The 144,179-nt window shown below is 35.8% G+C and overlaps 2 protein-coding genes across 6 annotated transcripts; one reads left to right on the top strand and one right to left on the bottom strand.

Annotated features, from left to right (window-relative positions):
• Positions 1-35,797: 35,797 nt before the first annotated feature.
• On the bottom strand, positions 35,798-120,909 carry LOC127956417 (dedicator of cytokinesis protein 4). Of its 4 annotated transcripts, XM_052554291.1 has the most exons (53): positions 120,725-120,909; positions 93,107-93,190; positions 90,344-90,384; positions 90,087-90,142; positions 89,232-89,328; positions 88,823-88,971; positions 87,771-87,855; positions 85,110-85,261; positions 81,405-81,486; positions 81,262-81,322; positions 81,023-81,155; positions 79,643-79,731; positions 76,926-77,051; positions 74,439-74,563; positions 74,025-74,187; positions 72,774-72,880; positions 70,663-70,816; positions 70,426-70,523; positions 70,234-70,317; positions 70,035-70,135; positions 67,925-68,006; positions 67,466-67,636; positions 66,050-66,242; positions 65,844-65,971; positions 64,791-64,925; positions 63,587-63,685; positions 63,403-63,497; positions 63,246-63,321; positions 63,069-63,169; positions 60,697-60,755; positions 60,463-60,611; positions 60,282-60,367; positions 59,504-59,530; positions 59,281-59,376; positions 58,437-58,497; positions 58,051-58,144; positions 57,822-57,970; positions 56,823-56,909; positions 56,511-56,615; positions 56,266-56,407; positions 54,954-55,120; positions 53,356-53,442; positions 52,294-52,470; positions 49,723-49,806; positions 48,476-48,595; positions 48,269-48,393; positions 47,651-47,771; positions 47,189-47,270; positions 45,742-45,848; positions 44,666-44,738; positions 44,075-44,170; positions 43,064-43,125; positions 35,798-38,506 (listed from the first exon to the last, which is right to left on the bottom strand). In XM_052554291.1, the coding sequence occupies exons 1-53, from the start codon at positions 120,759-120,761 to the stop codon at positions 38,084-38,086; spliced, it is 5,883 nt and encodes a 1,960-aa protein (XP_052410251.1). In that variant the 5' UTR covers positions 120,762-120,909; the 3' UTR covers positions 35,798-38,083. The 4 variants fall into 4 exon arrangements, with proteins under 4 accessions (XP_052410251.1, XP_052410254.1, XP_052410252.1 ...); XM_052554294.1 differs by lacking the exon at positions 44,075-44,170; XM_052554292.1 differs by lacking the exon at positions 59,504-59,530.
• Positions 120,910-136,136: 15,227 nt separating this feature from the next.
• On the top strand, positions 136,137-141,161 carry LOC127956817 (interferon-related developmental regulator 1-like). Of its 2 annotated transcripts, none has more exons than XM_052555034.1 (12): positions 136,137-136,330; positions 137,678-137,782; positions 137,908-137,986; positions 138,112-138,236; positions 138,345-138,502; positions 138,598-138,648; positions 139,215-139,393; positions 139,534-139,642; positions 140,114-140,248; positions 140,345-140,473; positions 140,559-140,654; positions 140,760-141,161. In XM_052555034.1, the coding sequence occupies exons 1-12, from the start codon at positions 136,300-136,302 to the stop codon at positions 140,844-140,846; spliced, it is 1,284 nt and encodes a 427-aa protein (XP_052410994.1). In that variant the 5' UTR covers positions 136,137-136,299; the 3' UTR covers positions 140,847-141,161. The 2 variants fall into 2 exon arrangements, with proteins under 2 accessions (XP_052410994.1, XP_052410995.1); XM_052555035.1 differs by lacking the exon at positions 136,137-136,330 and adding an exon at positions 136,399-136,557.
• The last annotated feature ends 3,018 nt before the right edge of the window (positions 141,162-144,179 follow it).

The following is a 144,179-nucleotide window of genomic DNA, read 5'->3' as shown; positions in this document are numbered from 1 at the left end:
GCAATAAAAAATATACTAAAAACCTTGATTATTCTGGTTAGTCACATTGTACTGCTATTATTTTGAACAATACTGTATACAGGGGGTTTGAGTGGTTTTAAGTATTTTTAGTATTTGTTTTTAAAATAGTTTTTTAAAAAGGTTGCCTTTACAAATTGCCCTTTAATATAGCCCCATAATGGGTAAAGTTTAATTCTGGCCCTGAATTGTACACGTACTGTACATAGATTTACATATATTATTAATGTATAAACTGGAATTTGTGTTTGTGTGTGTGTGTGTAACATTTGATCTGTAATATATATACATAGATACAGGTGAGCTAAATATGTAAATGTTATATACACACTACTGGTATTCAAAGTCCCTTGACACCACCATACCCTCAACCTCAACTGTATCCAATAATCATTCAGCTCCCAGTGAGAGCACTGCTGATACCATCTGTGGTGAGAAACATGCCTCCACATACAAGCACACGATCTATAAAGTACATGCACACACACAGCCTGCCCAACAGACTCCAAGTGTAAAAGACAAGCACACACAGGACTGAGCCACCGGCAGGTCACTGTAAGAGATACAGCAGAAGCCACATCATTTCCAACAGTGTGCATGTGCGTGCTTCGACTACAAACAGTGGCGTTTTCCCTTCTACTGTAATTGTAATGATTGCTAATCCATTTAAGCCTTTATCTTTGCAGCTCTGGTTGGAGTATATGGAAGGACACTGCAAACATTGAGCTAAAGCCTTACAAGAAGCGTTTAATTCAGAAAACTGTTATGGTCAGGCAGTCAACCCTTTCTAAATACACCTGGTCTTACATGCTAACTCTGTTAAAAAGACCGTAATATCAATAAAAAAAAAACTCTGCACTCTGAAGTGCCAGCCAGAATGTATATGATGCTTGTTTTCATAAATATGCAGTGGTATTGTAGAATAATAACTGCAGGAGAAGCGAAAGCATTATGTGTAAATACATAAGTAAAGTTTGTGAACAAACTTTGAAGTTGGCTTGAAAAAACCTTGACTTAAAAAGTTTGAAGCAGTTGTAAGAACTTGAAGTTTGAAAGTTTAGATAAATTAGTGGTAGCATGATGTTGCTAGTATGTTTTAGCATTATTAACTAGTTATTAGGATGCTGACAGCATATTCTTAACATGATTATCATGTTGCTGTCATGTTTTATCATTATTAGCATGTTACTTGCATGTTTTAGCATTATTAAAACACTTCATATCACTCCCAAAACAACTGATCTGCTTAATTATTGATATTTACACTTAATTTGAATATTTACTTTTTACTTCCGGTACTTAAGTATGTTTTAAATCGGATACTTTTGTACTTTTACTCAAGTGATGTTTGAATGGAGGACTTTCTACTTTTCCTGGAGTCATTTTTTATTTAGATACATCTACTTTTACTTGAGTATAACTCTTGAGTACTTTTACCACCCGTTAGTATGTTGATAGCATGTTAACATGTTGCTAACATTTTAGTAAGTTCCTAGCCTGATTTAGCATGTTGTCTAGGATGATTGTCTTTTCAAGCCAACTTTGCTAATAATTTTTTATAACTTCTAACTTTCTAAGAGACAGTGTGGCTTAGGCTCAAGCCACTTTGCCTCACCCATAGCCTCCTCTTTGAAGCTGATCGATACAAAGCCACCAGCACTGAATCCATCAACAAATAACTATGCAAATAAAAATCAATGGCCCACCAACAGGAAATCTCTAGCTTTCTAATTAAAGCACAAGCTGGAACAAGAGCAACACTGGAACAGCCACACTCGACTACATTAATACAGTGACAAGTCCTTTCTGGAGAAGTGCTACATTATAAAGCACTGCTCTCCACGCTGGAAACAGAAACATTATACTTATTAGAGGTGATGAATTCTTTATGACTCTGTTAAATAACACCAACTTATTTCCTCCAAGCATTATTCGCCTGAGCGCCGAGGATGATTCATGTTTGTCTGTGTCTGACCTTATATACCACTCCTTTGTAACCTGGTGTATTCTATAAAAAAGTGAAAATCTGCAGTTGTTGAATGTTTACTAAAATGTAGATATTTGACCATATGAATAAAAAATAAATAAAAAAAAATATTAACAATTGTGACAGCAAATAATTAATGAGAATGTATTTTACTTACATTTTAAATATATTAATTTAATTGTATAATTTTTTTTTTTTTTTTTGCATTTGTAATAGTATTAACATATGCAATAGCTATTAATTAATGAGCTTATCATTACATTTTAAATGTATTAATTTAATAGTTAAAAAAGTTAGAGAGGTCCACTATTATGAAAAGTAGCAGTCCTCTTTGAGATAAATTAAATTAAATTAAATTAAATTAAATTAAATTAAATTATAAATATATAAGGAGTTATATATTTGACTTGATTAATTTCATGATTTAATCTAGGTTTCCAGAAAGCTAAACAAAACAAAACAAAAAGCGAAACAGAGCAAATCAAAACAAAAACAGAGCAACATAACACAAACCAAAGCAAAACTTAAAAAACTAAACAAAACAAAAAACAGAGCAGAGCAAATAAATAAATTAATTAATAAATAATAAAACAAACCAGCGCAAAACAAAAAGCAGAGCAAAAAATATTAATAATTTAAAAAGAGAGTGAATTACAAACAAAACAAAACTGCAAAACATTTTTTCAAGTCAAACTGATTAATTGGTCATTAATTATCCAAAGATTCATATCTTGGGTGCACATGTCAGGGTTGATATTGGTTTCTTGCAAATCACAAAAAAATACTTTTCTATGCATTACTGGATTCAATTTGTTGCCTTGGCAACTACATAACAAGTGGCCACTAAGACCCCTGCATCACTCCATTCTGCCAAGGGTCCATTTCCACGTCAAAAGTATTCCAAACACTCGCACACAGACTAACAGCTTTTCTCCACAGCGGGAGCCAGCAGACATTCAGTGTGGTTTGATTAGCGGAGGCACTGATGTGTTGTGGACAGTGTGTGTGTGTGTGTGTGTGTGTGTTTTCCAGCTGCACAGGCGAGATGTGGATGTAATTGCTGTAAGTGTTGGGCAGCTGGTGTGGAGGAGGCATCTGCGATCTGCTCTCCGACATTTCTCTCTCTCACTTTCTTTTCCCTTTCCCGGTTTGCACTTTTTAACACTGCACACAAACAGCAATTTTGGAGGCGCACAGACACACAAACCTTGACAGCATGCTTGTCAGCTCACAAATGCATGTGAATTTCACTCTCCTCCACCTCGTATTTAGCCTCCTGAGATGTTCGGCTATGCTAATGTAACCCTGGAACACCTGCAAACTTGCTTGCCGTCATAAAGAGCTGTTGTATGATTCTGATATAATTCATAAGCACACTTTGTCAGAGATTTAAAGGAGGTAGCACAGTTATACCTCAGGAGCTTCACCGCAGGGCCAGGATGAGCTGAAGCCTTTCTCCTCTCTTCATTAATCATCATTAACAAAGGGCCTGCATACCACGCTACCACGCTAGCATCTGGTTCAGAGATGGAGGAAGACACAGAGGGGTTAGCAAATGAAAAGATGACGATGAAGAGAGAGCTGTGAACCAAAGATTTTGAGCTGCAGTTCCTATAAACTCAGTATAATACGGTCAACATGAATGGTCATTCACAACCCATTTTATGCCCATAATTAAGCAATATTTCAGCAAGAGTAATATCCTAATGGAATGCCAGCATTAAATTATTGACTATTAACTCAAAGTGTAAAGCATGGCATTGGCAAATGACAGGGAGTACATGAAATGATCAAATGTATAGACTAAATTCAGCAAAAGCTTCTTTGAATGAAATTTGTAAATGTAGCCTACAACAGGTTTTTTTAACCAGGGAGCTGTATATAAAAAAAAGTGTTTATCAAATGTTAAAAGATAAAATAAAATAAATGTAAAACCAGACTAAAATAAATACATTTGATTAAAATAAGTGTTTAATTATAAAATAAATGAGATGAAAATATTTGACCAATTATTTAAATAAAGAAAAATCTATCAGTATAGTATATACATAATTAATATAAAAATTAAAATAAATATACAGCACATAATATACTATCCAAATTTGCCATAGTATAAATTGTAATAATCGTATATAAGTGCTGTTTACAAATTTTAGATTGGGGTTCCTCACTTGGAAACTAATATTTGGAAAAGCCCAGGCCATAGCTAATTAGGTATGGGTTAACTATAATCAGTGTGGTCTAGGTGGCATTAGTTGAAATGTAAAGTACATTGCTTCAGAGATGGAGCCAGACATTGCATTTTGTTTACAAATTATGAAGATAAGCCCTTTCCTCTTTTAATACGAGTAGGTACATGTTATAAGAAAGCGAATAGGGTTGTTTTGATATCACGCTGGCTTTAATGAACAGGCAGGGCACTAGTGTAATTATTTTGCCCTGCATTATTGCATTTTGTCAGTGTGTCGGTTCCCAGGAGATGCTCTCTATGCAGTCAGCTGACTTGGACCCCGGGGACCCCTATCTGCAATAGAGCAGTCATGCCAAAATAGGCCTCACATCTGTTCAGGCCAAATGGGGGCAAGTTAAAATCAAGACAACCCACTTTTCACTCCTGTATCTGTGCATGCTCAAACAGCACAACGCAAGAACCAATCCAAAATAAAGAAACGCCATAAACCCCAATGGACAGCACTGACTGAAAATAGGAACGCAGGTGCTGTGCATCTCAGAGAGGAGAAACATCTCCAATTTTTAATGCACACGCTTGAACAGAAGGGGTAAAGGAGGGAGGCTGTAGTTGGTGAGAAATAAGTCATTTCATTATTTAATGGCATTGTGTCATTAAAAGAGCTCGGGAAAAAATTGGTCAGCAACATTTACAGTCCCACCTGTTCGACAACAGGATTTTAAAAATCAGCAGAGATCCTGAATTATTTATCAAATGTCATAGGACCTCATTAAATCCTGAAAAGCTCACAGCGCACTCCACAATGTTGAGCCCTTTGACTTCTCTCAAAGATGAAATGTAGGAGAGCTGGACGGGTTCAAACCCAATGACTCACTCGCTGCCCCTGATTAATTCAAGTCTGTAAACAGTGTTTACATGTGTGTGTGCCATCGCTTTTATTAAGCCTGACCGGAAAGAGTTCATAATATACTTTTGATAAAGGTTGTAAAATGTCCATCATGCAACTTCAGTCATTCATAAAAAATATCTAGACAATTAATCTACACCTAAAAATGCTTAAACATAAAACCAATTAGCATCTGAACACCAATGCTGCAAAACAGGCAACCCAAAATGGCATTGTGGCATTTGTGGGGCGGCAGTGGCTCAGTGGTTCATGTAGGTTGTCTACAAACCAGAAGGTTGGTGGTTCGATCCCCGGCTCCACCTGACCAAGTGTCGAGGTGTCCTTGAGCAAGACACCTGACCCCACCTGACACCTGACCCCGACAAGCTGCATGGCGCCTTGGTGTCACCGCAGTTGGTGTATGAATGAGTGGACGGAATTGTGGGAGTGCATGTACAGTTCTCTCTCCACCTTCAATATCACGACTTAGGTGCTCTTGAGCAAGGCATCGAACCCCCAACTGCTCCCCGGGCGCCGCAGCATAAATGGCTGCCCACTGCTCTGGGTGTGTGCTCACAGTGTGTGTGTGTGTGTGTGTGTTCACTGCTCTGTGTGTGTGCATTTCGGATGGGTTAAATGCACAATTCTGAGTATGGGTCACCATACTTGGCTGAATGTCACTTCACCTAAAAAAAAATAAATCAAAATACTAATCAAAACACTAAAAAGATATTAAACAATTATAAATAAATAAATACTTGAAATACAAATGAAATATTTAATAAACAAAAAAATAAAAGGCTATTAAATTAATACAAATTACATTTTATAAAAATATAAAATAATATTTAAGGTTTTAAAAAGCGTTAAATAAATAAATACAAATAAATATGAATAATAAAATACAAACTAAAACTTAATAAAATCTTAATTAAAAAATATAATAAGAAATAAACAAATAAACATGAAAACAAATATATTTTAAAAGTGTATTATATGTAATTTATTAACTAATCCAGTTATTCATGTGCAGCCTTAAAAAAATATTTAGAAAATTAATGTACACTTTAAATTTCTTGGATATCAAATCAAGTAGCATCTAAAAACTAATGGTGCAAAACTTAAAACGCAAAAAAGAAATCCAAATACCAATCAAAATTATGGCATGTTGTTTGTATGAATGGATGAATATTTTGTACAAATATATAATATGTAATAAAAAATTAATAAAAAAAACAACTTATAAATAAATAAAAAATAAAATGGAAAACCATCTAAAAACCAATGCTGCAAGACAACCCCCCCCCCCCCCAAAAAAAAAAAAATAAGCAAGCAATAAAAATAACATCATAAGTAAATATAAAATTAAATAGATCAGATAAAAATATAAACAACAAAAATTTATTTTAAAGGTAATGTATCCATTGTTTTACAGTATTTAAAACCTAAATGTCTTTTGTGAAAAGTTTGGCTTGAAAAAGTGTGCTTGTTCTCCCTCTTTAAAAAAAACAACAACGACAACAACAACAAAAAAAAACATTTCTTGATGGTTTGAAATGTTGTTATATAAATGACATTTGCACATTTTTAAGTGCGCCTTAAGTGTCCACAGCTGGGGCCGCTGTATTATTACTCTAGCATAATTCTCTCACTGTTCAATAATCTTGCAGGTTCATTTTTAGTCTGTAATTACCAGCAGCTAAATGTGCATTGCTCACCAGGGACAAAAGGGTACATCTTTATATCCAGTAGTTTGATATAATTTGCACTGTGGCTCGCCAATTCCCAGAATGCTACACAAAGATGTGTCTCCTTTATATTCCATGGCCAGTTTACTCAAGCTGCCCAAGGCTTTTCTTAACTTTACCACACACACACACACACACACACTGCATCTCTCCTTTGCCCTTGTTGCTCTACGGACAAATTCTTAAGCAAACAATTGGAAATAAAGCCATTTTATGAAGTAAAAGCTTTATTAGCTTTCAAGCATCTAATTTCAGACCTGGATGAGATGCCCCTGTTAGCCGAGGACAGCAGACGCTCCAAAATGCAGATAATTTCATTTGCTATCACTCAACAGAGAGTGATCAACTACCTCAGGACAAATTCACAGAAAATTGCCACTAAATCTATTTTAGCCCATTTTGCCTTATAATATCAGTCATGTTTGTTAAACGTTCTGTAATCTTGTGAGGCAAATCAGTATTGTGGACATGCAGATGTTTTACAGACATTCAGACTCCGCTACACGGTTTTAATAAAGTGTCAAATATTGAATAAAAATAAATACATATGAAAAACAAAAATGTTATAAAAGCACTGTGTGTATTGTTGTGTAATGTCTATTGTCATTTAAAAAGTTTCTTGTGCTGTGCAAAATAACCTGGTTCACCATTTGAAATGACACCCATGCAACAACAATTTCTTTAATTTCAATTTCTTCTAATACAATATTTAATATATGTAGTAGTACTACTACTACCAAATTGCTGCTCAATATTCACAGATACTAGTCCATATTACGTTTCGATTTAAGTGTACAGACCTACTTTTAATTTATTTATCCAAAATTTGTCAAATTCCATGCCATTCCATGTTATACTGTAAATTCTGTTTTTCTGACTGGATTCCGTGATTCTGTCTGTGTTTTCCACATCGCAGAAATAATACCGCACTAGAGTCATGTTCACTTGCATTTTATGAATCACCATATACCACAAAAAAAAAAAAAAAAAAAAAAAAAAAACTTTACTGTTGTACTGAAGAAAAAAAATCATCTCCTGTACATGGATGGCCTGAGGGAGAGTAAATGAACAGCAATTTTTCACTTTTGGGTAAGCTATACATTAAATGTGCTAAAGCCCTGTGAGGAAAGTCAGCATTGTGGACACTGCAGACTCCACTACACTGTCGAAACACTGTGCTTTCATCCGGACGTGATGAGCACCAGTACCAAGGCCAGCAGCCCTGTGGCCTCGCGAGTTTACAGAGCTTAACACCTGTCTAATGAGAGACCAGTCATCCCTACGGATTTCAGAGCTTCTCATCCATCCTTTTTTTCTGGCCTGGAGACGGCGAAAGATTTAGAGACGTGTGTAAATGAGATGGAAGCTCTTTCCCTTGTGTGCGCGTACCTTTTAAAAATATGGGCTTTAAAGCAGTGGAGCGGCTGGAAAATGATCTATAATGGAGCTGGGGATCCTAAAAGCCAACAATGAACATCAACAATATCTGCCCTCACAACCTTGTGCCATTAAAGATCAGGTGTGCGCGTTTGTCAAGATTTCATCATTTTAAATGCAAGCTTAATCCGTCATGGACGGCCATGAAACCGTGCTTCAACAAGACCAACAAAGAGAATAACAAAGTGACTGCTAATGGATGCAATCGCCTGTTCCTGAGAAAAAAACTCGTTCAGCATGTCAAATAATCAACCAGGCAATAAAAAGAACAGCCTTGGGTATTTTGCAGCTCAACGGGTCACCGATACTAAATCGATTAGAGGAATGAAGCGATTTCTCACCTCACTAGGGGTCACACACTGGTCATCGCATTTTTCAATCACCATTCTTCAAAAAGCTATCCATAACCATTCAAATAAAACTAACCAGGCACAACCAAACTATACATCCCAGCAAAATAACCTGGTCCACCATTTGAAATGACATCCAGCAACAACAATTTCTTTAAAATACAATATTTAATATATCATTTAATACACGATTTATTTCAAATAAATATTTTTTAACATATAGAATATATAATATTTTAATTTCATCATAAATTCATATAATGAACTCATAAGGAATTCAATCATAAGGAATTTAAAATAAAATATTATATATATACTATATATTTTATAGCTTTTGAGCTTATGCAACATCAATCCAAACCCATATATAAATGATATACAGTATATAGTTACAATAGTCATGTTTTTATTTGATACTATAACAACATGACTATTGTAACGTTATATATAATTGATCAAACATAAAGTCTGTCTAATTTAACATACTTCTATATAACATGTAGTGCGTGGACACTGATGTTTATTATGAGTCCTATATAAAGTGGTTCACGCTGGCAGGGTGCTGGGAAGTCATAAGTAACCTTTCAAAACCCTTGGCAGGACTAAAGCTTCCTAATGGTGTTTCCGGCCTGCCAGTGATGTGTACATTCAAGACACACTCCTAGTTAGCTTGTGTGTATAAAATAAGAAGGAAAGGATTTGGGGGAAAGCAAAGTGCACCGCTCCATCTCTGTGTGTAGGCTGAAGGCTAAAGGCAGGCAGGCAGACCCACTGCGCCGTGCATTAGATGACTAATCTGACACTTGCCAGGAAGACGTGTGTCTTCTGTATGTTCAATCTGCCACATCATCAGCGCTGTGCTGACAGAAGAGACTCTGATTAGTAGTGCTCATACTTACTGTAAAGATATGAACAAATCGATAAACACAAGTAGCGATGAATAATTTCTGAAATAATGCAGCTGGTTGAGCAAATGTGCTATTGGTTTTATAAGCAATCAGAATTTTTTTTTATTTGATGAATGATAAAATAAATGGTAAAATATGATGTAGTTTACTTACATTCAATATAGAGAAGGCATTAGCAACCATTTAAAACACCCTATCAACCATCTAGAAGACCATATAACTACCCAAACCACAAAAGCAAACACCCAGAACGCTTTAGCAACTACACAAATAGCCCAGCAAGCACTTAGAACACCCTACAGTAGCAACCACTTAGAACACCCTACAGTAGCAGCCACTTAGAACACCCTACAGTAGCAACCACTTAGAACACCCTACAGTAGCAGCCACTTAGAACACCCTACAGTAGCAACCACTTAGAACACCCTACAGTAGCAACCACTTAGAACACCCTACAGTAGCAGCCACTTAGAACACCCTACAGTAGCAGCCACTTAGAACACCCTACAGTAGCAACCACTTAGAACACCCTACAGTAGCAACCACTTAGAACACCCTACAGTAGCAGCCACTTAACACCCTACAGTAGCAGCCACTTAGAACACCCAACAGTAGCAACCACTTAGAACACCCTACAGTAGCAGCCACTTAGAACACCCAACAGTAGCAACAACTTAGAACACCCTAGGAACCACCTAGCAATTACAAGAATGCTTTAGAAACCACAAAGATCAACATTGCAACCACCTAAAAAATTCTAGAAACCAGCTGTCGATTACAAGGACACCTTAGCAACCACCTAGAACAACCATTGTAACCATCCAGAATAACCTTAGCAGCTACCTAGTACAACTCTAGCAACCACCAAGTATACCTAAACAACCACCCAGCTAGAACACACAACCTAGCAACTACAATAACACCTTAACAACCACCTAGTACAACCCAAGCAACCACAAAGTACACCTAAACAACCACTAGGCAGCCACAATAATACTTTATAAAGCTCCTAGCATCTACAATTACACCTTAGCAACTACCCAGAACACCTAAACATCCACCCAGCAACTACAAAAACACTTTAGGAACCAAACGTAACATCTTCAAAATCAATTAACAACTACAAGAATACTTTAGAAACAACACAGGCACGCCCTGGGCAAGCAATGTTCCATTTCTTCAGAACATTATTCAAATCCGTACATTCCAAATATTTCAGTTGTCATAGCAACCATCTAGAACACCCAAGCAACAATAACCACCACACAGGACACTACAGAAACCACTCAAAACACCTAATCAACCACTCAAAACATCGTAGTGACCACACAGAACACTCAAGAAACTACAGTACATAGAAACCACCATCACCAACAAGAAATCATTACCAACCACACAGAACACCCTTGAAACAATGCAGACACAAAGTAGAAACGATTGTAGAACTGTGGCAGTAAAATAAAATGGGAAAGCACTGTTTTTAAAAAACATGTATTTCATTACTATAAAAAATGTTCCATGTTATAGAAACCACCCAGAGCAGCAGCTGAACAACCTCTCAGACCAACCTAGCAACTACACAGAACATCTAAGCAATAACCTATCCACCAAACTATTTTAGAAACCACCTAGCAACGATGTGAACACCTTAGCAACAATCTAGACACACCCTCGGAACCACTGTAGCATTGTGGTGACAAAATGAAATGGTTAAGCACTCATTTACTTCAGTAAATTATTAAATTACACATTTTCCATAACTATAAAAATATTAACTTGTCATAGCAACCACCTAGAACACCTAAACAACCACCCAGACCACACCTTAACAATGACCCAAAACACCCTATAAACCAATTAGCAACTACAAGACTACTTTACAAACCACCTAACAATGACAAGAACACCTTAGTAACCACCCAACACACCAAACAACAAAGTAGCAACCCTAGAAACCACAGCACTCGTTTTCTTCAGAAAATTATTAAAATACACATGTTCCATTACTAAACCTCCTAGAAAATCCTAGCAACGACCCAGACCACTTAGAACAGCCTATAAACCACCTAGCAACTACAAGACTACTTTAGAAACACCTACTGTACTGTAGCAATGACAAGAACACCCTAGCAACAAAATAGATAACCTAGTAACCAAATAACTAATTTTCCTCAAATATTATTAAGATGTTCCACTACTATATAAAAAAATACAACAATTCAGACTAGTTTGTGCCTTTTCATAGAACATGGCTGTACGTTGCAGCGGTGATATGGATAAATGAAGAGTCTCGGCTCTCTATCTTCTCTTAGCCCTTCTAATCTCGACAAAGCCCTTCTCTTTATTAAGGGATTAAACTGTTGACAGTCTATGCATACATCTTCATTTGGCACCGTCTCCGACCAAAGGTCCAGCGCTGAACTGTAATACACCGCTGGCTCCAAACGAGCACCCGTGGGCCAGACAGAGGGCATCCTAACACATTGCATGCATTACAAAACTGATGGCAGCACGGCACGCTTTGCAGAGCTGAAACTCCGAAGCAAGACTTCTCTTCTCCGAAGCGTGTGACACTAATTCGGCTCCGTCCACTTCAGAAAAGAGAGATAAACCCACTCTCTTCGTCGGATCCACGTCGCACTTGCTGAGCCGATAAACGTCTTTGTCGCCCAAAGAGTATTTACATCAGTTTGTACTTTTACGCTTAGCGAGCGATGTTAAATTGTTTATCCGCCGACGAGTACATTAAAATATGGATTTCTCAGTTTTGCTGCCAAACTTGAGCACGCTTTCATCGTGTCCTCAATATGTCAAGGCAGTAACCTGACTGCCGCCGCCACATGAGAATCAGTGTCTTTTAAATGAGAGAACATCTTGAAGGGAAATAAATCCCGCTTGTATGGTTGCATGTTGTCACATACTGTAAAGTAGAAGCGTTTGATGTTCCAGATGCCTGTGTATTTTATTCTCTATTTTTACGTCATGTCAAGTTATCAGATCTAACACTGTAAGTCTTGTTTAATAAACACGACACTCAAACATCACAGACTGATGAAGACAATGGGTTGCTATCAGTATCTGAATATCTGAATACTAATTCAATATGCTTTACACAAAGGCCTCAGATATGTTGGGCTACATTAACATTATGCATTAAAATTATCAAAATTGACAGTAAAGACATTTAAAACATTAAAAAAGATTTATATTTCAAATAAATTGTTTCGATTTCAACTATTCATCAAAATATCCTGAAAAAAGTAACACTTTCTACAGATATTTTATGTCCAATGTTGATAATAATAGGAAATGTTTCTTGTTCATCAAATCAGCATATTAGAATGATTAATTAATGGGTGTGTCCAATTTTTTGTCCAATCAAACGTTATATAGATTGAGAACATCCGTTTAGTTAATCATCCCAACCCAACTTCCTGTTCCAATAGAAAATTAATAAACACAATAAAGAAAACTACACAAATGAAAAGCTACAATTACCACCACAAAAATGGAAACACTAGAAATATTGACAAGGAGTATTTAATATTCTTTTCAACTTTGGCAGAGACATGTCCATGGGGTCAATGTCCAAATCTACAGCCATGTCAGTTCACAGTAGATCAAGTTAAGTCAAGACACCTGTATTTCTATACCACGTTATACATTACAGACGGTTTTAAAGCTGCTTCACAGAATCAATAATGCACATTTTCCCAAATCTGAGACAAGGTCAATCTTTAGAGCAAGTTAGTTCAGTGTTGATTCAGTTCAGTCCAATAACTGTAAAGTTCGTCAGGTATGAGTTCAGTCAAGCTATAAAGTAGACCATAGTGTTTGTTATTTAGCTCAATTGAGTTCAACACTGAATTCAGGTAACCTCACATCACCCACTTTGACCTCTGCCATTTTAGCAAAGTCTAAGTTCACATGCTAAGACAGACTTTCCTGCACTAACTTTGGACTCACGGAGACAGAGAAGGATTACCCGTTGAGCAGCCACTGGTGGAGCGATTTAATTAACGAAGACGTGAGATAGAGACTTAGCAAGGATGAGTTTCACGGCTCCCTCTTATTGAAGTGCAGCTTTGCAGATCTGAACAGTCCACTTCTCCTGACGATCCCTCTCCAATAATTATGGTCTGTTCTCCTGGTAATTGGCCACAGTGTCATTTCGCTGCATGGAAAAGAAGGGCCTCTCGGTACAAGACGACCTCAGCCTTTCCTCCCCTCATGTCTTCAGGGTAATTTCTTAAGCAAGGCAGCACGTCGCCTCATGAATAAAAAACCCAGAGATGGCTGCAATGAAATCACGCCGACAACATATTAATAACACATTTACATTCATCCGTGACTCGTCTCCCACTGTGATGCAAGCCTGGCAATTAGAAGTCGAATGCTTTTGAAGTACGCTGCTGAAGCGCTCCTCTGGGTCTCTGCGCTGCTATCGAAGGCTTAACATTTAAGATTTTACGAAGCACCTGTGGTGCAGTGCAGTTTAAAGGGATAGTTCAGGCAAAAATAAGCCTAAAAAGAATATTTGATTGATGAATACTGACCGATTGTTTTTCATTTTATCGAAAAAACATAATGAAGGCTATTTCGCACTCCTAATGCGAAGCGCACTTTAATGTTAGCTGTGATGCTAATAATGCGGTACACAAAAAAGGAATAGAACATGAACACTTTTCAGTATTGAATGAATTGAGCATATTTGTGTGCCATTTTGAAAGTGAAGTTCCACTTCATTCTAGGACTGGCTTTTACATCATCGAACAAGGGATCTTAGAAGGTAGCACAACCAATGTTGCTGCTTCCAACTTTTTGTAACAGACTTTAGTTTCAAATGCGCCTATATTGTATCATACTAGGTTTAAAAACAAAGATTTGAGCGGGGATTGGTGGTATTTTAATGAATATGATTCATAGTGATTTAGTGACTTTTTTTATGTACAGTCTCTGCAATTCTGATTATAGTTCAAACACAAAAAAAGCACAATAAAATGATCATAAAACTAGCCCAACCTCAAGCAAATGACTTTAGACTGTGATTTGCTCACCAAACAAAACTGCAGTTGCATAATCAAAATATGGGTAAAACATCTGTGGAAATCCAATACAGAAAATAATTCATATTAATACATTACACTGAGCCCTATTTTTCCTTAGAGTGCAAAAGACAATTTTACTCAATATTACTCACTATATACCCTGGTATTACACATTTAAAAACTTTGAATCTATTATAATAACACAATTATACTTTTATACCTTAGTCTTACTAAACCTGATTTACTCCAGCTAATGAGAGACCGATCACCTTCAGAACATTACGAGTCATGAATACTGCTCTCGAACACTGAATTTGGCTGCTAAATAAGAGTAAGGCTGAATTCAGTGGTATTATTGCTTCATGAATAGTATATTCATATATAGCCCATTCAAATTTAAACACCAACCTCATTAAAATTTAACACTCAGCTCAGGTGCAAATAAATAGATAAAATGACTAAGAAATGTAACCAATAATCATTTATTCATAAGCTAATTCAACCATATACCACTCTTGGCGTGTATGGTCAAGCTTTACATATTTTAAAGACTATATAGCAAAATGAAAATATTTATGTATATATGATGGAAATGAACAAGAATAAAACATCAAAAACATGTCCCCCATTTATTTTTCCCACTGGCACTTGACTGGACCTACATTACCTAAACCCACACACAACAGCAGACATTCAGATGAGTGTTCAAACACTCATATTCTACCTGACCTGACAGGGTCAGAGCTCACAACTGGGGCCAATTTCCCCAGCATGCTCTCCAGGGCTTTAGTTCATTATTCTGAGCCCAGAGAAGACGGCGCAGTAGGGGGTGAATTCATCTGGAGATGCACTCGTCTCTCACCAGCAGCACACACTTCTGCAGCCTTGAGATTGTAGGCTCAAAGTCTTCAAAGCACATACCAGCTTAGGGTTCTCCGTTATGTCTTGGGAGAAGGTTTGTTTGGTTGTGATTTTGAAGAAAGCAAAAAACAAGCGACAAATGACGAGAGAATTAGACAAAAGAAGGAAAGGATCTCCTGTTCCTCTACTAAGAACGACTAGTTTCCCTTCCAATGATCTCCATTGTATTTGCGATTTAATATTTGCGTCTTTCTCCAAACTCTACAGAACATGCTTTTATGTCTTACGCTTGTCACACAGATGGAAATATGGCATTTCAATGGGAAACGGAACAAAGAGAAATAGAACAGGAAGCCAGAGAAAACGAGCAAAGGCATGAATTGAAACCATACAAAAGAAGAAAAATTCATAATTGGAGCTCGCAGTCATTACAACACACTTCCATTGGACTGCATAATTACGCAATACTCACAACCAAATGTGCACTCTGACTCTGATTTATTTTAGCACACTACTTCTCCATAAATATAAACAAAAAATTCTGATTATAACTAGATTTAGGAATAATATGAAAATAGTGCAGTAAAGCAATTTTAAAATTGTAGTTGCTTTATTGCACTTTTAGGTGGTGCTTGCTAAATATAATATAATATATCACATGACATGACATTACATAATATAATATAAAAAGGGTAATAAATAAATCAAGAAAAGTGGGCCTGTTGCACTTTTTTTGCTTGCTATATATAATAATTATAAATAATTAATAAAATAAGAAAACATGTTTTTTAGTTGCTTTGTTGCACTATTAGGTGGAGTTTTGCTGTTGGCAAAAATACAATATAATAAGCCTTTAGCAAGCACCACTTAATAGAACAACAATTCAACTTAAAAAAAAAAGTTTAATGATAGACACAGAGAACAAGAATTGTAAACTCCTTGACTTAAATGCCTTGATCTGTTTGTGATTCTAAAGTGAACGGCAATTATGTGTGGAAATTACATCGCTGCAGTGTAAGCGAATTGCCTATTTGAAATTTAAATGTCAGATGAGATTGTTTAGCACAGGGTTTGATGGGAAATGCAAGTCCTCTTATTTAAAAGAAGTCCCTGGTGCCGTGACCCGGCAGCGTGAGGGGACGTTATGGTCAGAGGTTTTATGCACAAGCTCAACTCGATGTGAGATAATTAGCAGCATGCCACAGAAATGATGGGTCTGTGTGTAAAACGAATGGAGGAAATCACAATCGTGACCCTGATTTAAACCATATACGAATACGTAAAAGAACTTGCAAGAGAACTACATTTGTTTTTGTTAGAGAGACAGAAAGAGGAGAAGAAGAAAAAACCCCTGAAAAAGTGACCCCAGCAATGCAGAAAATAAGAGTTTAAAAGGAGTTAGGTGATAAATAGCAGCACTGGGTTTATTGGCTGCTTGTCAGAGATGCTTGTTTTCGCCTCCGCCAAATGAATGCAATTGTGTGTTATTGTAAGCCAGAGAGAAAGAGCGAGCGATAGAGAAACGAAAGAATCAGCAGTATTAGTATTCTGTTGTGGTGCTGGCTGCACTTTGTCAGGAACGACGCTCTAATGGAGGATAAACGTCCTGTTTTCATGACCTGTTCTCCCTGCGCTCCTCGCTCCCCTGCAGGGAGAGACTGCCATCTTTGGGCAGGAGCACAGAGCCATATTTCTGTCTTTATCACCCTATTTTTCTCTCTATCACAGCCACACACACACAAACCCTCTCATGCTGCATGTAGTGCTGGAGTATGACACCGTAGATACGCCACAGACATTAATCTTCACTCATACACACGAATACTGAAATGAACCAATACCACACCTGAATTACCTCTCTATCTGTACACAGTCCTCTTAAACACACTGCACTCGTCTCTACTTTAACAGCTGGGTGCATACATACAATCTAAAGAGACATCTTTGAAAACATAACGTATTCTCATGGAGCATGCGAATATACTGCAAATTATATTTCAGTTCGGCGAGACTGTTTGTATTACCCGTCGTTACAGTGAAACATCTATTATGTTTGCTATCATCTATTATTGTTTCATGCTATCATACTATTTTGTGTCACATGAATGTACCTAATACCTTAACGTACTATACTCGCTACAAGTTCCCTATGGCACGATTCAATATGTTGCAAACAAATTCAGATCTCGATTCTCGATTACCTGCAACACAATTAAAGCATGAGGTATTTATCAAATCATTACGATATAAAATCATATAACTGCTATTTGTTTTTGTATACCGTGCATATTTTTGCAGCAGTGGCATCTAAATGGAAAAGTCAGTCGAAATGTTTGCACCTATTGGACTGTAACCGTATTTCGATATTTTAAAAGATTTTTATATTTGGGGAAGATTTTTGGTTCATATCCAGAATGAAACACAAAATGATCTTCACCATTGAGTTTCACAGAAACAATCACCCAGGGAGGCTTTAATGCGAACAACTATAATGCTGCCTTTTCCGATGATATGTCGAGGTAGAAAGTCATCAAAACACATCTAAATCTGAATGTAACATCTTGTCCGCTAAGTTACCTCCGTCTGGATTGAATCTTGTGTTTGGAGACTGGTTGAAATAACAGAAAAAAAATAATAAATAATAAACATATGCTTCCATTTCTACTAAGAAGCAAGCAAGCATTGCAGTTACAAATTCCCTACTATCAGTTTACAAGCACAGTACTGTAACACTGCAGCATTCATTACTATTTAAAATTAGCTTTTATTTTTATATTTTCAATTTTCATTGTAAATTTTGTTTACATTCAAAGAAAATTTTAGACTTTTGTTATTGAGCTTTTGTCATATTGTGCTTTTTATATTTCTATTTAATTTATTCTTATAATGCGATTTATATTTAATTTATTTTTATTCAGTTTTTCATCTTAAACAGTACTTTACAGTACTTCATCTTAAACATATAATTCAATGAGTTTTCACTAGAATTCAAAAACCCTTGTTATTAGAGACACCGGTGGCCATTAAGTGAACTGCAACCATCAAATTATTTGCTTGATCAAAAGTGACGTACAACCCTAGGAAGCTGATGAAGCTGTTGTTGTTGTTGTTTTGTCATTACAAGCTGTTTACACAATGACATTAAAAAAAGTGATAAATACATACAAATTTAAACACATAGCCCCTTTAATTAACAAAAACTTTTCTTTAGTGTTAGATACTAGATAATTACAACACTGTTTAAAAGCTGGCTTGAACATGTTCTAGACAATCGGATGTGACATTATGGTGCCTTGGCAGCCTTTCTAAAACCTGTTTCCTTTAAATGTACCTTCAGAAACCCCTGCCGTCTTTAACTGACAAAGCATTTTAGGACACGGAGCACCACTGAAAAAGCCAGTCCATCAACCTGAAACAATTAAACACACTTGACAATTAAGCCATGTTAACAGAGACCATTTGGCTAATTGTACAGCAGGACTGGTTCCAAAACCCAGAAAGCTTTTACCTGAGACAAAGCAGACTTTGTTTAGCTTCTTTGATGTACCAGCCAGTCTTCGTCTTTTGAGAGTATTGTGAACTAGCAGACGTTTGTGATTAGTTCAAAGGCATTTTAACATGACGGCTTGACAGGCTTTTGTGGTCTTTTGTCAAACGCCGAACAATGCATTCTGACAATACTTTTAATGAGGAATCAATTCGTTGAGAGGAGTTAAGTCAACGCAAGACTTCAAATACACAGAAAAGTCATTATTAAAGAGTTTATTAAGAGTGCATTTAAATATACAAATGCTGTTCCAATTTAAGAAGATTTTTATTTGCCCCCACAGGTGGAAAGATTGGAGGAATGGAGTCTTTGGAGGACTGTTAATTGTAAATCCTTTAATCTTGTTTGGGATCATCTTTTCTGGCTTGGTGGAGCATGATTTGGCGCATTTCCACGTGCCAGAATGGAGTGTGAGCATTTTCTCATGTAATTTGCACCCCTCCCCGCCCCAACAGTGCGCTAGGAGCCATAACACTGCGAACCTCCCATCACTTCCTCCATCTTGTCTCAAACATCACTGCTGTCTGTTATAAACTGCCCAGAGCGTATGGAAACACACACAAACGAGCTATCAAAATACTTCCCTCTCAGACTCGCCATTTTTTCATCTCTGTACATGATATTAGATAAACATGCTTTGACTCATGAAGCCAAAGTTTCAGTATTTCCATATTCATAACTGCAGCCTGGATTCTGAATCTTTGCAAAGAAGCAAACCAGGTCGCATTCATTCAAATTTGATATGAGATGGGGTCGCGATTTACAAACAAAGGCAAATATTCAAGACAAGAAAATCAAGACACTTGATACTGTTTACTGATAAATGTTCTATTGTGCAGAATTCATCACAGCAAAAAAAAATAAAAAACATTTTTTGTTGCTGTAACCAAGACCACACTGATGGGAAAGAGACAGTATTAACTAATTAGATTTTTGCAGTTGTAAGACTTACTGTTGGTTGTTGCTATGCTTGTTTGTCGGTCCAAACCAAAAGAAGTGAAATGGTTCAGCTCCCACCTTCAATGCAAGTCTATGGGATTTTTTTGGCCTCTTTTACATCTGCCAGGTGAAAATCATTAGTCACCTAATAAACATTTTAATTAACTTAATTTTATGTAATGAGTTAATGTAAATGGGTGTTGACTTGGGTTATTAAAAGGGTCCTATTATGCTTTTCACTTTTTAAATTTTAGTCAGTCTGTGTAGTGTGTATGTTTGGGCATTAATATGTTTCGTTTTTAAAAAGTCCCTTTTCAAGAACTACAACGAATGGCTGGTTTGGACTACAGCGTTGTTTTCCATGTTTTTGTGATGTCAGAAAGCGGCCAAATAGAATATCATTAAACTAAATCTTGAGCATTAGAACCCCAATTTGCTATTGTGTGCTGCACATTTTACCGAGGACAGCTTCCACAACATGAGGGAGTACAGTGCCAGTTTCAGCCAAAATGTTTTTGTTGAAAGACAACGGAGCAAGGGGGCGGGGCAGTACAGAAACACCATCTAAACTGTTAGCCAATCACAACGCACTGGGACAGCTAACCAATCGCAACAAATTTCCTTTTTTGGAAGGCGGGCCTTCATCAAACCTAATCAAGCCATTTGTGCCAGGCTGGGGAAAAGGTTACTTTAATAACGTAATTAATTATTCATGCCCTCGAGACACAATTTAGACTTTGTAAAATAGCATAATTGGAACCCTTAATCATATAATTTTTTACAGTGTATGTGAGGAGTTAAATGCCAAAAGTTTGATACGTAGTGTTTGTTCAACTTTCTAGTAATATGTTCTTCAATTCAATCAAACCCAGATGAATACATCTTAACTTAAAAAACTTAAAATTAAGCATAATCAAATTGGCTGCAAAAGTTATTTAAATTTCAATTATATTAAACAAAAATTATATTGAGTTGAATCACACTTCAGGACAGTTTCTGCCTTATATAAGGATAAAGTTGGCTGTACAAGTAAATATAACTTACATTTTAGAAATGTAATTTCATAGTCAGTCAATATAAAACATGTTGACTTACTTTGACTTACACTTTTTTTAATTTGAGTATTTAATGAGTTACATGCCAAAAATGATCAATTAGACATTTTACAATCCAATCAAAGGTGGTTTAGATCCTCCCTTTTTCCTACTAATTACTTATAATAAATAAAAAAATCAATAAATAATCTTTAATACGTGGGCAATCTGAAAGTTTTATATCTTGATTGCTCTTGAAGATGTCTATAATCTACTTTTCAAGTGAATCATAGAGATCCTAGTCTTTAATGTTCTCGCAATAATGTTAAAACTACAGCAATTACCAGCGGCACCAAATATACACACAAATTTGTATATATATATATATATATATATCAAATATATAAATATAATTTATGTCAAAGAAATTTCTTGCCAAATATTTAAGATGTTTTGAATACCCATAAACCATTCGGAAAGAAATGGGATGCGTGTTAATATATAAGATCCATGCATTCAGCCTAAATCAGAGGCTTGCTCCAGTCTGGATATTCCCAATAGTACATCTCAAAATTGGAAAGATTGTGATTCAGTTTGTGATATGATATTTTGGGAAGATTGCCCACCCCTATAATTCTTATTATGGAGATCTATTGTCTTCATGAAACTGTGCACAAATCATCTGCAAAAGCTGCTGTCCTGCTTTGAGGATATTCTGGAACTGTCCAAATATCACAGAGGACAACAGAAGACAAATTGCCTCCGCATCTGTCCCTCTCTCTCTCTCTCTCTCTCACACACACACACACATACACACATACACAGCCTGGCACCGACAAACTTTACTTTTTCCATTCGTTTAGGAGCGTTCTAAGCTCTTTTATGAGCTGCGAGAGACAGCTCTCCCGAGAGGAACGTGAAAGCGGCGTGACCCTTCTCTCCTGCCACAAGGATACTCGAGTGAAGAGCTTAGATTGGCAAACAGCCTACTTTATCCAACCCAAAAAATACCCAATGTTAAAAATGTTTATCTTAGTGTAGAGAACATGGTGTCAAGCCGAGTCCTCCTCCTCTGGGAAAACATGCAAGAAGGCTGAATAAATCTGAATTTGGATGTAAAAACCCGGCTGCAGAAGTGATTAATACAAATGAGAGCGTAAGAGCTTTTTGTTTTTTGCCAGTTTTTCCCTGAAAAAATCTCAGGCTCCTAACTGCATTGCTCAAAAATAATATCACAACAGTTCAGTCTCGCCCACCATGTGGCCTGCTTTCATATGACTGCTCCACCAAAACAAAGACAGGATATGGAGACAGAGAGGGACAAGATGCACTTTTGTGGATGGATTCTAGCACTTCCATAGGTCCAGGCTGAACCAGTGAAAGGATCGATGGCCGCAGACAGATAGATGGGCAGGCCTATTTCTGGCTTCCTCTCTGACACCCTCTGGGCCAATTCTGCCTGAGAATATTGACTGATGTCCAGTGCAGCCGGGCAGTGGGCATTACAGAGCCCTAGAGCGCTCCGACGTCAAACACACGGGAGCAGAACGGTTGCAAAAGGTGTGAATGCAAGAAAGAGACGCTATGCTTCTGAAGATGGAGGAAAGAATCAAAACAGGAATACGAAACAGATATATTAGGTAAATGCTGTGGAAATAAAATAAGGTATTTTAATAGATATGGCCCAATACAATTAACCCAGTAACCGCGGTAAATTCACTGCAATGTCTTGGGTGGCTTATCTGGTTTGCTGCTATCATTAATGAGATCAACTGTTCGATAACGTCATTTCAAAATATAAATCAGAAAAGCTGATGACTGATAATGGAAAAAAATTCCTACACACCTATTAATATAATATCATAGTATAAAAACTATAATTATGATGATATGCACATGGTAAAATAAAATAAGGATGTGTTTTATTTATATATGACCCCTTTAAAATTAAATGAATTAAAGTACTTTTCTTTATTAATTAACCCATTTTCTAAATTAATATATTATAATATTATATAATGGAATCTGAAAATTTTACAAATAAAAGAAAAAAAAAGATTATATGTAAAATGTCAAATTAAATTTGATATACAAACATTTACATATGTGAAATTAAATTTGATATACACTTAGCAAATGTAAATGCTAAATACGAATCATCATCATCTGTTTATTTATTTATTTGTTTGATTGCTTAATTGTAAATTTTAATTGTATTTATTTTATTGATAAATGTCTTATTTTGCATAGGGAATCACATTAACCAAGACTAAATAGGCAATATAAACACAAATATAAAATTGTGGATATAAAATTGAAGAACTAATATTTGAATGCATAATATTTATAAAAAGGTTAACTTCACAAAATTATTTATATATATATATATATATATATATATATATATATATATATATATATATATATATATATATATAAATAAATAAATAAATAAATAAATAAATAAATAAATAAATAAATATCTATATATATATATATATATATATATATATATATATATATTAAGGGTAATAATAATAGTAGTAATTTTTATTATTATTATTAAATTGTTTTTATTTGCATAGGAAATCAAATTAAGCAGGACTAAACAGGAAATGGATGTATGACATCTCTGTTGGAGGGCAAACTTAACCTGAGATCATTGTTGGTGAAAACTGACTGTGACATTTAAAATCTGAATAAACCAAATGTTCTTTTGTGCTTGTTTTACTCTCTTCTATCATTACTATAACACTCACAGCTGAAGTCAGTAAAACCCATGTTTTAAAACCCATTTAAGCCAGGAAAAAGCAGTGCAATTGCTTCTTTGTGATGCAAACAGGATATCAAATGATTCACTCTTTCATTCAAGAGGATCATCTGCTCAGTCGCTCTACAGCTGCAGAAAGACAATCTCAACCCCACCCACATTCACACAGCTTTTCCTGAGGAGCGTCACAGGAAGTGCAGAACGCGCGTGTATTCAGAGAGTTCCTGACACACGCAGATAAACAGTAATAATGCTCCCCAGCGGGAATCAGATGTTTGTATGATAAAGAAGCTCATCTGAAAGTGCTGAGATCTAATCAACAGATCTCCGGCACGCTGTGCTGCATCCAGCATACATCACAAAACAACTCCGACTGTCAACACATATACACACAACGATCATTCAAATACACCACAAACAGTCATTTGTCAGAGTCACTCCATATGGCATACATTCTACTATTATTTTTAATAATGTCTTTAAAGGTGATCTTAGTAATTTTTGTGCATTCAAAATAAGTTTTAATACTTTGAACATTTTTTAAAAATATATAAAATAAAAAGCAAATAACCACACATTCTATTCTTTAAGTTATTACAATTCTTGGTAATTGCAAACAGCAAATCATTTGCTACGGTAGCCTACATACCTGGCGAAAAAACTAATTAGCCTATTTGGAGATTAATATGGATAACTAAAACTGTATGAAAATTCATGTCTTTAAAGGTGCATTTAGTAATTTTCTCTTTTTTTTTTTAATATACCTTAAAGTCTTTTCACACTGAGTCCGAAATTCTTGTCCAAAATGTTTGCATGTCAAAAAATTAATACGACCTCATGTTGTGTTAATCATGTTTACACAATGCCTCTGAAACCTTCCTCTGTCATTAAAAATTGATAAATAAATCAGACCAGGTTTGATTTTCTGCATGTTTGCATCACTGGCAAGCAATATAATAGGAGAGGATGACGAAGACGAATACAAATTTGAAACAAATGTAATGTCAAGTAAGTTCTCTCCCTGCACACGGTTCATTCTGTCTGCTGTGATGTTTTCCTCTCAGTCCTGCCATCGTCCATCAGCGTCAGACAGGCTGGGCAACAGTGTTTAACATCTGCATCCATCAACCACACACACACACACACACACACACACACACACACACACATTACAGTGCTGTTAAACATGCATGCAAGAAGCCTTGAGTCTTATGGTGTGTTTTAAAGTTTTACAAGGAAGGGAGGTTATTCTGCAGGAGATATTATTCATAGCCTCTAAACTTCTCAAAGCACGTCTCCACGGTCTCAAACAGACCACAAACCTTCAAGGTGAAAAGTGTACAACGTCCATTCATATACCTGCACTTATATTCCTTTATGAAGATAGTATGCTTAAATATTCATCATATGCAAAGTAAACAGATGAACAACAAGTCTTATTTAAGGTGAAGTGTGCAGCCTTTTCAACACTCATTTGTCTAACCAAGATAAATGTGCAGAGAGAAACATAAAGAAGGTCCAGATGGAATTGGCAGACTTTTGTAGCATTTTCCGCATTGATTTTGAGGAGAAAAAGTCTGTGGAATAATTATAATATAGGTACTGAGTAGGTTATATGACAAAATAAATAAACAGTCAAACAAAATAAAATAAGACAACTATATTATTATATATACATATATATACACACACACGTTAGTTTTTGTGAAAAGTGTGTTCATCCCATAGGCGTAATGGTTTTTATACTGTACAAACTGTATATTTTATGGCCCTACACCAACCCTACACCTAACCCTAACCCTCACAGGAAACTTTGTGCATTTTTACTTTCTCAAAAAAAAAAAAAAAAACTCATTCTGTATGATTTATAAGCGTTTTGAAAAATGAGGACATGGGTTATGTCCTCATAAGTCACCCTCTCCTTGTAATACCGGTGTCAAACCCATGTCATTATACAGAGTTGTGTCCTGATATGTCACAAAAACATTCACACACACACACACACACACACACACACACACACACACACCTATTTGAAATTAAAAAGTAAAACAAAAAGTGTTTTATTAGTGTTTTATTAACTATACCAATACCTCCGGAAAGCAACATCAAATCCCTGAAAACATACTAAAAATCAAATCAAATAAAAATGATTCCTCGCAAATTTCAGTTTTGAGACTGACACAAATATTAATTTTCACAAAGTCTGCTGCCTCAGTTTTTGTGATGGCAATTTGCATATACTCCAGAATGTTAAAAAGAGTGATCAGATGAAGTCCCTCGTCGCTATGAAAATAACTCAATCCCAAAAACATTTCCACTGCATTCAGCCCTGTCACAAAAGGACACCTGGCGTCATGTCAGTGATTCTCTCATTAACACAGGTGAAAGCCTACAGACCATTCGGAGTTAGAATAACAGACTGGAAGCTTTAAAAGAAGGTTGTGCTAGAAATCATTGTTTCTACTGCTGTTAACTATGCTACCTGCATGGCTTTGCACAAAAAGGGATTCACAGGCAAGGATAATGCTGCTAGTGAGATCACATCATCAAGAACTTCAAGGACAGAGGTTCATCTGCTGTGAGGAAGGCTTCAGGACCGTTCTTGTAATTATTTTTCAGTTTACCATCGTAACATCTGACAAAAAAGATCTTAAAACATTGTAGCAGCAGACTTTGTAAAAACAACAAGAAAAGAGACTTTGTATCTCCCTTCTCTCTCATCTGCTTGCTCCAGGACACATGCATTATGGGATCTGATACAGTCCGGACAATTACACACGTCATCTTTCATTTGCCTGCTAAGAAACATGCCCATATCATCAGCATCAATTGTGCGGCGGGAGTTTTTTTATGTGGTGTTGTTTATTGTGGCGTGACAGCTCCACTTGAGTGCATTATATTGCATTCTGCGGACGCGGAGCGAGGCCAACAGCGTGCGTGTGACAGACTACATTACATCACTGTCTGCCTGCGTCACCAACACACGCAAGAGATGCATCTGCTTTACTCTAACACACTGTTACATGCTGCGGGATTCTAGAAGCCCATTAAACACAAGCGAGAGACATAGAGAGATAATACAACCAGTGTTGGGAAGGTTACTTAGGATATGTTATACGTTACAGATTACATTTCAACATAACATTTGGTTACTTTTCTACATTTCTAATGCATGCTTTCAACTGCTAATCAATTTGAAACATTTAAAGCAGACAGGGTTAAATTTACAGTATAGTGCTCAACACAAATTACTATTATAATCATTTAATTTTAAAGCGCAGCAAGCACAAAATCAGACTTTAGCATCTCTTTTTACTTCGAAACCATTCTGAGATTAGATTAAAAACCAAAAATAACAAGACATGGTTAAATAGCTTTGATATTGTTTTTGAAATTACATAGCACACATTTACATTCATGTATTTATGCATAGGCTACATTTATTTTGTAATTAAATTATTTAATTCTGTTACATGTGACTATTACTCCCCAAATAAACTGTATCTTACAGTCATAAAAATATTGTAAAGGACATAAATGAGGTGACATCTGCTCATTAGGAAGATATTGGGAGACAACGCGGATGTTCAGGAGGAAATCTCCCAGCACAATCGATAGACTGCGGGTCTGATTAACATTTGTAAGCACTGATTTTATAGGAAACCCCTCTGCCTAGGATCCTGACCTCAGGAAATCAGTGAACGACACGTCACCTCATCTGTTAAGACAGAAAGCAGCGAGGAGTTAATCACCTCGATGTGGCAGCAAGCTGAGAGACTGAATTCAGATCAATTCAACTCAGATGAGAGGAAGAGATGCTGCTCCGATTTGCCCTACCTGATAGAGCCCATTTTCCTTTTGCAAGTTTAAGCGGTTTGCATAATAATGAGAAACCTTACTTTGTACTGTGTAGCCTATTGGATGAAGATAAACGGAGCCAAAGGTGTTTTGATGTCCTAACATGGTATTGTTCAAGGAATTGCACAAAATAGGTCTTTAGTAATCAGTAACCTGGCCCTGTAATCATAATAGATTTCAAGAAGCAACAGTTATTGGTGTTTTACTGCCTCTAGTGTTCATTTCACCTGCAGGAAGCTGTAGTGTATGCAGTAGGTAGATATTTGCAGTTTTGCAGAAATATAGGCAGAGTCATGTATTTCCAGTTTGAACTCTCAAACTATTTAAACTTCTTTTTTTAATCGATATTTCTCACAGATAAGAATATAATTCATCAGAATGCATGGCTGTTTTTGATGAAGCATGCTTCTTGCCTATAAACAATAAAGTTCACTTATCTATCAATTGGTTTAAAATGATATTTTTCTAATGTGTAATACTAATACTTTTAAAAAAACTTAAAAAATACTAAATTTCCAGTGACAGACTATGCCCGGTCTGCCATTCAGGTAAAGTTAGCAAATGCATGGAATTACAGAGGAGTACGAGTTGATTTATCTAATCTACAACTATTCAAGCATAATTGCAGTTCAGCTAAGGAAACCAGTCTATGAAGACAGTAAGCAGCGTTTGGCCCTGACAACCATCATCTAACATGCATATGTGTGAGTAGGCATACTTTGTAAAAAGCACTCAAAGTAATGCAAATATATCTGATTAAAACACTGATTTTGAATTTTGGTCACAGTTTTCTCCAGCTGAATGAACTTTTTTGGTATAATTCATTGTTATTTTCAATGCAATGCAGAAACACTGCATATATTGCATATGTTGCTCAATAAATAACTCCACCAGATTTCACATTAACAGGCTCAAAGTAATGTTTTGAATAAGAAATTAAAGCATAATACATTAGGTATAGTTAGAAAAACAATAACATTCATTCAATCAATGCAGTAAATTTTCCCTATCAGAAGAATGCATTAGTGTATTTTCTACTCTGATCAAAGCCTGCTTTTCTGAAACCACTGAACTAGAATTTCTTAAGGCACAGCAGTGCAATTCAAAAATAAATGCCCCGAGCAATATTTAAACTGACTCTGTGTTGCAGAAATCCACTGGTCTGGGCCATTAGGACCATCTGTAGGGCCACATCTACCTTTAACTGCTTTTAAATTCAGACAAGCTGTTCGTGCTGTAAATGTTTTTTCCTGAGAAACATCAAGGTAATGTTGTTTACCAAGAAAAGCTCCGTTGGCTTTCATCGGGCCCAGTTTAAAGAAGAGGACAACTTCTCAGATACTGCACTGCACTGAAGCTTCTGAGAAGTTGTCCTCTTCTTCAACCTGGGCCTGATGTAAGCCAACAGAGCGCGGAGAAAGATCTCCAGTCCGCTGAAGCTATAACAACCCTCTCTCAGTGATGAAACAGGCCCCGGGCAAGGCCAGAAGAGCTCTCTGGTCAGCTTTAAACTACAGCATGAAAACACTCAAAATAGCAGATATTAAAAGGCATTTTCACATGTCAAAAAGTGCTCATAGTCTGAGAAAATGCATGCCTTCAGGAGATAAAAACAAAACAAACAAACAAACAAAAAAAAAACCGTTGAGAGTAAACAGCTGGCAAGTAGTGATGGAGTATTATTTGTGTGTGTGCAAACTGAGTGGACGGGTCATCTGATGATCGACTGAACAACAGAAGCATGTCGTGCATTCACTTCATCATGTGAGTCACTCTTACTCAAGAATTACAAGAATGTAAGAATAATCATATTTATGATTAATGTAAAAAAAAAAAAAATGACGAGTACATTCAATTAAAATGGTGTATTACTAAAACAAATACGTGAATTAAGCTATTGCTGTCTTCTGTTCTGATGGGTCTTTTTTTAAGCAGAGGGGATGAAAGAGGAGATGATGATAGACCTGCTTAGAAACATTTTCTGTTGTCTGAAAACATAAAATGTAATAAAGGAAAACCTTTTTTCAAAGAAAGCTTGAATGGCCCTATATTTTAAGGAATTTGTTGAGTGAGTCTCTCAAAAATACTCATTATTGACCAAAAAGCCCAATTATATCTTTGTATTTCTGTGAAAAGCTTGTGATAACAGATTTCAACATACACTGTTAACAACATTTTGCATTTTCTGCAATACACTTTAGGAAAATGTGGATTCATTGACTTTAAAATACATTTGTTTCTTTATGATGTTGTTAGCACACCTCCTTGCAAAGTTTTAGGAACGCATCGTACAAACTGAAAAACAAAATAAATTAATTACAAAATAAATTATGACTGTTTTTTTTATTGTTTTACCAATAGGCTCCCTTTAAACAGCAGTGTCACTCGTTCGTGCACTGCTCTAGTCCGTTATGATTTTGTTGTTTTTGCGCGATCTCCTGCAAACGTTTTCAACCATCGACAAAGTAAGTAATCGCTGTTTTTTGGCAGTTGTCGCACATGTAAATTAACCCAGATACTGCAATTATTATAGCCTTCTATAATATGTTACACAAATAGTAATATCTACTTTATTTTTCGAAAGTCTTATTCATATACACATATGTTATATTAAAACTAAAATAAATTGTTTCACTTTGATTTAAAGCTAGTGGGCTATTGATGTATTAACGTGTTACGTACAGTAGGTTATTAACGTGAGCTGTTTATGTTTTGAGAAGAATAAAGCTGAACAATTATTTTCTTCAGTTAAAGTTGCTCTGCAATATAGCCTAACTGCAACCAAAATTAAACACTGAAATGTAAAAAATAATTGTTTAAGAGTGGGCACCACGTGCCTAACGTTTCTGATGCAAACCCCAGAAATGGTTTCTGAATGAGTGAATCTTCTTGGTGAAATTAAAAAACCAAAGTGACTTAGATGAACTAACATTGCTACCACTACTAGCAAGAAGCACTGCATAAGTTCCTAGTAAAAATGATTCATTTTAACGCAGCGTGGAGTAAATATTTCAAACAGCACAGTTGGTGTTGGTCAGCGGGAAAGAGTCTCGGCAGCTGGTGCCTGGCAGGGCTCTGTGATGGAGGACGTGAGGAAGCTTCTTCCCCATATGAAAACAGATGGAGAGGGTGAGTGACCCAGAACACAGAACTTACAGTTAGATATTCATTATCACTAGGCTGCCATTGACGAGACCTTTGGTTATGAACTACTAGCTGACTGCTTGTATTCAATTAACTTCGTCATTCAGTGAAAATAATGAAATGCGAAGCCAAAAAATTTATTTACTTTAAGAAAGTGTGTTTATTTGCTTTCCATTTAAATTTCAGTGCTTCATATGAACTATTAAGATATTAAAGAGCTATTATTTCTTACAAAAGCACATTAGTGGCCACCAATTTTTTTCAATCAGTGGCATTCTTACAGAAGTCATTTTTCAATGTATTTTTCCCATTTCCCAAATCAAAGCAATCCAACCAGTCTACGGGGTGAATTCCAAAATTACGAACACTAATTATATATATATATATATATATATATATATATATATATATATATATCCTTAGAAATATATTTTATCCTATCAAATACACCATGAGCCATTTTTAAAGACACAACCAAATTTAAAACGATAGAAAAAAAACATCGATTTAAAGTTGTTGACTGTATACAGAAACGATCAATTGTAATATCTTTTTTTTTTAAACGCATATACACTTAAATATTTAAGTGTTTTGAGTGTGGGGAGATGGACATGATTAGGTAAAGTAATTCGAAGCATTTCAAGGATGTGGGCGGAGCTAAATATCTAATTTGGACCACTTTGCTTACTGCCACTCACTGATTGGTGGAATTGTCTATGCAGCATCATAGGAAATGTAGATTTTAATCCCAAATTCCACTATGATGGTTGATTAAACATGATTAAACATGAATTCATGTGAACAGATGGGTTCAACAAAAGCATATACAATCGATTAACAATCTTAATCTAAGAACTGTCTTTAAAGGTTTGTAAGTTATCATTAAAAATCAGCTTTTCTGTGGAGGAAATGGATGACATTTTTACCTCCGGGATCCGACTGTTGCTCTCTATAGGCTCCTATGAGATCTGAATGACTGACATTAATAATGAAAATATGTCCTAGGGGGCTGAATTTATACTCCACAATAAAAAAAGGAACAAATGCCATTGATTTATTCACTGTTCTAAAACAAGACATCACAATAAAAAAAAAATAAAAAAAAGTTTGAGAGGGAAAAAAAATGAACTTCTTTTGAAATCATAGCAGAGAGGCGAAACAAAAATTGCTGTGCCCTCATTAATTCACATTGCCTGCTATTTGGGTAATTTACTGAGAAACATCACGTTTAAAATAAAAAGTCATTTTTTAGGATTTGCTCTAGAGTTGGGCACACTAATGAAAGCTCTTCACAGCGAGATTGTCTCATTTTCTCTCGTGCCCTAGGAGGGCTGCCAATGGCAAATTGATATCAACACAAATGACATTAAGCAACAAGGCGGCATTGTCCTCGGCAGTCAGACAAACGACAGGGAGGACGGATGGAGTCGCCTCGTGTGAATACGGTATCGATCTTATGGTCACATCGGGGGAGCGAAAGCGGGATAGAGGAAGTGCAGAACGGATTGATTTAGGCTGATGTGTGCTTAATTAAGTAGAGAAATCTTCTACAGACGGGCTCGAGGTTCCTCGCTGCCTGCCTGTGTAATTATAAGTCAACTTTAGTGCTTCCACACCTCCAGTATTCAAGTGCGGGGAAAACAGAGGCAGTATTGACTCAATACAGAAGAGACTATCCTCTAATTAACGAGAGAATTCAAGAAGAGAACAATGAGGCCCGGGTAGAGCCACAGTCACAAAGCTCAAGAGGATGAAACACGGGGGAAAGGGATGCTGACGTGCCATGATGCTGACCGCACAACATGGGCCAACATGAGCAGAAAATCAATAGATGTGGTGGCTACCTGAGGTGTCCACAAATCATGGTAATACCCGCAGAGCAATGAAGACACGGTCTCTGTCAGCAGCGACAAACACACCGACCTTCAAGCTGGAAGACATTTCCATTTCAGCTGAACATGTTTGCGTTATATACAGTCACTGCTGTGGGTGACTCTCACAGAGATGCTTTGCATAAAGAAAATAATTGTTTTATAATGGAGTTAAAAGCAGTACAAGAATGTTACTCAGAAATATAGTTAAATCCTAAAAAAAAAACATATCATTTTTAATATCATCACAGTAATAAGACATTCACAAATCACAGAAGTATTTTTCTTGCAATTAAAATCGAGTTTAATTTTATATCTCAATTTTCTCCAAATTTTTATAATTTAAATTTTTTCTTTTACTCTTAAGTTTACATCTTGCAAGTTTTTTGTATTATTATTTTATTTTACAAATATTAAATAAAGGTAGTTCTGACATTTTATCTTACAATTCTGAATTTTCCATGTAATTTTAAGTTTACATTGTGCAATTTTATCAGAATTCTTACAATTCTGTTTTTTTTTTTCTCTTGGAAGTTTGAGTTTATATCTTGCAGCAGCCCACCCTCCATCATAATAATAATAAAACAGGTAAATGTGAGTTGCTCACAATTTTAAGTTTATATCTCACAGTTGCAATCAGAGTATGATAGCTGATAACAGACTCTCTGCACTACCAGTCAGGAAGAAGAAAAGAAAAAAAAAAAGAAGACTGAGCTGAAGATCCTGCTGTTGAAATAACAATCATATGCCAGCATGACTGTGGAGGACGTGCTGTTAAGAGTCGAGGTCGCTGACAAGTGCATATATGCTGTTGTGGTTGCATATGAACCACCTAAGGTGAATATCTTCAACATTTAGCATCCTCAACTCACAATCACCCACCACTGGCAGTGAAGTACAAATCAACACTTAGGAAGACTGCTAGATAAGAGTCCATGAAGAAGTGGTGATCCTGGGGGGAAGGGTACGCATCTGCGGTTTTAATGCAGCTTAAGGACAAACTGAGGAGGGTTGTATAAATGAACACACATGCAAAACTGAAGAAAGTAGGGATGAATGAATGGATAATTAGGGAAGGCCTCTTTAATTTACCCTTAGGTGAGTATTGGCATACAGAATCCACTGTGCCTCATTTACTCTCGTTCTATTGTAATTTCCCAATCGATTGCAGTTTAATGTCCTCACCACGAGTGGCCACATTACCGTGGCGTTTCCACTCAGTCTGATGATGGGCAGTTCACTCATGTGCTTCACTGTTAAGGCCTGGTCAGCAGATTCTTCAGTGTCCTTTCTCTCGCAGGAGCCTGTCAAACTAGCAGGATGCACCTGTTAAGATCACATAAAGACAGTTGGAGATGGTCCAAAACATACTGAGCTAAAAATATATAGATACATAGTATCTTAACTGACATTTGATCTAAGTGACTGATTTGAAACAAATTTTATTGGCAGTCAATTCATAATCCTCAAATCACTACATTTCAATTCAGGGTTTATATATATATATATATATATATATATATATATGTGTGTGTGTGTGTGTGAAAATCAATACTTGAAATAAAATAACTTTAACTTAAATTACTTTTAAAAATGACTTTATTTCAACATCTGTCAATACTTGAATTAAAACCATAAGAACTACACTGGAATCACATCTCCAATAATTTAAATAAATGTTAACTGAAATAACATTCACAACAACTGATAACTTTATTTCTACATTTGTCATTTTTACTTAGCTTAACTTTATTATAGTTGACTAAAATAAACACATTTTCAATATTTGAATTATATATAGATTGTTTTATCCTGGAGGGATATAAACAGGCTTAGATTTTGTCCAAAATGCTGCTGCTTACCTTTTAGAACAAACCTTTTGTCGATAGCATACATTTGAGGCCATCAAACATTGTCTAGATTGCTCAAACACTAGGTTTTGGAAAAGAATACCAAAAATATAACGTTAGCCGTTCAAGAGATTAATCAGAACTTACATTTATATTGAAAATAGGGTGCTTTAAACTTGATTTTGTTATTTAGCATACAGTTCACCATGCTTTTTAATCATTTTAGATCACTGATGTGTCTAACATCACTCATCGAGCAGCCGAAGCTTCAGAGTTCAAACGACAGTTCATATCAAACGTTCTCACATTGGGAAAGGTGTGTGAAATACAGCTGCCTACATCAAATCCTTCGTTTGATGTTCTATGGAAATCCCCAATACGATATCTGCAAGAGTCCTCTACGAGGTCATAACACAGAAAACAACAAACTAATGGAGAGACAGAAGGGGGGTAAAGCCGATGGGCAAATCCCAATCAGCCGAAAGCATAAGAGCAGTGATACAGGAAATCAGAAGGATGAAACATGAAATCTATTATCCATAAGCTGTTTGAAATCTCAGGCTCTGCCGATGAACCCCGGTCCCAGATGGAAGCTCTGTGTTCTTTAGAGTTTGCTAAAGCAGAAAAAATACCTCGAGCTTGTGCTATGAAGAGCTCAACCAAGGTAAGGCAACATTAAGACCCGCATTTCTCCTTCCCGAGCTTTTGACCGTGCCCATAAATTTACAATTCTCGGGGTGTTTAGCATCTAAATGAGCTACACTTGGTGGAACAGTTCGCAGAAGTCTTGAAGGAAACATAAAAGCACGGAGCACAGCAAAGGCTAGGAATATTTACTCTCGCTTGAGCCCATCATAAACGCTAAGATATCCCTGGTCCGAAGACTTCCCAATTACAATTACCATTTAACCTTTCAAGTAAACTCTGCATTTCCTTGGACAAATCCTTGGTTCCTCGCATCTCAAACCAGGAACAAACTTACCATGACAGCGAGAGAGTCTTCAAACGTCCCACCACAGCAAGATTGCATTATGTGTGCAAATACAAGTCTTACTGAACAGAGACAAACCCATGAATAATGCAACCGGCTCGCTGCACCTGGAGGAATAACAATGAGCTTCCTACTTTTCTGCCGTTATGATCCTTATTAGAGGTCCAATGGGCTGTCATGGAGCTTAATCTGTAAAATACACACACTTTATATATACATATATTAACTGCGTTTACATTGAGACTCCTGAAGAACATACACAACACATTCAGCCTGTTAGTCTGCTCTAAATAGAGGAAATCAGAGACGTACGGTAACCTTTCGAGAGAAAAACGCAATGAGCTGTTGAATCAAAATGTTCTTGCTGGAAATGTTTATTAGACAGGAAGTCATTAGAATGTGAATGTGTTAGGTGCTTTCTCGACCTCATTTCCCTATGCTCACAAAATACATAAATATTTGACATTTATCATCTTAATTTGCTGTTCAAACATTCAAAGCTGTAAATTTGTTATAGCTACACTTCTGTTAAAAACATGTTATGTACAATAGACAAGATATTGCATTTGGCATAATTACATCAATCTTATTTAATTTACAGTACTGATTTTTGTGAATGTCATCATTTGGCATTCGCAACAAATCCCAGTCTCATAAAGTGTGACCGTGGAAAGGAGAAAATAATCAGACTCAAGTTAATTTGAGAATTAATAAGACATAGAAAACGAATGAGGACGCTCTACTGCGATCACATTTTCCACTAAAACGAAACAATAGCTGGTCTCTTCGCTGTATATTCACCTGGGTTTCATGTGTAGGGCCCTACAGAATTGTAAACGAGACAACATTTGAACAACTGATGAAATTGTGCATGCAGAAACATTCCTGAACATTTCGCAACCATGTGTTGGTATTTATGCATGTTAAATAATTATTCAAACAGGTTGCAGATGGTCGCTCTACCTGCATTTTGTACAGGTAAATGAAACATGAGGTTCAGTCCAGAAGTGCCAATCCAGATTTGACTGGAACGCATGAGTTTAGATTATAAGTGTGAAAAGGAATGGCAGCCCTTATTGCGCAATGGCAGCTTGATTCTCTGTAATGCCCTGGGGAGATCGAGTACCTTTCATATGAAGCTCTTTTGCCAGGCTATATCACTTTGTCTCACTGTCTTCTAGCCAGTACGGTAAATCAGTGCTGTAAAGTGGTCCGTTGTATGGTGAGGTCTATTACACTGGATGTCTCCATTTGCATCCTAATAAAGCATCTTCGGGTTCAAGACATCCATTTTCCTTACAGCCCACCTGTTCCTTTGGCACAACACTTGGCAAAACTCCACAAAAGTCCATCTCCATTTATATCTCATGGGCATGTGCGCTCTCTACAGAAACTTGTAGGGGGTTTTTCCCACTACTTACATGGGTTCCAATCATTCAGACCCAAATTCCTAAAGGATCTAAAGGAACTATCCATGCTGCAGGGCTTTGAAAGCCCTTATAGACTTGCCCACAACTGGTTTCTAATCATTTAGACCCCAAACTCCAAAGAAACTATCGATGCCGTAGTACTCCGAAAGCCCATACACCGTAGACTCACGTACAATTGCGTTCAAATTACATAAATGGGCTGAAGGTACAATTTCACATTAGTCAATGCAAAGGTGGCAGTGCATACAGTGATTATTATTTATTTAATTTTTTTGATTCTGCAAATCTATGAAAGCTCTTTGCATGTGGATTTTTAGTAATAAGAATCGATACTACGGTAGCTTGGTCTTTAAAAAAGCAGCAACCTTTGTAAAGGCCTATTCACACCGAGTGCAAACTTCCTATTATTTTTTTAAGTGACCCATTGGACTGCAAATATGTGAATATTGTTGTCTTTACACACCTCTTTTTGAACATGAAAATGACATATGTAAGTAGTTCTAGTTTGTGAACCTCTGAACTTTCTCCTTTGGACGTCAATTAATAAAATATGTGCATATATAATAAATGAGCATAAATATAAACCCACAGGCGCATGGAAATTTGTGAAAAGAACACAAACAAAAAAATTACATATAATGCCAATTCAGGAAAGTGAATTTAAATCAATCTGCAATAAATAATCGTATTGTCAGTTTAAACACTTTATGGACTAATGTGCTCATATTTTATTTAACACCACATTTTTCCTCGCATTCGGTGTGAATAGGCCTTCAGACCCAAAGTTAAATGCAATCCTGGACATATCGTGAACATTAATAAAGAGAACTTTTAGCACCTTTTGTCTAAATAAAAAGTACTAAGTATTTTTTAATCGTGCATTTCTCATTGATAAAAAGACTCTTAAGGCAAATATGTCTTGTATCAACCACTATAAATACATATTAGCATTGATAAATCTATGAAAAATCTGAGAAAATACCCCGGTACTAAGTTCTGTTCAGAGTTAATTAAGGTGCTAGGTTAATTTGTCAAGCAAAGTTATAATTTTGGACCTAAAAAGTGCATACCCCTGTATCCCTTCTCTCACTCTCACTCAATATATTCCAGTCTATTTTATACATTTAATCTAAATCGGGAGTTTGTAATCGTAAACCCAGAGAGGTTAGGTGTAAAAGTGCAAATGGTGGGGATGGAGTGAAGGGCGCAGCGTTAGAGCTGTGAGACTTTCCTGGGAATGGGCCGGGGTCTGGGAAACTGGTCGGGTCGGCGCGGCTCAGTGTTTTGCCTTCGAATCAGGTGCGGTTTGGGAGGAACAGGTGGTGCGTCGATGCTTGGAGGAATCGACAGGCTCGGTGGAAGTGGGACCTGTCTGCGGGGGTTGTTCCGCTCATGTATGCTATAGGGAGGCGGGGTTTTGTTTTCCCGTCGAATGAGCTCGTCCGATCCACTGGAGGCGGAGTTTGGGAGGGCGTGGTCAGCGGGCGTGTTCTCAGTTCCGGAGGCCTCAGAGATGCTGCAGCGACTGAGAGACGAGATGCCGCTGCTGTAGCTTCCAGAAAGCACCGGAGAATTCGACACCAACCCTGTCGACTGGCACTCTGTGGGCGAGGGGGTGAACGGAGCCACAGAGGTCTGCGAATACACAATGAGAGAAATCATGAAGCTCTGGGCCACAATGTAGTTAGCAAAAAAAATTAATAAATAAAAAAGTTCCCTCTTTCTGCTAGCACAAAGCCTTAATAAAGAAACCATCAGCTGCAACAGAAACAACATCCCGCCTCACAGAGCTAATCTGTACACTGGAAGGCCAAAGCACAATATTCTGCAATTTTGGCTCCATTATTTCGAGGCAATACTGTCTCTTTTCATTATGAAATAATTTCTAGGCAATTAAATCCGCAACTAAGACTGCAGCTGTTTCTAGGACTTCATTTCACTGAATAAAGCGTATTTAGTCTGATTGCACTCTTGAGAGAACTTCAAACACAACATTTCCGCTAGGATAATTCAGCTATGTGCAGCAACTACAAACAAAATCTACAATTGTGTATCTCAATACCAGAGTTTAAATGTTTTTATATATATATATGTGTGTGTGTGTGTGTGTGTGTGTGTATGCATGCATGCGTGTGTATATGTATATATATATATGTGTGTGTGTGTGTGTGTGTGTATACATGCATGCGTGTGTGTGTATATATATATATATATATTAGGGGTGTAACGATACGCGTATTCGTATTGAACCGTTCGGTACGAGGCTTTCGGTTCGGTACGCGGTACGCATTATGTACCGAACGGTTCGTTGGAGTAATTAATTAAATTTGGAAAATAAAAAAGGTGTGTGAAATATAATGTTATGCGTTCAACAAGGTAGCCCAATAACCCAAACGACGTAACAGGCAACGCCCCTGACACCCCCGAAGGAAAAAAAAAACACACTTATATGTTTATGTTAGGCTACTCATCAGGCGCTCGCTCACTCAGTACGCGCTGAAGGCTCGGTACCACGGAGCCCCGCGAGTCACCTGTAGGAGAGAAAAAAAATCAATCCGTGGCGACGGTTTTGCAATCCGTCCCCTCAGTTTATAAACCATCCTCATGAATTAATAAACTGTTCACTCGGTTTAACAAATCGTACCCACGGATTAACAAACCGTGCCCACGAATTCCCAATGCGTGCGCTCAGATTGTGTAAACCGTACCCTCGGTTTTTGAATCCGTACCCACGAATTCATAATCCGTGCGCACGCTTTCGCAATCCGTTCCCTCGGATTTGAAAACTGACACGCATTTTACACTTAACAGTGAAACATGCATCTAACTCCGGCAGGTGGGGTGAGGTGGGTGGAGCTTAGTATAATAAAATCACAAAAATAAGTCTTCATGTTAAGAAAGAATTGTACACAAGCATTTCCAAAACTGTCAAAGGTTATTTAAAAATAAAGCAATTCACAAATTATTTTATGACAAACATTTTTACTGTCTTGTACTCATTTATTTAGCCTACAAATTAAAATTATAAAAAATAACTTTATTTTTATTTGTATCATTATTATATATTATTAAACAGGTTATGCATAAGAATCTTTTATCCAAAATAACTTACAAAAGAGGAAAAAATTACTCCAGAGTCAGTCACAATGCCAGGTTTATTGCACAATAATAATCAAGTGCTATTATAGATTATCAGCAATTGAACAAGATTTTAATGCGCATCTTTCTTATTAAATCTTTGTATTCCACCTCGTACTACACTTGATAGAGAATCACTTAAGACACTTTGCTGTAAACCTATTCCACATAATAATATTCAATAAAACTATATGTTAACACGTAGGAGTTTGCTGCATGAATCCGTGAGTACGGTTTACAAATCCGAGGGAACGGATTGCGAAAGCGTGCGCACGGATTATGAATTCGTGAGTACGGATTCAAAAACCGAGGGTACGGTTTACAAAATCTGAGTGCACGGATTGGAAATTCGTGGGCACGATTTGTTAAATCGAGTGAACAGTTTATGAATTCGTGAGTACGGTTTATAAACTGAGGGGACGGATTGCAAAACCGTCGCCACGGATTGATTTTTTTTCTCCTACAGGTGACGTCCTGGGCTCCGTATACGGACATCACCGCAGCGAATGGTGCATTTACGTTATAGCCGCGGATATGAGACCTTACTCTGTAGTGGAAAACGCAGGTTTTGAGAACATGCTTAATGTAATTGAGCCCCATTACAATATTCCTTCACGAGCCCATTTCAGCCAGACCGTAATTCCTGCTTTGTTCCAAAAAACATAAGCCCAAATAGAGAACCAACTGAGTAAAAACACACTCAATATAAAGAGTTATAGAGTTCAATATAAAAAGAGTTACATCTTTGTATTTGTTCACAACTACTACAACAATATTACATTTAATTTGTAAAAAAAATTTATAAGGAGCTATTTTTGTTTTATACAGTATGCTGCTAAGAAAACACCATAGAAGATGGGTAAAGAATAGCTCCATCATTGTTCAATGTAAAAAAAACAAAAACAAAAAAAAAACACATACTTTGTTAGTTTTAATAAATAAAACATTTAAATAAAAATCAAGGAAATTTATCTGCCAATTTTTTCTTTTTGCTGTATCTAAAACGTACCGAACCGTACCGAACCGAACCGTGACATCAGTGTATCGAACCGAACCGAACCGTGAATTTTGTGAACCGTTACACCCCTAATATATATATATATATATATATATATATATATATATGAATTAATTTGGATATTGGAATTATATTGGATATTTGTGCAAGCTCATTTTCTAATAATAACTAAACACAGCAATATGTAATCTTCAGCAATTTTCAGAATCAACATCCATTATTCATATTGTACATTATAATGATGTGATGCCTAAATTACATTTTAGTGTTTTGCTTTATTTATTTAGACGACATAATGTAGAATTAGCATATTGACCATTTGTTAGTTAGCCACCATAACATAATATGTAGCTTTAGTCTCCATGGTTATCTGACCGCATATTTCAAACATAAAATGCAATCTTGTTTTGAAGATCTCAGACTATCCAATACAAACTGGATAGTGTGAAATATCCTGGACCAGAATGGAAATTTGCACTGGTCGATGTTGGTTTTTTCATCTGTGACTGACTGTAGTCAGTACTTTTGTGTGTGTGTGTGTGTGTTTGGTCATGCGTGTGTGATATGTCACAGTATAGCTTCAGGCATGAGACTATTTCTGAGGCAAACAACCACACACAGGTGGTCACACAGGTTATGCTTTCCCTTTCTAACTCACTAACCGGAATTCCTTACGGAAATCCACCAGCATTCCTGCTGAGATCTCTTTCCATCCGAATCTATCCTTCTCTGCTTTGTTCTTAGTAGCATGACAGATTTTATGATTTACAGGAGGAGGAATGATTTGATTTCTATGCAGCCATCTACACTTTAAATATGAACAGTTTTCTTTCTACATGGGATAGATCCTAGAGTTTTACACAGTGTGTTTTTGAATACCAGGTGACGGATCAATACGTGGCACCAGACAAGAATTCAGGGAAACGGAAAGAAATGTAATTACCAAGCTCATGAGACGCACTGAATGAGGCGGTGTTGAGTAGGAGTTTCTGAGAAGCCATTACAGAGGTGTTCTGCTTTAAGGACTGTTCCTCTGAATGAGGAGAATGTGCTTTTATTTAAGACCTGAATACACTCACTGCAACACCGATAGCAGTAGCTCCAACCTTTTTTAAGGTCTGTGACCCTTTTTGACTATTATGCCCTTTGAAAGAAAAATACTGTGGTTTCTTCAATACAGATACCTGCGCTTTCAATAAAGCTGTCATTTTTTCTTCACTGCATTGGTATCATACATAAACACTGCGTTGGACTCAAAAATAGTAGGAGAGACAACATAAGTGAAATACAGTATACTAAAATTAAAAGGTTTGGGGTCTGAAAGATTTAATTTTTTATTTTTTTCTCTTTTGCACCACCAATGCTGTATTTATTTTATTAAAAATAAAGTAAAAACTGTAATATTGTGACATATTATTAAAATTTTAAATATCCATTTTCTATTTGAATATATTTTTAAATGTAATTTATTTCTGTTATGCAAAGCTAAATTTTCAGCATCATTACTCCAGTCTTCAGAGCTCATTCTTATAAGCTGATTCACTGCTCAAGAAACATTTATGATTATCAATGTAGAAAACAGTTTTTCTGAAAACTGTGCTAATTTATTTATAATTTTTTAAGTGAAAGTTCACAAAAACACCATTTTATTTTTATTTTTGATTAGAAATCTTTTGCAACATTATAAATGATTGTCCTGTCACTTTCGATCAATTTAATGCATGCTTACTAAATGAAAGTATCAATTTCCAATATCTTAATAAAATCTTGAATGGTAGTGCATATGTATATTTGTTGCAGCAATATATGTGTTCCACCATTGAGATGGGTTAGTGATTTCTTGAGGATCTGCACCGGACGGATGCCAACCCAACTGCTCAGAACTGGGGTGAATCGGTCTAATCGTGGGCCCAGTTGGACTGACTTGAGTCTGACCCAGTTTAGAGTCCCCAGACACCACAGTAAACATCCACACACCAGTAAATACATCAAAGGTCACTTCGCGAAACACCCCAGACATCAAGTAAAGGTCATACCTTCTGCGGCGAGCGTGATGTCATCACGGGGGACTGTGATTGTGTAGTCTTGGCAGGAGATCCTATTAAAGGACACAAAAAGTCAATCTTCTTCATTTGATACAGGAGCCTGGGACAGTAAACATGGTCTCGGCTGTCTATTAATCAGAGAAACGCTTTGTCAAGGTTGCTCTGCTAATGCAAAACATTTTAACCATTCAGTTTAACCAGTTCTTTTCTAGGAAGCTCAATCAGAGTCCACAGATGTAGACCCTTAAAAGGGTCATATCATACTTTTTATAATGCAATTTGTTTCCTGGGGTCTACTTATAATGTTAAAGAAGTGTCAAAAAGAGTAATAATTTAGTTTTTCATGACCATTTCCCATCCACTCTCTGACCCTATTTAACTGACCATTTTTACAGTATTACATAATAATACTAGTTACTTTAAGAGAGTTACTTTAACTACTATACTTATAGTAGATTATATATAATGTTAAATATAGTAAATATACTAGCTATAAACATACTCCATAACAATTATAGTTATGAACTCCGATAACAGTAATTTATCATAATGAAATTAATTAAAAAATAATACAAATATGATAGAAACACTAGTTTTAGATTAAAAGATTAAATAAAATAAATATTTTCGTTGTATGTATGTGTGTAAGGCAATGCAGAAAAGACCACGCAGACCGACATCTGGAAGGTAATGAAGAAGAAACGGTGCAGACTGAGGTTTAAAAACATGTCATGCAGTTTAAAGACATAAATGCTGCAAGAAAGCTCATCAAGAACGATTAGAAACAAAAGAGTGTGTGGGAAGGATCCCGCTGGTTAGATGATGTGCCTTTTCTCATTTAATATATGGAGAGAGTATCTTCAGATTCTCACTGATGTGTTCAACCGGCAGCCCTCATGATCCAGAGAGACCAAGAAGTTAAGACGAACGAGAAACCAGGAGACTTTAGAGCAGAAGATCTGAGAAACAAAAGGAGCGGTCGGAGCGGATTTCTTTCTTTACCTGAGTACGGTGGTCTAGGAGGGACAGGGGGACACTTTCCATTAAAATCAGAGAGCGGCGTGTCTAGACTCCAGCTACTTGGTGCAGGCTTCACCACTTTCACACACAAAACATGCATTTCAGGTACATTCATTCAAATCAACTCAAAATAAGATTGGCAAAAGCAAATCAAGGCTTAGCCTGTCCTGCTACAACTTCCTGCCTCAAAAACAAGAAATATATCAAACGAATCGTTAACATATATTTTCCATTTAATGTCTTATACGGAAAAAAAATATCCCCAAAATATTCAATATTCAAAACCATCTAGACATTTTTTTCCCCCCAGGTCAATGTAAATAACTTAGAAGAACAGATGAAATAAAGATGATGAAATCCCCTCAACATCTTCCTGTCGATCTGAGTAAGCGTGAGTCTGTTGGTGAATCTCTTTGGTGGTTCAGTCACAGCTGTCACAACACTCAGGAGCGGCGAGCTGTCGCCCAGCATCAGATCCAGCGCGCTGATCGCCAGACCCCCGTCACTTCAGACCACCCTCCTCACAGCAGGGAGGCAGACTGAAGATTCATACGCTCACATGCACATGCTCACCTTTGTCGGGGGTGGAGATGTTGGGGTTACTGCGAGGCAAGGTGGCGTCACCCGCTGGGTGTGGAACTGGCCTCTGTGAAAGAGAGGTACTGTCACACGAATGCGGATGTGATTTCCGTCGAGGCATCATTCAGTGAGGCTATAGATTTAATATTGACATATCCATTACATTGCTCGTCTTTGAGTGTCTTTATATTAGTACTTAATCACGATTAAAAGCATCCAAAATAAAAGTGTTTGTTTACATTATATATGTTTGTATATTTATTATGTATACATAAATACAAACAGATGCATGTATTTATTTAAGAAAAATATGCTATGTTTATATATTAAATATACAGTGAAGTGAAGAGGTTTTTAAGTTTTTTTTTGTGTGTGTATTTGTCACACTTAAAAGATTCAGATCATCAAACAAATTTTTATATTACACAAAGATAATGCAAGTAAAACAAAATGTTGCTTTAAAATGATGATTTCATTTATAAAGGGAAAAAAAGCTGTCCAAACCTGCCCGACACTACGTGAAAAAAGTAATTGACCCCTAAATCTAATAACTGTTACAAAAACTACGTTTCTTGTAATGAGTGCTTTCTTGTAATCAAAAGTTTATTTCTCATGATTGAGATTATTTAATTTGTGAATTAACAGAATTCCCATTCCCCAGAATCAGCAGCAAATCGTAAAAAGGAGGGAAATTCAATTGTAAAAAAAAAATAAAGTTTTAATTATGAGAAATAAAGTTTCAGTCATGACAAATAAAGTCTCAATTACGAGAAAGTTTAACATTTGGGAAATAGTCTTAATTGCTGTTAATTAAACTGTGAAGAAGTCCTGATTTAACCTGATGATGTTGCATAGATACTTTACCTCACTAATAATTTCTCTGAGACACATCCACAAAATCAATTTTACATGGTCATTTTTTAAAAAGATGCAGTTAATGCAAATCTTACAAAGATGACGGGAAATAGAGGTAAACCCAAACAGTACACAAAAAAATACCCTCCTACAGTATGTGACCTGAACACTGGTGAATATTAAAAATATTGATATTCAAATCATCTTCATCATACCTGTGCGGGATCCAGGGGGTTTGGATATGTGGCACTGCAGGGTCTCTCTCGCGGCGAGAGGCAGTTCTCTCGGGAATGCTTGTGTTTATCTGACATCTGTGGAGAACCTGTGAAGGGTGAGGATGTGTAAGCAAGGGTGTGATTTCAGCAACACACTGACACGAATGCCCACACACACACAGAAAGAGGACATAGATCTTGCACTCATTTCTTTGCTAACTAGCCAGCACATGAAATAAAGGCTAGCCCTCGTCTTTCCCTCCCGCTAAGGCGAGAATTGTTCTGCTGGGGTGACAGACGGCTATTTCTCAGGGAGAGACAGAGTAGCTGACATGGGGAGCTGCCTGGACCTGCTCAGAACACTAACTTCCTCCTCCAATACAGGACAGGAGGCCACGGCTCCCTTATTTGCTCCGGTGATAGTCATCATCAGTCTAGAGTACTTCAAGCTGCATTTTATGCCGTCTGTTATTCTCCAGAGGCGCTTCCTGTCTGCCGCTGCTTTATGGGGGTCTCTATGGGAGGCATGGAGGGCTGCCAAGGGGAGACTATAAGATTACATAAATGTCTCCATACATATTCCTGTTTTTATGACCTGTGTCTGCAAGTAAACACATGCTGGATGGAGGGAGATAAGAAGCCATGGAAGAGCACAGGAGAGAGAGAAACAAAGGGGAGAGTTCTGCTATATATCAGGACGCCAGCTTTCTGTAACCCACAGCATTAAATGGGCCATAAACTTCGCTGTGCTGTAGCATTTTATTTTTAACATGGAAATCTGTTTATTACGGTAGCCTGATTCTGAATCAGTGTTAAAAAAAAAATTAATTTCAATAAAGCTTAAAGTAAGAGTCACAGTTGTAATTGCGACGAATAATAAAGATGCAATAGGAAGAACAGTAATAATTTCTCACAATTTATGTGATACATATGTCTAGAGTCTTAAGTCATAAGAAATGAAGATATATTGTATTGTGAAATCTTAAAGGGGACCTATTATGCAAAAAAGCAATTTTTATAAGGTGTTTGAACACAGTGTGTGAAAACAACCAGCACCTGTGTAAGACTCGTGTAACATATTTTACATCTTGTAAAAAGGGATATTATAGTTCACCTTTAAGACTCAAATACCAAAAATAAAGTTAAAACTAACAGGAAAAAGTCACAGTTACTGGAATAAAAGGGAAACTATGACTTTGCATTACAATGTCACAAATAAGAATTATTCATTTTTGTTGTAAAACTGTTTCTGTAACTTCAGTTTTAATTTGGGTTTACTAACCTCTCTCTGACCTTTAGGTAAAATAAATAAATTGGTTGCTGTAATATTTAACTTGTGTTCTTGTGTTACTGTGCCGGCATCAAACCTCTCACAGCTCTGCTGTGTGAACACCGAAATAAAAGCTTGCTCTAGACATGCTGCAAAAGAGCAAAGGTTTCTTCTCACCTCTGGCACTGGACGGAGCCGAGCTGGTCACGTTGGGAGAGGCCGAGTGATTGGAACTGAGACTTGAGGTAGACGGACTTGGCTGGAAAGACAAGAAAAAAATGTGAGAAACATAAGAAAGAGTCCACAGACTTCTTTGTTGTCGGTCTATAATATGGAGAGGTTATACAATAATCATTCGGTCTGGGATAAAAGAAAAAAGCTAAATGATCTGTCTGTCCAGTCTATAATTCACTCCTACAAATCTGTGAGAGAAAAGACCGAGTGAGACAGGAAGATTAAGCAGGGTTGTGAGAGAGACAGATGAAAACAGAAAGAGGGCAATTAGTAGAGAAAAAGAACAAGAGAGAAAGAGGGAGATTAGGAGGAAATATGAAAGACAGCGAGAGAACAGAGACTGTGTGTGTGTGTGTGTGTGTGTTTGTGTGTGTGTAGTTAACCAATGGCAGCCCGAGCACTCACCTGCATGTTAAAGACTTCATCTGAGCTCTCTGATTGGCCGGTGATGTTGCTCACTTCATTGGAGGCCTGCGATGACAGCGAGGATGAAGAGTAGCGGTTGATTGCCGGGTAGCTGAGGGGACTGAATAACATTCAATAAAAATGGGGACTTTAATAAGTGGCATAATTATTTTTTATTTCATGTTCATGGTGAGAATTAAGGTAATACTGTGAGTCATACAATTAAGAAAAAGCTATATGAGACATTTAAGATTAATACAAGAGAATATCTCTAATATACATTCAGGTGATACTTTGGTAAACCAGTTAAACCCATCTCTAACAAACAAAAAAATTGCAATCAACCACCCCTTTAAATCAAATCATTAAATCAAGTGATTTTGGAGTCAGTGGAAAGAATTTCAAGCATATAACGCTATTCACAGAAAGTGAGATAAATGTATTGCATCCGATCACAGTAAATTGCAGAAATTAGCATGCTATTATTTTCCCCAACCCTACTTCTATTACATATATGAACCTTGTATCTTCTATTAGCTATCCTGTTCTCTATATACAAGCACTAGCCACTAAAAAACTAAACAAATTGCAGACTCAAACCCGAAAAGAGCTCCTGACCTGCGGCGTGACACCACACGCGCTCCTCCCTCTGGACTCATTATGTTAGGTGCTGAGTTTCTTCCGGCTCGAGGGCTTCCGTTGGTGAAGTGGATCGGACTGGCGCGCACATAGGCTGGAAACTCCTTCGGAGCGTGGGAAAGAGAGAAGGATGAGTGCACGACGAACGGCTTGGGAAATCAAAAGAATCTGACTGCTGATATGCACCTGTATGCCGAGGCTGGATTTCATCAGATGAAACTGATCCACCAGTTTCTTGTGCAGAGGCCGCATGTCCTGAGGAACGAACTTCTCATGCACCGTCAAACCAAACTCCAGTATGTGAGCCTGAAGGACAAAGCATGGGCAACGTTCATGACAGTGAATTCTAACCTCTATAGTAATTAAGTTCAATCAGAATATTGAGTGGTAAATAATGTAGCGGTGAGATTTGAATACTGTATTTTTCGGACTATAAGTCGCACCTGAGTATAAGTTGCATCAGTCCAAAAATACGTAATGACGAGGAAAAAAACATAAGTCACACTGGACTATAAGTCGCATTTATTTAGAACAAAGAACCAAGAGAAAACATTACCATCTACAGCCACGAGAGGGCGCTCTATGCTTTCTTTGGTAGGTCACAGGAGCACTGAGCAGCATAGAGCGCCCTCTCGTGGCTGTAGATGGTAATGTTTTTTATTGGTTCATTTCTCTCGGTTCATGTCAAATAAATTTTATAAATAAGTCGCACCTGACTATAAGTCGCAGGACCAGCCATACTATGAAAAAAAGTGCGACTTATAGTCCGGAAAATATGGTAAATCATGAAAAGTACACTTTAGATAACTGAGTAAAACATTTGGTCCACCCACTTTTTTTTTTGTTCTTTAAAATAACGCAAGAAATAAAGTCTAAGCTGCAGTGTACTGTAGTCCCAATAGTGAATTAGTCCCAATAGCGAGAAATACATCTGTAAAGTCAGAAATAATGTTGCAATGTGTAAAACTATCTAAAATGAGTCGATAATGAACATTTTCTGCTTGCAGTTATTTAGCATGAATTTTATGTAAACAAAGATGCAACAAATCAAGAGTAACAAGATGAAAGTCATTTATTAAAGCAGCAAACAGGATCCATTTTTATTTCATGTTGTCTTTTAAATAGCTCACTTCATAATTAAATGATCAGCTAAATATTTTCTCCCCCTTCAATCTTTAAAAGTTGACTTTCATGCTTGTAACTGGCTTATATCCATGGTTACTGTCTAGACAACAGCATCATGTGCTCGGCTCTGGAGAGTTCCTGGTTACTAAGCAGCACGGGCATGAAGGGAAGAAGTGAGACCAACAGAAATCCAGCTAGTGGAGATCATAACGGCTAAATCCCCAACGCAGACAGACGTGAATGATGAGCGCGAAACATAAATGAATGTACAATCTGGTGAAGATTAGATCTGGTTTCTTGAGACAAACCTGCTCAAACATGAGCTCTCGGAGACGGCCGATTTTGTCTCCGTCTTCAGGGTGATTCATGATGTAGTCCTTCACGAAGAACGCCTGCGAGAAATAAAAGACAAACAAAATTACACTCCTTAACCACAATGCATTGTGCCTCGCCAGCCTCCACGTTTTGTGGTGCGAGTTGGAATTTACCTTGACATTTTCTGCAAACAATATCGTGCATAGTTTAGTCATGATTGATATTCTGTTTTAAGGGACATGAAGTGCTAAAACCAAATAAAGTGCAAGAATGTGAGCTTAAAAACATGTTTTCAGATCAGACGGTGTATCTTTGTCGATCCGTTCCAAGCACGGTGGACTGGTATCTCCAAAGAAACAGTGGGAGAGCAGAAGCTTCAGGAGGCAAAACTCTCAGACTTCAAAGATACCAGCATGCAGATTTTTCCATTGCCTCAAATATGACATTTGGCCTGAACACCAGCCGAATGCTACCAGCGGATGCCCATTTAAACTGCAGCTGCATGCTACACCTGCAGATCACAGTGAGTTTTAGTGACTGGCTGGAAGTCATTGATTTTAGCAACCTTAATTATGACATGTTATGTAATATTACAAAAAATATATATTTTAAATATGTCCTTTGTAAGTACTAACACACAGCTAATATTCTAGTAATATGCATGTTATTAGCTACTAATAGTGATAATTGGTCCCTAAACTTAAATGAAAGCTTTTTATAATAATAATTATAATAATAATATTCATTCATCCATTTCGTACATATGCTACAAAACAGTGTCTATTTATATATTTTAAGTGCATTTTACGTGGCCAGTGTCATTTTTAGTATGTTCCCTGCTTTGGATAGATGTATATTATATAGAGCATTTTACAAAAACATTTTAATTAAAGTATAAATAAATAAAAAAATAAAAAAAGTTTTCTCTTATATCTTATATTGTTTTGCTTTTTTAATGTAATAATTTGAATAAACGAAATCATTAGATTTTAATTGAATATTTGCAAAAATAATACTTCCAGAATTTATTTGGGCTTTGGTACAATGAGAAAAGGTATTTAATTTAGCAAGTAACATTGTCTCGACTATAACATGTACTACTATATGCTTTTTTCATACACGGTACAAATTCGTTTATGTACAGGAAACTAAAATTCTTTTAAGTGGTGAAAATTCTAAAAGAAGGTTTTACCCAATTTAAGAACCAACAAAGTCCACCAGCAGATTTCTGTACCCATGTTTAGAATGTAACAACATGAAATCAGATTGAAAATGCGTCGATGTTCCCCTCGGATAAGCACTATTTCATATTTTCATGATAATTTCGACTTCCAAATTTTGTTTTCATGTGCAAAAAATGGCATCTGGACATTCTGTCTTTCACAATTTGTCATAATTTCTCAAACTCATTCTAGGTGGGTGATGTTATGATATAGATAAATCAGTTTGGTTTTGAAGCCTTATGATTTTGCTGATAATATCCAAAGTTTTATTTCATGCCTTAAAAAAAACAAAAACAATGACCTTGTAGGACCATGCTCAACCATTTGAGTTACAAAATCTTTTGAGAAAGGTTTTTGAGCATTTAAAAGAATAAAAATACCACTGATTTACACAAATTTCTCTCAGATTTCTGGAGCTACTAGATTTAATTGCAGCTACCTGCTATTCCTGCAGATCACAAGCAGTCGAACGCCATTTGAATGTGATGAACTCTGGGACAATTACTTGTATATTTTTTTTATCATTTTCACAAGGATTTAAGAAACGGGATAAACATACCTCTGCCTTACTAAATGATATTCTCTCTGAACTTCTGGAGAAGACTCGAATGTCATGAAAGTCTGAAAATCTTTAGGCCGAGCCAATTAAAAGCTAGGGGCTTGCAAATGAGAGGAATTTCAGAGTGGAATTTCCTTGAGGGCTGACCTTAAAGTGCAGAAATGCGAGTAAATATTAATGCCAACAGCTGGAATGCTCAATAAACAACTAATTGGCAATGCTGTCATGCTTGCGCTCCAAATATATTAACTGCTGCTCATCCCAGACCCCCAGCCTCAGGACGCTCAGCCTACACGAAGCGAATTTAGTGCAAATGTACATTCTGGAACACGTACAAACACAAACTCGCCTGTATACGGTCGACTCTCCTCTTTAAAGCTGCTCTCCAAGTCTATCAAGGTAAATACTGCAGTGACACTAAAGCGAGGTTGCTATGCAACAAGCGCTCATTCGATCTGGAAAGATCTGTTGTATTCACTCAGAATATGACTTCTTTGAGATACTATAGATTTTCCCAGGGTTTCACAAGGGGAAGGATTTTTCTTTCAGTGCTACCGTTTCTGTAGTTTATCAGCAGAGTACCACAGGGAAGGTACGGCCGAGATATTCTCTTTCTGACAGGCTAACTACGCATTAGAACTCCGAAAGTATCCCAGAATTCCCTTTGGCCATCTGAAGGCTCCGTGTTCTCTTGCAGACAGCCTTGAGAGAGCATGTATACATTTTTTAACCATGATGTGGTCTTGAATCAGTGAGGACTTGGAATGTATATGATATACAACCTCCTGATAGCGAGCGAGCCCTCCGTTGACAGCCGCGTCGATGACTCCGTTGAGACACATGGTCAGGGGGTTGATGTTCTGCATCTGTCCGCTTTGACACTGCGTGATCAACGTCCGCAGTTGCAGGTTCTTGTTCTCGATGACCTCGATAGCGTTCTCCAGAGGACTCACCTCCACCTGGGGCCAAAACAAAAAAACAGTTAAGTTCACCAGCAAGATGAAAACACTGGTTGAAAAAAAGCTTTCATTCAATATTTGGAGAACTTTAGAAGAGCAACGAATTTAGTCTGTAGGCCTGAAACATACATTCTAGCTTTTGTTATGATTGTTATTAACTTACTTGATTTTAATCCAAAAACTATTTTTTTTCAAATTGACACTGCCAATCAAAAGTTTAATATTATAATATTAAATATAATTTATATTTCCAGCAAGGATGCAATGAATTAAATTTTTTAAAAAGTCAAGACTCTCGCATTGTTTCAAAATATTTATATTTCAAATAAATGCTGTTCAGGAACCGATTCGTCAAAGAAAAAAAGACTCATTAGGCTTCCTACAAAAATTTTACAATTTTTTGAACTGAACTGAAGATTGAAGTGATGGCTGCTGAAAATTCGTAATAAATTAAATTTGACAAAATTATGAAAATTACTGTGTTTTTGCATTTTTAGCAAATAATTGCTGCATTGGTGAGAATGAGAGACTGTTTTTTAATCAGTCAATCAATAAATAAATAAACTTGCAGATACTTTGGAAAGGTAGTGTAATTAAGTCAATTATAGTACAATAACAGTCCTTGGTGTGAATATGATTATTTTGCTACACATGACGTTTCTCTTTAGTGGCCCACCAAATGGTGCCATCTGTTACCAATTAAGTTAAAAAGTGTGCATATTAATAAAAATATCAAACATTTTCAGTCTACTTCGAAAGATAACTCTATCAGTCCCATTAAGCATTAGTTTTTAACATTTAAGAAACCAAGCACTCACAATGCATTGTCTAAGCATTCACATACCAATCATACCAAAGGAAAAGTTTCATGGGAGGTCTACTCACCAGCTCTTTCCTCTCCACTTCGAACCAACGTGAGATGCCTGGGAGACTCTGAACAAGCGTTAATGTTGTTCTTTCTACCCACAGACTCTGAAATTCAAATGCAAATGCTCATTGACACACATCAGAGTTCAAACCGTCAGAGAAAGTCCAAGATATTCCATAAAGCAAAGCGCTTACAGCATATTCAATGAACGAGTGACTTTCCTCCTCCAGTTTGTATAATACATATCATTTAATCTACACTTTAAACAGCTCATTCTCGGCAACACAGTCCGCTTATCAAGCCACGCTGCTGCACATATTAAATTTCGCATTCATAAATTCATTTCCCATCCAGCACAGCCTGAGAATTAACCCGAGCTGGCGCAGGTATAACGGAGGAAGCGCTGGAAGAACTTCAGATGCTTGATTGTGATATTCAAAACCACCTCAGTCCAATATAATCGTATCATCTGGCTAGCGTCTCAGCCGAAGTTTACCTCTAAATGAGATTTTCAGACATTATTACTGGGCGGTAAGTGGACCGGGGTGGCGAGTACCCCCGGTGTCTCTGAAAATATAATATCTGGCAGGCTAAACAGTTTATTTCAAACACGGTAACCACCGGAGGTCGGAGGAAATCTAACCCCCGCGGTGGATCGAATCCATGCCGAGGCTGTGATTGTCTATGCTGGATATATTGAGTGAGAGGGGAAGGGAAATGATATTTGGAAGGAGCGCATCTCACAGCCCCTAAAACTTTAATTAGCCTCTCTGGACCAAGGCTGTGAATAATGCAGCATGTGAGAGAACACCTGAGCTCTACACACACACACACACACACACACACACACTGGAAGTGAAGGAATGAATACACAAGAGAGAAGAGGAAAAGTGAAACACAGGAGATGAGGGGAAAATGCCATCAAGAGAATGCAGAAGAAGAAAAATCCTGGAATAAAAAACTCACACATTATTTACTCACCTTCATTAATTTTTTCTACTGTCTAGAAAAAATTAGTGGTCAGTTTTGATCCATGCATTTAGAATGAACATGGTCAGAAGTCTTAAAGCTTCAAAATGGACGATAAAGGCAGTTCATAAGATTCGTGCACTAAATTATAAATCCTGAACAGGCAATATGACAGATTGGCAGACCAAATTTGTCACCAAATCATTCAATATTTTCAACCTTAGAAAGCTGTATTTATTTTGGGATAAAGCAACTGCTGATCATTGATCCAGTAAACAAAACACTGAATGAAAACTGCAGTATTCCGGTTCATTCCAGTACTGATTCAACAATACATATGCTGCAGTTAACAGCAAACCAGAGGTATCTTTATAACACAAACCTATCATATCATTTCAGAGGGATTGGAATATAGTCATATGAACAACTATCATGGTACTTTTATGGTGGTTTTGCATCTTATTTTGAAGCTTAGAAGCTCTAGTATCCATAACTTGATGTAAAACAGCAGCCAGCACATTCTTCAAAAGATCTCCTTTTGTGTTTCGCAGCAGAAAAACAGTCATACAGGTTTGGAATGATAAAAAAAAAGTAAATAAACGATGACAGAACTTCAATTTCTGAAACACTCTGGCCACTAGCTCACCTTAAATTCGTTTTCTTTGTCTTTGGTGCCCTTGTGAAATGGGCGGTCGTAGCGAAACCTCCAGATGTGGTTAACCTTATAGAAGCTCTTGATGTTGTCATGGACTCCGTCGCGCTGCAGGACGTCCTGGCTGTCTGGGATTGGTGTGACAGCATAGATCTGAAGATCTGCATGAAGGTTCGTTAAGGAACATGCGATGTGTGTCGCCCGAGCACAAATGCATTTGAATAACTACTTGAACAACTAAAAACAATGTTTACTTTATTAATATTAAATTAATAATTGTATTTAAATGTAAATATTTAATTATATTATATTATATTACTTTACAAAAGTGGGTTAATAACACATTTTGCTTTGGTTTCTCCTACTTGACTCTCAGTCCAAATGCAGACAGTACATTTGGAAATCATCCTCCGCAAATGTTTAAATAACCAACATCTTGTGCCTCACAGACGTGAGGTCTCATCAGCACATAAATATGAATCCAGCAGGGCAGCCATCCAGGAAGGCCAATGATTAATCGCCGGCTTGGATAACAAAACGCTGTGCTCATGTAGTTTGACCGGCCCTGTCTGCTCTAATTGTGCTGAAGAGGACGTCACATATTCAGCGAGCGCCTGGCCTCCAGGTACATGTCTCATCAATTGAACAAACGCTCTCCTGCGACCCCCAGTCTCCACGTCTGATATGCGTTCTGAGAGGGAGAGGAATGATTTCACCCACATGGGTGTGTATTTAAAGCGGGCAGCTCTGGCCTTGTGCTTGTTCTGAAAAACCGTGTTGCAGCAAGGCCTTCACACATCTCACAAGGCTTCACACATCGCACTCTGACACTGTGGAAACATACAGAAAACCTGTTTTGTGCATAAAAAAGTGGCCCCTGAGACATTACGCCAAGTTTTTACGTTTAAAATTATAAAACTGTTATCAGCAACGTGATATTGAGAACTATTACAAAATTAATCTTCATGGAAACTCATTTAGATAAGGTAGGGTGTCAGATTTACATTCAACAAATGAAACTCAAACCCCAGAATTTTGATATAAATGCTTAAATTAGCAAAAAGACTTTATACTAATAGGGGTTAGTTCAAATTTGTAACTCATAGTATGAGAAATAGTTAAGGTGACACATGCATATTTGTAAATCAGTTAGTTAGAGCAAACTGACATGAGTTTAAAGGGTTAGAACAATAACTACACATTGCAAGAGAACAGCTCTTTAAAAAAAAATAAAGTGTAAGTATAAGACTCTCTGGTGTCCAAGTGTGTGTGTGTTTGGAAAAGAGAAGAGCTGTCTGGAGGATACATTGGGCTTCGGCCTGGTAGATGGTCTGGTCAGGCTGGTTGACGTGTTGCATTGCGATGGCATGAGGGAACTCATTGAGCATGCGCTGCTGGAACGCCTCCAGACGCTCGTAGTCATGACCACGGCACACAAACTCCTTATTCTGTACAACACACACACGTTCTGGTTAATACTGACACCAAGTGGACTCCAGAGATACTGACAGTGCCATCTGATCTGCTGCAGGATGTCAGGATGACACATACCCGTAGAAAGAAAGGGAACTTCTTGCCGTAGAAGCCCACTCGGAAGAACTCTGGCTCTAGACGCTGTTGGTCCATTATTTTATCATAATACGAAGCTTCCATCATCTGTCATTTGCAGTCATATAATAGGCAGGAAATACAGTTAATACAGTTTTTCATGCAAAATTTTTTGCATGTGAAATGATGAACAATGCAGCCAATTAGGGGATGATATGTACTGTAAATGTAGGTAATCTTATGTTAATGAGACTCTGTTTTCCATGTGTTTCTGTTAATAACTGGCTCCATGCAAACAGCTGTGTTTTAACTCACCCTCATTTTGCTAAGGTTTCTGTAGTCGTAGTAGGATTCGTACTGGTCTGCTAACTCTCTACACAGGATGATGCCGTTCTCCCAACACTGAAGGGGTAGAGAGGTTTTTACATTCACATGCAGTTTCATAACTCACCACTAGGAGCCACTAGAACACCATCAATACTGAGAACCAAGGACACAGTCAAATATGCAAGATTTGGGTGATTTGCAAGATGGTATAAGGACATTTTGTGTTGACCTTAATTCAATATCTCGTCAAAAATAAAATAAATGAATACAATTAAATAAAAAATAAATTGTATAAATTTCAGATTATATTATCTCAGCAATCTTAACATTTAAAAAGAACTGCTACTTATTTTGTTTTAACAAGTGCAATTAAAAATATACATTAATATAAATAATTAGCAAAATATAAACTGCTTTTTATGATCTAAAATCTTGGAAATAATAAATTAAATTAAATACATTTTACATATATTACTTATTTTCTTTGGCAATCTTGAAATTTAAAAACTCCTACATAATTTGTTTTAATGACTGAAATAAAAAATATAAATTATTCTAAATAAAAATGTAGTATATTTTGTAACTACATGTTTAGTTTGTACTGTGATAATAATACATATCATGATGTGATGTTTTTTGTATGCACTTTTGCTTTCAACTGCAATATTTCATATCATCTTTAAAAAGTCCATGACATCTGTCAAATATCCACATTTTGTTCTTATGCACATTGATTATAATGAGGAAGCGGTTCAGTCCTATTGCTTCCACAACAGACTGCTCCAGCCATGATGAGAGCAGACAACAAATGCACTGATTTTTATTCTCATCAAGTGATCAGGGGTTTGAGTTTACTGATTATGTAAATGCTATTTAGTTCTGAAGGACAGCTACTCGAAATACAATCACACACTGATAATGAAATAGCGGGCTGAGAGGAGCCACGTGATGAGAAACGAAAGAAACGTGACACAAGAAAACACAGACCTTTCCGCGGTCAAAGTTCTGGATGATGGTGAGGTGCAGATACTCCTTCCTCTGCCACTCGCTCTGCATCGGGTAACTCAGAAACTCCCGCAAGGGTCTCTCGGACCATTCCAGCAGCTCGTCGTACAGCAGAAGTGTATATGAGGCCTCTGCACACATAAACAACTCATCAAAATATATCTGTTCAAAACGATCCATCTTCAAACTACTTCACGTCATGCTTGAGTACCGGTGTAATTCTGCGCTTTCAGATGCAGGTCATACAGCTTGTGAATGTAGCGGATGTACATTTCCTCTTTATTCAGCTCTGTTTTGTAGAAGTTCTGTGGAACAGAGACAAAGAGAGGTGGAGTGTGGATATGAAGTGCTTCAAGTGCTTTTCAGGACTGATTTTCACTGTCGCTCTGGTTCCCTCTAAATGAATTCATATGGATAAACCAATCCATATGAAATTTCTTCATAATCCAGCCCTCAGCGGTGCTTCCACCATGAATTAAAGTGTCTAAATCACTTCCTGTCTTAACACTCTAGTCTCAAACTAAGCACCAGAACGACACCATTCACAATGATTTAATCTATACAAATAATGCCACTAACGATTATACTTTAACATACCAGCAGACTGACTGTACAGCCGATCTTTTTTCCATCCACTTCCCCCAACTTCATACAGTCTCTGTAAAACACAAAGAGTGGCATTTTGTCACTATGAGCCAAAAAGTGACTAAGGCAGAAATTAAGAACAATGAAAATGTGTATGTACTTAATGCATTTCAATTTTAGATTAGATCAAAGTAAACTGAAACTGATATTTTTAAATGTGTATTTTCATTTTTTTTTCACCACTAAAAAAAAGTGAGATTAATAAGTAGCGTCATAACAGTATTTGTGTTACTAATTTTAAATGCAGAAATACTACAATATGTGGCATTGGTAAGTAAATATATTAAAAGCAATGATAAGCTTTTTTATACCCAGCAACGTTCAAAGGTTTAGGGTCAGCAATTTTTTTATGTTTTTGAAAGATGTCTTTTAGGCTCAGCAAAATTGATTTTTTTTTATTATCCATTATAGTCTAATATTTTTAATGTGGTATTTATTTGTATTATTTTCAGTTTCATTTCTGATTACCGTACTTCTTTTTTATTTTATTATTTTTTTAAATATTATAATTGTTAATATATATACACACACACACACACACACACACACACACACACACACACACACTGAGGGTCAAAAATCTGCAATAATTAAGATTTTTTTATATTTAGGAAATAAGACTTCTGCTCAACATGGCTGCATTTAAATGTTCAGTTTAATCTATCCTTGATGAATAAAAGTATTATTTTCTTAAAAAAAAAAAAAAACATTGAACAGAAGTTTTTCAAATACAAAACTGATAAATGCTGGATTTTGTATCTTGTGTTTGTATTGTGTCCAGCTGTGTATATTTTACCTGTAATCCAGCAGTCGCTCCATCAGCCGTGTGACCGTGGCTATGAGGGATATCCCGCTCTCTCTCCACGTCTCTCTCTCGATCTTCTTCAACAGACTGACAAGACAAAACAAGCACAGCAGAGGAGGAGTCATACAGCTGTCCGTCATGTGACCCATCCTGCCCTGCACACACACACACACACACAGCTGTCCAGCAGGACAGTGATCAGCGATCATCTTACCTAGGATACGGACCGAACAGAGGAATTCTAGTCCAGAGCAGCATAAACAAAACAAATTCATATTAATAGATTAAATGAAAACAACAGCCACTCAAACTCAGTTAGTCCGGTTAGTACAATAAAAGAAGGCAGAAAAATGAAGAGAGATGCACAAGTTAATGAATAAAATCACCTGCCACACCAAAAGCCTCAAATCAATAAAAGAATCATTAACTGAAATTAACATTTATATATCTTGCTGTATATATACACACACACAAACACAGCTTCAAGAAGTAAAAAAAAAAAACAAAGCTTGAAATTCAACTTGTATAGAGAATATATAGAGAAATATAAAGCCACATACAGATTTAAGAGCTGTGAAAAAATAATGATTTTCAGTTTTCTTTGTAAATAAAAATATTTGTAAATATCAGGGTATCCATAAAAGTGACCCTTCAATAACAAAAACATACGAATGCATTTATTATAGACTGGAAGATTGCATTTTTTTTTTTTAAAGCACCAAACTTGGGTGTCCTTTTTAATACTTCTACCTTAATCCACATTCAAATCTGACCTTTAAAAAAATGTTAGAAATGTGCAGAAATTGAAATTCAGATTTTATTTCACAGCACTGCCAGACACAGACACAGTCACACAATCCCAGACTGACCCACAGATGTGTGAGATCTGACCTGCTACTACTTACCGTCTCATTGCTTTATGCTAATCTACCCACCGCTCTGTAAACCAAAGTCAGCCCACTAAAGACTCGCTGTATGTGTCTCTCACTCACATGCTGTTGAAGAGCTCTCGGTACGTTTCGTCTCCTTTGCCCTCTGACATCAGGCTGTCCAGCTTGTCGATGAGTTTCGCCTCCACCTGTTACAAATAATGAAAATATGACAAATATGGCATGATGCAGTAGTCGGATAACTGCACGTCCCATTAGTGAGCAGAAGGGGGCGCTGTGTGACCTGTTTGAAGTTGCCGCTCCGGCGCTGCTCCCAGTCCATCATGTCGTGAAAGATGGGGATCATCACGTTCCTCAGGTCCGGCTGAGGCACCAGCGTCACCTCCAGGAACGGGCCGATCATTGCTGGGATGAAGTTCAGCTTGTGCTCTCCTGCACGACCAGATGGAAACGTTCATCTCTCGTGGAAATTAGATCAGAGATGAAAGATGCTTTTTGATATTGGGTGATGTCTTACCTAAATTCTGCCACATGCTAAAGATCTCACATCCCATCATGACACGCATGTCTCCGTACCTGAACACAAAAAAAGCAAAATACGGTTCAAATACTTCCTCTTATGCCAGCTGTTCAAAATATGATGGAGACATTTGTGGACTGATGAACTGAAGAATGTGAACACTCAACATATCCGAGATAGAAATTCTTCTTCTTCTTCTTATCAATGTTGAAAAAATGTTTTTTTTTTTCTTTTCAATATTCTATTCATCAAAGAATCCCATATCCACAAAAAATATGAAGCAGTTTTCAGACACTGAACTGGATGCTTCAAATATTTTCAACTGATTATAATCAGAAATGTTTCTTGGGCAGCAAATCAGCATATTAGAATGATTTCTGAAGGATCGTGTGACACTGAAGACCTGAGTAATGAAGCTGAAAATTCAGTTTTGCATCATAGGAATAAATTATATTTTTAAATATATTCTAATCGAAAACAGTCATTTTAAACTGTAATAATATTTCACAATATTATTGTTGTTAATATATTTTGTTGTTAAAAAAATGCAGCCTTGCTGAGCAAGACTTCTTTCCAAAATATAGAAAAAAATCTTAATTATTTAGAACTTTTGATCATCAGTGTACATATAAATTATTAATAAATAAACAAATAAATACACAGAAAAACTAAAACAACACTGATATTAGCTTTGAATCACAGGAATATATATATATATATATATATATTAGGGGTGTAACGATACGCGTATTCGTATTGAACCGTTCGGTACGACGCTTTCGGTTCGGTACGCGGTACGCATTATGTATACCGAACGGTTCGTTGGAGTAATTAATTATATTTGAAAAAAAAAAAAAAAGAGAGAGAAAGAAATATAATGATATGCGTTCAACAAGGTAGCCCAATAACCCAAACAACGTAACAGGCAACGCCCCTGACACTCCCGAAGAAGAAAAAAACACCATCTTATATGTTTATGTTAGGCTACTCAGCAGGCGCTCGCTCACTCAGTACACGCTGAAGGCTCGTTGCAAAATAGCCAATGCGTTTAACAGACTAGAAATGAGAAGATCCTCCAATAACCAACAGGTCTGGTGTTTGGGTGCACTTTGGATTCCCTTTAAGCTATAATGGTGATGGCAAGAGAGTGGTGGATAAAAAAACAACGGTATGTCGCATCTGCAACATGACAGGGTACACCAGCGGGATTACAAAAAAAAAAAAAAAAAAAACAGCGGGAATATCTGGGATATATGCGTCAGTACTATCTGGGAAAAGACGAAAAAAAGGAGAAACATGCACGCAGCAAACTATCCCTGCAGCATTTAGAAACTATAGCTTACAGGGAATCCAACCCAAACACCAGACCTGTTGGTTATTTTAGGATCTTATATTTCTGGTCTGTTAAATGCATTAGACATTTTGCAACGAGCCTTCAGCGCGTGCTGAGTGAGCGAGCGCCTTAGGGGCCGTTCACATATCGTGCCTAAAAACGCATGGAAAACGCTAAGCGCGTCTTTCTCCTCCTTTCCAAAGCGCTTGGGCAGAAGCGCTCATGAGGCGTCTGTCTTTGCTAAGCAACAATGACGTGCTCTCTCCATGAGACGCGGAAATTTCAGCGAAGGATAAATGGATTTGCAGCTCTAAAAATCGCTTGCAGTAGCTCTGCTACTGAATTTATTTCAAAATTGCAATCCATATACAACTATGATCAGCTGTTCCTTCATCTTGGCTGAGCTCTCAACGTTGTTACGGGAAAGGATGAAGCTGATTGGTTGGTTCTTGTCACATGACCCGCGGTGCGCTTGCGGCATTCTGAAAAGTTGAGATGTTTTTACATTTTGCTGTATCTAAAACGTATCGAACCGAACCGAACCGTGACATCAGTGTATCGTATCGAACCGAACCGTGAATTTTGTGAACCGTTACACCCCTAATATATATATATATATATTGAAAATTGTTTTTTAAATTGTAATAATATTTCAAAATAAATATATATATATATGCAGCCTTGGTGAGTACAAGACTTTGTAGCTAAATATAAAAAATCTTAATTATTACAGATTACTGGACCCTCAGTTTATATAAATAAAATAAATAAATAAAAAATACAAATGAAAACTGAAAACTACACTGAAAAAAAAATCTATAAAATAAATTGTATATATATATATATATATATATATATATATATATATATCTATCTCAACAATTATAGTATATAAAAAATGTTACAAACAGACACTACATTAAACATTCTGGACTACAATAGTCTTATCATTTCAGATTTACCAACTCTGACATATACTGCTTTTGGCTTATTATACAGTAAGAAAGTTTGAATTCAGAGGGCTTGCAGGACTCACTTTTCCAGTATTTTCTTCCTCTTTGATGCAGAGAAGGTCTCGAGCTGAAGGCAGGGCTGGTTGATGAATATAACAGACAGGCAGAAGTAGGAATCCCACACCTTCATGGAAACAGAGAGTTTAGAGACAGTGCCACAGGGAAAACAACAACACTACACAAGCAGACTGAGAACAAACCTTATAGTCAAAATTGTCATTGAGGAAGTTTTTCCTTAAAGCATCTGACAGGTAGAGCACCGTGGTGATGATGATGCTGTAAATCAAACATTTCAGATCACAATTCATACTCCGAAAACCACATCACGTAAAACTGCAGCCGAATAAAGTCTCTAACTTGTTAGTGACGAGCCGCATGACCGCCCAGTCTTTGGGGAACATCTCTGGTCTTATCAGGATGCGAAACACAGTGAAGGTATGCAGGAGAAAGTCCTGAGAGAGACAGAGAAGAAGAGAGGATGTTTGACATGTTTCTCAGTGTGTGTAATGAACTGATGTCAGTAAGATAAAGAGGGTCTCACCCGCAGCTCGTCTTTACTGGTGAAGCTCTGCAGGAGCTGCTGGTAGTGTCTGTCCTTCATATGCCTCAACAGAGCCAAGAGACACGACACAAACTCACCCTGAAACACACACATTCAACACACCATACTCTTGAGAAGGAAAAAAAAAAACCTTGAGGTATTTCTGCAGCAGAATCAAATCCACTGTGTAATGTGATTGTGAAAAAGTCTAGAAATAAAATTCATAAATAATGGATAAAACTTAAATAATTTTGACTGACTTGAACACTTTCTACTAAACATGCTCTGTATAACTTCAAGACATCATATTTAATACATTAAATTAATATTTAATAGCATTTTGAAAATGCTTTGAAAAAAAAAGCATAAATAATGTGTAAAAATGTAATAATTTTGACTAATTTCAACCCTTTCATCTAAACATGCCATGTTAATATTTAAATCAAAAATAGTAATATTATTATTACCTTTACTATATTGCTTCACAATATTTTTCAAAAGTTCAAAAGCATAGCATATTCTTTTTTTACATTTTAAAATATCTTTATTTCACATTTGATCAATTTAATGTTTCCATGCTAAATAAAAGAATCTCTTCAACAAAAACAAAAAAATATATAGAATACAAATAAATAAATAATAATATTTACTGACAAGTTTTGAACATAAGTGTAGATACAAATAAATATAAATAATGAGTATACACACACACACACATTTATTTCTTCAAAATATTTGTAATATTCAGCATATATTTTCCCAAAGTCCCACAAAAACATCACAAAGTCAGCAGATTTCATATAGCTCTAGCTATACATTGCCAATGTAACACCTGCCTCCACAAGAAAAAAAAAAAGACATCACAGATTATTTCATTCCCATACTGAACCGCCCCATAAAACCCTTGATAAATCCCAGTCTGTGTTGACTACGGATGAATAAATTGGAGATGAAATGAGTTCTGACGAGGTTTGCATTCACAAAACCTTCGGGCGCTGGGGAACGCATCACATCTAGCAGGAACGCTGGCAGAATTCACCTGCTGCTTGTGTGGAGAGACTTTGATGTGTAAAGCGCTTTGACTGCTGGGCTGTAATTACCTGCCCTCAAGGCCCGTATCTGATGCTTTCTCGCATGTTTCACTTTTTTAAATTCACTCTCGCCAATTCTCTATAAAGCTTGCTTTCTTATTTGGTTTTCTTACCGTGACATCTTGAACTTGAGGCCGTAGCGTAGGCCCTGCTGGTTGTGGCCGGTTAGCGATTTCCAATATGGTCCGCAGTAAGACACCCAAAACACTCTCCACGATCAGATCCACCTCTTCAGATACAGCTGGCTCCTGCACACACACACACACACACACACACAGAGAGACACACATATATGTTTAACCTTGCAAGAGGTCAGCGTGATGTTATGCACACTGTTTGACAGGGTGCTAATGGTAAAAAGGGTGAGACAGCCATGAAAGGTTCAGCTGTCATTTCAGTTTATGCAAGTGCAGGAAGAAACCAGTGCCTCTGATGCACATCGGTCCTTCTCTGTTCGTGAGACCCGCCATTTCACTTCAAGGTCAGAGAGGATGTCTACATTTGGAGCAGCCTCAGCATTTTCAAAACAAGTTTCCTGTGGTCTTCTTCAAAGCAGAAGTCAAGACGGATAGGGGATGTGCAGAAACACTAATTCAACAAAGCTTCTTGGTTGCATGACTGATAAGTAGGTCTTTAGGGAACCTTGCATAATTATGCAGATTTAGGGCCACGTTTTGACAAACGTGTTTCATAATCTTTGGAATGGCAGATATTTGACAAATAAATAAGCTAAATACTCTTTTACAGCACAAAACTTTCTTAACAAATGGAGACCTATGGATTATGCATAAAGGAAAGATTGCTGAAAGCAGGAGATTTAAAGTCTGATGGGCTTGTAATGTTGTGTTGAAGGCAAAGGATTTGAATAAAAGCAGTGCATTTTTTAAACTTTTATTATGCTACGAGTGTGCTATAATCCTCTCCTTTAACTGCCTTTAAATATATGACTAACTACAATCTAGCATATTAAAACATACAAATATTGAAATACTTAATGCTCCCAACCTGGCAACCACACACACTCTCTCAATGTAACAGAAAAGGCGCTGATGAGCTGAAAATGACAGCAAACATGTAAGTTGGAGTTTAGCCATCTCTTTTAAGACTGGCTCTGTTTGCTTAGACTAAGTCTGCTTGTTATCCTAGTTGTGTGAGGGTTATCGTACCGTGTCGTCTTTCTTGAGGAGAGACAGCATGCAGGTGAGTATTTGAGCGCACATGACGAGATCTCGCTGCTCCTGCATGTGAGCCTGGAGCAAACGCAGCACCACCGGGAGCAGGATACATCTGGAGTCTGATAAAAACACACACAAAAACTGAGCAGACTGCCTCTAACCACCTCCATCCTCATCCTCAGTGAGCATCTGTTTACCAGGGTTTGTGTAGAGCTGGCTCTCTACGGTTTGGGCGATGCAGTGCAGTTTGACGGCCTCCAGGGGGCAGTCGGCTTGGGACACTGTGGGGAGGCTGCCCAAGGTCTCCCGTACAAACGTAGCCACTTCCCTGACCGTAAAGAGCTTCAACAACTCCCCATACACAGACGGGAACGACTGCAGAAACAATCCCTGTGGAGTCAGGAGACAAACAATCAAGTCAAGAAACAATCTGGTTCACACTGATTACATGGGAAAATAAACAAAATAAGCAAAAAAATTAATAAATCAGCAATTTTATTGCACACTACATAATGAAACTACATAGCGAGAAATTTTTTTATGAAATGAAACAATGGTGACAATAATGTGCAGAATACAAACAAAAAATAATTAATAAAATAAATATAACTTTTGTTACATCTGTCGAATAAACTCTTAAGTAATGTCAGAAATGTTAATAAAATTATATAAAATACAATTGTAAAATACAATTAGAATACAAAAAATATATATTTTTTCATTGTTTTTTATAAAAGTAAAAAAAAAAAAATATATATATATATATATATATATATATATATATATATATATATATATATATATATATATATATATATATATATATATATATATATATATATATATATATATATATATATATATATATATATATATATATATATATAGTCTATTTGTGATATTTGATAAGTAGTGATTTTTCCCAAGGGTTGAATCAAACTAAAATGTGATTCTTTGTTTTTCTCACTTCCCTATTATTTCAAGTCTTCCCTAGAGCTTCTTGTAATCTTGTTGCGCCATCATCATCTCACTTTTGTTTATTTTACTTCTTTCTTTTCATCCTTATCATTCATGTTCATTTACAATGTTTCCCTCTCTCATTAAACCCAAAGCAATTTTTTCTTTGGAAGTATTCGTCTTTCTCTTTCTAATGGGGCACATGGGCACTTCCGAGACTCTTTGTAGAAGACGATGGGCACCCGAGCGACGGAGAATAGAAGACGCTCTCGCATTCAACTCAGAGAAGTCAGAAAGATTTGCGGGAGACTTCAAACGCTTTGCCTGAATTTAAGGGAGTGCACTGAGAACTGCCCTTGTACGTCATTCTCTCCATAAAACATGAATGATCCATCTCTCAAGGGCAAAATGTCTGTCAAAATTAAGGGCATTTCTCTGGCAAATAAATGCTTAATAGAGTCAGATTCGCCTCGGCAGACGTCCCATGGTTTCAGAAAATCAGAATAATGCTCCATAAGGTAAATCCATCTTTAATTTACATACTGTTTCTATAAGTTTATATAATAAACTTTCACCCACAAGAGATGGTGATCATTCCATGTGTCAACTACACAATATGAGGAGTTTTCCAACATAAACAGATCTGTGTGTCTCACCTGTGTCTGTGTGATGGGCCGTGAGCCCTTGTTCTCCTGCGAGAGGAAGAAGCGGAGGGACATGAAAAGCTCGTGCATACAGCAGCGAAACTCCTCCTCGTTCTGTCCGCCCGTGGCCAGAGCAAACAGCCGTCGCGACTGGATAATATACTTAAAAATATACTCCGTCGCCTAGGAAACCAACAGAATAGCAGATCTGAGCACAGAAAGCAACATGAAAGCGGCCTAATTAAGAATGCATGGGCTGTGTGAACCAATGCGATGTGGAAGTCATAACGGCCCGCAGCGAACCATTCCTAAGAAACTGAATATTCAGTACATTACAAATCTAAATTATGTTTGTATTCGTGGGTTGTAGAAAATCAGAAGACGGCGGGCAGTGATGACAGACTCTAAATGTTAATGTGAAGGGCAGAATGTGCAAAAATGATTTGAGAGAGCGAGAATATTGCGTCTCACCTTCAGCACCTGCTGGATGTGTTCCTGACGATCCGCTTCAATAATACGATCCACGTACCACTTCAGCACCTTGATCAGATCCCTGCCAGAGACACAAACACACAGGAAACCGAACATCCACATTATGTTTGTTTAGCAGAATTGATAGTATTTATAAGAAGTATTCATAATGGAAATCAATTTGACATGTCTGATCTGCATTAAAAAAGTATTTGTAGAGTGCTGATCCCATAATTTAGCAGTGACGTGACATACAGCCAAGTATGGTGACCCATACTCCGAATTTGTGCTCTGCATTTAACCCATCCAAAGTGCACACACACACAGCAGTGAACACACACACACCGTGAACACACACCTGGAGCAGTGGGCAGCCATTTATGCCATTAGCAGTTGGGGGTTCAGTGCCTTGCTCAAGGGCACCTCAGTCGTGGTTTTGCCGGCCCGAGACTTGAACCCACAACCTTAGGGTTAGGAGTCAAACTCTCTAACCACTAAGCCACGACTGTTTGTTCGGAGCTCACAATTTAGTAAATAAATAAATAAATACTGATGACTGAATATTGGCAAATCAATATTCCCCCTCAAAAGAAATCTGTTTCTTCTGATTCTAAGCCTTTGAGCTCTGCCGTAAGTTACAAAGTCTGAGTTCCCTCGGAAGGGAACATCTCAGGTTATACATGCAACCATGGTTCCCTGAGAAGGGAACGAGACACTGCATCCTCCGGTTCCCTTGCAATGCTTCGGACCCAAGCTTCAGACGATGAAGCGGATCTCCCAGTGCTCTTTTATACTGTGATCGTGCCAATGTTATTGTCGTGTTTAGATTCAGACACCGCTGAAAGCTTTCCCCAAAGTGACCTCTAGAGGACGCAGTGTGTCTTTCCTTCTCAGGAAACCATGGTTACGTACTTAAACTGAGACGTTTTTACGGATACGAGAGAGAACGTGATTGTAAACAGATATAGAGTGCAATGTAGCATGCAAAAAATCTGGATTCAAACTTGCATTGTCCGTAGTAGCACCAAAGCCCAATGTAACCACTAAGCCATGTGTCTATCAATTAACGATCAAGTTTTTTGTGTCTTCTTCCCAAAACATTAACATTCTAATCGAGCATGTCTTTATTCTGAATTTCAAATAATCAATTGATTAAAAAATAGATCTAAAATTCAATTTTAAGTGAAGCAGTGATACTGCAGGAAAATAAGAGAGACTTCTTAATCACAGTGTATCGAAAAAGCTTTTTATGTGTATTGCAACACATAAAAAGAAGCATTGCAAAAGCATCATATGATGGGATCCCTGGCATTTCGACTGTGATTTCCTCGCACTGTAGTGAGAAGTTGAAGGAAAGTGACGTCCATCGCATCGGAGCGAGTGAAGTACGAGAGGAAAGTTCTTGAGCTTATCTTCCAGCGCTCTGCAAGCATGCGTTTAAATGGTTTTTACGAGACTAAAAATCACAACAAAAGGAGAACTGAAAGTCAGAACGGAAGAGACTGTAAATGAAAAAAGCATGACGCAATATATTTGCACCAGTGAGCAAGAATAACTAGAAATAAAAAGATGTGTCTAAACACCCCATGAAACTGGACTGTTGTGGTTTTCAATCCGCGTCTACTAGATTTGATTCTAGACTATATGATAAAATTAATTTCTGCAAATAAACTGTACAGGCTTTCACATTTTTCAAGTAATCTTCTGTTTGATTCTGTCCAGTATTTAATGTAATTGGTTGCATAACATGCACATTGAACAACTGTGTAGGCTGTAATGGTGGCTGATCTCTGACCCAGATGAATGAACATGCAAAATGAAGAGCTATTCGAGTGAGGAATCGGTGCTCTGAGAGAGCTGCGATCAAACGTCCAGGACAAAAACTAACTATACAGTGACCCAACAAAGTATTTGGGCACATAAACCACATTCAATGCATAAAATATCAGTCATTATATAACAAAACCTCAACCCAAGAGGCATTTACTTAAATGAAAGCCAGCACAAGCACACTTCACGAGTACTCATTTACACCTCTACGTTTCCACTTCAAATCAATGGACCAATTCCAGGTATGCTGAGAGTTAAACACTTCTGATTTTTAATGTACCTGTATGACAGGGCTCCTGCAAAGTGGCTTTCAATGTAGGTGTCCATGACTGGTTTAAAATGCTGAAACTTGCTGTCCTGGAGCAAGTTTATAATATGCACCTGAATGACGAAAATGCACACACACACAGTAAGCAACATGCAATTTCATTAATCTCTATTGTGCAAAAAAAATAAAAATAAATTGGGTCTGTGCTTACCAGACTATCAAACACTTTGAGTGCATATTTTTGTGAACTCTCGTCCAAAATGCCAAAAAGCGTGTCCAGTGTATCTTGTAAAAACTGATTCGAGATATTTGAATTTATTAGTAAACATGCACCAATTAGGGGAAACATCACTGTGATTGACAGGTTCATTAACCAACAGCAAGGCTGTGAAGGGCAGCTGACCTTTACTATTTCTGAGCCATCGATCTCTTTGAGTTTAGACAGGCTGTCGTTGATTTTCTCTGGATGGGCTCTCCACTTCAGTAAGTCCAGCATGTCACCTACAGGAAACAGCCAATAAGCAATCAGTGTATCAATCTTCATGCCAATTCTGTGTTCTGTGATGCATCATGCCAAGAAAACTGCCAGCTAGGGACATTTTGTCCCATCATATCCTGTACAAAGAGACACACACATTACCGTTCTGAGTGAGTTTGGTAGAACAGAGGAATGATGTGATCCATAGGGATTCCTTAGTGCCTTTCATAGTTTGGTTGTTGCCGGGCAGATTTGATTTCGCGAAGGGCAGTTTGAGGTAGCGAGCACAGTCTTGCAGGTTAGCGTTCTCCTCACACTGGGAAACATGCATGAAAAAGATCCCCTATTTATCCTATTTAATAATTAACACATTATAACACAACCAAACCAACAAATATATATATGAATTCTTGCAAAAAGAATAGCAAAAAGAAATATTGATATATGATTTTTTTGTTTATATTTATTAAATTATAAACCTACACATATTTATACATGTATAAACTTACAGACCAATATATCCGTATATGTACAGTATGTAGCATATGGTATATCATTTAATTATCAAAAAAGCAAAATTCATATAAATAATCCATTTAAAATAATAATGATATTTTAAATACATTAATTATCAGAAATGTATACGAAAATTCTTATTTTACTATTTAGAAGTGTTATTTCTTGTGAAATATTACAATTACTACGCAATATAATCTAAAAATAATTAATAATATAAAAAATGACTTTTTATTAATATTTAAAATTTACTTACATTTTTATAAGTTAAGGTAACACCAACAATATGCTACATAATGTATATATATATATAAATATATAGGTCGATATGTTTATATATGTATACATATGTGTAGGTTTTTTATTTACTTATGAATATAATCAAAAAGATATCATATCAATATCATATTGTCATGTTTTATATTATTATTATTATGTTTAGATTATATTATGTAGTAATTTTAATATTTTACAAGAATGCCCACAGCTAAATAGTAAAATCAGAATTATAATTTATTTATTTCAAATATTATTATTTAATGTTTAGATTTATAATTATTTGAAACTAATGTATTAATGAATTTTGCTAAAAAAAAATTTTTTTTCATAATGGGATACTAAATTTACTTAGATTAAATCATATATAGACATACACTATATTTACGTATACACTTCCCCTAGGGGAATTTTTTATATATATATATATATATATATATATATATAACTATTTATTTTTTTATATATATATAACTATTTATTTATTTCAAGGAAAGCTTTAACATTTTGCAGAACTTCATGTTCAACAGAAAGCACAAAGTCATATGGGATTGTAACGAAGGTAAGTACAATAATGACAGATTAGTTTTATTTTTGGCTGAACTATTGCTTTAAATAGCCTCATGCAATCGCTCCACATTCTGTCAGCAGTTCTGTTGCCTCTAGCAGAAATGCAAACAGCTGACTTATTTCTTTTTTTTTTATCATGTATCTTGCTCAAACGTACTGTAAAAGGTCAGCAGAACTGCTGTCGTACATGACCAGTGACACAGCTCAGTGCATTATTACAGGATTCAGTGATCTCTAGTGTTACGTCGAGACTTGTGTGTAAACGCTGGAGCAAACCAGTCTATTTCAGCAAGCGTAAATAGGCCACTAGAAGCTCACAGCATCATACTGGGCCTGTTTATGGGCTAAGCCTTCCTGAGGCTACACACATTGCTTCATATACACAAATAACAGTCATTTTTTAGGCTGTGCATGGTTAGATCTAAATGAGACATACTTTAAGACTGGTTTTAAATTGCAATTTTACAAATAAACGTCTACATGGACACGACTAAACTGCAAAAAATGGGTCATATTTAAATCATCAGCAAAATATTTTTTAATGAACTGGAGTGTGAGGGGTGACAGTACAACATGACACAAATAACAGCAGTTCTCTGTGTCTGTGCATGCATGTTTGTGACCTCTTTTGAGCCTGTTAAATCCACAAACTACTTCCACGGTCTGCAATTACCAGAGCAAGCGTGCTGTTAAATTGGGTGTGCCGCAGGGATGTGTTTTCCGACGCGGCTATTTAACTCGTACACTTTTTAATGAGAAGACACTTTTTGAATTCAGGGCTTTTCCAGGCAGAAAAGGAGCATGCCGAATTAAGTAAGTGTCAGTCGGGACAATTTGTCATTTGACATACAGTTGCTCTTAAATTGCATTTGTTGCAGAAAAGCAACAACGAGACATTTTGACAGCTGTACCTTGTGAACGATGAGCTCATGGGTGCCGTCGGGCAGAGTCCGCCCGTCTTCCTGCATCAGAGGAACGAATGAGAAGCCGAACAGCTTCTTTTCCCCCTTGTCTTTTGCTGGAGAACACAAACACTGTATTTTACAAGCCAAATCCATTTAAAACTCTGTATCAAGAAAATACAGTTTTTATGCTGGAATTAAACATTGACATTTGATCTGGAGCTTTAGGCCACTACATGTCTGACACTTCTTGACAATGTCAGGAAAAATAAGCACAGCCATACAGAAAAATATTTTGTGTTTTGGATGCTGATGTTGATGAGCAATACATTTATGGTAAACCAGTTATCAAAATGTAATGTTTAAATTAACAATTCATAAACCTTAATGACTACATTATCTAGTCTTGTCGTAATTCTGAGGTAGATAAAGTGGATAATGTACAATATTTGAAAAAATATTCATATCCAAATCGCATTTAAAATCATGTTTACACTTTTTAAATAATGATTTATTACCTTTTTACATTTATTTGTTATGTAACTGTCTTCGCTATCTTGCTTAAAGCCAAACTTTTGGATTTCTTTTTCTCTTTGAGTCATGCCACTTACAGAGGCATAAGTGTCTTTACAGGAAAAAAAAAACACAAAAACTAATGTCTCACACAATCAAAAGTCAACTACTGAATGATATATATGAAATAGGCCGCACATGGCCAGTGACACCATTGTTTCATTTCATTTGCACAAAACCAAAGCCGCATCGACCAATCATTTGGCTCCAACATCGTTATTCTGAATAAAAACCTTGATTCTCAACCCTACTTCAGCAGCAAAACTAGCATAAACCAATTTGGACCGGCACAAAAATTCATAGAAGTGGACAATAGATCAATGAATGGTGTCCTTCAGATGATTGGAGGTGCTTCGGTGTAAAGGAAGTCAAATACAGCACTGAATTAAGCACACATGTTTAACTGGAAATCATTTGCATAAAAAAGACCCCAAAATACCCCTTGGTGATCTCCACTTCTGGATTACTTCTTGCCTATATTAAGTGCCCATTAGTGATGCTCTGACTCACACGGCTCACTGCTACATCTCCTCCACTCTCCAACACTCATTTGTAATTCAGCCAATTTAACTTCCTCTCTCCAGCTCTGCATCTATTAAGTGTGGGAAATACTGTCTTGCCTCAGTCTTAAGTGAATATGAAATGCATCCTAAAGTGAGGTTTTCTCATCAGTGGCGTCTGACTTACTGGAACAGTGGCGGAACTCGAAGCGGACATGAGAGCCCCGGAACATGTCGACTGGGATGGGCAGCTTGATTAGCTCCGCCCACCGCGGGCTGTTATTGTGATAAAGCACGAAGGTATGATACTCATCTCCGCCCGGCTCGCCCGAGCCCACGGCCACAAACCCCTGCAGAGAGACAAAGCCGACACAGACTGAGTGTGAGAGGATACGGAAAACCACAAACCTCTCACCGATCCACCTCGATGGCTGTTTGTCAGACATGACTGAAAACTCTGCATGCCAGATTTAGATGAGCTGCTTGACACGGAGGAAGTGATCTTTAATGCCGTTTCATATTACCTTAGCATTGCACTTTTAGTTCTGGTATCTTAGATTGTTTGTACTCTTAAGAAAGCAAAGGGGAACAGGAGACATACCTTGAGGATCTGTCCATCGGCGTCTAGCGCGTAGACGGTGACCTCTACGTTCCTCGCCACGCTCTTCCCTCCCTTCTCGAACTCGCCCTTCTCCAGCGTTATGTAGAGATCATTTCTCATCTCACCTTCAAGAGAGCAACATGTTATTTACTTATTTATTTTTTAATTTAAGAAAAAATGTTAAATCAGACAAATCAAACACACGGACGCACTGAAACAAACACATTTTGCCCAGTTTAACTATTTAGCTTCTACTCTAGAGTAACTACGGGTTAAATGCTTTGATCAGTGTCTCAGTGACCAGCATGGTTTTTCAATGTTAAAATGAAACCATAAGACCCAATATGAATGCCTTCACACAGGCGGTGAAAAATATCAAAACGTTTTACTATGTACATTGATTCCTATGCTGTTTGCTCAGCAGAAAAACCCACAGACCAATAAAACTCAAGCTTTTTCTCATATTTCTGGGAGACAAATTGATTCAGGAATGAAAAGGCACTTCAAATCAACTGAGAAGAAATGCAAAAACACATCTCTCCTCAACAAGCTGCGTAATTAGAAATGTAATACTATACACTTCAGGTGTAGCTCCATGAGCTGATGATAGTTATCACAATTATGACAGAGGAGCACAAACACAAAGTTCATCTCTCCCAGAGGTCCTCAGCAGGTGCATACTGTGACAGATGGATAAGGCCCCTAACAAATGCACACATTATCTATCACACAGGAAGTGTATTTACATGCTCACACCTTGCCTTTTTTCATGGTCCACCCATGCATCGACACCCTAACCTCAACAGCTCGGCATGCACAACTTCACACAGATGCAAATGCAAATGTTACAGCAAAAAGTAGGTAATGAACTTTCATGTCGAGGAAACATGCACAGGTCTATTTTCTGACACTAAAAATATATGTAGATGCATGCACAGTTGCATGCATTGTCCCATGCAGCATGGTTTTAAAATGCACTGTGAGCTGCAGGTCAAGTTTTTAAAGCATGCAAACGAAGGGGACAAAGAACTCGTAGCACCGAGCAGAGGAAGCGGGGTTCCTGTACGTGTGTGTAATGCATTTTAGTGTCTGCAGTCCTATTTCAAGACCCAAATTCAAACCAGTAGTCATGCCAACTAATGGCCAAATAACAGTAACTGTAGCAACAATCAGAAAAAAACCTAAGTGAGTTTCCTGGAAGATGGAAACTGGGCTATATGTGAACACACTGAGAAAGAAGAGAAGATCAGCCTACAGCAAAGAACTAATAATAAATCGAGCAGCCATAAGGCAGGGTTACTGCCAGCAACAGCTCATTCATCCAGGAGGCTTGTGCAACCAAAACATCTGGGGCAGTAATGGAAAGATGGAAGGAGAAAATAGTTTCAGACGCACGCAGACTGCCTGAAGAATGCCGCACACAAAAATGGTGAGAGCTTCCCGCACTTGCTCTAAGTTAGAGTCTGGTTGGCTTTGTGGATTCTATGGGAGTCAAGGTATACTGAAATTTATCAGTCTGATGGGGAAGAAGATCAAAGTAGAGTGAGGCTAAATTATACAGCATCAAAATAAACTCTATTAAATTAAAACTCTATATAAATATCCAACTCATTTTCTTGAGCATGCTTGGATATTACCAAATATAATACATTTAAATCACAACTTATACACACATTTCCCCATAATTTTGTTAGTTTGGAGAAACTTTCTGAAGGCTACAAATTTGAGATTTATGGAGGCAGTGATTTGTTACCAATTATTTTAAATCATTTTATTTGTTTTAATGCATTTTGTGAACTGGTGATGTTTGATATTGATAGCTTGCCCAGACACTACTCATTTATTAATTTATTTAGTGGACCAGACTGTACGCTGATAGTCAAATATATACATAAGTCATATTACAAAGAATGTAGTCTCAGCTTAATATGTCATTTTCTTTCTTAAAGTTACACTACCATTCAAAAGTCAGTAACATTTTATCTAAAAAATAATGATAATACTTTTATTCAGCAAGGATGCACTGAATTGATCAAAAGTGACTTCTATAATATGTTATACAATATTTTTATTTCAAATAAATGCTTTTCTTTTAAGCTTTTGTATTTATAAAAATAAAAATGTATCAGGATTTCCAAAAATATGAAGCAGCACAACTGTTTTCAGCACTGATTATAACAATAAATGGTACTTTAACACTAAATCAGCTTATAAGAATGATTTCTGAAGGATCACGTGAATCAGAAGACTGGAGTAATGATGCTGAAAATTCAGCTTTGATAACAGAAATAAACTACATCTTCAAATACAATCAAACAGAAAACAAGTATTTAAAATTGTAATAATATTTCACATTATTATTGGTTTTACTGTATCAAATCAATGCAGCCTTGGTGAGCATATAGGAGATTTAGGAGAAACTTCTCAACCCCAGACATTTGAATGGTTGTGTATACAAGCAAAAAAAAAAAATCAATTTTTTTTCACCTGGCATGATGACATCAGAGAAGCCTAGTTTTTTGGTAATGGACACTCCTCTGGTGAAGAGCACCATGTATTCTCTCCGCAGCTGCTCGATGTCTCCATGCAGCAACTGAAGTGCCACCGCCAGACCTGGATTGAACACACACATCCAAACACAGCATAATATGAGCTAATTACAGATGATTATTCACAGATTTCTTGAATCAATCACTTAATGAATGGACCTTTACCCAAAAGACCGGCACTGAGAAAAACTTTGCATCTGCACATGATGAATATTCACAGGTATTCATTGGAGAGCAAATGGATATTCATTAGAAAGCTCTGAATATAATAATCCTCCCAGATTCGACTCACTTGTTTTGAGAGGTTGTGATAAATGTCAATTTGGCCTGGTTGTATTCTGGCCAGAAGAGTTTGGCAGTGTTTCTGGTTAATATCGGAGCGATTTGCATTTGGATAAACTGCGCTTCTTTTGTGTCACTAGTAATGAATATTCACATGTAATGATGTGGAAGTGATGTGATGTACCAAAAAACACATTATCAGCCCAGAACTGCCCACGTGAATAAACCACTTTTAATAAACCACATCAAAATTAACAGATGATCAAGATGCCAAGAACTGTCTGCATGGATAATAACAACCACTAAAACTTTTTAAAGTATTTTAAAATTAAAGTATTTTATTTTGAAATTAAAATGAACATTAAAAGATTATTTATTTTAATAATAATCATTATTAAATTATTGAAATTCAACATTTAAAAGTGAGAGGAAACATTTTACAAAATATGAATAAAAACTAGGCGTCTTAGGATGAAAAGGCCATCGGTACATGACAGTAAAGTGCTTCTAAAACATGCATCGGGGTCTGTGCTCATGCAGCTCTTAATGATGTTCTGAAACAGCGCCGAGGTTGATCATAAACCTCATCTGGCACATACTCAATGGCAAATGGCTTTATGCTCTATAATCGCTGTTTGATGGCACAGGGTCAGAGAAGTATTATTGGAAAATTATTCAATTACTGAGCTCACACAACGTCTCCATTAATCACACAGATAGATTCAGAGTGTGCACATGGGAACTGAGCCAATCTAAACCTACCCAAATAGAAATGTTATGTTACTAGCGTGTGTTTACTTCTCAGCAATTAGAAGACAATGGTTAATAAAATGTTCTATCCAAATGCATAATGCATAAGATATTTAAGGCACTGTATAGTAAGATGCATTTATGGATAACAAGGTATAAAAATCAAAGCAATTAAAAAAAAGAAAAGAAAAAAAGAAATATATATATATATATATATATATATATATATATATATATATATATATATATATATATATATATATATATATTTTTTAGCCCTTTAGTATTGTCTCCGATCAAGGCAACATTTTTGTTAATAATTTTAATAAAATAAAATTACCATTAAATAAAGCAAAATAAATTATAAATTTTAAATTAAATTAAAATTTTTAATTTACCAATTAAGGTAAAATTTGAAATAAAAATGTTACTTAAAAATTTAATTAAATTAAATTAAGACAACATTTTAAATAAAAATAAAATAACATTAAATACAAATTATTCAATTAGTTCACTTATTTAAATAATCAAATGAAATTCAATTAAATTGGCTCTAAATTAAAAAAATATATTTTTTTGACAAGTACTATACATATTCAGTGCTCTCTAATGTAACATTGTTCTATAATTACAGTCCAAGTACAGATAATTTATTTTCAGTCCATTATCATAATCATTATCATAATGTTTAATAAGGTCCTGATAAAGCTGTTTCTTTGTTCTGCTCAGCGTAACTGATGTGGTAGAGATTAATCTAATAGAAATGTCACATCTGATAAGTGAGTATCATAGTAAGGATGTGATCTCATTTCCACCGCATGAGCAGCCGTTTAACAAACCTGCATCGAATAATTTCATACATCAGCAGAAATCATATCTTTGTTCATTTGGATTAAATCTGAAATTGATCAAAATGCATCTTTTGTGAGCATTACTGCTCACTGTTTGCTGAATAAATGACCGTGAGTCAGTCATAATTAATGTCTTCCCTGTTTTTCGTGATGTGATTATTCAACAACGGATGTGGAGGTGCTGCGTACAATTACAAGCTCTTCTCAGAAAATGCAGAAAGCGCAAAAAAGCTGCAAAATCTACCATCTGGATGCTTATGTTTCTTCATGTGCATCTCTTTTTTTTTTTTTTTTGCCGGAATAAAATATATTACCATGTGTAGCTGTTTGGATAAGCCACCCTGAGGGTCTTTTCATGCTTCTTCAGATCTAAAATTATTAACTTCGAGTCATCATGCAAATGAGGTTTCTGGGAGTGCTGAGCATCTTTATAACACCGCCAGACACCACTGCTGGCGAACCGCATACACAAGCATTACGATGAAAATGGGGGCATTTAATTTAAGGGGAAAATACACTTTATAACTTTATACAATACAATGTTTACAATTACAGTCCACTTATAATGTTTATTAATGTTTCATGCACCTAAAACAGTATTAATTGGGGTTTTCATGACCATTTTCCAGCCCCCAACAAAAAAAGGCTGTTACTGTATCTTTAAAAATATATGCAAATGACCTCTTTTCATGTAACCAAGTAACTGGACATTAAAATAAATGCTGATATGTAAATGTGGGCAGACTTATATTAATGGTCATTTCTGACGCACCCGTGTTGGATCCTGAGAGGTTGTATCTGGAGTTGACTTTCTTTATGATGTTGTCGTGGATTTGACTCCAGTCGCTCTCTGTGTTGCAGCTGCAGAAAAACAAGGACAATCACAGCACTGGATTCAATCACAGAGACGCACAGATATAAAGGACAGCAATCATATTAACATCCTGAAGGACTGGCCACGAGCCAGCTGATAATGTGTGGGTGAACCAGAGATCTAGAGCCAAACACATCTGTCTGCCGTCCAGTACAAAGTAGGCCACACTATTACAGATCGGGGAGACTGATTTTCATTTGTGTTTCTGGTACCAACTCTTTAGATCACAACCATTATACTTTAGTATTGCATAGAAAAATCAGCAATAATTCAGAAAACATACTCAAATTTGATTGTGGAGTAGAGAATATAAGCTATAAAAATAAGGACAGAGACTTTAAGGACAAAACCAATTTACATTAAACAAAACTCATCTAAGACTATTTTCATGGCAATTAAATCTGGTTTTTAAAAAAGATAAAAATAATTTTCATCATTTAAAAATGACAAATTTTATATATAAAGAGCATCTACTCAAGATAAAAATAAAAATAAAAAAAGATTAGAAAAGTTTTCCCATTGACAAATTAATAAATAAATTATTTAGAAAGTTTTCTGAATAACGTTTTTGTCTGATTATCTTTATTAAATAAAAATAGAATTCATCTGTATTTAAATTTTTAGAAATGTCTCTTTTTGGAATTATAATATTTATATTTTCAAATTTTTATCATTATAATTTTTTACTTTTTAAACATTTATTTATTTGTGTTTCATGCCATATTTTTTTTTTTTTTTTTAATCAAATACTGTTTTTATGGCACAAACTGGTTTAAACTTTTTACAAAAGAAAAAAAAAATTAGCCATATTTAAAAGGAGATACATTTTAAGTATAAAGAAAACTGCACATATAATTTTCTATATCCAAACCCTCAAAGTTTTCATGTTAATAATTTCCTAAACAAATCCTTAAGCTTTTTGAATAAAATCATTGGCTGACAGTTATTTAATCATAAATAAAATGTATGATTTGTTCAGTACATTATTTTTATTTTTGCACATCTTTAAATATTTAGGTGTATCACACATTTTCATAATCTAAAATTATTTTCATGGCAAATGTAATTTTTTTTCTGGACATCACAATTTTTTTTAAGATGATTACTGAACATGAACACCATCCATTCTGACCAATCAGGGGAAAGGGTAAGTCTGATGCCAGGAAGTCATGAGTTCACAGTCCTGAGGTGTTCTGTGGTTTGTTGTGTGTGTGTGTGTGTGTGTGTGTGTGTGTGTGTGTGTGTGTGTGTGTGTGTGTGTGTTGGGGGGTCACTCACCCATAGAGCTTCAGCAGGTGGTCATCTTTGGAGTCAGCAGTGAGAAGATCAGCGATGCTGACCACAGCACAGCCGAACGGACGTCTGTACTGCACATTACTCGTGTTCTTCTTCTCTCCTGCACCCATCCTCCCTACACACACACACACACACACACACACACAACAATCAGTGCTCATCACACGCCTGCAGGCTCTTTGGCATCAGTAATTATTCAGTGGACAAATATGGGCGTTTACCAATCCTAATGATGTGTACCACAATATACACGTCTTTCCTCAGGTCGCCGCTGCCCAGATCCTGAATAAAACATCAGCGACAGTGAATCAGCACAGATTACTCGGCATGATTACTCTGCCACCGACTTCAGCTCAACACTCACCACAAAAAGTGTGCATTGTCTTTCAGTCTTCTCGGGGAACTTGGGCAGACCGTTTTTATTGAGTTTAACAAAGAACCTTTCACTGTAAAACAAAGAGAGAGAACAAGAGAAATGCTTTCAGTTTATACAATGAGTTTATTCTGCTGTTTAAAAACACAGAGCTCTCAAGCTAAAGCATTTTTAAAGTCTGTGAGAACTAAATATTGCATGTATCATTTTTGGCACAGCGAACTCAACGCTGTTAAATTCACTTTGTCTAATCAAATATTTACCCAGCAAAATCTCATACATAAAACGGTTTATCATAACGGTCAAGAAACTAAGAATTTGTAAAGCATGTCATTAAAACAAACAAGTGACAAACAATAAACATAAAAATAAAAAAATACTAAAAATAAAATTATTTTAGAACATTAACACAATTAAGTTTGTTTTCCACTGGAGTAATACTTTGTTTATTTGTTTATTTATATGCACTATTACCATGTTTCTAGACAAATACAACAGTACGTATATGTTTTTTTGGTAATATACTTTGTTATTACCAGGTTTTTGGATATATAATTTGGGATAATAATCATAGTAATACCATTCTTTTGTACATGTACCATAGTCATAATATGTATATTGGATAATATTATGGTATAATCATAAATTCACAATCAAATATCCCAATCAAATCAAATCAAATAAAACACACACACACACAAACACACACACACACACAGAACAAACAAACATATAAAACAAAAAAATGTATTAAATGAGCTGTCAATTCAAGAGAATAATGGGACAGACACTCGTGTGCTTTGCCCTCCTAACTCATAATCCAGTTACGTGACTTTCACAGCTCCGTGATAAAAAGAGGAGCAGGAACAATAGCTGGCAACAGAAATTGAACAAAACTTGTGAGTTCAATCGGCTCAGTAATACACACACATTCATGCATGGACTTCACACACACAGCATGTAATTAACTGTGTATTGTTGCGATCCCGGCGTCCCATCACCAGAGGCAGGAGCACAAAGACTGTTTTGGCCTTTGACACGCAGCTGCAGGGCTGCGATGGCTTTCTGAAGAGGCGTCTGTGGACACTGGGATACTGCTATCGGCAGACATCACGCCAACATTTCCATAACACACAGACGGGCGGCTTTCTTTCCCTCTCATCCCAGAATTTGATATTTCCTCCCTTGGTGCCAGTGATTGTAACACAACAAGTTCAAATGGGACTCCATACGAGCCCCCGTCTCCCTCCGGATAAATCTGGAGAAATGGACACGGCCGGAAAAGTGATCCCTGTATGTCTGAGTGGATAGTTTAACCGTGCCACAAAACGCTCCCGTGGGAACAGAGCGGGAGCTGTTACCCAGAAGGCTGTCAATCAGCACTTTGTACACATCCTGTGGCAGAAATGAAGTGAAACACAGATAGATGCTTTCACACACACACACACTTCACACACTGACTGACACAAGGGGCTTTTAGTTGCAGCACTCAGACTGTCTAAAGAAAAATTAATACAAACAGCATCCATGGAAACAGCTCTCGCTGTCCGTGCGCTGCTGGACGAAACTGGTAACATGAGCTGCCTAACACCAGCACTGATACTGAATCACTCCAGCCAGAGAAACACTGCAGGATCACTACATCTACATAAAAAAAAAAAATATTCAACTTTTAGTTTGTGATTTAGAAAACAATTCTAATTGTAAAAAATTTATATAAGAAGTATATAAAATAATACATGAATATAATATGATACAAATATACTTATTATAAATTATAGTTAAAATTTAATTAAATAAAAATAAATAAGTATTTAACATTGGTTTGTAAATAAGAAACCCCTTTTTATTTTTACAAACTTATAAATAATAATTACATTTTACATAAAAATAATAAATGAATATATTAAGATGCAAATAAAATCAAAGTTAAATGTATTATAAAAATAAACAATTATGAATAATAATAATAATAATAATAATAATAAAATAGTATATACAATTATAAATTAATATTATATGACACAAATGTACTTTTATTAGAAATTACTATTATAAATAGTAATAAAAATTTACACCATACATTAGCATAATAATATAATAATATTATTTTTAATATTAAAAAGTTAATATTAAATTCACTTTGCTGCTAAATTACTAAATTACAGGCGATTAGAAATAAAAATAAACTAATAAATAAACTAAAGTAATACTAGTATGCAACAACATGGTATTTTCAAATATTAATGTTAAATGCATAAATGTAGATGTTCATTCCATATTCAGAAGTATGTACTATTGTCACAAATGTGCAGTGTTGTCTGTAACTGCACATTAAATGCATTTAGTGTAAAATATTCAAATTGGGATGCAGCCCTAGTGGTTCTGGGGAATCCGGGCAGCAGTGTGATTAAATCCACAGGAGCTGTCAGGATGGACATTGAGCAGATTCGAAGCCGCAGGCCAGTCTGGCAGAAGCTGAAAAAACAGGAGCTTCCATTCCATATAGAAACAAAAAAGATGAATAATTAACTGGAAAGCAGCCAACTAAGCAGGTAGGAAGATCGGTGATGGATCAGAGCCACATTAATATTCTCCTTCCAGACTACGACAGGGACTGAGGGGAAAAAAACTCAATCAATGAACAGAGGGACAAAGGGAAAACACTGAGACAATGTGACAAACGCCAGCGAGCAGCTGCGGAGACGGTTACAGTCTGTAATTAACCATTAGATGAGACAAACAGGTACACACACACACAGCCTCCACTGCAGGTGTGTTTCCCTGATGAAAACCGTTTATTTGTTTTTCATCTGTCTGGTAGCGGCCAGGAACAAACACAGGAGGAAGGACATGTAATGAGGTTATGATTGACGAGCACATCCTGGATACAAATAGACTTTTCATTATTATATCGTTGTGGAAGCTTGTTTAGGCCACGGGATTAAAAATTAATAAATAATCTATAACGGCAGGTTTTTATCCCACAATTCAGACAGTTTTTATAAAGTTTATAGAATTGAGAAGAAGTGAGATAATAATGCAGAGATGCTGAAAAGTCCAAACTGTGAGATATAAACTCGCAACTGCAGGAAAAAAAGTCAGAATTGTGGGATAAAAAGTCATAATTCCCTTTTTATCTTTTTAATCCACGGCGGGATGAAAAAAATCAAGAAATTTTGCAATTCTATTTTTTTTTTTCTCAGAATGGTTAATTACTAACTCAGAATTGCAAGAAAAAAAATAACCTTTGTAAGAAAAAGTGAGAAGTGGGCAAAAGTCTCAATTACCTTTTTAATTTTTATTCTGTAGCGGAAACAGGCTTCCATTAAAAATGCTGTTCTTTTAACTTTCTATTCATTAAAGAATCCTTTAGTGTTGTCAATTGAAAGAAAAGTTTCTTGAGCATCAAATCATGCACTGATGCTGAAATTTCTTCTTTGCATTACAGAAATAAATACATACATTTAAAAATAAATATATTCATATGTATAACAGTTATTTAAACTGTTAAAAATAATTCTATTTTTGATCAAATTAATGCAGCCTTGGTGAGAATAAGAGTCGTCTTTCAAAAACATAAAAAACAAAAAACCGTACGGACCCCAAACATTTGAACAATGTAAATCGACAGAATGTAAATCTAAATTTTTCATGCATTTATAAGCATATATAAATGATTGGTTAGACGCTCACCTGAGCGGTTTGTTCTCTCGACTATCATAGATGAAGAAGAAGACCTCCAGCTCTTCACCCAGGTTTGAGCTCATCAGACTCTTCAGATGGACAAACAGGTGATGTGTGCTGACAGGAGTCGGAGTTTCCTTCTTTCTGTGTCGATTCTCCATCTATCAATCCAAACACATACAGATCATTGCAAGTGATGCATCCATTTTTCAACAAAGCAAGACATAAAAGTAACCCAGTGACACAATGCATGTAAAGATCTAACTTTGCAAAGTGTTTCTCTTTTTTAACACCAAGAAAAGCAGGAAAAGCTCTGCATAACATCTTCAGAAATGCACTGAATTTTCCACTGAATTCTAGCATCTCCATGTTCACAGCACGACTCCTTTACAGCCAGCCAAATCTAATTTGTTTCAGTTAATATGCTCCTTTCTTTGCAATGACACCACAGAGTGCAATGTCAAATGCACATCACTGCACACATGCTTATTTTAAGTGCACATTCACACCGTTGTTGTGTAACAAACACACTTCTCACAGGGGAGCATCATCTATTGGATGTTTAGATTCGTTGAAGCGCACCACACTCTGATCACACATCTCTGTTAGGAAACTCAGGTGTGAACAGGCGTGACGTGAAATATAAAAAAGGCCAACAGGAAGTGCATATGCTCTGTGTGTATTCATGAAGAGCACAGAGACAAACACTAATGAACACTTTCATTCATTATCATACTTATTACGATAAAGTTATTATGATAGCAACCAATTAAACTAAAAAAATGGCATGTGACCTTTAAGTATTTCGCAGATAATTAGCATTGGAAGTTTTGCAAGCAATTACTCAAGTAAATAGACAGTCATTAGGATTAATGAGTCCCAATGAATGCAAAAACATTATAATGTAATAAATAATAAATAGCAATAATATTTAAATAACATTAAAATAATGCATTTAATAAAATGCTATGTAATAGGGTAAATAATTAAATTGCATCCAAAATAATATAAATGCATGAACATAATAATGGAATAATTATTGTAATAAATTATAAATAATAGTGTATTTTAAGACAATGCCTTTAATGAGAAGCTAACGTCATGTAAAATTATTTTGCTATGTAAAAAAGGTACATAATTAAATTGCATCCAAAATAAAACACAATATTGGTATGAAATAATTATTTTAAGTAATAATAATTATAGTACTGTGATAGATTATACTTTATAGAATGTATAATAATGAAATAAAAATGATAATACTTTACAAAATTATACAATAATAAATCAACTATAAAAAATATATAATGAGTTTAAAACAAATGTTTACATTTACATGAATAATAAAGGGTAACTACTTTAAGCGCATCCACAAATTAGATTTCAACTTACTGTAAGGTGTTGTACGAGTAAAAACAAGTACATTAATAAAAGAAGAAAAGGTAAATCAATCAAAGAGAGCAGTACTTCCTCCTTTGTGCGAAATGACGTTAACAGAAGCTCAAATAACAGAGTTTTAATGGGAATGAATAGGCTAAAAAGATTAAGCACTGGAATTCAATAAAGACTTTATTCCTTGTTTGGCAGGCCGGGTCAGATCACGGAAGGCTCTGGACTCTAAACCGCTTACTTTCACATCAAGAACTCTAAACAAAGACCACCTGTGCTCTGATAATGTGTGTGTGGGGGGTAATAATTATCATGAATAATCAACCAAGCCAAACCAAACCAACAAGAAATCATTAATGCTATCTGGTTCCAAAATGGACGAAATCAGACAAAAAAATAGGTAGATAGTCTGATTTACTGTGCATTTATAGTTATTGTCATGTTCTCCCACTCTCAATCTTACGGTTCTTTCACACACACACTCTTCTGTGTTGCCGTCTGAATCCTCAGCACTAATTAAAGTGTGTGTGGTGCGACTGTGTGACCTGATTCACTCCCACACTATTCATCACAGCTCTCTGGGTATGTGTCACCGGTAATGAGCTCAGTCTAAACACACACCAAACGCCTGCTATTCAACCCCAGCTAAACTAGACCATCATAGCACAAAATAACCCAAATAAATCAATAACAACTGCCAAGAACTTCGACAGCCATTCATCATAAACGCCAGTTCTAAGTTTAAACAAGATAAAGCTGTCATAACTTTTGAGCTCAAATGATTTTTTGGGCCGTTAGCAATAAGCAGGTTGCAAACATTCACCTCGCGTTTCATCGCATATTCAGCTGATGGCAAAAAGCGGCACATAAACCACAGAGACAGGGTGCAGTAATGGAGTCTGGCCGCCAGCGGAGGGCTATTACATTACATTACACAGTACTGGGACACCTCCAGTCACGTTTAGCTGAGGAAATGCTCCTCATAACTCAATTATATCACAGTAGAGATTCCCCGCTGTCAACAACCCTCCAACCGGCGAGCAGGCTTTCACATCCATGACGGCTGTAATTTTCTGCGGCGTATCTTGTCTGTGCGGTTCAGAATTACTGTCATTTCCCCCATGGGGCCTGTTACTCGAGCTGATGGGAGCGCGTGAGGCTTTCATCACAGGCCTCTTGCGTTTAACAGAATGCGATTAAGTGGCTAAATCGGGGATAAAGAGAGATCTTTGATAGACTGAGGAATGCGGTTGTTGTGTGCAGGCAGGAAAACAGACGCACCAGACGGTAGAGCTCGGTGATGCTGATTTCATCAGGGTCCACCATGCTGAACTCCCTCCTGGGTACCAGGTCCAAACCCAGCTGCCTGTGAAAGGTGGAAATAACACAGTATCACCAGTCAGTGTCCCACATGTCCAAAAAGTGAAAACGTTACATATAGGCACACAATCAAAACCAATCCGTAAGATTCTGGTTTTTAATAAACTGTTGCATAAAGCTGGATTTTGAGTTTTCGATGTGGACAGGGATATCGAATGAAACACTGCAGAATTATAAACCATTATAAAATTTAGAATTATAAAATTTAAACATTTAGGCCCATATGTCCATATTTTACATGAGTGAGTATTTATGTGATTTACAATATTCTTTGTGGAAATTACCATCAGATTATAATAATTGGAATTAATTAATTTACGTATATTAAAAAAAGCATAAAATATATACAGTACAACAAAAAAATAGCAATTTTATAAAATATATAATATATAGAAATAAATTTGTTTACACAAATTATTCTTATTACAAAAAAACAGCTCTTTTTAACTTTTTATTATATTTTGTATTCATTCAAAAAAAAAGTATATTTTAACAAAAAATTGTTTTCAGCATTGGAAATAATAAGAAATGTGTCTTGAGAACCATATTAGAATAATTTCTGAAGAATCAGATGACACTGAAGACTAAAATTACCTTTTGCATCAGAAGAAAAAAAGACATTTAAATATACATTAATAAAGAAAATTTTAAGTCATAACAAATATATATATATATATATATATATATATATATATATATATATATATATATATATGTAAAAAAAAAAGGCTGCTTTTGCTGTATTTAGTTACATTTTTGTTACAGTAACGACATTTACAAGTTTTGATGAATTACGGTAAAATGATTCTAAATGCAAATACGTTTAACTGTCACAAAAATAAATGCAAAAGCAATATCTCTCTCTCTCTCTCTCTCTTAACGGTTCACTTATGTTTCTGACCTGACCATGTTTGTGACAGGGGTTTTGTGATTAACCTTGATACCGTACTCACTCGTTGCCCCAGTCCAGACGTGCTGTGATGTGCTGTTTGACGTCCCTCATGCGGTCATGGGTCAGGTGACCCACCAAAACCTGCCGCCTGAGGTCCAAAATCTCATTCATCACATGCCACAGTCTGTGAAACAGATCTCCTTCATTTTTCTATGGGGATAAACAAAAGATTGGAAAGATAAATGTGGAATACATATGACCATACAGTTTTGATAAGGGGTTTATATTGTTGTAACACACAAATATAATGATCTGGTGTAAAAATATTTCAATAACATTCCCCCACCCACAACAACAGCTTAAATAAAATACATGAATATATTCCGCCCGACAGCGTCTGTGCACCCAGAGTTCACGAAGCCAGCGTCTGGCGGTGGGCGGACTGCTATGTTTGCCTTAACAGTATTTACCACAAAGAGCTGCTTCCACATGGCTCCCCAGTCCCTCAGTGTGGACGTCATCTCTGTAATGACAGAGTCTTCGGTCGGCACCACCATCTCGAACTGCCTGTGAGTCAAATGTGGGCGGCACACAGCACAACAGATATGAGATACACCTCATCTGCTTCTGCCACAGATGCTGTACACTTCGTTAATCAAAGGAGAAAGCAGATGTACAGTGGAGCGCTGGCGCTTTCCTTCTGTTCACCGTCGATACATTCATTTAGCATTATGTTCAGGCACAGGAGTCTCACAACTGATGTCTGTGCACCAACGAAATGTCATAATATGGTTTCAGAAAATCTAATTCAATTGTATCGAAGCAGCTAATACACTAATTATGTGGCCAGATGCAGTATGTATGAATCAAGGCTGGGTGTTTTTATTGATTAAGTGTAATGTAAAGTTTTGCCACAATTTTTGTTATGTTTTTAACCTCATAATGCATTCAATATCTGTATATGATCTTTGCATTCGGGGTCATTTGTTTGCTTTGTAAAAAGTAATAACAAAAAATGTTTTTAAGTTTAACCATATTGTATCTGATCAGCAACTTTTAATGAGTTAATGCAAAAAAAAAAAATCAATATTAATATTGCATATAATATTGGAGTAACAATATTAAACAGTTGTGTAAAATGTGCATGTTTGCACTTTACAAATAGATGCCAGATATCTGTGATTACACAAACATTACTGATATCACCAAACTCCAGTTCAATGTCTCCATGGGGGGGGGGTTTACTCCAGTAAATACTAAAACAACACAAGGACCAAGCTAAATACTAAATTACTTTGTCTTTGATCTCCTTTCCTTCAACTCACCCTTTATTCTTGATATAAGCATTCTTCAGATGGATGTAGCTGCATGGGAAAATGCCCTAATAAGAAAGAAAGATAGATAGACAGATAAACAAACCAAAATAAAAAATGAATACGCCTACTGAAAATCAAGGGAGCAAACAGACAGAAATAAAGCATGATATTGTCTTTGATCCGTGCGTTTCGGCTGACGGTATAGCTGTGATATTTCAGAAACTGAAGATAGCATCCGACACAGACATGACTGATAAAAGACTTACCTTGGCATTCGGGTTCTTGAGGACAAATCCTCTGTACCAACCTGAAACACAAATCATTTCTGTCACTCTCATCTTTAATATCAGCCAAATGTTTCCTGACTGAGCCTCATCATAAAAGGTACTTTTCATAGGATGTTATCGAACAAAACACAGCAAGTAATGTTGAAAATGTCCTTAAAGAGACAGTTCACCCAAAAATGAAAATTCTGTCATCATTTACTCAATTTGTTACAAACCTGTATCAGTTTCTTTTCTATGTTGAACACAAAAACAATGTTGGTAACCAAACAGTTGACTGTAGCCACTGATTTTCACAGTATGAGAAAACATACTATGGAAGTCAATGGCTACCGTCAACTTTAGGGTGAGTAAATGACAGAATTTTCGCTTTTGAAAATCCCTTCAAGTACGATAAATCGGACAGAATGAGAGACATGTGTGTCAAGTTAATGAATATTAAAAATGCTTCTTTCTACTAAAAAACATCCAACCACACAACACTAAATATAGCATCTAGAGTAATAAAACGGTGACTGCAGCATTTATTTCACCAAGTTTTAATAAATGCAAATGCTTGTTAAACACCTTACTGTATGAACATGGTAGCTTATTTTGATATTTACTCCACTGACACCAACTCTATCCTAACACATTGGCCAACTAACCAAACTTGGTCTCGTTCGACCCACCACTGAGACGAAGCAATGCTTTTACCAACAAGATACTGTCAACCTCAGGATCACTTTGACTCTGCACTTTGACTCAACAGATGTGAACATCTCCAGCACTGATAAAACCTTCTGCCCACTGCGAACCAACCCACAATCTGCGCTTCCTGACAAAAAGCCGAGAAGCAGACTTTGAAGGTGTGAAAAACAGGGGGCCTCTGGACGGTAAATGGTGTAATAACAGCAGCTGAATACAGAAACATGACGATTATCACCTGCAGTCAGTCAGGAACTAATCATTATGTAGTTTCATATCTACTGTTAAGATTTGTGTTCTCCTTCACAACATTTCTAGTGTTCTCCAACCCGAAACCAGCTCTCTTACTCAAAAAACAGGAAGCGTGTGCACCAAGAGAACAAAGGAGTGTGTCTTCAAAGGGTGGAAACAGGAAATGAAGGAGTTGAGTGCGGGTCACAAAAAAAGACCGGTTTCAAATCCTCCCCCTTACTTAAAGAATGAGCGGTGGTGCAGGTGTCTCTGTGTCAGCAGTTTCTCAAATCAAGCAAAGACCCTCTTAGATCAGATCGAGGTTCAGTTCTGACTGGTCATAGTTGGTTTCTTGCTAATCCACAAACCCTCTCACATATATACACACTACCATTCAGAAGTTTCAGATCAGTAGGATTAAAAAAAAAAAAAAAATTCAAAGAAGTCTCTTCTGCTTGCCAAGGCTGCATTTATTTGATCCAAAATACAGCAAAAACAGTAATAGTGATTTTTTTTATTTTTTTTATAATGGTTTTCTGTTCTTTAGAAATCATTCAAATATGCAGATTTATTGCTCAGTAAACATTTAATAAACATTTGAACTTATTAATACTTATTAATTAATAACATTTATCTGAAATAGAAAGCCTTTGTAACATATACGCGACCAGTTAAGTTTGGGGTCAGTATGAATGAATGAATGAGTTATTATTATTATTATTATTATTATTTAGAAAGAAATTAAAAGAATTAATAATTTTAATTAGCAAGGATGCATTAAATTAATACAATGTGTGTGTGTGTGTGTGTGTGTGTGTGTGTACATTTTTACTATAATTCATTGAAGGTCAGTAAAGATGTTTTCACTGCAGTGTTAAATTAGTATTATTTATATATCATAGATTAATATTAATATCTATATTATTTATATATTACAAATAATTAACATTTATATTGACATTCTGAAAATTGCTTTTATCTTTAATATTTTCAGCCCTCACTTAAAATTAAGTTTAATTTTTGATAATTGTAGTAATTTCAATTTGGGTTTGTGCTTCTGTCTACTCAGGATTTAATACATTTTTAGTTTTCAGTCCATTGTTTTTGAGATATACAATTATCATTTTATTTCATCAGTCATTTTATTTCTAGTTTTAGTGCTTCTACAGAGTCCATGGTAATGAAAAACTTTCCTAATTTTCATTTAGTTTACTTTTTTTCAGCTTTATTTCAATTAAAATATGTTTTAAATACATTTAATGTTAACCCTGTAAGTAAAATTTGCCTGAATAGCTGACGAATAGTTCTAATAATCATTCGATTAGTTGCATATCAAAATTGTTGCAGCCCTTTTTGAATGAATGAATTTGTTCAACCTGCATGGACTTCCTGGTAAAGCTGAATGAAAAAGGAAGTCCTGCTGGTTAAGAAGCCTGGTGGGAACAAAAATGCACACCACATCCAAAACGACATATGCTGGTGACCAGCTGCTGGGTTTTTCAGTAGGCAAGCTCCAAGACCAATCTGGCAACATTATACTCCAGCAACCCTGCTGACACGAAAAAACACCCATACCAGCTTAGATGGTTTAAATCAGCTGGTGAGCTTAAACTACCAGTTAAAACTATCACTGATTACAAGTTTCCAGCACTTTCATCCTTGTCAAGTTGATCTACCCACAACAATCAGCTTGTGTGAGCAACAGACCAGCATTGTACATCTTAACCATTTTTAAAACTGAAGCTGGTCCAAACTGGTGCAAACACAAAAATAGGGTTTATGCTATTGGAATAAATGTAAAGAGGGCTGACATCGGTGATTATGTACCTTCACATTTCTCCAGGATCTGCACCGTGTCACCGATCTCCAGAGGCAAGCCATGCTGCACCATTCCTCGAAAACTGGCCAGCACTGCAAAACAAAAACAAAAAATAAAAACTAAACCAATAATAATAATAATAAAAATATTTACTACAAGGTCTCATTAGTGACCGTTGGTTACTGCATTAACTAACGTACTAATAATGAACAATATATTTTTACAGCATTTATTAACCTTTCTTAATGTTATTTAGAAAGTCAAAATGTTTCTATTGTTATTCATTTAATAAGAATATTATTTTTTGTTCATAGCTAGCGCATTACTGTTAACAATTACAACTTTTGATATCAAAAATTTATTAATAAATGCTGATATTAACATTAACTAAGATTATAAATGCTGTAGAGGTTTTATTTATCAAATGAAACCTTATTATAAAGTGCTATCAAATTATAAAATTACACTGGTGTTTACAACAAAATGACATTTCAGGTCAATATAAGATGGATTTAATCTAGCAAACACAGAAAAAAAACACACCATTCCCTTTCATTCATACACATGTGATGCTTAAATGTTATAGTGAGAAGACATTTGACCCACAGTAGATGCAAACGTCACAGATTGACCTTTTGGCTGAATTCAAACAGATGCCTGGTTTGCAGTATTGTGGTCTCTGAAGTACTTTCAGAAGCTCAAAGCCTAGTGTGACCTCTGCTTAAGCTCATAAGGGCAGGGTTGCCAGATTGCTCTGAGATTCAACGCCGTTAGAAGGTTTAATAAAAGTGACGTGCCTCTCTTGCTTAAGCGTTCGACCAAGAGGCTCACCTGAAGAGACTCTGAAGTCAAGGCTGCCTGAGCCAAAATAAAAAGTCAAGGAATATAGAAGAAATTAAAAATAAGGAGACCAAATTATGGTGACAGACATGTGAAAGGGAAAAGAAGAAGTGACAAGACTATGAGCATATTAGGAAAAAAAGAGAGACAGAGAAAGAGGACATGTCTTGTGTGGTCAGCATTCCTCACATATACAAACGCCATGAAAGCTCTCATATCTATTATAATGATGTCATCACTGCTCTCACTGCACTCAGAGGGGATTATGGGATAGGTGTGTTAAATCAGGTTATCTCACCTGCCTGAGATCACGAAGCAGAAATGATTTCTGCAGTGGATTTCATGCTTTTATGAGGCACAGGCCAATCTGGGATAGCCACACTGAGGCCCTGACCTAATTGAGAACTTCTGTGTGTGTGTGTGTGTGTGTGTGTGTGTGTGTGTTATAAGATTATAATGATGATAGAGTCCTCATATATGCACAGAGCACCCAGAATCTGTGGCATATTCCCAAACAAACGATTCTTAGGATTCTAAGTGCCACAGTATTGTCCAATCGATTCCCAAATAACTGATAAAAGACTGAATTTTTTTTTTACAAATTCCAAAAAGAAAGACTCTACTGAGTCAATTGTGATCACGGAATCAAAAACGTGAAGTCTAACCAGTGCAGTCCAAGTGATTCCCCATTAAATAACTTGGTTCTCTTTAGCGAGCTAGATCATTGTAACAAATGTAACACATTCAACATATTCAGTGTAATCTAACTACCGAAGGAATGAGTCTTCGGAGTTGGTTTAGCAACCTGGTTCTTTTTAAACAACCTAATTACCCTAACCCCATCCCAAAAAATAATTTAAAAAATAATACAATTAATAAAATACAAGTAAAAGTGCAATCAGCAACCATCCGGACTTCCCTAGCAACTGCATCGCATTGACTAGGCAAGCCCTGATGAAGAATTATGGAATTACATTTTGCAGGAAATGTAAACTTGTAGCTCGCATTAATGTTTCATCATGCAATTGTAAATTTAGTGAACTGAACCATTACGATCCCATCGAACAACATTTCGGTTCATCCAAAAAGCCTCACAGTCCAAATTGCATGTCCCTGAGTTTCACATGCAGCTGCATCCTATCTGTGCGATTTGACTTTAAAAATCGGAAGCCCAAATAACAAAGTAGGTCCGATGAATTAATTATACAGGTTTTCTTCAGCAGCACATTAAATTATTCAGTCCTTGACAGAGCTCAACTCCTTCCCCGGTAAGTGTACGGCAGCTGTTAACTGAGCCGCAGCGTCGCCAGAGAGGATCAAAAGTGTTCAGTGACCGAAAAATACTTTCTCTGCTTTTTAATTACCTGAGCAAAGATAAACCGCAAGAAAGAGAGGGAGAAGGACACCCTTACCTCTTTAAAAGGTGAACGACCAATATAAAAATTCAATGGCAACACACACAAATACGCTTTCAAAAGCTCCACCATTGTGAACTTAAAATGTTTGTAGACACACTTAAATGCCTGAATGTCAATGCATTAGATGAAACACATTTATGCAGTGAATTTTAACCAGAACAGGTGATTTTTAGTGGATGTGTGATGACTTATTAGTCCAAAAATGACAACTGTGCCATATATCAGAAAGCAACCCGTATGTTGCTGACACACTTTAGTAATCAACAACAGTAAAAGCTTTCAAAAATATGAACAACTGTAACATTTTCCAACATTTATGACTAATTCCATATTTATAGTAGAGCGTCTGATTCCCAGACACAGATTAACCCTGAATCTGAACTAAATCACAATCTCATCAGTAATTCTGCAGTGAAAACCCTGTTTAGCACTAGCCCTAATCCGTGTTTGGGACTCTGGCCCCTAGAGTCTGGAGGATCATCTCTAAACCATCTGTAACTAACAGAACAAATCATCTCGGACTATGTTTGCACGGTACTAATCATGAGGAACTGGAAGCTAACCCACACTGAAGATGAAACAGACCTTGACGCTCCATCTCTCTTTATTTGGTTTGGAACATAATGTTCATCCACGGTTAACCCAAGCTCCTGAATACTCTAAGCTTTGTTAAAACTGTTGCAAGCTGCCTCAAAATCTACACAGTCAGCTACATTTTGGGAGTGTTTACAGCTACTTTAGATACAAAAAGATATTGTGACTAAAATTAAAGAATGCATTTTTATTTACAAGTATTAAAAAGTAAAAACGCAACTGAAATATTTACATAGCTTGGCATATACAAATAATAAAAATATTATAATAATATGTATATATTTTAATGTAATTGCCTTAAATTGTAAATTTGATTTAAATTAATTTTAATTAATAAAATAATTGTATTTTTATAATAATAATAATAATAATAATAATAATACATTGTATTATTATTATTAAATTACATACATGATATTATAATATACATTTCAGCACTAAATTATATATTCTAATAGCATTGTAATGCTAATATATTCCTCAAAATGCTTTTATAATTGTATTTTTGCTATTCATTATATTATAGTAGATACAAAAACTAGCCTGAACAAAAGTGAAATACCTCTTGAAGACTCAAAATCCTCATTTAATACTTAGATGATTATACTAAAATCTTCAAAAATATTTTTTTTACAAAATATATATATTTTTTTTTTCAAAATTATAGTAAGTATTATTAGAATTATTGTTATTATTATGATCATTGGTACTTATTTTTATGAAAATAGCAACAGATTCTTTGGACAGACTTCTACAGAATGAAACAAAATGATCTTGAAACCAGAAGTGCAAATTAAATCAAATCAAATAAATGTGTTGTTATATATTATAATAATGATAGTAATTTATAATAATTCTGGGACTGTTTTATCAGAAAATGACACATGAAATGCTTTGTTTTGTCTTGTAATGTTGCATAATTCTGCATCCTGTTGATGGAGATGATGCCTAAACACTTGAATAAGTAGGCAGCAAAGCCAAAGCAACTCTGATGGCATGTGCATTGTGAGAAAGTGGCAGAGAAAAACACACAGTCCAAACCTCAGCAGGGCATCACGCTCTCACTTCCCATAATCCCGCTGGGCTGACACAGACCTGAGACAGCGAGCCTCATCCCTTTGGCTCAGACATGGAAATAGAGAACACAACTCAACACAAGACTCTGTTTGTGTGGATTAACCGCAGATCTGGTTTGGGTTTGAGAGAGTGTGATGCTACAGTTGGGTAGTCTAAGCTCCTTACAGCTCGACACAGAGCTCAGGATGATGGTTTTACCCTCGCCGCTCAAGTTCTGGCCAAGTGACATGTGTATCCGCCTCAGTGCTTCCAGGTTTGTGCCTGAGCCGTCCAGGAAACAGAAACAGAGCGCTAAAGATTTACTGCGTGGAGCAGGGAACAATCAATGGTTGGCTCCTGAACAAGAACACATTAAATGCTCAACGTAATCATTAACTAGTTTTCAACAGCAATGCCAGCACCTAAACAGTGTGGTGGCCAATATAATGCCAAGAAATATACATTAAAACTGTAGAAATTAAATTATAAAGAATAAGAAATGTATCAATTATATTATTGTATTGCATTGTACATATAATTATTATCATTATTATTATCATCATTTGTATGAGCCTGATTATACAAATATTTCAATGTAATTATTAATTATAAATTCAAGTAACTGTACTTAATTAGAAGTAATACATTTTAAATAATAATATATATTTTTTATCAAATCACATGTATTATAAAATATTATACATTGCATCACTGAATTGTAATAATAATAATAATAATAAAAAATTGCATAAACCAAACAATACACATATTTTAAATGTGACTCTTAAATTTCAAATTTCATTAATTGTACTTATTATTAATATTATTATTATCATCATCAAATTGCATATATAATAAAACATCATAATTGCTAAATTATATTGTAGTAGATAAAATAACTAGAAAAAAACTTTTATACTTTTTTTACACTAAAAACAAAAAAATTATACAAATTAAAAAATTATTATTACTCAAAATTTTAGAAAAGTATTACTAATACCATCATTGTCATTATTATTATTGGTACTTATTTTTATCATTTAAATTTACCAATTACTAGGGTTAAGGTTATTTAGTATTAGAATACTATTCAAATATACAATTATAATAACTATATATAATGTATATATACATTTTATAATAACAACAATAATAATAACAATAATTTGTTAAATATATAAACAAATATTACTTTTTTAAACTACTTATATTCTAAATATATATTTATACACACACACACACACACACAATATATTTACACTATACAGTATAAACCATAGTATATTGCATACAACTGTATAAAAAATATTTTGCATGATATTTAGCACCTGACATAAGAACCACATCCAAACAACATAATCATCATATCGGCTATTAATGATCCTGCACACAAAAAATGACACATTTAAACAGTTACCTGATAATTGGTTCAAAAGGATCCCCTAATGTGCTTTTAACCTCACTTAAATCCAGCTCACCCCATACTGATTTGTGATCCGGCCAGGAACCTGAAAGCTAATCAACTCCAAGATTCATTAATTATTCATCGCCACATTAATATGCAAATGTACGCCGGATTCTGTGTTGTCCACGAACGTGTTGCCAAAACGAGACTGAATTATTAACACAATATTTAGGTCTACACATGGAGCATCCTGCAGCGCATGCCCAATAAATAATGCAGAAACTGGGAATATTTTGTTTATGGGTGGATCAAGAAGTTGCAAAACAATTAGACGAGGGTGTGCTAAAGCATTTAGTACAAGTAAAACTGTTTTTTGCTGTACAAAACAGGATTCAGGGCATGTAATCGCCTGTGATGCTAGCAGGCAATTAAATTCGATACACTCCAAGACTTCAGAGACCAACGATGTGCAATTACAATCCAGAAACCCACCCAAAATGCCTGTAAACCACAGAAAATTACTGATGATACGGGAGTAAATATCTATTCCACATGCACACTCAAAACCTTTTCCTTTCTGAGCAATGCAGAGAATCTCACCGCAGCCATCTCAACCGCGCAGTAATACACATGCTGTGATGTAAGAATCTGAGTCTATGGCCAGTCCGACAGGCCAGCGATGCATCTGTGCTTCATAACAGGAGCTTGGGCTTCTCTGGCACGGCTCATGACACGCTTGTGCCAAAGGAGCGGACACTGTGGAAATCATTCATTACCGCAGCTGCTGAAGAGGAAGACGCTGTTGATGGTAATGTGAATGCGAGTGAAGGGTTTGTGCTGACAGGGAGCAGGGATGTTAATTAATGAGCTCGTTTAGACATTCCTCAGCCAGGACGATACACATTTAACCCCTCGCTCCACTACAGATCTCGAGGCATGAGGCTGATTGAGAACAACAAGAGGCGGAAAATAAAACGTCGATATTTGATACACAGCAACGAGAAGGTTGTCAGATGGGGTAGAGTAGACAGATATAAGGGGAGTTTACTGGAATAAAGCTTTTTTCGAGTTTTTTTTAGATCATTTGAGGCTAATGGAATAAAAATTATAAAATGAAAATGAAAACAGAAACAATAAAAGTAAAATAAGTAAATAAATAAATAAATATCAAAATAAAATTAAAATTAACTGAAATGAAAAAAATGAAAAAAGAAAATGAGAAATACATAAAAATAAAATAAAAGTTCTAAAATCTAATAATCAAAGAAAACTAGCTAAAAAAAAAAAAAAAAGAATCAAATCATAAAAATTTCAATAAAAAAAATGTAAAGGGTAACATTAAAAGAAAATGAGTGGGAAAAGAAAGAAATAATAAAGATACAATAAAAAGAATATAATAAAAATATACAAAAATAAAATTACAAAATATAGAAGTAAAATAATTTAAAAATAATTTAATATTTTAAGAACAAATCAAGATCAGCACAGTTTTCGGGTCTGCCAGAAACTCAGGTACTGCTTCACAGCATCCAGACAACAGATGCAGATAGACACTAGGGCTGTGCGATAAAATTGCGAATTGAGTGTGCACGACTTCTAAATCGCTTTATAGCATGATTTTCGGCAGCCCCGACCTCCCCGCAGTACGCTATACGAAACAATCAGAATGCAGCGCGCCTAAGTGGAGCGCGAGAACAGAACAGACTGGGCATAGGCCTAACTCCAGGTTCACACACACTATCTGTGATGCATAGCCTTTTTTTCGAGCCCATGTTAACAGATCTGAGCGTTCACACTGCACGTGGTAAAAGATGAGAACACAAAAGGTTATAAATAGAAAGGTGCGAAAATATTTAATAAAGTGTCTTGTGAGTGCACAAGACACAGATTGAGTGAAAAGAGACACGTTTTAAGGCAGCGTGTATCTGAGCCTTATACAGTCTATGATCTGAGCATGCGCGTCTGGTTTTGTTAACAGAGCAAAGGAAATCTGCACATTATTTTAATGTGCTTTCACGTTACAATAATGCGCTCTCATTGCTACTTCTGAGCCACGTACACATAACTTACTGTATACGCACTGCAGACTGAGTATGTGTAAACCTTGGGCAATAAATATATTGGGCAAAACATATAGCACCTGAGGCACCGCTACAGTGAGCTTTATGACCAATGCATGGCAAAAAAGAAAAGAAAAATTTTTTTTTGTTTTTTTTTTGTCATATGTCTAGACATTTTGTTCGACATATTTACTTAGTGATTATTTTGACTTATGTCTGTTCTAAAGACATTTGATAAAGCTCTCATTGATTTTCTTTTGGAAATATGTTTACAATTTATACTGAATGCATTTATGACTGCAAGGCATGTTTGTGTGTGTCAAAATCGTGATTAAAATCGAAATTGCAAAACTGATCAAGAAATCGTGATAGGTTTTTTTTGTCCATATCGCACAGCCCTACACACACACACACACACACACTCACACACACACACACACACACACTCTCTCTCTCTCTCTCTCTCGGCATTAACAATAATCTGAGTCACATCCCTCGTGAGACATTCACACTTCTCAGTCCTCCAGCAGGTGTTTGGTTTATTTGGGCAGCATTGTGGGCTGCACCTTCACTCAAAAGAGCTCACACACTCCCTTCACATACTGCCTTTGACATTAGCTGCCCTGTAAGAGCAGGTTTGCTCTGTTTATCAGAAATAAATGAAGCCACTGGCGAGCAGCCGCTTGCTGTGAATTGCCTGTTATCTGTGTTTCAGATATCTAAAGGTCAGAGAAATATCACTGGTGTCCCACAAAGAGAATAATCACAGACTCTCCTCTTTCTTGAGATGAGCGGTGTATTGTGTGTGTTGACCATCGAGAGCCGTCCAATACAGGCAAGACACAACAATAAAGACATCAAATCAATATGAATGTGAATTGCATCTTGAAGAGGACAAAATTAGTCAATAAATGGCAAATAAAAATGTATATAATAAAACTTTTTGAGAGTAAAATAAAATTCTAAATCAAATAAAATACTTAAAATAAAATTATACAAATTAAAAGCATAAAATAAAAAAAGAAATGAAAGAATGAAAATAAGGACTAATAAAAGTAAAATAAATAACAGTTACATTTAATGAAAATTTCATTAAAAAGTCAGAAAAAAAAGCAAAAAAAAAAAAAAAAGTACAAATTAATAATAAAATGTTTACAAATAAAAATAAAATAAATCAAAAAGAGAGTCAAAAGCCCTTGCAGGGGCTGTAAAACGTGTGTTTTTGAGTGTAAGTGTGATGTAAATGAAGGAGCAGGAGCAAGCGGTGTCTCCACAGGCCAGAGTAAATCATACATGACTCTGATTCAATCAGAATATAGGTCAGACTTCTTAAGCTGCCCACTTCACCTCATTCAGAGCCGTAATCTGCTCTCTGCTTCTTTAGCCCCGTGTGTGTGTGTGTGTGTGTGTGTGTGGAGCAATTGCGATGCGATCCTTTGCCGTAATGTTAGATTAAAGCTTTTAAATGCTAAGCGTTGGAAAAGCACTGCTGGATAATTCATCTCGATTTCACATTGGAGTTTCTTTGATTCACATCTATATTCACTATAGCTTTTCTAGACTCCTCTGCCATAGTTATGTGTGTTTTTTTCATGATTTTGTGCTCTGACAGAGAGCTCAAATTACCGACCACTCATGCATTGTTTCTTCGCATGGTTCCTTCATTTAGGGGGACCAAACAGTTTCACTTCTCTATTCTTCTATATTCCTCAAAATCCTCCTGATACTTGGCCTCTTTCTCATAAGAGAGATCCGGCCGTATGAAACTCTGAGGTCCTCAGATCTGAAATACAAGTTTATTACAGATTTTGCAGCCATATCACCATTTCCAACACCAGATCCTGAGGAGCAGAGAGTATTAAACTTGTTTAACCCCTTCCTCAAACCTTTATTAAAGTGTCAATCAACAAATAATAATTAATACTTCTTTTCATCAATCCTTTCATCCTTTTCATCAGTGAATTAAATGGGTATTATTACATGCAGATAAATGTATTTAAGTTATCATTATGTTATTTATTAATTAATTATGGATACTTTTTATATGTACAAATTCAAATTAGTTTGCTTTTACATGACAGCAAAAATTGTTTCAATAAAAAAAATAATAATAATAATACTATAAAAAATAATTGCTGTTGTTATTGTCGTTTTAGATTTTATTTTCCAGAATCGCAGTGTGAAAGGGGCTTTAGTTAAGAGCAGTAGTGGCACAAACCTTACAAAATTGGTTAAAAGACTTACATTTGTTTTAATAAATTTGTTAATCACTGTAGGCTACATAGTGAATATAGTTTAGAACACCAGATCAAAAATTAAAACAATAAAGATAATAAAGACGAATAAAATCACAGTAATGCTCTGCAGGAACACGAGTCGCATGCACTGTGCTAAAAGTCAGTCTTCTCTTACAGTCATTTTTTTTATATTCAGACAATTACACGCTGCTGTCGCTTCACAGTTCCTACTCTCATAAATTACTCGCACTGCATGTTGACTTATAAACCTAAATATAAATGTCAGACAACAGATATTTCAGTTCCAGCCCTAGTATCAATATTTATTACATAAACAAATACATTTTTATCAATATAAAAAAAAAAAAGTTAAATTAGAATGAAATGGAATCAATTTAAAAATATATAATTATTGTTGTTGTTGTTGTTGTTTTAAAGAATATTTATCAATATTAATAAAATAAAATAGTTCTGAAAAACATTTGAGACCAGAAGGCAAGTTTAACATCACACCCTTTAATCTAGCCGAGACCCTCGCCTCAGGACCAGGACCATGCCATCATTCTCATACGGTCAGTACTGACGGTCACATGACCTTTCTAATGTTTACGGGCATTCTGCAGCAGACAACAGCTTTTGAGGCTTGTTTACCAAGGGAAAGTTGAAAGTAAAGGTTTAAATCAATCAAGCTGTGTTTCATGTACTGCTTTTACACACTGGCCTTTTATGTGGCCTTTGGTATTGGTCAAACCAGTCTTTCTTGCATAGTCAATGTTTTACCATGACCAGAAACATTTCCACCGCTGTGGTGACCTTGTTTAACACACACTCCTCCATGAGCGACGGCTGCACCCATGCAGAGATGTGAAAGAGAACACAGACCGCACCAGTCTAACACACACACACACACACACACACACACACACACACACACACACTCTAACCAGAGGATGGAATCCATATCTCATCACAGTCACACGGTCATTATCATCACCATCTTCATCATCACATCTGCTCACCGCTATTATTCCAAACATCTCCATCAACGACACACTTTCCACCCACAGAGCGGAAGAACTAATTAATGTCCATCATGAGAAAATGACACACACTTTTTGCTGGTTAAACAGTATGGAACAAAATCAATGAAGTGACAAAACATCAGAGCTGTATAATAAAATGCTACTTTTTATCCTCACTATATTGCATGAACACTTTAGGTCCTTGAATCAATATTTTCTTTTATGTGTGCATTCATATCATTTCCTACAATTAAACTTTGATAAAAGACCAGCGCTTGTCGATTTCATTGCTAAGTGAAGGATACATGCAGTTAACGCTGGCAAAAGGTAAAAATACTGACAGATAATTTAAAAAAAAAAATTATATTAAAAATGTAAGTAATGCACATGGATAAAAACAGCAAGATGATGATTCTCTATAGCCACATTATATATTACTTGTTTATGGATTTCTGTGTTCCACATACATTGAATGTGGTCAAAATCTGTCTCTAAGTGATCTCTGAATGCTGTTTCAGTCGTCTGATGACAATGATATATAGCCAAAAAATATCAATAAAATAACAAAAAATAAACAAATACTACAATATTCTAGAACAGAAAATAATGGACAAAATCTAATACTGAAAACCTAAAATATAATAAAATAAGAAATATTATAACATTTAATAAAACAAGGAAAGGTCAAATAAAAAAATGAAACAATAAGTTAAATATAAACTTAAATCAAATTTAATTTAATTTAATTTAATTTAATTTAATTTAATTTAATTTAATTTAATTTAATTTAATTTAATTTACATTTTGAGTCCTGAAAGCATTTATGACTCATGAAAATGGTTTCAGACCATAGAAAATTAGCAAAACAGAAATATCTTTCAGGTTTTCAGAAATTCATATTGAGTCATGTGACTTTTCTAGTGTGTACTGGCTTCCTGCACCAGACTTTAAAGGCTTTTAAAGCAATGCATCATGTGTGTATTTATCTCTGGTTTTTTAATATACTATGAGACTGTGATCTGAATCTGATTACCAAAATACATAAATAACAAGTATTAAGGTTGAGTGGCATACAAAACATATTTAATCGATCAAACTCAATCCAAAAATGATACTGTAATTGTTGCATCTGTAACACCATCAAACCAAGAACGGATTCAGCCAATCACACTGCTCACACAACTGACTAACATGCTTTATCCATTCAGCAGTAGAGTACTATGTCACAATAGCTTAATGGAGGACAGAAAGATGACTCTCACTGAGGAGTACGATATGAGCAGATTCACTTCACTAACACACACACACCTGAGCACACAAACACACACAGCGCGCTTCACAGAGCAGCGAGACACCAAAGGCAAGAGACCAAGAAGAGTGAGACAGCGCTGAACAGCATGTGGACGTGTCTCTCTCTCTGTGGTCCAGATGGTGGTCTTCACAGCAGAGGCTTCGAGACCCACTGGAGCGTGTTTCATCAGTGCAATAAGACTGAATCTGCGATTATTTTTCGAAACAAGCATCTATGCTGTCGGACAGCAAAAGACGACAAGACAACAAGGTCAGGCCAAATCAAAAGCACTGGTTATCAGTGAGCGCAGGTCAGATCGGAGGCTGCTGATGTGGAGCACGGCTGTAACAGGTGAACCCATCAGTCATGTGACGCACTCGGCCGTCCATATGTCCAGCAACGGACCGCAGAGTCAGTGTGGCATTGTGGAGCTGAAGGGCAGCATGTGTTTCGACTGCAACACTGCCAATTACTCTCCAGACAGCTGCCCCAGTTCTGGGTCAGGACAACGTCAACATGAACCGCACTGAAAAACTAACAGAGCGACGGACTTGCATGCAGAACTATTAAATAATGCATGCAGATTTTTACATTGCATGAAGAAAATAAAGTAATAGCACAATAAGCCACACGATTCCTGGTATCAATAAAATAATTATGAATTACTTACTTATTAATAAATAAGTAATCAAATTAAAATCTAATTAAATTATATATAAAAATAAGCAATTAAATAAAAAATATATTTAAGAAATGATAAAAAAAAAAAATCTAAAATAAAATAAATTAAAGTATTTTATTTAATTAATAAAATGTCTAAATTTGATTCCTGAAAGGATTTGTGTTAAATGCTTCCTGAAAACTTTTAATATATTTTCTAAAGGTAACGATTAGACAGCCCAAAACAAATGTGACTCTGGACCACAAAACCAGTCATTAGTCACAGAGGTGGGTCAAAATTATTTTTATGCCAAAAATTCTCTCGTTCGTGAAGATATTTTGTTAATTTCCTATCATAAATATATCAAAAATCACTTTTTTAATAAAGTGATTTGCATTGCTAAGAGGTTCATTTGGACAACTTTAAAGGCGATTTTCTCAATATTAAGCTTTTTTTTTTTTTCAGATTTTCAAACCGTTGTATCTCGGACAAATACTGTAACATTATTATTATTATTATTATTCCTGTTGTAAATTAAATATACTATAAATAGAATAAAAAAAATTGCAGGTGTTCATTTAATTTTATTATTAGCATCATTACTACCATTTTTATGAACCATTTCCGTTCTGCATATCAGCTATTGAACTTGAACAATGTTTAAAAACAGCACCCTTCATTTTTAATGACATCAGACACTCATATTGAAAACAAGCTAAGGTTTAATACCTCAATCAATCGTAAAATTATTATTTTTCTTAGCAATTTGCTAGTATCAAAGTTGCAAAAGCCCATGCCGAAGGATGTAGACTTAGTGATTTTTCTATTGTGACAAAGATAAGTGTGGTCAGTGACACATAAACTCCTGTGAGAGAGGAAGGAAGGCAGTGTGAGTGTTTTGTGGTTCGCCGGCAGCTGTACATTGTGTTATCTGTGTATTTTAACTCCAGGCCGTTCCAGAGAGATGATCAGACAGCCTGCGTGCTGCTGTTTACCCATCCATGAGCAAGAGCGAGGAGAAGCGCGCACGAGCGAGGGAAACATGAAGCATCATCAGTCACGCATCAGCTAGTCCTGTTATCACGATGAGATCCACCGCTACTGAACGCCCCATCAGCATTTGTTTGTTTTGGCATTACACGCTTGTTCTGTCGAGAAGAAGCGCAAGTGTCTGGAGAACGTTTCTTAGGAGCAACATCGATCAGAGTAACAGTCATTCTCAACAAGGAGCAAAAATACAGAATAACATACATGCAGATAAATGACAAACTACATAATTAACCCATTTTACATTTTCTGAAGAAATCAGATGGTTAATAGCACAAGAAGCTACATGGTTTCATCATTAATGTCGTATCTGTAGCACAAACCGAAATAGACTGATAATGTGATTCACACACATTTTATTTAACAAACGGTGAACTTTTCAAAGTAATTGGCTCTTTGTAAAATAACTTGTAATTAATAATTTTTTATTAATGATTGTTTGGAAAAATACTTTTTAAATGTGTAGCATAACAAACGAATGAGATCGATTAGACTTTTTAATAAATTTATCAATTATAATATAATACAATAAATATAATGGCATAGATAACAATACTTGAATATAGTTTTTATTATTATTAAGACTTTAATTCATATTATTATTATTATTATTATTATTATTATTATTACTACTACATTGCACAATTATACAATTCTAGCTAAATAAAATTGTTTCATAAAACTAAATTGTTATGATTGTTATTGTTGTTGTTAATAATAATGCTTCTATTTACTAATACTACATTATAATAATAATAATAATAATTATTATTATTATTATTATTATTATTATTATTATTAACCCTAACCTTGTTTAAACAATACAAAATTATTATTATTTGTATCAATAAAACGTTACAATTTATATTAAGTTAACCATAGCTTTGCACAATTATATAACTATTATTATTATTTCATTTTATTTAATATTAGCTATGCGTATTTTCAACAAGACACAAAAGAGTGTGAAAAACTCAGAAAACCATATCACACTTGACAGTCTGCTAACTCGTTCTGCATTTTATTTTTTATATATTCTGGGCTAAATATGTAACACTGGCTTCAAGTTTCAGACAAATTCCGAGAGGAACACATGTTTCTATCATGTTTAACATATTGCGACCATCAACATATTGCTAGCATGTTTCTTACATGCTTTAAAATGTTATTATGAATTAATTATGAAAGGCCTACATGTTTTCACGTTGCCACCATGAGTTAACATGCTTTAACATTATGCTCGCATGCTAATAACAAATTTTAGCACAATATCATGTTTAACATTTAGCTATCATGAATTAGCACATTGCTAACATGTTTTATTTACATTTACATTTATTCATTTAGCAGACACTTTTATCCAAAGCCACTTACAGATGAAGACAGTGGAAGCGATCAAAAACAACAAAATGTTTTAAAACTACGCTCAAATTAATCAGTGCTCCTATAATAAGAAGCAACATAAATATTTTTCAAGTCAACATAATTAGGCTGACTAAACAGTGTATCTGCATTTTATTTTTTATATATTCTGGGCTAAATATGTAACACTGGGTTCAAGTTTCAGACAAATTCCGAGAGGAACACCGCAGTCATCCAGCATGGCTTTCTGAGGTGGATTTATGGCCAAAACATCATACTCTTTTCCAAGTTGAGCTGTAAAGTGAAGTGGCGTAAAAAGCACGTCTAATGGACTTCACTCTCACTCATTTTTTCCCTTTTTTGGAGAATTTTTCATCCCACACCGAGTCCTAAGCCACTGGCACGCCAGGAGCGGCCAGAACATCTGCTTTAGCTTAAGAGAATCAATAAGTGCCTCCTATCCCGTCCTAATATTCCTGAGCTCTCTGGGATGCAGGAATAACATCACATTCAACAGAGATGGTGCCTGCCCGTTCACTAAATACAAATCTATCCAATTCTGGATTACGCATACATGAAACCAACGGTGTTTATTTTCAAACCTTTCCCGAAAAATGTCAGGAAAAAGAGTCTACAGTGCAAGCAGATAAAAACAAGCTGTGGAAATCTGCACATGTTAAAGCTGACCTCTGAATGATGCACGTGGTTTCAAATGCCACTCAAGCCGAGAGATTCGAATGCCTGGTTGTTTTGCCAGGCGGCGCATGCCGTTTACAGATCATGTAGGATTACTGCACAAGGTTGAAGAACGGCCTAAGTATGCCAGAAAAACTGATAACACTCAGTTCTTCCCCCACAAGTAACCACATTTTTCTCATTCCATCAGTGAACGAATGATTTTTGCACATATTGGCTGCATATTTTCAAATAGATTACGGCATACTAGAAAAAGACAACTAGCCCCAGTGGTTTCTAAAATGCATGATAACAGATTCCAACTAGATGGTAAAGTTTGTTGGGACAAACACTTATGTTGGCTTGAGTAAGTGAATTTTTGAAATAGCTTTGTAATCTAAAAGTGTAACGTATTTCAAACATGTTAGAAAAACATGGGCTAAAATTTCTAACACATTACTAGAATGATTTAACATGTTACTAGCATGAATTAGCATGTCTATATAGCATGTTTTAGCATGTTGCTAGCATGCACTAACATGTTGCTAGAACATTAATAACATTTAACAAATGGCTTATGTTTTAATATGTTGCTAATGTATTTAAGTTGGCAACATGTTCTAACATTGTTCTAACTTGAATAAGCATGTTGGTAATATGTTTCTATCATGTTTAACATATTGCGACCATCAACATATTGCTAGCATGTTTCTTACATGCTTTAAAATGTTATTATGAATTAATTATGAAAGGCCTACATGTTTTCACGTTGCCACCATGAGTTAACATGCTTTAACATTATGCTCGCATGCTAATAACAAATTTTAGCACAATATCATGTTTAACATTTAGCTATCATGAATTAGCACATTGCTAACATGTTTTATTTACATTTACATTTATTCATTTAGCAGACACTTTTATCCAAAGCCACTTACAGATGAAGACAGTGGAAGCGATCAAAAACAACAAAATGTTTTAAAACTACGCTCAAATTAATCAGTGCTCCTATAATAAGAAGCAACATAAATATTTTTCAAGTCAACATAATTAGGCTGACTAAACAGTGTATCTGCATACAGTGCCTCTGAATGCAACTAGCTTGTCTAATTTGTTCATCCTAGCCTCCGTATCAACTGAATTGATCGAGTGGAGCAAATGAAGGCTGAAAAAAAAAATGTGTCCCAGTTTCTTGCCTGAAGTGGGTCAACAGCAGCCATTTACACCCTATAAACATGTCTGTAATTAAATAAAGTTGATAGAAAACAGCATGGAGCTCGACAGGCGAGGTGTGAAGGGTGTAAAAGCTGGCAGTCTTCTAGAAAAGATGGAATAATATGGGGAGGGGTGTGTGGCCTGTTTTCCTCCTTCCCAGCACAAACACAACAGCAAAGCCTCATCTGTGCAAGCATTTGACCTTTTCCTGACCCGATGCATCATGGGAATTAAAACTTTAGTGAGCTATTGCGCTGTCAGTGCACGTAAAACAATGGAGTAAACACACTTGCATAAATAACAGCTGGGGTTGGTTTGAGGTGTTGGGCCAAATGCCCAACTGTCCCAGAATTCCTTTAGGGCAGTGGACTCGAATGCCAAATGAACCTCTCGTCCAATGAGGAGTGACGCTGAAACCAAACACTCACATCCAGATGGGAGGCTGTGGTTAGTGTCTCCTCTGAAATATGGTTGGATTCTCACAGGTAAATGCCTGGTAGGGGCCGTCCCAACCACAGCTTTCCCTTTGAGGGTTGAGAGCAATCATGAAGCATAATGGTGAGGTTCAAAGACGATTATGAACCTGTGAACTTTAAGGTTAAGTTTCACTTCAAGGTTCATTTTGTAGATGACTACGATCCAAATTCACAGGTGCCTAAAGCATTAAAGCATGGAAAGTTGTGAAACAAATATTATCCCTATTTGTAAATTTATTTTTCAATATTTATCTATAAAAACAAAAGTTAGTTTAATACGATTCATAAAAATATATATAACTTATCAAATTAAAAAAATATTATACTATACTACTTCTAATATATATCACGGTACACAGTATTTTCACGATATTGGAATTTAGTTGCAAAAAAAAAGTTGTCATAATAAAGTATAACAAGTATATCAATACCTTTTTTCTTATAACAAAAAGAACTGAATATTAAAATACAATAAAGCAATAAACAAAAAATGTATAAAGTAAAAAAATTCACACCGGTTAAAGTGCAAAAGAATTATAAAGATGAATAGTTGCCACTTTACAATAATATCTCAGTTAATCTTAGTTAATGCATTAACATTAACAATGAGCAATAGCTACATTTGCAACCAAAGTTATTAATCTTTGTGAAAAGACACAACTTAGTTCATGCTAGCTTTGGTTCATTAAAAAAACACAGTTGCAACTTTTGGTATAAAATTAAATATTATTTCAATTAATTTATGTTGTTAAACATTTAAATTATCTAAGACTAAAATTATCTAAAATTATTTTTCATTGGCAGTTTATCTTAACTAATAATTTAACTAATGCTAACTAATGGAGCTTTAATGTAAAGTGTAAACAAACAACAACAACAACAACAAAAAAATCGAAAAATTTCAAACAATATCTAGGGCATGCTGTAGTCCAGATTAAAAATGTAAAAAAATATTTGAAAATATATAGCCTATTAAGTGTGTTACGCAATACGCTTCTCATACCTGCTTGTTTACATGTGCTTGTATAAATGCATTGTTGTGCATTTCAACCGGCTGATGGGAAAAGTATTCTTTAAATGCATTCAATAAACTAGAATAATTTGGAATAAATAATTATTCACAGTATTTTGAAGTGTCCACGATAACAATATCATACCTATTCACTACTGTGATATATTGCATTACCGAATACCAGTACATATCTAGTTATAAGTATTATATGTCATTATAACTTTATATATAAACCACACAGCAGATATACAGACAGACAGATAGATTTGATATAAATTTCATTTTTAAAACCGCCAGTCTTAATAAACACATTGGCCTCAACACATTGACTGACATGCACATTACTACAAAATTGTGAATATGGCTGTGAATATGGAAAAAATAACTGACTATGACTATAAGATTGCATCAAGACTGAGGCACTGTGGTGGTCCCTTGTGGCGGTCTAATTTTAACAGTGCTAAGTATTGTTCCACAGAAAGCAAAATGCAGTGTGGTTTAACGTCAACTGCTAGAGGACGTCAAATGTATGTGACATGTAGCGTGCCCCATTTACAAGTCAGTATTTATAGCATCTTTGCTCATTATGCTAACCCACCTCTGCGCTAGCAACCACAAAACTCAGACCATCAGGGCACAACAAAGAAAATAAGCCGCTGATATGAAAGAGGTGCTTTCTTATTTTAAACTAACTGCATATTGTCGCCTCTCATGCTAAAATGCCCATTTGTCTTAAATGATTGTCCTTATTAAAGTACTAATCAAGTTTTTTGAAGCTAGATCTTGAACTGTATAGGTTTAAAGATGGGTTAAAACATATTATGAAATGTAATATGCTATAACTATTTACTTTATTACTTTACCTAACATTTACTTACATTCATGTTGTTCTAAACCTTTATGAAAAATGCTGCTAACCAAACAGCGGCTGGTTGCCATTGACTTCCATGGTAATTATTTTCATATACTATGAAAGTGAATGGCTACCGGCAACGGTTTGGATACCAGCATGCTCCAAAATAACTTCTTTTGTGTTCAACTGAATAAAGAAACTCATACAAGTTCGGACCAATTTGAGGGTGAGTAAATAATGACAGAAGTAAAATTTTTGGTTGAACTGTCCCTTTAAATCCACTTCTACTCTAAAAACAGAGTGACATTTGCATTATTGAGTTTTTCTAGAAGTAGACTATGACCGTTTTGATCAATTCTGGTTGTCATCTCTCCTGTACGTCCGTCATGAATGCATGAGACAGCAGAAGACCCACCATCAGGCCGTCATTATAAAAGAGCCGTCTGCATTTAATCACCGTATCACTCGACTCCCAGCGGGCCGAACGAACCCAAGACAGCCACTTGGCCACACAAAGGAGATACATTACATTCGTCGTCGCTGAGTGGCACTTCATTTAAGGCTTAATTTACACCCTGAGGAAAGTCAAACAAGGACGCCAGGTGGAGGACTACCAGGAGGCGAGGATCTGCCCCAAATATCTGGGTCTCCAGCTGATCCAGGCTGCTTTCCGTAGTGGCCAAAAGGACGGGCCCAAAACAGATTCTTATGCTCGCCGCTGGGGCAATCCAGCATCAGAATGTGACAAATCTGTGTCATGCAAACATCTTTTTTGATAGCATTTATCTTCATATTTAACAAGAAAGATCTCGTTTGTGAAATAAACACATTTAAAGAGCAAAAGAAAGTGTCTGAACGTAAAACAAAGGGCTTGTGGCAAAGGAGGAAATCCCTGAATGCTCGTAAACTGTGTCGGATGCTGCCTCCTGAATGCTAAGCAGACCCCATTCAATCAATGATGAGAAGGAAAAAGGAGAACTCGCCTCTCCGGACGAACTGACTTCAAATGATGAGAGAGAAGGGAATGAAAGTGATTTACAGGATTAATTCAAATCCAGCCGAATCTCTTCGCATATAAGCAAAGGGCTTCAAAAGAACAAATCATTTAGAAATTAATGAATCCCGTAAGGAAATGCGAGTTTAGAGAAATGGCACGCTTTGCTGTCAGCGATTAAGAACAATCTATCAATCATCATAAAAGATGTTGCATAGTACAGCAATAAGCCACGTGTTACAGTTGTACCACTTGTTCATGTGGCATTTTTCTCTAAAACCCATTGACCATGCTAAAAAATCATATCCTCTCATGGTTTATTTCTATTGTATGTTATAGTAATAATACAATACTATTTATTATTTACATTTATGATTTTTGATACATAAATGTATTTTAATATTTTTTTAAATTAAGTCACTTACAAGTATTTAAACATTTTGGAATGAGAAATATATCACAACATTTATATTTTAATACTATATAAATAAAAACTGTACTATACTTAATAACTACACTAAATAAAAAATATACATAAAAAATAGGCTACATAAATGCATACATTTTTCTACAATTTATATAATATAAACATTTATACAAATAACATCATCGCATCAAAATTCAGTCAAAACCATCCGTTTCATAAATCACCTTTAAAACAACACATGAATACAAGAGACATGAAGTTTAAGATATTTACTTCTTTCCAAACTACTAAATAAATGAAAACTTTAGAACCTGAAGTGCGTTTATTCAAGAAGGGTTCTGTGTATCGTCTTCTCTGTAACGGCCATAAACCAAAGCAATGCACAGGTGACTAAATCTCGAATCAGTGAGGTCAATACAGGTTCACACGACACGCAGAAAACATTTTAACAACCCTGCTGTCAACATGTAAGAAGAAATGCATAAAGTATAAGGGAAAACAGGAATCCCACAGCATCCCTGAGAGGAAGCACTGCCCCAGTCCTGGCCTTACTAGGGGTAAAGTGATCTAGATGTCACACAACATCAAGTGCATGAGAAAGTGTGGCAGCTAGTCTTAGCAAGATATGTTAAAGCAGTGAATTTGGTGTGGTTGCCTTGACAGCAGCAGTCAGGCGAGGATACGAATGCTGTATCGCATCCCTGACAGCTTAGATAACAGCTAATGGCCTCTCAGGTCCACTTTCAGTTCATTTTCCCCACGGACAGAGCGGAGAAAATCTGTCGAGACACGTACATGTGTGCAAGTGTCTGGAACGAAAGATATAAAAAACTCATCCAATCTGTTCCAACTGGACTAGAAGGAAAAACTGACTGTCTGTTAAAGCGATAGTTCACCCAAAATGTAGATTTTTTTTTATCATTTACTGACCCTCTTGTCTTTTCAGGTTGCTATTCTTTCAGTTAAACTCAGCTTACAGTTTATAGCGACCACACTGGACATCTTTAAAAGGGCAAAAAGGCACAATAAAAGTAAAATATGACATCTACCAAGGCTTCTGACGTCATACAATGGATTGACCAGCCAAAAAAATGAAATCAAATGTTTCACCAGCATCATTGACAATGGATCTTGGACGCAACATGTAGGAAACATTGAACATTGACAGTCAAAAACATCTTAAATTTCAGTCTATTGCTCACAAAATCTATTATATGACTTCAGAAGACTTGGAATATAGTGCACAAGTCATACAGACCATTTTTATGATGCTTTTATGGTGCATTTTTGACCTTTTTAGAGTTTGTCAGACATTGGCAATTTGTAATTTACTTGCACTTTCAACATGACGGCGAGTAAATAATGCAAATGTATCATTTTTTGCACACTTTTAAAATAAAAGTCCTACATATCAGCTAATCAGAACAAACTTATCAGCCCATGCCAGTAATGATAAAATGCCAAATATTGCCATTGGCAATATATCAGTCGACCACTACTAAATTTGCAAATCGTCATGATCTTGCACTGTGTGAAAAGATTATTTTTCTACTTTTGCTTCTCGCAGGACAACAAATGATGCTAATGTTCACTTTTGAGTGAACGATCACATTAACATCTAACAGTTTGAAAGTAGTGAATACATTATTACACATCGTCTGCATACACACCCATGGCAAAAACATGATACGTATAATTTGGGTTACAGCAAAATTACAACATAATAACACCCCAGCACCTCTGTGTGCCATGTTTACAGCACATAGTCTCTCCTAACAGTTTTAACATCAGGGTCAGGGTGAGCAGAGATCACAGAAGCATCTTTACAGAGGAAGAACCAGCAGTGGGATACAGGAAACTCCAGGCATCAGCCGTGATGAAAACGGCTTGATGAGAAACAACTCTGTGGGTATGAGGAACACGGAAGAACTGGCAAAAGCTCGGCATCCCGTGTCTAAACATATGTTTGGCTTGTTAGGATGCCGCCACTGTGGGTTTAAAGGGAGCCCAGGGTATACAGCTGGATTTGTCATCCTCAAACACACTCTCAGACACAGTGCAGACGACAGAAGGAAAACAGTTCAAGCGGCCCAGCATGTAAGGATAATGTGAATTTGGGGAGATTTGTCCAACAATGACAAACGGTGGAGCAATTGGCAGAAATATGATTTAAAAAGGAACTGTTCATATCAACTTACAAATTCTATCAATTTAGTGAAAGTACATAAGACAAAGTAATTATCCAAAATGAATACATGACTAAATGAATCATAGAAGTGATTTAAAAGACTTTACTGAAAAAACTCCTTTAAAAGAGATAATTTAGTCAATGAGTTGACAAATCATTCAGATTTTGTGATCTCAAATCACCCGATTCAAATGATACATTGAAAGGAAATTACTCAGATGAACCATGGGCAGATATTTAGTGAATAACAACTTAAATTATAAAGACTAACTATAAATAATGAATAAATAATAAGCATAAACATAATAAATAATTAATATAAATAACAATATGCTAATTAAGTTGTTTCGCTTTTTGTGTTTCACATTACAAAAGAAAGACATGAGGGTGAGTAAATGACATCTGTGTTTTCATTTTTGGGTGAACTAGTCCTTTAACAGATGTCAGTGAAAGCCGTATCTGTAGCGCCGTCTGAGCCAGACACCAGCAGCCTTCCTTCCTGCCAAGAGCACAGATAACGAACGTCCTTCTCTTCACATCCACTTCTCCCTCACGCATGATCCCTATTCACACATGCATTAATGAGGCGTTCAGCGGCACACTTAATTACATCCACATTCCAGCCACCGACTGCATATTAATAATCTCCCTGTTTGTGTGCACCGTGAAGGGAAGGTCAAAGGTCAGAAAGATTATGAGGTCGGGAGGAGTGTGTCTAGTTTAGGATCAATAACAGGATTTGTGGAAAGAACCAGGCTTCAGTTTCAAAGGGTGGGGGATTGTGGTTTTCAGAAAGGATCTGGTCTTTGCAAGAGAGACTGTTCTGATTTGCCTGGCTGATTATTTCCACAACTGCATCATAAGAGGTGTGAAAAGATGTACAAGGTGTTTTGATGACATCTCAACAGCTTCTGGTTTATACAGTAGACGGCATTTAGAATTTGGCAGAAATAAAAATAGATACACAGGTTAAAACAATAAGCAAATAGATTATACCAAATAAGCAATAAACTATATAAATATATAGTACTTTGTATAATATAGTAAAATAATTACAAAACATTACATGCTTTTCCTTAATATCTTCATTTGAAATCGATCCCTTAAACAACTGGGTTTCTGATACCTGACTGGATTCATACTTTCATGCATATTAAACGTTCATAAATGCACGGTTATTGTGCAACTCAATTTTCACATAATAATAAAGAAGAAATTGCATACAGTATATGATATTCCAGACCAGTTTATAAGAGACCTTGAAGCTAATTAGTTTTCAGGGAGTTTTGATACATTTTTAGGACATTGCTTACTGGCCACAAAAAAAAAAAAAAAAAGACCAGTCTATGATTTTCTGCTCTCTAGATATTCAGAAAAACCTACATGAAAAATGCCAGAACATTGGAAGGACACAACTTGGAGCAAAAGTGTTCCAGTACATAATCATGTGCACTTTAATATCTGTGTGTTATACATGCGTTAGTATTAAGTATATGTTTGTTATTTCCTCATCTGGAGCCTGAATCATGACAGAAACGGGATATTATCTGACCTCCCAATGGTCCTTCTAAATTACTCTGTCAGCTCTTCTGGGGGCGTGGCCTGTGAATGAAGAGGCCCCACCCCCTCAGATCCCTAGGCTCTGGTCATTCCAGAATATTTTCTACAATGAAGGAACAGCCAGCTGTTCTTCCACAACAACCTGCTAATCCCACAGGGCATTGCACTGGGTGGTCACTTCCACACGGCATTAACCCCCCTCGCCCGCTCCACTGTCCCAGGGGGATCGAATACTATAGGAAACAAGTTCAGCACGACAGCTAGCCCCGGGCCCGACACACACCTTCATGAAAACACACACCAGAACATCCCAGTCAAAGCTCTTCTGGGTTCACTGAGCATTCAAGAGCACTTCAGACAGCACCCCTCTGGTGGCTCTGCTCCAAATCATTCATGATGGGCTGTGTTCGCTTTTCATTGGGTTTTATTTGAAAAAAACAAAGTGAGGATTTTAAAATGGAAATGTGGATATTTATTATTATTTAAATCAAGTGATTTAAAACACAGCATAAAGAAAATGTTGCTAATTTTTAGAACATTTCCACACAAAATTTAAGGGGAAAAAAGCAAACTAATCCAAATCAAGCTGCCTGGACTTTTTATAACAAATAATTCATAATGTACAGATAGTTTTACAGTTATGACACATTACTGTAATGAGAATTTAAAGAGGGGGAATGTAGATATTATTATTATTATTATTATTATTATTATTATTATGAACAAATATAATGCAATTTAACTGCAGCAAATAAGAATTTATGAATTTAAATGTGCCTTTGTATATAATATTTACTCAAACAAACATGACTACAAGAAAGTTTTATTTAAAAATATGCAGAATTTTCATGATGCAAAATCTTAAATTTCTTAAACTTTTAGCCTTCTTTTTTATTTGGATTTTGGGGTGAATTATCATCCAGACATGCTCTTGCTGTGAAAACTCAGTTGATATGATTTTTAGTTTAAATTAGATTTGAGTCCAATATGGCGTACATTGTCGCCTGACACAAAACACTATCAGCTTCAGCAATGGGGTGTGTTTTTTTTTTACTCAAATGAGTGGGCATAGGGGTTTTTTTTCTTTGCATTTCTAAAAATTGTTAGAACAAGGCAGAATGATTCAATATCCTGAGGAGTTTAAATAGTTTCAAAAGTTAGTCATATTCCACCCCTCGATCTATTTCAGGTTCGCAGTTAATCACATTTGTCTTGCGAAATGAAGACAGCTAAGGATGAAATGCACAAAAAAAAAGGTTCCTACAAAAATGTGGGTATTTCCACCCATTCAGCGTCTGTGTCCGTTTCCTCAAATGCCACGGCTGTCAGAAAAAAACCATTAGGGCAAAAAAGATGAACTCTTCTTAGTTCCTGTTAGCAGGTGAAAAACTTTAAAGGAGGGCCATTGAGACTCTTATATGAACTGGATTTTCAGATGTTGCCTTGATTTAATTAGCTGTAATTAATCCAATTGAGGGCTAATTGGCGTCTTATTGCAGGGACTGTGGGAGTTCATTCATATTTCATCTGTGGCTGAGAGTCATTTTTCCACTACTTTACATACGAGCACCACTCGCCAGCTTCCAATTAAACACTACAACATGGATTTTTTTTTTTCTGGAAAAAGATCAAACACTAAAAATTTGAAGCCACTGGATATAAAACCTAAAATCCCTGTTGGGGTGTGAACCCCACTTTAAAGTAACAGACAAAAGATGACAAAATCCTCAGAGAAATCACCTCAAGACAAGAACCCTGAAGAGAAGGCATTAGGTTTCACTTAAACAAGCATTCTTTCTCCCACAGATTTGGTTCTGGTTTGGTTACAATCTCTGAGCTCTGAATACATTTATCAAACTGATGAATTCCCTCATCCAGCTGGCAAACAACCAACAGGAAACGCTGAGTTCACAGCCTTGTGACTACCTACACTTGATAACCAACCACCAAACCGACATATCACAGAAGAAATCAAAGCAGCATTATCAAGAAAATCAAAATGGCATGAAATGACCAGGTAGGTCTGTCGCTGTCGAATCATTTTAACGCTTCTCTGGAGTTCAGAAAACTTTGTGACCTTCACAACTGCAAAATAGAGACAGATAATCGGTATGACAAATACTACTATAAATATTTGAACAATATCAGTAAATATTCAGTCTACTGATACAATGCAGAAACTTGATTCCCAATGCAATTTAAGTTCAACCATTTAAGATATGTGCCAAAATAATCAAATTTAATATTTTAAATTAAATGAAATAAATGCAAATATAACTAAATAAAACAATGAAAATACATGTGCATCCATTTTGACAACAAATCAAATGAGTAATAAAATATTTATAAAGCATTTTGTATTGCAATAATACTGAGGAAAAATTTATTAGATGTATAGCCTAACTAATTATTTTTTTTGCATATCAGTTTTAATTCAAACACTTCATATAATAACTGTTTGTGTGTGTGTGTGTGTGTGTGTGTGTGCATGCATTTTTTTATTATTATTTATAACAATATAAATATATATAATCTAGTTTTCACAAATCAACGGATTGAAGACAGGAACATGCATCCATTTGAACTGTTCACTGTATAATTATATCATCCACCAGATGACATAAATCTCGATTTGACAATGGTGCAAAACCTCACTTGACCTAATCTAACCAAATGTCACCAATCCAGTATAAGAGCATGCATTAGTTTCAATTTCAACTCAAATATGCAAGATAAAACGTTCATGAAACTCAGATCATGCTGGCGTACTACACAACACAATTCATTTCACATATGCGGATGAATTACAACACAGCTCACAAAACACATTCTCCGCTCTTCATTTATTTTGCAGCGACTAAATGACTTCCTAGCATTGATTCTCACAGTTGTATTGCACTTTTGGCAAAACAACACTGAGGTCTCAAAAAGACCAGTAATGGGTGAAACCCAGTGGAGGAAATGCACTAAGTTATACAGTACGTGAATATGATCAAATATAAACATTTCCACTCAGTAACACACCGTATGTATAACAAAAACATCTCAGTCACCCAAACAAAGTCAGGAAACACTAGTTTCTTTTCCAAACAGGTTTAAACAAACCAAGCAGGTTTGATTATAGAAACAACAAAAAAACAAACAGTCTGTGAAAGCCGTAGCGGTGTGTGGTAACGTTACAACGCTGATTCAATAGTAACAGAGTCGCGTCAAGAAATAAACAGCAAACTTACCGACTCCATATTTCTCGTGTTCCGTAGGAATCCACATATTCAGGGTGTATGTTGTGAGAAAAGCGTACAAAACAACGCGGTGTGCAGTATTGATGTTAAATCACTCATTTGTCCAGATTCACATCATCCTCTCGCACAGTCATTGTTCAGAGCGCTCGAGCGAACTGCGCTGTATGAGACGAGACACGGTGGCGCGCGTTTGATAACCAGTGCGCGACCACGGTGCAGCTGCCGAGTTGCATGATAGGAAATGTAGTTTCGTGGCGTGTGCGAAACAGAACAACGATAGTGATTAGACCAGAAAGATATAATAATAATAATAATAATAATAATAATAATAATAATAATAATAATAATAATAATAATAAAGTGTAAAATTAAGATTTTTATTGAAGATTTTTATTAAATTTTTATTATAATAATTTATTTAATTTGACTGTTGTTGTTTGTTTTTTGGAAAATTTATTTATTTGTTCATTTATTTTTTTATAACATGACATTTTATATGGAGGGCCAAATTACTAAAAATAAAATAAATATATAAATCGTTAAATTCGTAATTAAATAATTAAATGTATAAACAAATATTTATTCATTCATTCATTATTTCATTCATTCATTCAATTATTTATTTCTTCCACAATTCATTTTACATAACTAAATAAATAAGTATGGATTCCATTGTTGTTACATGAATGTAATTAAATAAATAAATTACCGAATGAATGAATAAATGAATGAATAACTAAATATTTATTTTTTTATTCATTCATTCATTCATTCATTCATTCATTCATTCATTTCAATGTTTATCTAATTATTTAATTTTGAGTAATTTGAACCTCCATAATATTACTGAAATGAAGGGTTATATCAAGAACACGAGGCTTCAGATTTTCATCTTTTTTTTCTGTTTTTGTGAATATTTTTTTTATTATTTATTTAAACTGTATTGAATTTTATATCACTTTCATTATGTTCCTTTTTTAATATTTATGTGATTAAATATTTGTATACAGAATTTATTCATTAATTTATTTAAAGTTTAAATGTGTAACCTCTACCAATTAAAAAAAAAAAAAGTTTTCAAACATCTTTACCAAATATTCCTACTAAGACATCAAGCACAATAATATCTGCACTAATATGGCATAATCCATAAACCCCTTTGCAGTCTAAGCATTAATAAATAATTATTTTTACCAGTATACATGATGCATTACAGATTCATGAATGCAAGACCATACATACATACATAGAAATAAATAAATAATAAATGAATTCAATCACAGCCCTTTACTCGTACAGTGTATTGTGCATGAGATAAAAAAGGCAAGAATCAAAGGGTTCTCGTAAATGACTCTGGTGTAGATTTGATCTGAATTTCCAATCTAATAATAATCTGCACTAATTCAATGTTGCATCCTGCCTCTATTTCTGTTATGAGGAATCTATGCATACATCTAGAAATGAGTCAGTCTTTTAGGTAACATTAATTTCGAGAGTGAAATTCAGTCTTGCTTGGAAAAAGACTCCTAGGAAGTAGATGTCCTACTTCAATAAAATAAAAAATAAAAGCAGAGCATACACAGTCTCATCACCTAACAGCTGTTATGGTAAAACAGAAGGATTAAAGCTCATCGATGGACAGTCAGTGACAGTGGTTGTATGTTCATTCACTGTCAAGGTGGAAATATCTCCTCTGGTTAAATCTAACTCACTGTGAAGAAAGAAAATGGTACTATGCTAAACAAACACATTGTTTAATGCCCAAGTCACATGTGTACTAACATAATTCCATATATAGGCAGAATGAAAACATGAGAAAGCCCTGGATAAAGCATTGATATGCGACACAAAAGAGGAAAAATAGGATGAGAGTGAGGAAAAGGATTTGTGTGAAGTGTTTAATTGCAAAACAGATTAAGCTGAAAGTCTGTTTACTCATATTCTCCTTAAAAGACAAGTATGGGTGTACCATAGTAAAGTGCAGGCCATGGACCCTGGATAAATATGTTACAAATAGTTTTTATCACTATAATAATGCATTGTTAAATGTATTATTTATTCTAATAATTATTTAATCCTTCATTTTATATCTTATTTTTAATAGTTTATTTAGTATCTAATTTTTTTTTATGATTTATTTATATATTCTTACACTGTTTTTCTCTATTTTTTCCCCACAAGACCATGGTGGAGTGAACGATTGACCAAATCACTTATGAAGACAGCTATTGTTTCATTCCTGAATGAATCAGTGTTTTAAATAAATCGGTTGAGTGAATGACTCAATGACGTTTATAAAAGAAAAAGCTCCCTTGTTTAATTCCTGAATGAATCAGTGTTTTTGAATGAATCGGTTGAGTAAATGATCTAACAAAATACTCATTAATAAGGTTTTTTTACTTTTTTAGGATTTTTTTTTTTTATTAAGGATCAATTGAGTGAATCATTCAATAACTCATTTATAAAAAACCTGACTTGTTTCACTCCTGAATGAATGAGTTTTTTAACAGATCAGTTTGCATGATTCAATGCATCACTCATTATGAAATGGTCACTTGTCGCCACCTAGTGGCATAGCAATGTAGCCTGCAAAGAGAAGCAGTGAAAACACAATCAGCTCAGCCAATCAAATTCAAGGACAGGAACTGTGTTACATAAATGATAAATGTGCCCCACAGAACAACTGAGACATAATAATGTGTAGCCTAGTTTTCGTATTACTCAAATACACAGTCAAAGTTGGACCAGGATACCTGGCATGCATGTATTGGATTCGTGGACAATGATAAAGTATGTTTCCATTGGTCTGAAAGCAGAGACTGTATGTCTTTGTCACAGGAGAGACCACCGTGCGAGAGACTGAATCCAAGAAACAGGGTTCAATCAGCCATGCATACTAAACACATGCTGGAGCTTTACAGTCTGCTCCTGTCCTGTCCTGTCCTGACCTTCTCTCTCTCTCTCTTTCTCTCTGCAAAACTTTGAGTGTCCTGCACTCCAGCCGGATGGTTAAGACACAGTTTAAAACAGTTCCTGTGGGTTACTCAACAGTGCTTTACTGGATGATTAATTTGCTTATGAAAAACTGGAAAACACAGCATATTGCTGCATTTTTCTGATGTCACTGATTGATTTCTAATGCAATGGTTATTGAAGGGTTGATTACTAAGAGAGAGAGAAAATCACTAGTAATGACTGAATTGCTATTACTTCAGTTTTAATAAATAAATAAAGACTAAAAAAATTAATTATATATATATATATATATATATATATATATATATATATATATATATATATATATATATAATAAAGTCACCAGAATGACTTAATTGCCAATATTTTGGTGTGTAAATAAAACTAATTAATAAACAAACAAACAAATAAAATAAACTAAGAAATTAAAAATAATAAAATGGTTAATATTAGTTTATTTGAAAAAGTTACCAGTAATGACTTAATTAAAATTATTTCAGTGTGTTAATAAAAAACTATATAAAATAATAAAAACCAAAAGAAAGAAAGAACTTTTCTTTATTTCAGTGTGTCAATAAATTAAATAAAAACATTTTTTTACAATAAAGTCACCAATAATGACTTAAATGCCATTAATTTTTTGTGAGTAAATACAAATAAATAAATAAAAATGAAAGACTAAACAAAAATATTTTTAAATAGAGTCACTAACGGTGTTAAACAAACAAATAAATAAATAAACAAGATTTTAAGTGGACGGAAAATAGTATGCGTGGTTCTTTTAAGCTGAAAGATCTGTAGCCTGGAAGAATCTGATCCCCGTATCTCCACACTCTCAGAGACACAACACATGCAGAGATGAGGACGTGGAAGGAGGACGAGAGGAGCAGCTATCTTTGTTCTTCCTCCTTTCATGCGTCCATGCAAACATGTGGCGAACATGCCAGCAACCCTCAGCACATCTGAGCCGCGGCTGAAGCTCATGTGAAGTCTTATCTGTTCTTCTTTCAGTAGAGGGAACAAAGAGTTTTCCTCTGAAAACTTTGATTTCATATCTAAAAATGTTTATTTTCAAATAAAAATATGTCTTGCTGCTATTTCACTTATTGGTGATTATGAACTCTTATAAGATCCAACGGCAGCTTCTATAAAACCACAGCACTTACTCGCAAAAGAAAAACAGCCCACCCACAGCTTCATCTCTAATCACACCTGCAGAACCAGCCTTCCTGAACGGATCATTACAGTCAGTTATCAAGCAGGAGCTTCGTCACAGGCTGCCATTATAACTCAAAAACAACCTTACGTTTGTAACAACACAGACCACAGACGGCAGCAAATACAGGCACTCATCACACCGGACTAGGGCCACAAACACAGACAGAGTCATCTGCGGTTGGTTACTAATGTTTGCTTTGGTGGGAGAGATCAGTAATGACCTCAGTGTCATTAGCTCATTGTTCAAGAATTGCAGATATGCGATTTATTGCCATTATTTCAGTGTGTAAATAAATAATTTACAAGTATTATTTACATGCAAGTAAATCAGACAGTAAATAAAAAGGCAAACAAATAATTAAGGAATATTATTTAATATTTAAATATAATCAATATTTTATATTTTTAAATAAATTCACCATTAATTACTTTATCATCAACATGTCAGGGAAATAAAAAAAGCATGTGAGATGCAGTGATGCTTTGTGTAATTGATGACAATGAACTCGGCTGAGTAGGAAGAAAAGATTTTCTCCAAAAATACTGACTGTCAGTCGTGTCCAAAAAGGCGCTTTATTTTTATACCGGTGGTGAAGTGTGACGGTTTCTCAGCTCATAAACAAGAATGATAAAAATGACATCGGTGAGTGAGAGGTTACGCCGACATGCCTCATGACCTCACAAACCCGCACTAACAAAGGTACAGACAGCTTCTGGCTCACATTGCCTGCCAAAGAGACCGTAAATAATCACGACTGGCTTCATTTGTTTTCCTCATGGTGTATAAAAATGTTGCTCCATCTGCTCTTCAGAGTGGAAAATTGCTTCCCTCCCTGATATAAATAGAAATGACACTTTTTTTTTTCTTTTTTGTGGCACCTTGATGGAGATGTGTCCGGGCCTGTTGACTGGCACTCGTGTGACATCACAGCTCCAGTGACATAACCTTCAGGATCCTGGCGGCTCCCAGCAGCTGACGTGTCTATTTTTGCACCCTTCATTGGTTTTAATAGAGTGTCTGTGTTGATGACTGATGATGTAAGTGGCTTCATGTCAAACCGGCTTTTGAGTCAGACAAGGTGAAGTGTGTCTTTTTTTATTCTTAAAGGGATGATTCATGCAAAAAATTTAATTCTGTCATCATTTACTCCCTTATGGCATTGCAAACCTGTATGGGCTTCTTTCTTCTGTAGAATGCAAAAGTATATATATTTAAAATAATGTTTTTTTGAAATTCAATGTGGGCCAAAACACACTAATATATTGACAATACATGAATACCTTCTCAGTAATCTGTCAAAAATTGATGGATCAATGAAAGAAATAAAGTTTTTTTTAAATAAAGTCACCAGTAATTACTTACTTGCAATTATTTCAGTGTGCTGATTAAAAAAAAAAAACTATATAAAATAATAAAAACTGAAAGGAAGAAAGAAAGTGCACCAGTAATGACTTTGTTTTCAATATATCAATGTAATAAATAAATAAACACACACACACACACACACATATATATATATATATATATATATATATATATGACCATGTGGAATAAATGGATGGACAGATGAATAAATGCATGCATGCATACAGTACATACACACATAAAGTCACTAATGATGAATGGTAATGATGACTTCAATGTCAATATATTTAAGTGATGAATAAATGAATACATGCATACCTATCTATTACTGCATTTCAAGGTTAAAGACTTTTTACACTTTCATTTCCTTGTTTTTGTGGTTTTATCTGAAACTAAAGCACTTCAAGTCATTTCCATTGTAAACTAAAAATGCACAATCCTACAAATCCTTTTTTCTTCTTCTTCTTTTTTTGTGAAAGGACACTAACTAATAATCTAAAATATGATATTGCTTTAGATTGTCACACTGTTTGTTATGATTGGCTGAAGGTCATTGGATTGTCCTTTTACACACACACACACACACACACACACACACACAGCTGCAAAGAGGAAAGAAACTCCATAAGCATTGTGCCTGTGTGAAAAGTAAATAGGCCCTTTAAGCTTTGAGGAGGAAGCCTCACAGACGCAGGATGCCTACAGCAGATCCACATCTATAAGTCCTGAAGCCGAGATCGGCACAGGTGCTCCGGGGGATCACACGCTCAATGGGGTTCTTTTTCTATTTTCAGCTCGCTTTTCATACACATAAATAAAAAACAGCTGTATTTCAAGAGGACGTCCGGAATCCTGTGCATGTGGTACACAGGATTTTGTATAAATGGATGCAACAGAGTGTTTTATTATGATAGTAGAAGGGAAATGAAAACAATACGCCTATAGGAAATGCACATATGAGCAGATCCGAGCCAGTTCAATTTTGTTTAACTGTATAATGGTATCTTATATTAACTATGCATCTACTTTTTAGAAAAGTACATTAAATCCCTAATTAATATTATTGAGCTGGGCTAATAGGGTCTTGTTATGTTTTGGAAGGATTTTTTGCAAATAATGGACTGAATTAATTAATCATTTAATAATGACTGCGTGCAAAAATATTCAATTATGAATCTGAATTTGATCATATTCTGAATATTTCTTGCAATAGCAATTCCAATAGTATGTTTACGATTTAGATTATTTTTCACACATCTTTACATGAAGCTTAGTCTTTTATCCAATTCCATGTCTGTAAGGGATTCACTGGACTGCCAAGAGCTGCAAAATCCTGAATGCTGTTTGAAAAGCAAAATGCAGAAAGTATTGTCTTTTGTGCTATCTTAAAATCAATAAGGTTTTATTGTGATTTTTTCCCTTATGCATGAGCAGCTCGACTGCACACACAAACATATCGACTCACAGTGAGCTGTGTGTCTCAATGCCAAACTCATTTAAATATTGCCCACAGTTAATGATCTCTGCTTCTGAATGCACACGGGGATAGATATGCCAGGAATTATTCTTCACAAAAACTCTTTAAAAAAACATCTATAAAACCAATACAATTATATGAACAGCATAATTCACAATTCCATGCGAATCAGAATGTCATTGTTCCAAATGAACTGTTATAATAATTGTTCCAAAATGAGTGAACGATTCAATGACTCTTTTCTGAATAAATCAATGGTTTTGAACGAATCTGTTGAATGAATGACTCACTCATAAGTCACTTGTCGCCACCTGGTGTAAAGATGTAACCTGCAGAAAGAGTAGCTGAAATACATTTAATCCACCTTAATCTGGTAAACTGCAAACTGGTATTTAGTTATCATATCATTTTAATTTATTATCGTAATTACAAACATGCTGGTTTATAACGCAAACAGTTTACTGCACTTTGTTGTAATTCTAGCAGCTAATGACTCAGAAGTCTTGTATATTCAATGAAAATAGATTTATTATTGCTAAATAAGGTGGATAAACCAATGTGGTTATGGTTAACAAAAACTAAGCTAAAGAAAAATATCCTATTCATTAAAATAAAGCTGAAATTAAAAATTACTTTAAAACTTACAAATTTTAAATGTTTTGGCAACGTACTAAAAATAAGTTGAATCTGAAGTACTAAAAATTATTAAAACTAAAAAAGGTAATAATAATAATTAATAATAATTATAATAATAAAAATATCACAAGAGCACATAATAAAATCACTTAAACTAAAACTTGTTAAAAATAAATAAATAATTATAATATGATAGTGTAATAATAGTGTATTTTATTTATTATTATCATTATTACTATTATTATTGTATGTTGTATTTATTTACTAGATTTTTGTGTGTGTGTGTGTGTGTGTTTTTTCTCAAATATAAAATTTTAATGCCAGAGAAAGAGAGCAGACAAGTGATACCATCAACTGGGTCAAACATCTCAGTTCTCTAAGTAAAACCACCCACGATCCTAAACGTAAAATTACTCAGAAAATGCCACAACTGCTTTACGACTTAATTCTCACATCATTATTTTCATCATACATGCATTACATTTGATTGGCAAGATGACTCTTCTTTACTCAGTTCATTCCTTCTTCCTGTGTGATCTGTTTTCACATCACTTTTAGGAGCTAAAGAAAGAGCTAGAGGGATTTTCTAACATTTCTCACTCACATCTTAACGGATGGATGTCATCCTTGGTAAGTTTCCCCCATACATCATTCAATGTTAAATCCGGTTGCCAGGCAACACAGAGAAAAACCAACATTCCCCCAAGAGCTTCCACACAGAACACATAATTGAATTGAAACACCTGAATTAAAATGCTTTATTCTATTACTGCTGTAGAGTAACTGAATCAATTAGCAGTTCGAGTTTCTCTGCTGCTGTTGATGCCAGACATCATAACAGCCTGGGAGAAGCAGAACAGAAACTATAACAAGAAGCAACATATCCGTCCAACTCACAGCTTCTCATGAATTTTTGGATTATCATGATGGATATCCCCGGCCCCGAATAGAAATGCTGTAAACGCAGACGCATTGATTTCTTTCAGGCTGACTCAGAGGAACAAGGCATATTGGGTTTTATTATTTATGTGTCATGTATTTTTAGTTTTTTTTTTTTTCCAAAGAAGTGTGCTTAATTGTGTTGAATGAATATGCACTTGTAGTGTACTTCACATGCATAATATAATATATACTGCATGATAAACTGTATAATATACAGCAATATTCATGAAATAAAAGGCCACTTAAAATTCTACACTACTAAAACTAGAACACTTTCGCTACTGTTTCTTTACTTTACATAAGCACACATTGTGAACTTTTTATTATTGTCGAATTAAACGTTTTACATTAAAGTACATCATAAATCATTGCGTCCTAATAATCTAAATTTAAAGTACATTTATTTTGATATGCTGACTACACGCTTAAGCACATGAAAAGTACTTGATTGTAATTTGAACTTTTTTGCAGTCTGTTATTTGATATTAAAAAAAGTTAATTATTTTGAATGCATGCATTGCAACTTCGTTGTTACAATGTGTGATCTCAAATATATTCAAAAGCATGACATGACACGTTTTAATATAGTTGACGAGTAGACTGTAACTTAGTTTATCATGCTTAAATGCTTGTTACATTCGACAGTACACTTTAATCATATTTAATAAAAGAAAATGGGAGTAATTATGAAGTTATGTTTAAACGTTTACTTTAAAGTGTTACATAAGCTAAAGTTCAAATTATAGAACAAAACTATAATATATTTTCATTTAAATGTAAGACAATTAAGTGTCTGGTAACATTACATTTAGTTTACACTTATAGTAATATTCTTTTAAAATAAATTATATCAATAATAAGAAACTCTCGAAAAGTGCTAAACTCTGAAATCAGGTGCAGTGTCCCAAATAGTCAATAATGAAGTTCTATGATCAGTGTTGACTTAGTTGAACCCACTGTCGTGAATATAAAACTTAACAGTGTGTCATTTGCTGCCATATTGTCAGTTTCCTTAAGACTGTATTTGCCTATATTTCTACAGACATGTTGTTTCTGTACATGGAGGGTCAGAATTAAAGAATGCAGCCTGAATATATTATTTAAGGAGGCTTTGGCGAGTGCTTTAAAAATGAATGCACATTGTGGTGGGCTGCTCTGTGCTGTCAGTCCGGGGGCATCAAGTCAATGGGGATGACACAGATCGGCTCTGAATGAACGCAGAGATCTTAGGGTCTACAGGGTGGCATTGATATGGACAGGCGGTCTTGTCATAGGTAATAAAATTATGGGTTATTCAATGAAATGGAAAGAAACATACAGATTTGACATATGTTACTGAAAATGTACATACCGGGTGTGCGGATCACTGTTTTTGCAGCCACATGTGTTTTTATGATCTTATTTTCATCATGTTGTTTCGGGAACATGATCGTATGGTGGTTGAGATTTGTGGTTATTCTGCAGGATCAATCAGCCTGCCTTTCCATCTCTCTCTCTCTCACACACACACACACACACACACACACTGCGGTTCTGTGGGTCAGCAGAAAGACATTTCAGGGGCAGTGACGAAAAAAAAGAGAGAAGTGCATGAAATGATGAACTGCGTCAGAAGGCTGTAGTCACGCAATCCAAAGCAGTAAGAGCAAAGTAACCTTGGCCTTCAGCAAACAGACAGGCCCACTGCGCTGACGGCCAAGGCTGTACTTAACTGACCGAATGAGCAGATTCATAATAGCATGGTGAAGTCACATGGGACACATGTAGCATTTTAAGCATTCAAGGGCAAGATATCTATTTATTAAAATGATGTATATCAGTTTATATACACCAAACTAACAGTTTTCAGCAATAAATGATCTCTTTAGTGGTGTTTGTAAAATGCTAATTATATTCAAGGTTTATTTTAAAGTATTTGGCATGAAAATAATGATTACTATTCATACAATATTGTATGAACAACAAAATAAGTGACAAAAACAGTAAGATAATACATAAAAACAAAAATATAAAAGATAATATTGTAACATTGGGATTATAAAACATTATTATGATCTTTTTTTTATACTGAGATTTCAATCCCATTTTTGTTGTTATGATTATTATACTAATGATATTTCTTTATTGGGGATAAGAATATTACAGACATGGAGGTAGGCAATTACTAGACTAAATAATAATAATAATAATAATAATAATAATAATAAATTGTTAATCTAGAATGAAAACTTTAAAATTAATAATAATAATAAATTGTTAATCTAGAATGAAAACTTTAAAATTAAACTTTTTTCAGTTAGTTTACTTTGATGTGCTATAATATTTAAAACTCAATTTAACAAAATTGGTTTTAGACAAAATAAAAACATTATATATATATATATATATATATATATATATATATATATGAAATTACAAAAATTTGCATACAAAATGACAACAGAAAATATAAAAATAATAACTAACTGGATAGCAACCTGGCGACTCCATAACACATTCTTTCAGCAGTTTAGGGAGATCAGATCACATCTTCTTGGTCAATCTGGTTTAGTGTTGGCACAGAGAGCAGCATATTTGCTAAGTCAAACTTAAAGTACTTTATCAGGAAACTGAGAAGGCATCATTTCATCCAAAACCCCCATAATTTATTAAGTAAATATGATACAGTTAACCTGCTTCCTGCTTTTCTGATATACAATTTGACATTTATGACCCTTCCACCTGGATAAACTCTTCCTGAGGGGTCGTAACACATTTAGAGAATAAACTTGGCAACATTTTCCAACCTATTTCAAGGCTAAAAGAAGGAGGGGGGATACGAGGGAAGGGAAGTGGTGGAGGAAATGAAATTCATTTAGTTGTCCGTCCCAAAGTCTTAAGTGTCTGAATCAATGCCCAGATAAAACAGCGTGTGGGGTGGAAACCTGGAAAATGGTCACGAAGACACTGCCAAGAGTCACCTTCTGCCAAAACAACACTTTGTGCTCTCATCAACAAAACAAAAACAGACAATATCAATTCTATCGCCTCACATGCAGACAACACCATAATAGAGACCTGTCTTTATTATTTTGTTATAATGGCCACCTAGTCATGAAATATAAAGCAAAAGAGGAGAAACAGCAGAGTTCAAATCGAAATATCACACACTTTCAGCATTTGCCAAAAATCAGGGTACATTACTCCAGCGTGTCCGACATGTAATGACTTGTTTGATGTATTTTTAATAGGCGTAATCAGGTTGTTTTGGGTTTGACTTTTGCTGGGGAGAATACATATTTAAAATCAGATGAATGAAAAGTGGAAAAGCATTAGGGATGATTTTAAAGGAATAGTTCATCTAGAAATGAAGATTTGCTGAAAATGTACTTCTCCACGATGAAGATGAGTTTGTTTCTTCATCAGAACATATTTGGAGAAATTTAGCATCATATCACTTGCAAGTAAATGGGTGCCGTCAGAATGAGAGTCCAAAGAGCTGATAAAAACATCTAAATAATCCACAAGTAATCCACACCACATCAGCCCATGAGTTAATATATCAGCAAATGAAAAGCTGTGCTTGTAAGAAAAAATCCATCATGAAGGTTTTTCAACTTTAAACTGTTGATTCTGGCCAAAATATGCATGGCTCCATAAAAAACTCCACCCCATCTCATATCAAAATCCACAGACTGTTTTTTTTTTTTAAACTGTGCTTGATCTGTGGATATTTCTCTTCTAATTCAGACAAGAATATATGTCACTGGAGAAAGCAGTATTATGGATAGAGGACTCATATTTCAGCTGGAAGTAATGGTTTGAACATAAAAAAACATCTCAATGATAGATTTGTTTCTTAGAAACATGCAGCTTTTCACTTCACAAGACTTTAATTGATAGACGGAAGTAGTGTGTATTACTTGTGGATGTTTGGACTCTCATTCTAACGGCACCCATTCACTGCAGAGGATCCCCTGGTGAGCAAATGATTGAATGCTACATGTATGGGAAATCTGTTTCCATAAGAAACTCATCTTCATCTGGGATAGCCTGAATAAAAGTTCAGCAAATTAAAATTCTGGATGAACAATTCCTTTAATGACGGCCCAATATAGAAATATTTTGTTTAAAATAATGTAAAATAGTCACATAGCCCTCACAATGTTTTCAGATAAAACAACAAACTTGCTTTTAGGGGGGTTGTTTTTAATAAACATAAACATATTGTTTACATCATGACTTTAATGAAACAGCACAAGCATCCAGTAAAGTGTTAAAGTCTTTCAACACTTTGATATAAGATCATAACCTTTATTTGATTAAGGTCTAAAAGCATGAAAGTCAAATACATATGTTTTCAGCTCATTTTCAACCCCTGACCTGTGCGGATCTGTGAGACATTTACTCACCACTGAATTGGCACACAGCTCATGCAATCTGTTATTTCCTTCCACCTCATGCTCATCGTGTATTTAGGGAAGCTCTGGACGTTGCCAATATCATCTGTGAATGTGAAATCTTAAATACATTTAAGAATTCAAAGCAAAAGAAAATACATTTATTAAAGAGAATATAACTAATTTGTAGTATAATATATGTAATAACTGTTGCTTTTAAAGCAGAGGAAAATCCATTAAGAACCTCTTTTCTGTTTAAATATAGTATGAACTAAGAGTATTTGCATAGTATATTACCGCAGACAGTCAACCCGCTGAGATGCCTTCAAGAACACCTGACTACAAAATTATTTTAATGAATTTAAAAAAGCACTACAAAACATCAAATAAACCAACTGCTTGTTGAATTTCTGGGCCATCTTTTGATTTCTAGCAGTAGTGGGTTAGGCAGTGACCCCCTGCGAAGCCCCTCAGGGTGTCTAATCAATTATTCAACAGACTTTACATACTGTATGGGATGAATAGCCTATATATATTTAAACCCAGCACCCATTCATAACCAGTCTTTTTTCAGTGCTTTCATATAGCACTGAGCTGGCATTGCTCTCTATTGGAGAAATGCCACAACAAGCACAAAAAGGAAGCGTTCACTCAGGCAAAACTAATTCACCCACGTAAACTTATACAAGACTCATTCAGGTGAAGAGATGCCCAGAAAAGGCTTTCTTGATTTTATATCCACATCATATTGCACAACCTGTTGAGAACAGCATGAAATATGAAATCTTATTCCCAGGAATTCTAAAGGTCATCCAAAGCAACAGCGATATTCTCCTTTGGCCGCTTTTTCAAATAATCCACAGATCAGATGGAAAAACAGAAAACACAGAAAACCCATATGATGTATTATGTTGTTACCAACACGGCACTGAATTAATTTGGGAAACAATAGAGGGATAAAATGCAATGCCGTGGGATACATTCCACGAAGTGCTTCAACCTAAATTTGATTTGACTGATCTAGAATCATCAAAAGAATCCCTTCATGCATTATGCAACAATGTCAGTTTACTCTGAACTTGGCAGGTCCTTGATTTTATAACGAGCATCTATTTTGAAAGAGCTCCCTCTAGTGGTATCATTTATTTGGTCCTGTTCAGATTTAGTTGTGACTTGCAGGCAGATTTTGTTATTTAGTAGTGCATGCATCAAAGTGTATCAAGGTGGCAGCTTTTGTTTGGGCACGCAAACAAAAACACTTGCTTTACTAACAGTAATGCTTTACTGATATTAAACTCATTTCTTATTTAAAAATATTTCAAATATTTTGCACCACTGGTGCAATTCCCCTCAGAATTATGTTAACAAGGGCTTATAGGCACGTGCAGAACACATGTGCAGCCAGCTGGTCAAAGTGTCAGCATTGCCCTGAGTTCACCTGTTGGACTGATAACAGCATGTGCAACAAAACAGCACAGTGCTGCACTTATATCATGTGTTGCACGTGGTTAAAGAACTTGCACTTCTTTCATCCAGCAGCATTCATTTTCATCATGATTTTTATGCCATAGACTTTACAGAAATGTTATACAAAGGTGTTTCTTCAACTATGTGCATTTTTGGTCCTGTGCACATAGAAAATTAACTTTTAAACACACTCTAAAAGTGTTTTTACACAGCTGAGTTAAGGCCTGCTCAAAATCTAGTGTAAACACTAAATGCTTCTTAAAAGCCAGAGTTAATTAATACGCCTGTTCTGACCCACTTCAGCCACTAGCATCAATGTAGCTGCTGTGTAAATGCATTTATACCATCTTTGAACAGCATTAACCAGTCTGTGTAAAGACACCTAAATGCCAATTCAGAATCGCTTCTGTGCCACCTTTGCAGTGTAAATTTAAGATAAGTTAATCACCACGATTAAATCAATGGTTTATTTCTGATTTGTCTATTAAAAACTAACAATAGTCTATACATATGCATTAAAGAGGATGTTTCATTCATGTTTGAAAGGTAACAACTAATAAATTAACCACATTTTTGAATTATTACAAAGAAATTATGAAGTTTCAAGTTCAAAGACAGTTTCAGTGTTATCCTCATAGACATTTTAAGTTTAAGTTTAAGAAACACATGATTATGTGTGTGTGTGTGTGTGTGTGTGTGTGTGTGTGTGTGTGTGTGTGTGTGTGTATACACTGTAATATGTGTGTAAATGTGGAACCCGCATGAGGACGTGACCGTAAAAACCAATACAAACCTGGCGGAAGTCTGTCATATGAGATGACGTCTGCCCATCGTTGAACGTGATTGGTCCTACTGTATCCAGGTCCACGTGAGGTAACGCCTTTTTAAGCACGTCATCATCGGTCGTATAAAAGCGCTTCGTGTTGACGCAGCCCTTGTCTGAGAGGGAAAATGTATCGCACGCGCTCAAAGTCTAACACCGGAATCGCTTTTAATACTTTCCTTTTCACTGTGCCACTGGAATATACTGAACTTAAAAGACATTATAGTAAAAACTGGTCGTGTATTGGTTGATTTTAGGGGCGGCACTACTAATTTAAGCAAAATGCCACGGACCAAGAAAAGGAGCGGCAGAGGTAAGTAGGATGGAGTCTAGAAATGACCGGTTGTTTTTTTGCGGCCTGATGCGAGATTTGGATTCTGTGACTTGTAGTTCTTTACACGCATACCGCATTTATGAAATTGGAAGAAAAGAACTACAATTCCCATTACTACGTGACCCGCTTTGGTTGACAGCCAGGAGTGTCTTTCTTTTGACAAACAAAAGAATAATACATCATGTGAACCATGGAAAGTAGAAAATGTACGTTGTCGTTTCTAAATGTGGTGTTTGTTTTTAAGGTAACGTTAATGTTATTTAGTTTTAAATATCATGGTCCATTATGAACCGTTGGTAAGATTAATTAAATTGATCAAATGACGAAAGATTAACTTAGAACAAACTGATAAAATTGCAGAGATTGAAAGTTAACGTTAGTATAGTATAATTAATAACAAAACAACAATCATGTTGGATCATTTAGGTCGGAAATATGATGACTTAAAATTAATAAACGAATTATTGTATATTATATACGATCTACTGTACATGAGATGTCTCAAAAGGAAGCTGCTATATTATTTTATGTAAACCTTCAGCTGTTAATATGTGTTTAAGGTTACTTCAGGCCACGCGCTCAACACTAGCCTGCTTTTGTAACACACAGGCCTGTTTGGGACCAAATCCATCATACAAAGAACGATCCAGGAACACGAAGTCCAAATGTTTTCTGCTGTAGACGTGTATAAATCAGTCTGTAGTGTGTTATTAAATGTTCTCGGCCCATCTGCTCGCTGGATTTGCACAGGCCTCTGAAGAGAAGAGACTGCTTGTACTGGCAGCCTGCTGTAGTCCTTGACACGTCCCACATGTTGGTTTATCTTCATCTCTGCTGTACTGTTCTATATCTAGATGTATTTACTTTTGTCTGAGAAATCCCACACAGTGGTTGTTTTGTTTGCATAAGTTGTATAGTAGTCACTCCGTCCTCTGACCTTCCCAAACAGTAGGAGACACTTTGTACCTTTTGCAGTTGTTTGGGCTGATGACGCATTGCTGAATCTAATGCATGCACTCATACATGCATAATGATCCTATAAGGTCAAAGTTATGCCAACCCGTGTTTTATGACCATCTGAAATTAGTTGTGAAATGCGGTTCTCCATGTGTCATTACAGGGTTGGTCACAGTTTAAGGATAAATAAAGTGAGATCACTTCTTTGTTCAATGAAAGGTCATTGAAAGTAGTACACTATTAAAATTGAGTCAGTAAGTGTTTTTTTTTTTTTTTTTTTTAAGTTTCAGCAAGGATTCATTAAATTGATCAGACGTGACCGTAAAGACCTTTATAATTAGGTAAATAATGATGTTTCGGTTTCTGCAGGGGGACAACAGGGGAATGTCCAGCCGTTCAGTGATGAAGATGCATCTATTGAGACCCTCAGTCACTGCAGCAGCCTCAGTGAAGGAACCAGTGCAGCAGAGGAAGGTGGGGATTTATGGTCTCATTTGTATATTACAATACAATGCAACCCAAAAGCATGGATAAGCTCTTGTGTAGAGCTTAAACTAAGAAGAAAGCAACATTTGACTAGCTCTCATCCTGTTTGACAGCTGGTGAAGCTGAAGAAATGGCTCAAGAGGACTTCCAGTACAAACTGAAGGTGTACATCGACAGCACCGTGGATAAGAGGTTTGTGTTCATTTCGGATTTCTGACGTTAACTGTGCTTGATTTTTTTTTTTTTTGAATAATCCATTTCTGCTAAAACCTCAAGCCTGCAGTAGTCTGAACGGAGTAATTATGTTCCCTTTCTAGTGCCAAGACCAGACAAGGTGCCCTTGATGGACTAAAGACTGCCATGGCAACCAAAATCCTCTACGAATTCATTTGTGAGAGAAGGATGACCATCACAGACAGCATTGAGCGCTGCTTGAAGAAAGGTTGGCTTAATTTGTGATTTCGAATAGTTGGAAATAAACTCTTTTCTCTAGATGTTGCCATGGCTTCAGTGCAGAAAGTTAAGTTGGTTGTTTGCATTTGCAAACCAGGTAAAGGAGTGGAGCAGTGTGCCGCAGCCTCGTTGGCGTGTCTCTTGTGCATCCAGCTGGGGTCTGGGATTGAGAGCGAAGAGGTTTTTAAGACCCTTAAACCCGTATTTAAGACCATCCTCAACGATGGAGCAGCTAACATTCAAGCCAGACAAGCTGTAAGCAGTCGTGCTCCTCTACTGCGCCTTAAAGAATTAAAATGAATTCACAATCCAGCAGATCGTAACAATCTGTTGATCTTGACTCTTTCTAGTGTGCAACAAGTCTAGGCCTTTGCACTCTTGTAGCAGAAGATGATATCATGGTAAGTGTGGCAATGATTGCTTTAGTATGGTCTTGTACTTACAAGTGGAAGTCAGTCTTAAAGGGATATTTTACTAACAATCCAAAGAGAGAAATTCAATGACACTTTTAATGTAATTACAAACCCATCTGCTGTGAAATTCTTTACTGTGGACCATAAAGATTTTATATGCAGCTTTTTAAAACTGCTGTTTTATAGCTTTCGAACTTGTTACTTGCCATGAAAATGCCTGGATTCCGTCATGGCATTAAAACACCAACCAACCATCATGGAAATCATCAGCTTGAAAACAGATCATTGAATCGGCGAGCTAAACTAGGTCATCTGAGAACCACGTCACTCCTGAACCGTTCAGTATTTAGGGCCAGTACTTTCCACTGAACTGGTTCTCAAATCTGATTGACTGATTCATTTGGAAATCTGGCTCATCTGGTTCAAGAGTGGTTTAATGATAAAGGCAAAGTGGTTCCCAAGTGAACCGTAAACATGTGTTGAGCAGTTTTCCTTCTACTTAGACATGTTGATGCCTCGAAGGCTTTCAGGATTGATGTTTTTGTCACCTCCAGGATGTGTATGCCACTATGGAGTCTTTTGAGAGCCTCTTCACTCATTCGTACGTCCGAGAAGATGGAAGCAGACCTTCTGTGAATCCTCAAACCACACAGCTCCACACAAACGCTCTCCTGTCCTGGGCCCTGCTGCTTACCATCTGCACTGGCAGCCACATCAGAGCCATTGCGCAAAAGTAAGTGTAAGGAAACGGTTTTTAGATGTTAGATCCTTGATGGAACTCTCAAACCAATCCTGAAGGAGATGTTGGGACCTACAAACTGCTATACAACAATTTTTTCCAGGTTTATTCTGAGCTAATTTGACTGTTTTCAGACATCTGTCTAAACTTCCACGTCTGCTGGAGAATGAGGATGTCAACATGAGGATTGCTGCCGGCGAGACAATCTCCCTCCTGTTTGAGCTCATCAGAGATGTTGACCCTGTAAGTCATGTGTATTTATGATGGTCAAATTATATACGACTCTTTATTCATATGGAAATATAATTGATTAAATCATGTAATAAATAAAATGTACATTTAAATAACTTATTTTTTATTTAATATTGCATTTAATAAAAAATTAAATTGAGTATTTTAAGTCAATTTATTTGAAATTATCAAATAAGTAAAATTGAATTATTGTATTTAATAAAATGTTTAAATATTTAATAATATTTATGAAATTTTATTTTAAACTTGTTTCATTAATGTATTGAAAGTTATAAAATGTATTGAATTACAAAATATTATAAATTGTTTAAAAATAAAAAAGTGATGTTTATTTAAATTAATATTAATTGTTTAATATGTATTCCTAATAAAATTAATTTAATGCATCTAACTTTAAATAAAATTGTTGTATTCTAATATAACGTGTTGTTGTCTAATATAATGTGACCTGTACCTTTACAGGAGTTTGATTATGATGGCTTGGAGCCGTTGTGTGAGAAGCTGAACGCTTTAGCCACTGACTGCAACAAACACCGAGCAAAGACCGATAAGAGGAAGCAAAGGTCTGTCTTCAGAGATGTCCTCAAGGCCGTAGAGGTGAGATAGGAAGTGAACAGTTGTCATAGTTGACAGACTCCTGGGTGCTGCAGCTCAGATGCTCAGACTCTGACTTCTCTTCTGTGTCTGGAACAGGAAGGGGATTTTCAGAGCGAGACAATCCGCTTCGGCACAGAGCGAATGGTCATTGACAGCTGGGTGAGGAAGAGGACTTATGATGCCTTCACAGAGTTTGTTGGCTCTGGGATGAACTACCATCTCCAGGTAAAGCCCTCGGATATTGTGAATAAATCCAAAAATGGGATCTTTGAAGTGTTTATTAAAATACATTTTTTTTTTTTTACCACAGGCGAACGAGTTCATCAGGGACGTGTTTGAACTGGGACCACCGATGTTTATCGATTCTGCAGCTCTGAAAGCCATGAAGAGCTCCAGACTGGAGAGGGTAGGAAAGCTGTGTTTTTTTTTTGTTTTTGTTTTTTTTTTGCTGCATGATATTCCTGAAATTATAGGTTTTCGATTGTGTAATTATATCCTTTTGTTCTTTCAGCACCTCTACAATGCAGCTGCATTTAAAGCTCGAACCAAGGCCAGGAACAAGTTTCGGGACAAAAGGGTGGATGTTGGGGAGTTTTAAAAAAAGTTCGTTTTACAAAAGCACATTTCTTTCATCTTGCATTCTTTGCATTCCTAACGTGGTCTCTTTATACATCTATGTAAAATTATAATATTTCCTTATTTCTGTTAGGGTCTAATTGGTTTATATGTAAGTGGTGTTGGGTTCGCTAACATCAGATCATGTTTTCTGTTGTTTGTGTTGTTGTTGTAGGTCCTGTAATGTATTTTCTGTAAGTTAATGTCAGTTGAATGGGCTGTACTGTAGTGACAAGGCTGTACATTTACAAAATAATACAAAAAGATTAATAAAATTAGATTAAGTTGTTGTCCCCTATTCTAAAGTCCTGGTCTGTTTTCTTCAGTTTCTGTCATAATTATGGATGACTCATTTTAATAAGACGAGAGGCCATGAACTCCCTCAAAGAAATGGCCAAATTGGACGTCCTGAACCTCCTCTGCACTTCATGGAATCCGCTCGCTTGTTTGCTTTATTCACAGTTGCCATGGAGACCGATTCACGGAAGCTGAAATGGCTATTTGATGTTTTGTAACTGCACCATATAACATGTAGACATGGTCATGAGGACACCGTGTACCTCACAAACACTCACTCCCATGGTTATGATAAATAAGTGACTCTTATAGATCATATGCTATTCCAAGCATGCCTTACTGTTTCATTGCATTATGGGTAAGGCTCTCATATTTTTGTGTATGGCTGTAATAACTTCCATTAGAAGGCAATTGAATATGTGACAAAAAGTGGCCTAATGTTCACATTATGGTAACAATTTTGTTAAACCGTCAAAATAGTTTAAGAGAGTGGCATTTAAAAAAAAAAAAAAGATTGCTCTTCATTTTTAATCCAATTTTGTGTACTTATCTGAAAATGGAAGTCAGTGCGAGCACAATGCATTGTGGGATACTGTATTTAATTAGCAAGTTTGTAAGAAGTTGCGTGGTTGCAAATTCACATTGCTAAATATCTTGCATACAACAAATAGTAAAAGTAGTATGCTAATAGTAAAACAGCATGCTATTCTGTACTGTACAATGTTTTATTTTTCACACACACAAAGTTCAAGTCACATGAATGAATGCACATTTGAGGAAATATGCTTTATTTCATATATATACATGCATATATATATATATACACACACACATATTTTGTACTTTAACAAATGTCATTGTGAAAACTATTCAGTAGAATATTACAATTATGATACATTTAATAATGGTTGGATTGGTAATTTTCATCATATCCACCTCAGTTAAGCAGGGTCATGGCATCCATGTCAGCAAAAAAGATGTGCATCTCGTTCAGTAAGCATACAGCAGCTGGTGGAGAAGAGCTCTGTAACGTTTCATATATCAGACCGGATGTTTCCTGACAGAACTCCTCCTCTCCGGTCTGCTTCCTCTTGCCACTGTCCTGATGGTTTAGACCGAGCGGCATGAAAACTTCATCTGTAGATTAGTTATTTTGTCACGGAGCTGCACTGCACATGAAACAGCATATTCACAGACTTTGGACTTTCCTTCTCTGATCTCCATAAAACACTCAATTCAAGTTTCTCCCTGGTCTTTTTCCCCCCCAGGTTTGGAATAAATAAGGTTCAGGGAGCTACTGTGACCCACATATTTGATGTCCTGAGGGCACCATGGTGGCCTCATGTTTATGTGCGACATCCATTGTGGTATAATTAGCTTCCTTTGGCCTCAAAACTCAGAAAGTAGCAGCCAACAGGAGGTTTGAATTCTGGGTCAGTGTGGGAATCTGTTGAACTGAGAATGATCTTTACCACGACGTGCCAAGGTTAGATGTCTGACTTTAAACCAGCAAAATACCCATGAAGACATCAAAACAAATTCTCTTTGACTCCCAATAAGATTCACAGGCCATATATTATAACCAGAGATATTTATTGTAAAATATTTGAAGGTGAACGTATAAATTATTATAAAATTATGAATTAATATTATAATATAAAACAATAATAGAATATTATAAATTAATATTATACATTACATTAATAAAATAAATAATAGATGTTAGTATAAAAATAAATAATATATTGCCGCATATTAAATCAATATTTATATTAAATAATATTAATTAAAAAAATAAGATGTATTTATATAATGAATAATTAATGAAATGAAATATATAATGAAAATACATGCATTAATTACTATACATATTGCCCTCATATACTAAATTTGTAAAAATAAATATATAGTAAAACATTTTTGAATGCATAATTAATTTGTTCAAACAAAGCTCTGCTGTTGTAGGTGATGTAAAGCTCGAGAACCTAAAACATATTCCTAGTTCGATTCGAATCAGCCATAATCGAAAAATGACTCGCGGTTCCGCGAAGGAATCATTTGTGAACCGATTCAAACCGTGACTCACATTAATCATTTTGATTGACTAATTTAAATGAATCGTTTTGAAGAATTACAGAGTACATACATACATACATCAGAATCTTTCAACGGTTTTTATATAATTAACAATTAGTAAGAGCTGGTTAAAGTCTTTAAATATATTAAATTGTGCAAGAGCAGCAGGTGTTGTCAGGTATGTTTGAAACCACAATTTCAATTTATGCTAGAACATCAGTGAAACTACGAGTTCATTAATTAGCACATGAGAACCTAGCATAACACTGTGTAGGCTAGCTATTTTGTTGTTTTGTGTGTGATAGATAGATAGATTTATCTGAACACTTTTAGCTTTGTTTTCGGCTTATTTAAGAAGTAAAAACGTATAATAATTTAACCAACCGTTCGTGGTGCGTTTTAAACATGAAAACAGCTCAACGTGTTCTACATTTTATTCAACAGTTACCTGCAGTAGCTGAATCGTCCAGCAGATGGCAGCTGATCACTGTTGAGAATGTAAGTCCCTAAACTCATCATCTTAATGAGGTTACATCATTAATTATCCTACAAACACTTTCACACAGCAGCTTATTTCCATTAAGACGTGTCAATTACGTCTATATGTCTCGATAGATCACCTAATACTTAAAGGAGCTTTTTTTTTTTTTATTCACACATATTATATTTGAAATATTCCCATTAGCTCAGTCATATCACTAAAATAGCAGCTCTCAGTGTATGCAACATTGCCCCTAAACTGTAGTGGTCTAATTAAGTGGCTCACAACACCTATATCAACAAGCAATTTTCCCTCTGTGATGGATTAAAATCAGCAATAATATAATAATAGGAAAATTCAACACGCTAGGCTCATGCAGGGCTAGAACGTGCCGCCTTCATATCACGATCATGATAAATTGTGTATTAAATGTATTTTTGGAACTGGAAAGTGGTCGTGCCA

Source organism: Carassius gibelio, chromosome B4, assembly GCF_023724105.1.
Source record: "Carassius gibelio isolate Cgi1373 ecotype wild population from Czech Republic chromosome B4, carGib1.2-hapl.c, whole genome shotgun sequence".
NCBI lineage: Eukaryota > Metazoa > Chordata > Actinopteri > Cypriniformes > Cyprinidae > Carassius > Carassius gibelio.
This window is presented reverse-complemented; position numbering and strand designations above follow the sequence as displayed.

What these genes read in the sequence shown, in the direction of transcription:
- LOC127956417 (XM_052554291.1), bottom strand. Translation starts at nt 120,761, where the DNA reads ATGTGGATTCCTACGGAACACGAGAAATATGGAGTCG. An exon ending in TAGCATGTGGCAGAATTTAG is followed by an intron (nt 60,612 to 60,696) that starts GTAAGACATCAC and finishes CTGGTCGTGCAG; the next exon opens with GAGAGCACAAGCTGAACTTC. An exon ending in AGTTCCCTTTCTTTCTACGG is followed by an intron (nt 56,408 to 56,510) that starts GTATGTGTCATC and finishes TGTGTTGTACAG; the next exon opens with AATAAGGAGTTTGTGTGCCG.
- LOC127956817 (XM_052555034.1), top strand. Translation starts at nt 136,300, where the DNA reads ATGCCACGGACCAAGAAAAGGAGCGGCAGAG. An exon ending in TCATCAGAGATGTTGACCCT is followed by an intron (nt 139,643 to 140,113) that starts GTAAGTCATGTG and finishes GTACCTTTACAG; the next exon opens with GAGTTTGATTATGATGGCTT. An exon ending in ATGTCCTCAAGGCCGTAGAG is followed by an intron (nt 140,249 to 140,344) that starts GTGAGATAGGAA and finishes TGTCTGGAACAG; the next exon opens with GAAGGGGATTTTCAGAGCGA.